The sequence below is a fragment of the Martes martes genome (genome assembly GCF_963455335.1).
Source record: "Martes martes genome assembly, chromosome: 13".
Lineage (NCBI taxonomy): Eukaryota > Metazoa > Chordata > Mammalia > Carnivora > Mustelidae > Martes > Martes martes.
Window position 1 is genome coordinate 68,988,370 of NC_137901.1, and position 121,896 is coordinate 69,110,265.

The window sequence follows — 121,896 nt, forward strand, 5'->3', positions numbered from 1 at the left end:
TGTGTACAGTCTTCGATTAAAACCACCCAGTGAAAACAATGTATTGGGTAATCATGTATATGGTAGCTTCTCCCAAACAAATCCATGTTTACTCGGGCAAAAGTGAATAGTCTGTCAGCATCCTGTTCTCCAGCTCATAAGCCCCCTATAAAAAATAGGACCGGAGAGTTCTCATTCAATCCATTAATTAGTCTTTTTCATATGAAACTGCCCTCAAGACTGTGTCAACAGACTTTGTTTTGTGTCTCATTCCTCAGCTCATAATTATTTTCATTATTCACCTTAATTGTAAGCACAGCATTAGAAAACAGTATTCTACCAGAATATTTTAGCTATTGTCTTGAGCCCCTTTTCCTGACTGAAGGTTTTTCAGTCCTACTCTCTGAAGTGATAACTTTTATTTCTCAAACTTGATTCCATTTGCCCTAGTTCTCAATACTTGTCAATGTAGGGCCATCAACACTACTCTGACTTCATGCCAGAGGGTCAAATAATGAGGTAGTTCTCTGATTCACAGATGAAGGCCAAGGTGACTGATTACAAGGGTAAAAAACAGCCTGAGTCTTCAGTGTTAGGAGTGTTGCCTATGAGCCTGGAGCTGCCCACCATGACTTGTTACTTCCAGGAACACAAGAAACTAGATTGCCTTTCAGCAAAACCTAGCTTTATGGACTGAGCATGAGGTCTGTCTTGTCCTGGTCCTTCATCAGTCCTCCCACTCCCCAGGCCCACATGGGATTTGCTCTTGGGATTCCTTAGCTTTAGAAATAAAGCCTTTGTTTAGAATTCTTGCAACTGCTTTGTTTCCACAAGCAGAAGCTGGAAAGCGGTCTAGAGACAATAGAACACAGATGCCTGAATCCAGTTCCACCTTTCCTGTGTCTTCTTTGACTTCCTTCCCCCTCTTCATGTTGAACCAAGTTATAGGTGTTTGGCGGAAGAACTGGGCTCGAGTTGCCAATTTTCACACTAGAAGCTGATAGGACTGAAGTGAACAATGTAGGCACCAAGCAATGGGCAAAGCCATTTGCCAGTGGTTGGTGAGACAGAGCCAGAAGGAAGTAAGGGAATGTTGCAAACACTAGCACAGCAGAAGGTGGATTTTAAAATTATTTTGGTGCAGGGGAGGGAATGGAAGCAGAAGAGGAAGCTAATGCAGTCTTCAGGAGCTAAGAGCCTGATAAAAGGGTCAGGGCAGGAGGAAATGTCTGTGCGAACAGGAGGGGTCATATTGTAACAACTTTGGGAAGTCTAGCAGGCCTGAGGTATTTAGAAGCAATCAGGACTAGAAAGATGTACAACACAAAGGTCAAGAGAATCATGGGAATAAAAGATGCAGCAGAGGGAATATAGGCAACGGTACTGCATGGTGACAGCTACACTTGTGAGCATAACATGTGGACTTGTTGGATCAGTGTTGTATACCTGAAACTAATGTAACACTGTGTGTCAGCCACAATTAAATCAGGAAGTGGAAGGCAGCCTCAAAAAAGGAATACCACAAAGAGCCTCAGGGAAGACCTACCTTTAAGGAGGGTGGGTCAGGTAGGAGCAAAGAAAATGCCTCCCAAAGGAAGCAGCTGAGCAGCGAGTACATGGGAAGTCAGGGTAACCAGTAAGAAGTGGGGGAAAAATAGGCTAGTACAGCCAGCCCTTCTTTCAGGAGACAGCTATTGAGTATCTTTAAGAGAGGTTCTATTAAGAAGAGCAGCAGGGTCACCGGCCCTTCTTTGTAAATGAGTAAGATGAGCACAAACAAAATCCAGAAATAAAGGTAACTTACAGGAGTACACTCTTCAGTAATTCTATTCTCTTTACCAACAGCTGATTCAAGCATAGGCTTGTGCCCAATTTAGGACATAAGACACAAGGACAGACTGGACAGTTTCTGGCAAATAGCTTCCCCAAACAGTAAGAATCAGTCCTCATTATTATCCTCTGGATGCTGGATGTAAAGCCTGGGACTGCAGCAAACATTCTGATTGTGAGGGGACCCAGCTGCTCAGCAAAGCCAACAAACTGCAGTGGACAGAGTTGATTGATGAAAAAACTTGGATCTTCAATGGCATCACAGCTACTGTGAGCCCATCTGAGCACTGTTACAACTTAGATGAGAGATCAAGTTTCCTTCCACTTCAGCTTGTTAAGTTAGTGTTTGCTGTTGAACACAGTTAAAAGCATTCTAACTAATGGCACAGAACAGTGAGTCTGTTACATTGTGCTACAAAAAAATCAGGAAAGGGGCACATGGCTGGCTTAGTGGGTAGAACATGTAGCTCTCAATCTCAGGGTCATGAGGTAGAGGCCCACACTGGGTGCAGAGATTGCTTAAATAAACGAACTTAAAAAAAAAAATCACAAAAGAGGGGCACCTCAGTGGGTTAAAGCCTCTGCCTTCGGCTCAGGTCATGGTCCCAGGGTCCTGGGATGGAGCCCTACATCGGGCTCCCTGCTCAGCGGGGAGCCTGCTTCCTCCTCTCTCTCTCTCTCTCTCTCTGCCTGCCTCTCTGCCTACTTGTAATCTGTCAAACAAATAAATAAAATTTTTTTTTCTTTTTTTTTAAAGATTTTATTTATTTGACAGACAGGGATCACAAGAAGGCAGAGAGGCAGGCAGAGAGAGAGAAGGAAGCGGGCTCCCTGCTGAGGGGAGCCCGATGTGGGGCTGAGGCTTGATCCCAGGACCCTGGGATCATGACCTGAGCCGAAGGCAGAGGCTTTAACCCACTGAGCCACCCAGGCGCCCCATAAATAAAATTTTTTTAAAAATAAAAAATCACAAAAGAAATGGAATGTGTAACCATACAGGAAATTCGAGCCATGCTGTGACAGCCAAACCATTGTAATCTTGGGAGTCCATTAAGAGAAAGCTTTTACTAAAGGAATGCCTCTCCTTAGCAGCCCTTCCCCTGACAGGATTCCTCTCCCAGAACTCTTAAGTCTAAGCCCAAAAGGGAAAGAAAGGAAAATGGTAGGGTAATGCTCTCCTCAAGCATCAGGGGGTCAGTGATAGGCGGAGAGGAGGATGCTGAATGATGGAAGCAAGGCCTGTTCAAAGGACATCCTGAGGTCTTTGATGAACTAGATTTCAGCAACCTCTTCTACCCAAGTTCTGGCAGTGCTAAATCCTTGTTCAATGACATGAATTTGAACATGAGGATTTCCCTGAAATCCAGTATTTGCTCTGGCTGGAGAGCAAACCTTGCTGGAAATCCCATAGCTCAGAAAGCCAATGTTTCTCTGAAGAGCTGGGGGTAGGTCCAGATTTTGGTCTGATACCTATCATGAATGCAACAGTGATATCAAAGTTTGTATCCCGCAAAGTTACTGGGATACCAGGCATATCTCCTGGGTCTGGAGACAATGCTAAGCCCAAGCTCCAGAAAGATGATCAGAGAAACAACTGTTACTAAGGTAGCATGAATAACAAGTTCTGGAAAAGGCTGAGTCTGATGTGGATAATCCCACATCCCCATCCCTCACAACCTGCTAGAAGCTCTAGCTCACTTCATCTAAAAATCAAACTGTCTTCTTGCAAATCTGTTTCCATTCCTGATTTTCTCAGGGACTACCCTTCTCTATCATCCCTGTAATCCATACTGAAATAATCTTTGACTTCTTTTTCACCAAAGAGGAAGTCAGTCAATTACCAAGTTTAGACTTCTGTGTACCCACTTACATAACCACACCCTCCCTCTGCCATTATTACCACCAACCCAGTCTACCACACAAAGATTTTTGCCTATGAATTTACTAGTACCAGGATGATCCCTTTATATCCCTGTATTCCCAGCCCAAAACCTCCCATTATGTCCTCAGTACCCTCCCAAGTAGTCCTGACCCCACCTTCCCTTATAACATCCCACTTCCATACATACACATATACACAAACCTGCTCCGCTCAAGTAAAGGAAAGTGACCAGTGGTAACAGCCAACATTCACTAAGTACTTCTATGCCAGATACTACACTAAGTATTTTGTAACTACCATCTCCCTTAATACTAACAGTCTCCACTCTAGAAGGTAAGTGCTCTCATCATCTCCGTATTACATAAGGAAATGGGACAGTTATAAAGCTTGTGTAATTTATGCAGGGTTTCACAGCTAATTAGAAGTGGCCATGCAATTCAAACTCTTGATGTATCTGGTTAGAGTACTTTACTCAACTGTCACATGACACTATATCCCAAATTGACCAGCCTTGCAGAGAATTATCAGTTAACTTACATCATGTCCTTCCTCTTTCCAGTATCACCTGCGAAAGACTACTTGAAAAGAGTGAAGGCCACATCCAGTTGGAAGGGTTTCCCATGACTAAACATCAAATAAGATGTTGTAGTCACATTTTGATCCATTCCACACTTAAGACCAAGCTCCCAAGCACCCCTTCTGCAGATGCCTCACAGTACATACCCGTCCTCATTCAGTCCAACCCAAAACAAATTCTGACGACACATGAACTGCACATAGCTGGCTTGGCCTATGAGGTCCTTTATGCAGTTAATTTACAAGGTGACACCAAGTTAAGACAAGTAAAGTTCCAGCTTGGATGCCTTCATCTCCCTCCCCTAAATCCTGATCCACTGGCTGCCAAAGCTCAAAAGGGTTTGGGGTAGGGTGCTTGGTTATGGGAATAGCTGCTATGGTTGGCCCAGCAGATGGGCAGAGGGGAAGGTTTCACTTCTTCACAATCTGAATGACATCCTCGTCCTCCAACGTATGATCTTTACCCACTTTTTGAGGATTGTGTTTCACAGACAGACCCCAGACCAGAGCGCTGTATGGAAGGGGGGAAAAAAAAAAGTCAGTGTAAATAATCACCTAGCTTCTACCCTAGCTACCAGGGTGCCACCTTTCTGCTTAGATTTAGCATTCCACCTCTTAAGAACCATAGGCTTGCAACATCCCCTCACCCCAGTCAATGACTACATTCAAAGCCCATAGGCATTAGCTTCCCCACCAGTATGGCACAGTGGAGCCTTCACATACAAAGTGGCAAAGACTTCTGGAAGTTGTGTGGTTCCTCTTGTTCCAGAGTCAATTTAGGAAAGTCAAAGAGAAAAAACACAAATGAGAAATATAACAAGACTAGCTTAAAATTAAAAGAAGCAAGCACGGATTATAGAAAAATACTCTGAAATAATTCAGATTAGAAATTCTTACGGTGTCCGTTATAGATTGCTACAGAACACCAATTTTTATTGGGTCTATTTAAGCCATCAGTGGGTACTAAGAAATATAGGACCTCCCTCCTTAGCCTTGCTAGGAAGATTCTCTCTCCCTTCCAAGACACCATAACTGGTATGTTCTCCAGAATTTTTTTTTTTTTTGGAATTTATGAAAGTAATTTTTTTAAGATTTTATTTATTTATTTAAGAGGGAGAAAGATAGAAAGTAAATGAGAACACAGGAGAAGGCGGAGGGAGAAGAAGACTGAGCCAGCAAATTTTTTTTTTATCTATAGGCCTCCAATACTAAAAATATGTTATGTTAGTGATGGACACTGAGACCTGCCTCACAAAGGCTAAGAACTATGTACCAAGGGATAGAAAATGGTGGCCACACCATTTGTTGCCTTTGCAACAAAACATCTTTAAAAACCTATGCTCTGGGGCATCTGGGTGGCACAGTTGGTTAAGTATCTGACTCTTGATTTTGGCTCAGGTCATGATCTCAGGGATGTGGGATAGAGCCCCACATAGGGCTCCATGCCCCTCTACCCCCAAGCATGTGCTCTCTCTCCCAATCTCTAAAATCAATAAATCTAAAAAAAAAAAAAAATAATAACCTATGTTCCAAAAAGAAATCACTGAATAAGATTTCACTTTGCAAAAAACAAAAACAAAAAACAAAAAATAGGTAACAGGAACAATACAAAAGCATTTGTAAGACATAAAATTTTCAATGCACTAATAAGGTAAATGCAAGGTAACTATTTTATAATCTTAAACTAGGAAACTAGTTGTTTTTTTTAAAGATTTTATTTATTTATTTGACAGAGCGAGAGAGCACAAGCAGGGGTAGCAGTAAAAGGAGAGGGAGAAGCAGGCTCCCAGGGAGTCCGATGTAGGGCTCGATCCCAGGACCCTGGAATCTTGACCTAAGCTGAAGGCAGGCGCTTAACCATTTGAGCCACCGAGGCGCCCCTATTTTTTTGTCTTTTTGTTATAAAGATTATTATTTTTTAAAGATTTTATTTATTTATTTATTTATTTGAGAGAGAGAGAGACAGCATGAGAGGGGAGAGGGTCAGAGGGAGGAGCAGGCTCCCTGCTGAGCCAGGAGACTGATGCAGGACACAATCCCAGGACTCCAGGATCATAACCTGAGCCGAAGGCAGTTGCTCAACCAACTGAGCCACCCAGGCACTCCAAGATTATTTATTTACTTGAGAAAGAGAGAGCAAGCTAGAGACAGAACATGAGCACATGAGCAGGGGGAGGGGAGAGGCAGAAGCAGACTTCCTGCTGAGCATGGGGCCTGATGCAGGACTTAGTTCCAGGACCCTCGGATCATGACTCAAGCTGAAGGCAGATACTACCAACTGAGCCACCCAGGCACCCAAAAAACTAGTTTTTAACAATCATATTCAATGCCTGCAGTAACAGCAGTGCCTCCCATTTTGTTGATGGCAATGTAAATAGGTCCAGCCCTTTTGGAGCAATGCAGCAAAACATATCAAAGACCATATTATCATGAATCCTGGACTAAAGAAATTAAAAGGGAAAGGTCTGTGTGTGAAGACAAGAAAACTATGTAAAGTAGCAATAAATAGGAAAAATGTGATTATGTGAATCTTTAACACAAAAAACACATAGTAAATGATCAAAGGACATGTGCCTGTATTCAAGGACACAAACCGAATGCAACAAGGACAAACGTTGTAATTAGCAGGCCTGAAGCTGAAATTTTTTTCTATTAAGATGGTTAAAATGTTATTTGTTCCATAATTAAAAAAAAACAAAACAGGAAAATAGTTACCAAATAAAATTCTATTTGCTTTGAAATGTCTTTTCTTCAAAATATTTTTCTCCCTTCTCATTTAATTCCTTCATTAACTTACAGTTCTAGAGGCTTAGAAAAGTGTTCTGCCACCATGGAAGGCAAGATTTATATAGAAATCCATGAAGTTTGAAAAAGGAAACTAATCTAACTTCACAAGACTCTCCTTCGCTGATTCAAGTATATGCCAAAATGTGAAGGTCTAAGGTTAGTGGAAATTAGCACCTGCACGTGGAATATAGTTGTTTTGGATAAAAGGAATGCAAGATAAAGGTCTTCACTCTTTCGCAGGATCAGAAACAAGTATTTTTTTTTAATTTTTATCTTAATTCCAGTTAACAGTGTTATATTAGTTTCAGGTGTACAATATAGTGATTCAACATGTATCACCCAGTGTACATATTAAGTGTGATCCCCATCACCCCTTTCACCCATTCCCCCAACCACCTCCCCTCTGGTAACCATCAGTTTGTTCTCTACAGTTAAAGAGTCTGTTTCTTATTTCCTCTTTTTATCCCCGTTTGCTCATTTGTTTCTTAAATTCCACATATGAGTGAAATCATATGGTATTTGTCTTTCTCTGACTGATTTCACTCAACATTATACTCTCTAGCTCCCTCCATGTCGTTGTACATAACAAGATTTCATTCTTTTTTATGGCTGAATAATATCCTATTGTGTGTACATACACATCTTTCTATCCATTCACCAACCAATAGACAAAAATTGTTCTACAGTGGTTATGTGAGCTGATAATGTCAGAAGAGTGGTTAAGGGATATAAGGAAACTCCTTGTACTATTTTTTCAACTTTTCTGTAAGTCTAAAATTAGCTCAGGGGTGCCTGGGTGGCTCAGCTGGTTGAGCATCCAACCCTTGGTTTAGGCTCGGGTCATGGTCTCAGGGTCATGAGATCAAGCCCTGTGTCAGGCTCCGTACTCAGTAAGGAGTCTATTTGAGATTCTCTCTCTCTCTGCCCCGTCCCCACACAATTATGTACATGCACACTCTCTCACAGATAAACCTTTAGGAAAATAAATTAAGGTAAATAAAATTAACTCAATGAGCTCAAAATAAGGTGTCAGAAATTTGTTTTTTTCAGCCTGTATCAGCAATGAAAGTATATGAAGGAGATTTAGGGGCATTAAAGCATGCTTAAGGTTTAGAAGGGGTCTCAGTACCCACTGTAGGCCAGTAAGATGCTGGCAAGAAGAATTAACATTTGTTCATTCTTGTCAGCCCACCTGACCTGACAAGGCTTCTAGAGCACTTCCTGCTCCAACCTGGCATGGTTTTAGGAAGACACTGCAGAGTTCTACCCAAGCAAGCATTTTAGCAGCTCCTCTGAAGCCATTTTCTTTAATGGTACCCCAAGAATTGCTAGTTATGGGAATCAGGAGCTCATAGGGAAAAGAAGGCATGACATGCCTATGATACTTACTATTTAAATTCTTTGATAAGGTTTTTGTGAATCTTCATGCAAAAATCTTCCACTGTAGTCCTAGAGTAAGGCAGCACCACTGGAGATGTATAATCTGGCAACTGGCCTTTGGGTTTGGTGTAACTAGAACAGAGAGGAAGCAGAGGTTGCCTACTTCTTAGAATGTTCCATTTATGAAATGCAAATCAACCCTCCATCACCCCTGAAAAGATCAGACACAGATAACCTCCAATTAAGGAAGAAAGTGTCCTCAAGATGGCCTAGCAGATAACAGAAATTTACTTATTTATATCTCCGAAAAGAGACAAATTATGTCAATGAGCTTCAGACAGTATCCATTTAGGATAGTCTGGTTTAATTCCTAGAGCAATATGACCCTTTCTACTAAGACTTACATCCTCACTAGTTTCAGATAGTCCCAGATCTTTTCCAATAGGTCATCAAAATTCCAGCGATGATGGGCAGAAATGGGTACACAGTGAGGCACCTTATAGATGATATCCAATTCCTCAATGGAAATCTGATCTATCTTATTCAACACGTAGATACAAGGTATATAAACTCTACAGAAGTAAAAGAAAAACAGGACATTAGTCTGGAGCTGTTGACAAGACTCTCTGTGATTATCAGCATCCCCTGACCCAGGACCCCAAATTATAGACTTGAAAATGTAAGAGTCAGATCAACCCCTCAACCCCACCCCCCAAAAGGCTTCCTATCAAAGTAAGGTAGAATACCCAAAAAGTGAACTATGAGTTGAGAAGTAATAAAACTTAGGCCCAAGTCTGAGCCATGCAGCTAATTGAGAGGTATCATAAGGAACACAAGCTTTGTAATCACAGACTCAATCTACTCCCAACTCTGTCACTTCCTAGATCTAAATCCCTTGGGCAACTCTGAGAGTCAATTTCCCACAAAGCTGTTTTATATACTGTAAGTGTAAATATATTTTAACAATATATTTCATGAAAATTTTAAAATAAAAAACATAACAACTAACAATGTCACAATCCTAATGTCCATATCAATATAGCAGCTAAAGATACTAATAATTTATAGCAAGCCACAACTTTTCAGGCTTCAATTGCCTGCACTTTTACGATGCCTAACACAAAGAATTGCCTTTGTTTTCAAATGAGAATCAAATAAATCCATCAAATAAAAAAGAACAAATGAATAGGAAAGCACCTGAAGAATATTATGCTCAAATGCCAAAAAATTTTAACAGTGGCTTAAATTATTATTTGATTTAAAATACTAATAGTAATTTTTCATGGAATTGGGCTTCAGCTACATACTTTTAGGTTACCCTTAGAAAGAACAGATACAGCCCAGCAAGCTCTGAGTTCTATACAATAGCCTATAGGATTTCTCAAATGGATTAATTCTTAGAGAGCAGATTGAGAACTACTCTCTTCCACCATCATATGACACAGCTTAGGGAACGGCCTACTTCACAGCAAGTAACAGAAATGGAGAATTTGACCATCATAATCAAATTTCAGACCAAAAAAGAATGTCAGAAATCAAAACCAACCCTTCGATTTATAGCTAACAAAACCAAGGCCCACTATTATTTGAGATAGTAGCGCAGCCAGTTAGAATCAATGTCTTCCAGATTAATAATCCAATACTGTTTCTCCTACAAGACTTCAAATTCAAACCTGGGCACCAGACTGTACACTTAGTCATACCTGTTTCCTTCCACCACATCGATGAGGTCGTCCGCTGTGGCATCACTACGCAGCGTCACATCAGCATTGTGAATTTTGTATTCGGCCAGAATGCTCTTCACAGTTTCAGCATCCAGCTCACTCTGAGGGCACTGTATGTGCACAGCAGACAGTAACTGGTCACAGAACAAAAAAAAATCTCCCAAAAGTACCTATCATCATACCTGGATAATCCTAAAGTACAAATTCATTTCTAAAATCTGTTATTCTGGGTAAGAGTAACTGACTTTCATCAAGAAATACCTGAAAACTAATAATCTTTCCAAACTCAAGTGAAGGTGCTGTGGACTGAATCACTCCCACCCAAATTCATATGAACTCCTAACCCCAGTTATCTCAGAATGTGACTGTTAGGATTAAAGACAGCATCTTGAAAGAAGCAACTAAGTTAAAGTGAGGTCATACGGATGAACCCTAATTCAAGTGACTGACATACTTAGAAGAAAAGGAGATTTGGATACAGACATATAGAGGAAGACCATGTGAAGACACAGGGAGAAGATAGCCATCTACAAACCAAGTAGAGGCCTCAGAAGAAACCAACTCTGCTCATACCTTGATCTCAGATACCTAGTGCTCCCAGAATTAAGACATATTAAATTTCTGTTGTTTAAGCCACCCGATCGATGATACTTTATTATGGTAACCTTAGCAAACAAATAAAGAATACTAAATGTTTACACACATACACACACACACACACACACACACACACGAAAGAATACTAAATGGTCAAATTCAAACATTAGAACAAGATAATGAGAAAGATCTTCTGGGCAGGACAGCTTAACTCTGTGCTAGTCATATCACCTGGACCTCTGAACGTTAAATGTTCTATAATCAGAAGCAAGCAGAAGTGGATAGAAATCTAAAACAGTTTTTTTACTTGACTTCCAGATTCCAAACTCTCCTGGTTTTCCTCCTTTGTCTAAAAAAATCTTATTTGCTGATTCTTCCCAACTCTCAAACTATAATCACTGGAGGGGGACCATAAGACTCAATCTTTGAACCTCTTTTTCTATTTATACTCTTTTCCTAGTTATCTCAGATGAGTTCATGGCTCTAGAGTTGCTTTTCACCAAATTTATACCTCCAGCCTAGATAATTCCTCATATGCCTGTCTGATCATAATATTTGGGTGTCTAGCATCTCAAACTAAATACCCTTATCTTCCCCACCCCTCCAATCTTAACCTATCCAAAGTCTTACCATTTTAGTAATTGTTAAGTCCTACCAGCTACTTTCAAAATCGTTTGATAATCAACCACTTTTCATCTCTCCCACTATTACAGCTCTGGTCCGAGAAACATCACTTCTTGATTGGCTTATTGCAATAAACTCTTAAATGGCTTCTTTGCTTCTGTTCTTCTGTTCTTAACCCAATCCAATCTATTCTCAACAAACAGCTAGGCTGATTCCACCAAAACCTAAATCAAATCATGTTCACTCCATTGATAGGAAACCAACCAAGAATTAACCATCTCCTACAAAGTAAAAGCACATATGTTCTGACTTCATCTCCTACCACTGTCCTACTTGCTCACTCTGCTGTTCCTCAAACATCCAAAGGCAGGCTCTACCTCAGGGCTTTGCACTTGGATATTCCCTCTATATGGAATGCTCTTTCCCAAGATAGACCTTCTGTTCACACCTTCATGTTACCTTAGTGAAGACTTCTCTAGTCAATTCTCCCACCAACACTCTCCATCCCTTTTCCTAGTTTATTTTTGTCCTTAGGTTTAACATCATCTAATATATTATATTAACTCATTAATTTTGTTCACTACTTTTCCACGTAGAATGTAAGGAAAGAGATTTTTGCCTATTTTGCTCTCTCTTCCAACCTACCCCTCTGCCCAAGAAGAGCCTAAAACAATGCTTGGCTCATGGTGGGCACCCTATAAACCTGCACTGAATGAATGAAAACACATTAGCAACCACCTACTTCATGTAAGCATTAAAACTGGTCTATAAAGAAAAAAAATAAAAATAAAAATAAAACTGGTCTATACTCCCATATCACACCAAATAAATAACCCAAAAGAAAAAATGAAGTTAAGTCTGAGACTGATTCTTGTCCTACTCTGAAAGTTAGAAGGTCATTGTGTTACCTCAGGTCATTGTGCTACCTCTGTTAGGGCTGGCAGAAGCCAGGTAATTTCCAAAGGTCAATATCCCTGTGCCTCAATCCACTCTTGACCCCAGTCCCTTCAGCAGCCTGCCCCATATCATCTCCACTTACAGTGGCCGTGAGATTAATGCCTCCTTTATCCTTCTTCTTAAAGCCAATGTTGGGGGGTTTGCTGTTCAAGCGAATGCCAAAACCTTCCAGCTCATTTTCAATTATCTTTTTATGTCCCAAGGGTTTCAGGACATCCAGAACAATCAGGATCAAGTTACATGTTCGGGCCACTGAAGAATGGAAAAAATAATTTATATCCAAGCAAAGTTCACTGAAAACTTAACTAAGCCAAATACTCAAAAGCTGGCTAGGGTGGGGGGCAGTGGAGTTCCATTAAGACAAAGGATTTTTTTTTTTTATAAATACACAGACATACATGAAGTTCTTAAGGTTACAAAGTCTATGCCAGAAATCAATTTGCAATGTATGCCTCATTTTTCCACTGGCATATCTAGAAGATGTGTTAACTTCTAGATACACTAGCCGAAAAACAAGTCAGAATGAAGGTAAGAACCGAGCACTAAACTAAATCCCTGAAAAAGTTTAGAAAAATTTAAAACAGATTCTAAAAACATAAAAATGTATGCTTGGCAAATTCTTAGTCAACTTTATTATCAGCGTAATTATATATATATATATACACACACACATATATATCATATACATATTACATATATATTACCAGTGTAATTTACAAAAAAACAAATTGTGTCCATGTTAAGCATATGGTTTAATGACAAATGTATACACCTATATAACCACCACAGGGAAGTAAGAGAACATTTCCATCACCTCTGAAATCAATCTTCCCCTTGATTCCCAATCACTGATCTGTGGTCACCACAGGTTAGTTTACATTTTTAAAAATTTCATATAAATGGAATTATATAAAATATAGTCTTGCGTGCCTGGCTCTTTTAATTTAGCATAATGTTTCTGATATTCATCCATGAATTATCCTAATACATAATCCTATAAATAGCTAAATGAATAATTTAATATAAGGATAGAATAAAAATACTTTCAAACATGAAAAGACAAAAATTCACCTATCATTTATCCTTTTCCTGGAAGTTTACTAAAGATTGTGCTTCAGGAAAACATGAAAATGACCCCAAAAAAGACACTGACTACAGGAAATAGGGGAGCCCACAAAAAAACACAGAGGAAAGCCTCAGATTGATAGCCATGCAAAAAATCTATAGCTGGGGCGCCTGGGTGGCTCAGTGCGTTAGAGCCTCTGCCTTCGGCTCGGGTCATGATCCCAGGGTCCTGGGATCGAGCCCTGCATGGGGCTCTCTGTTCAGCGGGGAGCCTGCTTCCCCCTCTCTCTGCCTGCCTCTCTGCCTACATGTGATCTCTGTCAAATAAATAAATAAAATCTTAAAAAAAAAAAAACAACTATAGCTGCACTGTCCAATAGACTCCCTAGCCACCTGGGGCTACTTAAACTAATTAAAATGAAATTAAATTTGAAATTCAGTTTCTCAATCACACTAGTCTCATTTAAAGCACTCCCAATAACTACACATGCCTAGGGGCTACCATTATGTAGAACACAGAGTCAGACCATTTCCTCTACTGGACAGTGCTGCAACCAATCCAGATTAAAGCAAGAAGACAGGGTATACAAGGGTACTGTCAGGGTCGTGCAGAAAGAATGGACTCAGTAAGACTGATTTGGAGCTATATTTAACTATCTAGGAAAATACTGACTAACAGGCATTTGATCTGTTAGAACACTTGAAAAATACTAGCAAACACAGAAAAGTAAATTAAACAAAAAAAAAGAAACAATCATTAATTCCATGAAAATTTTAAAAACAGACTTCAAGAGAAAAGAATTAGCATTGAACAAAAGTTACATATTCATTAGACGATAATGTAAACTATGACTGGTAAGTTAACTAAAAACTGTGATATAATTTATTTGAAAGGAGGGGGCAGCACCTAGCTGGCTCAGTCAGTAGAGCATGTGACTCTTGATCTAGGGGTTGCTAAGTTTGAGCCTCATGTTGGGTGCAGAGATTACTTAAAATTAAAATTGAAAAAAAAAAAATGGGGAGGACCTGGGTGTCTCAGTCAGTCAAGCGACTGCCTTTGGCTCAGGTCATGGTCCCAGGATCCCGGGATAGAGCCCCACATTGCACTGGACGCCCTGCTTGGCAGGGAGCCCGCTTCTCCTTTTGCCCCTCCCCCTGCTCGTGCTCTCAATAATTAAATAAAATCTTCAAAAAAGAAATGAGAAAAAAGGTATAGAAGAGAGCTGATTCTCCACCATAACATGAAACCAGTAAATGACATCTAAAATTAATTAATCATGAAATAGCAATATAAGCATAATATATGAAAATATGAAGGTGAGTAACAGAAGGAACAGTTGAAGAGTTGATAACAGTTGCCAATGGGGAATGACTGTGGAGGTGAGGAAAAGTGGAAAAGCAGATTGTTGCAATTTATGATGACCCTTTTATAATATTTTACTTCAAGTAAAAGAAGAAAAGAAGAAAAGGCATGAGTGGGAGTCAGGAAACCCAAGTTCTAGTTCCAATTCAGCCACAACTAGGGCAACAATGGACTGAAGCACTTCACTTCTCCCGTCCTTAGTGTTTCTCCTCAAATGGAGATGTGGACTTACTTTCTGAAGTCCCTTCAAGTTCTGACATCCTACTCCAGTAAGAAGTCAGGTAAAACTATGCCCTTCATTGTGGTAAACTCTCTTAAGTCCAAGAATCCCCAACTAAAGGAACAGTACCCAATAAAGGGATGATATCCCAGGATGGTGGCTCTGGACCACTCACCTGCAATGACCTGACGGCCTCTACCTTTCCCATCCTTGGCACCCTCAATGATACCCGGAAGATCCAGGAGCTGCAAGATTAAGGACAGGATAAAGAAGAGAAGGGAAAAAGAAGTCATAAATCTGAGCCAATAGAATGATTTCAAGTATCCAAGGTATAAAAGATCCAAATCCAACCTTCTTTATGAGTGTACATTATTTTTACTATGCACTTAAATGTCAGTTTTTTATATACTTTTTAGTAAGTTTTTTATGTATTTTACCTAGTTTAAAATGCCTAACAACCTTGAGATAAGGATATTAGCTGAGATTCACAGAGGTTAAGTGATTTGCCCAAAATCACAATCCTAATAAATCAAGTAAGATTATAACTCACATTTTGAGGGCCAAACCCATTATTCTACATTATTATCTTCTAGGGGTGCCTGGGTGGCTCAGTTAGTTAAGTATCTGATTCTTGATTTTGGCTTAGGTCACCTCAGGGTTGTGAGATCCAGCCCCATGTTGGGCTCCATGCTAGGCGTGGAGCCTACTAAAGACTGTCTCTCTCCCTCTGCTCCCCACCACCTCTCTAAAATAAATAAATATATATATTTTTTTATATTTCATATGTATATAAAATATATTTTTTATATTTATATATTTTATATATTAAATATATATATGTGTATATATATACACTTCTTCTTTTCAGAAGGCTGAGCCTCCACACCAATTCCTTACTGTGGATAATAGCTGAATCTTGATAGTCACGTGATACATACTGAGAACTTTGCAAATCATCCAATTTACAAAAATTTCTGCAGTCATTCTTTTTTTGTTGTTGTTCTTCAATTTGTTAATTTTTAATTTTTTTTGTTAACATATAATGTATTATTAGCCCCAAGGGTCTGCAGTTATTCTTAACCAGGCGAGCACATAGTAATCACCTGTAAAACCATTAAAAATGCAGATATTCAAGCCCCATCCTTACAAATTCTAATTTAGAAGGGCAATGTAGGGTTCAGATATTGATCTGTACTTCAAAAGGTTCCACAGGTGACTCTGGTGTGTCCCCAGTTGAAAATGACTGTTTAATTGCCCAGAAAATGCAGTAAAGGTAAAACTTCACAGAAATCATAGTGTATGTACACAACAATAAGAACATAAAAGCCAACTTCATAGCACATCTCAGCAAAATAACAAACTATTATTTATAAACCCTTAAAGAGTCCACTCAAAACAGTTAAGAGCATATATAAAATCTGCAAATATCAAGGGTCTTCTATATGGCCAATATTGAATTATCCACATAAATGGACCAGAAACAGAGTGGCAGTTTATCAAAACATTTAAAACCAGCCTTTGCTATAAGCCTATCTGACATTATAAAAATATACTTCACATTAAATAAACCACATGGGGGTGCCTGGCTAGCTCAGTTTGAAAAGCATTAAGACTCTTGATCTCTGAGTCTTAATAAGCCCCCCGATGGGTGTAGAGATAACTTACGATGAATAAATTTTTTAAATAGCTAAATACACCAAAATGAAAAAGAACTAATTCAGGAGGCGCTTAGTTCAACTTTTCCTTCCTACTCAAAGCTCCTCCCTATTCTTCACTAAATAATGTTACACCTCTAAGACTAATATAACACACCAAACTGAACTACCCTTTTATAATTTATGTTGACTAAATCAGCCCTGACTTGGAAACTTTAATTATACTGATTTACAAGGTTACATGGGAAGTAATAAGCACACCAGTTCTTGATTTCTAAACACCATTTTCCAATAAAAGAAACTAGAGCTCCTTCAGAAGTGGTTGATTTCGGTCCTGGAGCAGGGAAAAAATCAAAGATTAGCATGGAACATCGTGTCATGCCAAAAAATAAATTACTCACAAAAAGATGGGGGCTTATGGAAAGTACACAGGAGCCAACCTGAAGGAGTTCCTAATTGTCAAAACTGGAACAAAACGAGTAACAAATAATGGTTGTACTTGATTATAACCCATAAAATAAAATATCCACAAGCCCACACTGATACATATCATTGAATAAATAAATGAGATCAAAAACAGCTCTTCCAAATAGAATCCTAATTAATAACATGTACTAAGAAAGAAAAATAAAGAATCAGCGTTAGGCAAGAAGCGGAGTAATAACTGCTACAGATAGGATCCAGATGTATGCTAAAATGAGTGGGCAAGTTTGACAGAGAGGATTTGTATCTTCTCAAAGTACCTCTCCCAAGATATTTATCTACAAAAAGAAAAATAATAATTTTTTTTTTAAAGATTTTATTTGACACAGAGAGAGAGAGAGAGAGCACACTGGCAGAGCGGCGGCAGAGGGAGAGGGAGAAACAGACTCTCCATTGAGCAGGGAGCAAGATATGGGGCTCGATCCCATGACCCTGGGATCATAACCCAAGCCAAAGGCAGCCACTTTAACTGACTGAGCCACTCCGGCACCCCAGAAAGATAATATTTTTTTTAAAGATTTTATTTATTTATTTGACAGAGATCACAAGTAGGCAGAGACACAGGCAGAGAGAGAGAGGAGGAAGCAGGCTCCCCGCCAAGAAGAGAGCCGGATGCGGGGCTCAATCCGAGGACCCTGGGATCATGACCTGAGCCGAAGGCAGAGGCCTCAACCCACTGAGCCATCCAGGTACCCAAAAGATAATAATTTTAAAAAAGAAAGATAATAGATTTACAGTAGAGGAATCCTGCAGATACCACCAACTGACGGACGTCAACATGACCAATTAAGACATATAACATCATGAATCCTGTAAGATGCATTGAGGATACACCATCATTTCATTGTATTCTTGACAAAATACATAATACCTCAATCTAATTGTGAGAAAACATCTGATAAACCCAAACTAAGGGATATTCTACAAAACAACTAATCAATACTCTTTAAGTGTCAAGGTCTTAAAGGATAGGACTGTAACTATCACACATGCCAGGAGAATAAGGAAGAATAAACACAACACAGGATGATCCCAGATAAAATCTTAGAAAAGGACATTGGTGGGAAAATTGGTAAAAATTTGAATAAGATCTGTAGTTTAGTGACTATTCCATCAATGTTAATCTAGTCCTGCTAATACTCCTGTGATTAGGTAGGATGTTCACATAAGCGGCAGCAACATGAATGATACAAGAGAACCTCAAAATAATGAAGTTGAATGAAAGAAGCCACCTAAAACAGAGTACATTTATATTTACACATGGTCTTATTTATGTAAAACTCAACACGTAAACTAATCTGTAGTGATAAAATGTAGATAAGTAATTGCTTGGAGATAAAGGGGATCAGGAGGGAAGCGGCATACAGAAACTTTTGGGGATGGTGTGTTTATGATGTTGATTGTGGTGATGTTTTCGCTAGTATATAGCTATGTCAAAACTTAGCAAACTGTATATGCTTTATCTGTAGTTTATTGTATGTGAATTATACCTCAATAAAGATGTGTGAACATCATCATCAGTTGTTCCTAGAAATTAAGTCTAGAGTCTACTTCAACTCTCCCAAAGATTCTACCATCTATTTCTAACACTCAGTAAATCCCAGTCTACTAAAAAATATATATATATTACTTCCGCTTAAAAAAATACACATATAGGGACACCTGGGTGGCTCAGTTGGTTAAGCAGCTGCCTTCGGCTCAGGTCATGATCCCAGCGTCCTGGGATCAGAGTCCCCCCAGCGTCCTGGGATCAGAGTCCCACATCGGGCTCCTTGCTTGGCGGGGAGCCTGCTTCTCCCTCTGCCTCTGCCTGTGCTCGCTCGCTCTCTCCCTCTCTCTGACAAATAAATAAATAAAATCTTTAAAAAAAAATACGTATATACACACATATATTATATCAGCAAAAGGCTTTAAAAGTGTATACTGAGCCTAGCTAATGTTCTCAAAAACACAAAAAAGAAAATCCATCGGATGATCTAAAACTCTGAAACCTAGAATACGGCTATAAAAGGCCATCTGAGAGAATATTATGCTAAGAGAAAAGAGCACAGGCTTTCTATCGTAACTGAAAACGGGGAAATTCATTGAAGCCCTAACGAAAGTAAAAATACAACCTAATTTAACTTTTCTTGACAGAAATTATTTTTAAAGTTACATCAAACTTTTTTTTTAAAGGTTTTATTTATTTGACAGAGAGAAAGAGAGAGAGAACGAACACAAGCAGGTGGAGTGGGAAAGGGAGCAGCAGGCTTCCCACTGAGCAAGGAGCCTGATGCGGGCTGAGCCAAAGGCAGATACTTAATGACTGAGCAACCCAGGCACCCCACAGCAAACTATTTAAACATGGCAACTAAATTTCAGACAATATCAGGATGCTATGGCTGTAGACATGGCAACTAAATTTCATTCAAAAAATAACCCATGCTTCACACATCTGAATCTCATATTACAACCAAGAGACAAGAGTATTTTTTTTTTAAATCGAAACTGTAGGATTTTAAGAATTCAATATTAAACTAACTCAAACTCAAATGCCTTTAGTAGTTAAAGCAGCTAAATGTACGAGTCAATTATTTACACAGGACAACAGGAGTCCTAGGGACCCTAGGAAGGTGAAAATAAGCCCCATAATTTTTAAAACTGAACATCCATTCTGCAGGCTAATATCGGCCTATGTGATAACATCAGTTTGCTTTATAACATCCCCAGTAAGTGGTGGTTCAGTCACTACCTAAAAGATCTCCACACACAGTAATTTATTACCTCAAGAGGTACCATTCCATTTTTAGGCAACTTTACTGTTAAAACCATCATCCTGGGGCGCCTGGGTGGCTCAGTGGGTTAAAGCCTCTGCCTTCGGCTCAGGTCATGATCCCAGGGTCTTGGGATCGAGCCCTGCATCGGGCTCTCTGCTCGGCGAGGAGCCCGCTTCCTCCTCTCTCTCTGCCTGCCTCTCTGCCTACTTGTGATCTCTCTCTCTGTCAAATAAATAAATAAAATCTTTAAAAAAATAAAAAATAAAACCATCATCCTTCCTAACAAAAAAACAGAAATTTCCCTCCTTATAATTCTTATTAAATGGCTCTAGTTTTGTATACCTCTTCATGCATGTCACAGATAATGAGTACTCTGCCACAAAACAGCTATTTTAAAAACATTAAAAAAAAAATTCAAAGGTGGTCATTTTCATCCTGTCATGCACACCTTAACTTGGTTTCTAAAGTTGGTGGGGGCTGGGGGAGAAGGAAAGTGCACAGGCAGAAAAGAAAGCATCATGCAAAAAAAGAGGGGAGGAGGCGGTGGGAACCTAACAGGTCAGGAGACAATGAAAAGAATGCTTTGTGGGAAAGAAAAGGAAAGAGAGGGTTAAATAGTTCTTTATTCTGATATACTCAAAAGCTCTGAAAGAGGTGTCAAGAACATCTCACAAGGAAGAAGTTATTCTCTGAGCTGCTAAAACTGTGATTATCACCAAGACTCTAAAACCAGATGGCATCAAGAAGTGGTCCAGATATGCTCAAGCATCCTCATTCTTGTTATATACATTTGGACACGGAGTCCCTGAAAGGTCCATGTCCCAGCAAGGTCTTTGCATGGGCAGGAAAAAAAGCCATTGAATATAACACCAGGACATTGGTCCCTTCCTACTTCAGATCAATAAAGAAGCACAAATGTACCTCACAACTCACTGTGTAGCTCAGCAGGGGGGAAAATAAATGCTTACACCAATAGTTCCCAAATAATGAGCCAAGGGACTCTGGAGCACCACATGGAACTTAAGGGTGGCATGGGATATTCTAAATTTCCAAGAGAAACAGTAATTCTTGATATACGTCACACAATGAAGGAACTACTAGCTCCACACAGCTCACAATTTCAACATTACATCCAACTACATTACTTTCAGTTATGTCATATCCAAATCTTTGAGAAGTTAGATTTTTCATTAGTTGCTGTGGCAAAAAAGCACCACACAAAAATCAATGTGGAAAAGGTTAACAAATGTGATTGTATCCAGTCTGATTCCACAGTTTGAGAAATTATGTGGTACCCAACAGTGCACACACCCTATCGGTAAATAAATAACTGTGGCTGTAAGGACATAAATACTTAAGTTGTTTGGACCTAACAAACAGAACCATTAGGTATTTCTTTTGGCCTAGAGCATGATAAAAAAATTACTGGGACAAGAAAAGGTGTCAAGAAATAACTGCTGAGACACTAAGGGTGCTATGAGCCAAGAAAGTCTGGGAACCTCCGGCCTAAATTCAAATGTCATAGAATTCAGAATCTTGCCTTCTCAGCTATGCAGCCAGTAAGAATATGACCCATTAAAGCTTACATTTACATATACCTTCTTTTATGCCCAAAGGGACTCTTTATTTGCTACCCCTAAATCCATCACCTAAGAAAAACTTCTCAGGCCACAACTTCATTAGGCCTCACAGACAAGAATTATCTTCTAAAAAGGATCTCATCAAAAAATACAAAAACAAGGGGCACCTGGGTGGCTCAGTGGGTTAAAGCCTCTGCCTTTGGCTCAGGTCATGATCTCAGGATCCTGGGATCAAGCCCCGCATCAGGCTCTCTGCTGAGCAGAGAGCCTGCTTCCTCCTCTCTCTGTCTCTGCCTGCCTCTCTGCCTACTTGTGATCTCTGTCTGTCAAATAAATAAATAAAATCTTAAAAAAAAAATACAAAAACAAAAAATAAAAAGGATCTTACGTTATTTCTTTATTAAAAAGTTTCTAATGGTTCCTAGCTACAGGTAAGAGAAAATTCAACTGCCTTAGCAGGCACACAAGGCCCTTCATAATTCAGCTCCAACCTACTTCTCCAGATTCAGTTTCTACCGTTCCTGTCCCACGCCTCAGCTTGTACCACAGCAAGCTATTTACCATTATGGCTGCCTGAAATTGCCCTTTACCCTCTCTGGCTGATGAAATTCTACCTGAATTTCAAGACCCACCTGCACTGTTATTTTCTACATGAAGCTTATTTTAACTCTTACCAGACCTTCCCCCAATATCCTCGGGTGAAAAAATAGTTCCTTCTTTCTCTGTGTTTTCACAAACACTATCCCACTGCGTTACTGTCTTTATGTACTGTTCTATCTTCCTTGCTAGACAGGAAGGGCCTCGTAGATCAAAGATCAGGTCTGCCATACAGAGAGCTTCCAGTAAGTGCTTTTTACATGAATGAAAGAATGGATTTCTTTCCGTCTGTGGCCTGAGGCCTGACTCACCTGGATCTTGGCACCTTTGTATCTGATGACACCAGGCACAGTGGTCAGAGTAGTGAACTCATAGGCTGCCACCTCAGAATATACCCCTGCCAGGTTACTAAGCAGTGTTGACTTCCCCACTGATGGAAAACCCACAAACCCAATTCGAGCATCACCTGTCTTGGCCACATCAAAACCTAAAACATCAATAAATATCAAAAAGAAGAAAGTTATCTCTTGAAGTGTTGAGATTCATGAAATTCCTTTCACATTCTGGCAGTCTATCCATCTAGAACATATTTCTCCAACTTTCTACAGTTTACCTCTCCAGAGCTTAAGCACACAAAATAGCAATAACATTGTTTATTTATTTTTAGATTTTATCTATTTATTTGAGACAGAGAGAGGGAGAGCACAAGTGCGGGGGGCCGGGGGGTAGAGGGAGAAGCAGGGAACCAGACAGGGCTGGATCTCAGGACCCTGAGATCATGACCTGAGCCAAAGGCAGATGCTTAACTGACTAAACCACTCATGTGCCCCAACACTGTTTAATGGAGTATTTATTTAGAAACTTTATTCCTCTACCACTTACAGTTATACATCTTTCTGGTACCCATAGTATTTAACAAACATTTTATAGTAATGGATGTAAAAATGGGTGGGGCGCCCGGCCAACTCTTAATTCTGGCTCAGGTCATGATCTCAGGGTTAAGAGATCAAGCCCAACACAGAGCTCTGCCCTCAGTGCAGTCTGCTTATCCTTATTTCCTCCACCCCCGTTTGTGTGTGTATGCATGTGTTCTCTCTCTCAAATAAATAAAATCTTTTAAAAATGAGTTTCTTCATATGTGGACTGTAACAAACAAAACAAATGCAAAAAGAGAAACAAAAAATTAGACTCTTAAACATAGAGAACAGATGGTCACTAGAAGGGAGGTGGGGGGGATGGGTGAAATAGGTGAAGGGGATTAAGAGCCCATGTATTGTGATGCTCACTGAGTAAGTATAGAATTGATCAATCACTATATTGTATACCTGAAACTAATATAACACTTTGTTAATGTTACTAGAATTAAAAACTAATTTTAAGTAAAAAAAGAAGTTAAAATTTTTTTAAAATAAAATTAAATAAATAAATAAAATAAAAATGGGTTTCTTTTTTTGTCTTACAAACTCTAGGAACTGTATGACTGGATTTTCTTTCTTTTTCATTTTTTTTTCTTTTTAAATGTCTGCAAATGAAGCCAAATTCATGGCCCTCCTCTGGGAAGTATATAGATTTTATGACATTATTTTTCGTCCTAACCTTATCTCTCTTGGCTTCAAATTATTCTTCCCACCTTCACTTCTCTTTGTATCAATTTCTTTACTTATTTTTTACCTCATTGATGTATTTACGTATTCATGTAAGCCAATGAAAACCTATTTTGGATCAATACAGGATATTCTTAAGGATGCCCGGCTGGCTCAGTTGGAAGAGCATGGAACTCTTGATCTCAAGATATTGAGTTTGGGACACACCTTGGGTGCAGAGATTATTTTTAAAAATAAACTTAAAAAAAAAAACAGTATATACATAAAACTCTAGTTTATCACTTAGACAATATTCATTTGCCTTTGAAATCAGCAGAATTAAATAAATATAACTCATGAATTAAGGATTAGAAAATACAAATCTATCACAGAAATTTTAAAATTACCTTAAACAATACACCTATAGTATTTTGCCAGAAATTACACCAAAAAAAAGGTTTTTTTGAAGAAAAACACAAACCTTCTCCTGGCCCACCACCACCACCACCTTTTGGGGTAATGAGCTCTCTACGAAGCTTAGCAAGGCGAGCCTTAAGCAGCCCTAGGTGGTGTGCTGTGGCCTTGTTCTTTTGAGTCCGAGCCATCTGTAAGGAAGGAAATCACAGCCATAAATCAGAAGCAGTTCCTACAGGGTAAAATACCTAGAATGAACCCCCCCACCCCCCGAGCTGGGAATGATTTTTTTCTAGATCCTACCTGATGCCAACATACCCATTTTAGTCAGACATAAAAAAGAGTGAAAAGTCATCCTCTTCATTACCCACCCCATTCTCCTCATTACAAAGCAAACAACTGAGGCCCAAACAGAAGAGATATGACCAAGGTCACTGCAATCAGCGCCCACAGATCAGACTAAAACTCAGATGCGAAGTCCTCTTCTATTGCTTGTACCTGTCATGCACGATCTGATGTAAGGTCACCACTTTTCGGGATTTTAAAAGGCTCTGTGCACTTCAAACAACAGAATCACATAGTAATTCAGATTGAATCAACATCTACTGCAGATGTTATCCCAGATCCATTCCTGGGACCAATACTCTGGGAAACGCGGTCTTCAAAGATTGGGCAAAGGGGGATGGGTTTTGGGAGATGATCAAAGATACTGAGTGCGTGAGTGGGTCAGGGCTGGAGCAGGGGGGGCGGAGAGGACTGTGTTGCTCTCAAAAAAGGAAGACTGAGAGGATCGATGTTCGGACAGGAGCCGAACACGGAACGGGGTACCAACCAAGGAGCAGGGGTGTGGAACGCGGCTGAGAGAGTCTGGGGGATCCAGCGAAGGTTGAGGGGAGTCGGGGAACGCAGGATCGGGAAGAGCGGAGTCGAGGAACGCTGGGCCGGTCCTGACGCCGCTGAAGGGAGTATAGGCAAGAGCAACACTACCTAAAGAGGAACACTCTGAAGGAGAGTGAAGCGCCACCTGTGCCCATTACCTCGGCTTCAATCTCCGCGATCTTGGCTAAGGTGCTGCTCATGGTAGCGAGTCACGGGGACTTGTGGAGAGAACGCAGTAGCCTCCGAACAGATTGCCTCTCCTCACACAACCGTCGGGAGACCTACCAAGGCCACCAGGCGCTACTGCAACGCGCAAGCGCGCTACTTTCTACGTCTCGCGAGATAGTTCCGCTCGAGGCTCACCGCGAGATGTACAACTTGGAGTGGTCTCCTCCCCCTCAACCAACCGCGCCCCGTCCCGCGAGCCAGCGCGGTGTCATAGAGCCCGCGGGAGTGGGGGCCAGAGAGGCCGCCCGGGTCTGTAACTCCCTGAGCGCGCCGAGGGTCGCGCGCCGCTCGGCCCTGCCCCGCCCTGCCGGACCTGCGCCCACGCACTGTTCCGCGCCCACGCACTGTTCCGCGCCCAGCGCCTGGTGTGTGAGCAGTGGTTTCTCCCTACTGCCAGCTAGACCCGCAGCCCTAGGACCGAGGGCGTGAGCAATAAGCGTTCTCGAGCCATCTGCTCCTCTTCCTCGCCAGCGGCGGCGGGTCCTGATGAGGCGGAAAAGCCCAAAATGGCCGCCTCACTGAGATAAGGAACCCCCCCAGAATGACTTGGCACTTCTCCACTCAGTCACTTCCGCATAACTTTAAGAACTGCCGTGTGACCCTGAGCCAATCAGCTATGCGATACCGCGAAAAATCCCTAGTTTGCCTATAAATATCCGCCCCAATCATAGCTGGGTGCTCAGACATTGGGAACCATACCGCTGAGCCTGCCGGTGTTAATAAAGCTGTGTTGTGTCCCACCTCTCTGCGTGCCGCTTGAGTTTCTCGGTCGCCTCAGAACTTCCGCAACATTTGGGTCCCTGACCGGGAAACTGAACCCCGCTAGCCCATTGTGCCACCGGTGTGGGACCGGAGATGGGCCATGAAGGGCAGCGGAGTGCCTAGCGTAGGGCTTGGGTGCACCCCACTGATTTCGAGGGACCCGAGGCTGGGTTCTCCCGGACAGCTGCGGCTAGTCTCCGCCCTGCTGGACCAGCGATAGGAGACCGGGGACAGCTGGCCAGATCCACCCGTTGGACCAGGTAAGCCCCAGGGCCACTGTCCGAGTCAGACCCGTCCATCAGGAGGGGAGGGGAGACTGATCAGCTCCCATTAGTCAGGGACACCCAGAGTGGGGGTTATCCAACCTGTTTGAATCTGAGGAACGCTTGAGTGTATGAGTGTGTCTGTATGGCTCCACTGCTTCAGCTACGGAATCTGAGTGGACTGCACCCTGAGTCTCACAGAGCGTCATAGGGCGTAACGGTCATCTACTCCACCGAGTAGCCTGGTCCGGGACTTATACTGATAGACCTTAGCTAAGACGCTCCTAAGTTCTTGCGAGGGACGTGAGCAGGACAGCACCTGAAAATACCCCACCCTTCGTTTGCGACACTGTTCACAATGGATGGGAAACCCAGTAAACCACACTGCCTTAGATTGTATGCTTAAAAACTTAAGGAAAGGCTTTAGTGCCAAATACGGGGTACATATGACCCCAGGAAAACTGAGGACTCTATGTGAGCTAGAGTGACCCGCTTTTGATGTTGGCTGGTCCTCAGAAGGAACCTTAGACCTCCCCACCGTCCGGCAAGTTTATCGTGTAGTCACAGGAAACCCAGGACATCCGGAGAGGTTCCCATACGTTGATTCCTGGTTAGAAATAGCCAGCACCCTCGTTCTCTGCCAACGGCAAGGGACAGTGCAGGATTCTCATCACACAACCGACCAAGGGCATCCGAAGTAAGGCCATACACCCACGGGCCCCAGATGATGAACTCCCACTGCCCTATGGACCTCCAACCCTCCCGACTGCATCGGCCTTCCCAACTGCACCTGAGGTGGGACCCAGCACACCCCCACCTTCTGTTTCACCACCAGACATACCCTCCCCACCTCCTCTCGCTCCAACACCATCAATAGCCCCTCCAGTCCCCAGCCCTGCCAATGACAACAGTTTCCCTACTGCCTCCAACTCCCCAGATGCCAGTGACCCTGCAGCCAGCACCAGTTTCCTCACCAACTGTTCCTGAGAGGTACCCCTCCCCAGAAAGCGAGCCACGAAACATCACACACCGCCTCCGAACGAGAGAAATCCCTGCTTACCCGGTGCCCCTCTGAGAAACTTGAGGTCCTGACAAAATTGGAGTGATGGGAACCCCCAACCAGGCAGACCCATTATCTACTACCAGCCCTTCACCACCACAGACCTCCTAAATTGGAAACATCATACTCCTGCCTAATTCGGAAAAACCACAGGCAATGATCAACCGCATGGAATCCATCTTCCAAATCCACTGAGCAACCTGGGAAGACTGCCAACAGCTCCTTCGCACCTTGTTCAACAATGAGGAAAGAATTCTCCAGGAGGCACATAAATGGCTCGAAGAGGTGGCACCAGTCGGCACCTTAAAACCTGAGGGATGGGCCCAAGAGTCTGCCCCGGACAATCGGCCTGGCTGGGACTTCAACACAGAGGAAGGCCGGAATGCCATCAACTGCTACCAAGATGCTATCCTGTGGGGCCTCCACCAAGGTGCCAAAAGGCCTACTAACATGTCAAAAATGCCTGATGTGACTCAGGATGGAGAAGAGATGCCTGGTAATTATGAGCAGCTCCGCAAGGCTTTCCACATATACACTCCATTTGATCCAGAGGCACCAGAGAATCAATGGATGGTGAATGCAGCCTTCATGGTTCAGTCAGCCGCTGACATCTGCCACAAACTCCAAAAACTTGAGGGTTTCACCAGGATGAACATCACCCAACTACTAGAAATAGCAAACAAGGTCTACCGCAACTGAGACACCATAGCCAAACCGGAGGCTGAAAAGAAAATGAAACAGAAAGTCACTCTGCTAGCTGCGGCCCTCCAACAAGGCTCCCAACTACGTGGAACAACAGGACAGTCAGAGGCATGACCTCAGCAGTGCAGAACCCTCAAAAAGGATCAATGTGCATATTGCAAGGAAATGGGACACTGGAAAAATGAATGCCAGAATGGGAAGCCCAGATCAAACAAGCCCTCCATCCAACCCAAGGCTCAGGCAAACCAAGATCCTGACTTCATTGGGCTAGCCAATATAGATCAGACTGACAGGGACCAGGCTGTGATGTTAGGCCCCCAGAGCCCACGGTTGATATGAACTTTGGGGGCCAAAAGATCACTTTCATGGTCAACACTGGAACAGAACACTCAGTAGTGACCACACTAGTGGCACCCATAACAGGACGCACCGTAACCATCATGGGGACCACAGGGGATTGGGCCACAAGTCAACCCTTCTGTCAATCTCAGACCTGTAAACTGGGAGGACATGTAGTCTCCCATGAATTCCTATATGTCCCAGACTGCCCACTACTGCTATTGGGAAGAGACTTACTTTCAAAATTAGGAGCGCAGATTTCTTTTGAGCAGTCGGGATGGGCCACCATGAATCTAAGGCCTACCGAGCCTGGAATTATCATGTCCTTAAACACACCCTGAGATGAGGAATGGAGACTATTTGGACAAGACCATCCTGAAGCCAACCCTGAAGCCTTCCAGACCGCAGTTCCCGATGTATGGGCAGAAGATAACCCAACCAGGCTCATGTCCAGCGAGCCCCAGTTATTATAGAACTAAAAATTGGAACTCAACCTCAGTGGCAGAGACAATATCCGATCTCACAGGAAGCTCAGTTGGGCATACAGGCTCATCTGGGATGGCTGAAAGAGGCAGGCATCCTAATTGAGTGCCAGTCCCCCTGGAACACCCTGTTGTTCCCAGTCAAAAAACCCAATGGTGACTACTGACCCATCCAGGGCTTGCATGCTGTGAATCAACCAGGGGACAAAGGGTCTTTTAAAGTCCTTGTTCCCGATGGAAACCCTACGCCCAGCGGTGCCCAACCCCTATGCCCTTTTAAGCCAGATGCCACTGGACGCTGCCTGGTTCACCTGCCTCTACTTGAATGACGCCTTTTTCTGCATCTGCTTGGCCCCAGTAGGCCAGCCCCTTTTTGCTTATATTCAGTGAAGCCCTAGCCTCCGACCTAGCTAACTTTCCCCTGGACCAGACTGAATGCACGGTCCTCCATTACATCGATGACCTCCTCATCGCCAGCTCAACTGCAGAGACCTGCCACCGAGCAACACTCGATCTCCTACAACACTTGTCAAAAAGAGGATATCAAGTCTCTTGGAAGAAAGCTCAGCTATGCAGACAAGAAGTCAAGTATTTGGGGTTCATAATAACTCAAGGAAAACGAGCCCTCAGCGTAGAACAGAAGGCTATAATAAATAGCCTTCCATGGCCAACTACTAGAAGGGCCCTACATGAGCTCCTGGGAGCCGCAGGATTCTGCCAGATCTGGATAACAGGGTTCTCCATCATAGCCAGGCCCCTACACGATCTACTAGTGGGACCGGAGACACAATCTTTACAGTGGAAAGACATACAAGAAAAAGCCTTTAACCATATATACTTGGAAAAGCTCCAGCCCTGGGCCTACCTGACACGGGAAAACCTTTCTGCCTATATGTCCATGAAGAGGATAAAAGAGCTTTAGGTCGGGGCACCTGGGTGGCTCAGTGGGTTAAAGCCTCTGCCTTCAGCTCAGGTCATGATCCCAGGGTCCTGGGATTGAGCCCCGCATCGGGCTCTCTGCTCAGCGGGGAGCCTGCTTCCCTTCCTCTCTCTCTGCCTGCCTCTCTGTCTACTTGTGATCTCTGTCAAATAAATGAATAAAATCTTAAAAAAAAAAAAAAAAGAGCTCTAGGTCTTCTAACTCAACCTTTAGGCCCCTGGGGAAAGCCCATGGCGTACCTGTCCAAGAAATTAGATCCTGTTGCTTCTGGATGGCCCCCTTGCCTGCAAGCCCTGGCAGCCACCATACTCCTCATCAAAGAAGCTGAAAAGCTCACCCTTGGACAGCAGCTAACCGTAAAGATTCCCCACTCAGTAGTAACTCTAATGAATGGTCAAGGTCAAAAATGGATATCAAACACCAAGCTCACTCAATATCAAGGACTACTCCTGGAGAAGCCCCACATTACCTTGCAGACTGTATAGGCTCTCAACCCAGCCACATACCTTCTGACAGCAGAAGGAGAACCAGAACATAACTGCTTGGAAATCATTACTGAAGAGTATGCCACCCATCCGGACCTCAAGGACAGTCCTCAAATGCCAACCTTATCCTATACACTGATGGCAGCAGCTTCCTGAGTAATGGTTCAAGGAAAGCGGGCTATGTGGTCACCACAGCCACGGAGGTCCTGGAAGTTAAAGCCCTCCCTGCAGGATGGTCTGCTGAAAGAGCTGAGCTCTGGACCTTAGTACAGGCACTTATGTTATCAAGAAACAAAAAGGTCAACATATACACAGACTCAAGGTATGCCTTCGCCACCTTATGTGTACACGGGGCAATTACAAAGGGGGCTCCTAACATCAGATGGAAAGACCATCAAAAATAAAAGGGAAATTCTGCAATTGCTAGAGGCGGTATGGGCGCCCCGGAGCCTAGCTGTCATTCACCATCGGGGACACCAGAAAGGGGATAACGAGCCTGCTACTGGAAATGGCCTGGCTGATCAGGCGGCCAGAGAAGCTGCACAGAATGGGCAACTAGCCATTGTAGCACCCGTCACTCCCTCCCTACAAAAGCCCACATACACAGCTGCCAAGAATAGCTGGTCTAAGACTGAAGGAGCAATCCAGCACCCGCAGGGTGGTGGATCCTCCCTGACTAGTGATTGTTCCTTCCGGCGGCCCTCACCCCTCATGTGGTCATGGAACAACACTCAGTCTCGCACCTAGGAAAAATAGGACTTGAAAAACTTCTGGCAAAACACTTCTACATTGCCAGACTCACAAATCTATGTAAGTTGGTCAGGGAACGTTGTGTCACTTGTGCAAAACATAACCCGAAAACTGGACCCGCTCCACCCCCAGGGATACAACGCATAGGGGCAACTCCCTTTGAAGACATAGAAATGGACTTTACCAAGATGACCCTTACAGAGGTATCAAGTATCTTTTGGTCTTAATCTGCACCTTCTTGGGATGGGTCGAAGCGTTTCCCACCCAAACTGAGAGAGCCAAAGAGGTCACCAGGGTACTGCTCCGGGAAATTGTTCCCCGATATGGGATCCCACTCACCATTCACAGTGACAACGGCCCTGCTTTCATCTCAGAAGTTCTACGAGGACTAACTTAGCCCCTTAACATCTTCTGGAAACTCCATATGGCCATCAACCTCAGTTCAGGGAAAGTAGAGCACATGAACCATACCCTAAAGGAAACCCTCTCCAAATTACATGCCAAAACCACTCTGGGGTGGACAGAGTTATTCCCCTTAGCCCTCCTCCACTCCTGCTATACTCCACAAAAACATGGGTTCTCTCCGTTTGAAGTGCTTTATGGCAGACCACGCCCCCCCCCCGTTAATTCCCACCCCAGGCAATCTCAATGTCCTAGGAGATGTACACCTCCAGAGTCAACTAAAATCCCTAGGACAAGTCCTCACAAAGCTACATGCCCACCTGTTAGAGCCCCCATATCTCTAGGAACTCCCGTCCATTCCTTCCACCCTGGGGATGAGGTGTGGGTAAAAGATTGGAAACATGAACCCCTGCACCCGACCTGGATCAGTTCACATACAGTAATCCTTATGACCCTTACCACCCTCAAGGTCTCTGACATTATACCATGAATCCACCACTCAAGAGTGAAAAAGACAAATCCAGACCAAGCTACCTGGACCCCACATCCGTCACTATCAAACCCTCTGAAGGGGGGCACCTGGGTGGCTCAGTGGGTTAAGCCTCTGCCTTCAGCTCAGGTCATGATCCCAGAGTCCTGGGATCGAGCCCCACATCGGGCTCTCTGCTCAGCAGGGAGCCTGCTTCTCCCTTCCTATCTGCCTGCCTCTCTGCCTACTTGTGATTTCTCTCTCTGTCAAATAAAAAATTTAAAAAAAAAAAAAAACCCTCTGAAGGTCACTTTTTTTTTTTAAGATTTTATTTATTTATTTCACAGATAGAGATCACAAGTAGGCAGAGAGGCAGGCAGAGAGAGGAGAAAGCAGGCTCCCCGAAGAGCAGAGAGCCCAATGTGGGGCTCGATCCCAGGACCCTGGGATCATGACCCAAGCCGAAAGCAGAGCCTTTAACCAACTGAGCCACCCAGGCGCCCCTGAAGGTCACTTTAAAGAAGGGCCCCTAAACTTTAAAATACATCTTCTCCTTCCTTGACCCAGCTGAGGCCTCATACTAGGGCTATTGAGTTTCTCCTGTCTTTTCCTGCCGGGGACCTCCACCAAATATAACTGTATGAGAGGCTCTGGAAGGTCTTGATACTTTCAATCCTTTACCCTATGCCTCAGGCCTGTTACTGGGAGAGAACTCCGACTACTTGCACCTCCTCCCATGCTCCCGGCCAGACTTTCTGGATGGCAACCTTGACACAGACCTCTTGGTCCCCCTGTACAATATATCCAAAATCAAGTCCAGTATGTTGGACCTATCTAGCCCAGGCTGGTTCTTCGGATGGGACCGGTGTCCAAGATCTTGCCCTCTGAGAGCAGGGTATGACTCAACTAAAGGATCTAGCCAGCCGATCCCCAGCACCCCAGCCTCATTACCGAGGAATCAACCTGACCTCACTCAACAACTCACTCAACTTCCAGACACCCAGAGACTCACAAAACAACTCATCAACGCCAGCTATCAACTATGGTTAAATTTTTCTCAGAATCCCACCAACAAAGCCTGTTGGGTCAGTCTCCCCCTCACCCAGGCAGCTGTGTTCGTGATTCCCATTCTGCCCAGCTGGCCACTACCAAATGTCACCAACTCTTCTGTAACCATCGGACCTCTGAGCAATCCTATTTCCCTGGCCCCAGCACCCATTCTTACTTGCTTCCTACCCCCAGGCCTTTCTCAACCCCCAGATAACCGCTACCTTAACTTTACAGCTCCCCTTCCTTACTGCATTCCCCCAGCATCTTTCTCTCCTGCAAGGACAACCTTCTCTTTAGTGCTGTGACAAAGAGGACACCAGCTCTGGATGCATACTTATATTTTTGTCCCCTTCAGCCTCGCTATACTCTGACCCCCAACTCCAGTTCCAGGTCTCTCCCCACCCCCGGAGCCGACGAGCAGTTGCCTTACCTATCCTCCTGGGCGCTGGCATCTTCGCTGCCACCGGTGCCTCAGGCCTTGGAACTTCTATTAACTTTTATTATAAGCTTTCACGGGAACTAAACGATGACATGGAACAAATCGAGGACTCCTTGACACCCTTACAGAAGCAACTCACCAGCTTAGCCGAGGTTGCCCTACATAACCGACGAGCTCTAGATCTCCTCACTGCTGAGAAAGGGGGGACATGCCTTTTCCTCCAAGAAGAATGTGCTACTATGTCAGCAGTCTGGGATTGTCACCTCCAAGGTTCAAGAGCTTCAGGACTGTATTCAATGGCACCGAGAAGAACTCATCACCTGGGGACTTAACCCCCAGGCATGGACATCATGGTTACTTCCCTTCACAGGCCCCCTTCTAAGGCTATTCCTCTTAATAACCCTAGGCTCCTGCATCCTCACCGGCCTCGTTTGCTTTATCGGGGAAACTCACACAACCGTCCACATCCTCGTCCCCCGAGGATATCGGCCCCTAGATATAAATGATGATCTTTAGGGAATCCCTATTGATCATCAAGAGGGGGGACATGAGGCGGAAAAGCCTAAAATGGCCGCCTAACTGAGATAAGGAACCCCTAAGGATGACTTGGCACTTCTCCACCCAGTCACTTCCACATAGCTTTAAGAACTGCCCCATGACCCAGAGCCAATCAGCTATGAGACCCAGCAAAAAATCCCTAGTTTGCCTATAAATATCTGCCCCAATCATAGTCGGGTGCTCAGACTTTGGGAATGATCCTGCTGAGCCCGCTGGCGTTAATAAAGCTGTGCTCTTGGGGCTCCTGGGTGACTCATTGGGTTAAAACCTCTCCCTTCCACTCAGGGCATGATCCCAGGGTCCTGGGATCGAGTTCCCCATCGGGCTCCCTGTTAGGCGGAGAGCCTGCTTCCCTTCCTCTCCCTCTCTGCCTGCCTCTCTGCCTACTTGTGATCTCTGTCAAATAAATAAATAAAATCTTTAAAAAAATAAAGAAATAAAGCTGTGTTCTCCCAGCTCTCTGCTGCTGCTTGGGTTTCTCAGTCACCTCAGAACTTCCGCAACACTGAGGCCCCCTTCTCACAGCTGGGGACATACCTGGCGGACTCCTCGGCCTTCTGGATTGAATAAAGACTAATCTTCAGCCTGACTGGCTCACTTGAAAAAAGAAAATGCCCCCTTTCAATCACTCAAAACTATATTTAGGTATATGTTTTGTTTATCTCCAACCCCAGAACAGCGTGGCACGTGGTGAGCCTGTAGTAAATGGGTGATTGATTGGATAACTGCCAGAGAACCAGGGCTCGCAACATAGCTTGTAATACTGAAAAATCTGAAGCATGTTAAGGCCCATCAGAAGGGAAATGGATAAAAAATGGTAACTCTATGCTGTAAAATACTGTTGCAGCCATTAAAACATAGATCTGTATGGTCTGACTGTAAGAATGTCCAGGACATACCGTTTAAAAGAGAATAACTGTACCTACGTTGTGATCCCATTTATTTTTTAAGTGAGTTGTTTACATAGATGTACTTGTATGAAAGTGCATTGTTTAAAAGTCTGAATAAAAGCATATGGTCTCAAGCTCTTAACAGTGGGATGCAAGGAAAGAAGGAGAAAGACTTTTCACTTGTTATTCTAGATATCTGTGTCTTGAATTTTTAAAAATATGAATGTTGTCCCTGGATTACTTGTGTAATAATAAAATTGAAAATTTCAAAAGACTCCTCTTCCCCAAGTGTCTTGTGAAGAGAAAGCCAGGACATCAGGAGCTACGTGCTGGTTTTGAAAGCTGCTTCCTGTGGGATCAATGAATTCTTGTTGTTAGATTGATTGATCCACCGGGAGTCTGCAGGCTAGGCTTAACCCACGTGGCTGGCCTCCACTCAGCCCTGGGAGGGAAGTTTATATATTTAAATTTGTAAGTAGGAACAATTCCAACTTGCCAGTAACAGAAAAGGTGGTTTTATCAGGCATAAGGGAGGGAATGGGGAAAGGAAGGCTTTTACAGAAGGTCCCCATAGGGCCCAGGAGTTTCATTCTTGTCTTTAACCTCAGCCTTTTCATAAATAAATAAAGGGGTGGTGAGGTAATTAGATCCTGTACCATCGGTAATGGAGGAGGAAGAAGAGGAGAGGAAGTCCAGCTGGAATGGGATATGATGATAGATCAATCTTAAGGACAGATAAAATCAAATCAGCAGGCCTTTCCTAATTTGAAGTACTTAAGGAATTAATTGGCTGACAGTATCAAGGGCATCACTGCTCCATGAGTAGGTTCTCCTTAGCAAATCTGTCATAGGAGGCCTGTAGTTAAAAACTTCGTTGCTCAAGAACACCCCAGAACCCACCTCAGGGGCCCCAAGCTGTACCAAAAGGTAATATCTCCCCCAGGGTTCTCTGGGTGACCATCTTATTCATCCCAGTCAGAATATTTACTGAGCTTTGACTGCTAGCTGGCACCGTACCAGGGCTGGGGACAGAGCCGAGTGAATCAGACATTGTCTCTGCACTTAGGAAGTATCTAGGTTAGGAGGCCAAGGCCAAGCCTTGAAGCTCAGCTCCTAAAAGCCATAGTTAGCCCAGGTCTGCTTTGTACTAACTGCATGTTTTGCCATATGGCTAAACCACCAGTGCCTTGGCACTGTATTTCTTTAAAATAATAATAATAATAATAATAATAATAATAATGAAACAAGACAGACAAAAAAGCTTCATTTCTTGCCAGGACACTCCAACCATTCTGAAATAATTTCACTTCTTCCAATGTGCAGGTGTTCTCTGGCACTTGTTTTTTCTGCTCACTATCCTACTTGCCCATCCTTTTCTTCTTCCACCACCCATGTCTGGCTAACTCATCCTCAACCTTACAGCCTTCTGAGACTTGTAGTCCTTGAGAAACATCCTTGTTCCATCTCTAGGTTCTCCAGTCACAGGTGCTCACTCCATCAGAGCACAATCACTCTGCTTGTTTGATTTTGTCTGATTCTGCCCTAACCCATGTCCTTATGAGGGAGAAACAGTATATATCTCCAGCACCAGCATGTAGACAGCTCTCCCTAGCTCTTGAAACATATGTATTAAACGAATGGGAATAAAAACAAAGAGACAGGGGGGAAAATGTTAAGAAGCAGAAGAGGTATTTAAATGATTTTTCCCCCAAATGAGCACTTATACCTTATTACAGACACCATAGTAATTAAGAACTGAACATCTGATTCTCATTCACAGAGTGAGAAGTAACAGGATGACACATGAAAAATCCATGCTACCACGTTTTTAAGGCAAGCTTCTAAATAGATCAAAATTGCCAGGATACTGTAGCAGTAGAGAGTAGGAAGCCCTTGATGAAAAATAGTTATTCAGATCGTTAGTAAGTGGTAAATGTTTTACTTTTAGAAGGAGGTTTCTGGAGAATGTGGTCATTTAGGGCATGATAGAGAAGATAATTCTTCTCTACAAACACTTTGTTTCTTAGATGCAAACAACAAAAGTACAAAAAAGTCTTCACTAAATCAAAGTCTGTTTGTTTTTTGTTTTTTGTTTATTCCCAAGTGGGTGGGTGATTCCTTGACCCATATAATATGTTCTGGTCATTTCAGTTCAGTATGTATTATGTGCCAGGGACTGTGGTAGGCAGTGGGGATACAAAGACAGGATACTTTGTTTTTCCTCCTTGGAAGAGTGGAGGGGAGAGGTGAAGGTATGTAGATACCCAAACCTCAGTAATACAAGGCCCAGTGAAGGAGGTGTCAGAAGAGATACAAACAAGAAGACTTCTGGGTGGTTCAGTCCGTTAAGTGTCTGCCTTCGGCTCGGGTCATGATCCCAGGGTTCTGGAATGGAGTCGCACATTAGGCATCCTGCTCAGCAGAGTCTTCTTCTCCCTCTACCCCTCCCCCCTGCTTTTGATCTCTCTTTCTCTCTCTTGGATAAATAAATAACAAAAGGAAAGAAAAGAAAGGAAGAAAGGAAGGAAGGGGGAAAGAAAGAAGGAAAAGAAGGAAGGAGGAAAGAAAGAAGGAAAGGAAGGAAGGAAGGAAAGAACAAGGAGGGAGAGAGGAAGGAAGGTAAATCTTGGGTTCAGAGGAAGAAGCGCCCACATCTGGTTTGGGTCAGAAAAGGGCTAGCCTTGGAAGATAGAAATGGAAGTGTAGAAAGGAAACATTTCAGGTAGACAAATGAGGGCAGGGCCAAGAGAGACATGGCACACATCTGCGTTCTCTGTAAATGTCACTAGGCTGGGTCAGAGTGTATATGCTGACTTCCCAAAACAGAAGACTATTTTCATTATTATTATTTTTTAGACAGAGAGCGGCGTGTGGGGAGGGGTCCAGAGGGAGAGGGAGAGAGAGAATCTTAAGCAGACTCCTCACTCAAGGTGGAGCCCAACATGGGGCTCGATCTCACAACCCTGAGGTCGTGACCTAAACTGAAATCAAGAGCCAGTTGCTTAACTGACTAAGCCACCTGGGCACACCAGAAAATTATTCTTGAACATCAGCACACATCTTGCTCACCTAAGATTGTCGATATGGTCACATAGGCAGTCTTTTTTTTTTTTTTTTTATTAAAAAGCGAAATACTACTTTGCCAAAAAAATAATTCATTTCCTTCCATAGCCGCCTTCTGAGAAGGTTGTAAAAACGTAAAAAAATGGTTCGTTCTTAAGTATGCTCAAAACAGAAGAAATGAACTAAAGATAAAAACCCTGGACTTGGGGTGCCTGGGTGGCTCAGTCATTAAGTGTCTGCCTTTGGCTTTCATGTCGTGATCCCAAGGGTCCTAGGATCAAGCCCCTCATCAAGCCTGATGCTTGGCAGGAAGCCTGCTTCTCCCTCTCCCACTCCCCCTGCTTGTGTTCCCTCTCTCACTGTCTCTCTGTCAAATAAAAAATAAAATCCTTAAAAGTAAAAAGGGCAAAAAACCCTGGACTATGAAAAGTAAACAAAAAACCTTGACTAGAAATGTTAATCTAGTGTAGCAAAATGGAGACAATGAGAGTGGGGAAAAAATAGAGAAATACATGTCCCCTAAAGTCTTAGTGATTATTTAATGTGATATGTTATTAAAGAAATACACATTGATTAGCAATGGGAAGGTAACGATATTAGAATTGAAAAGCATAATAGAGCTTCTAAAATAATAGGGAGGGTATATGCTATGGTGAGTGTTGTGAAATGCGTAAGTCTGATGATTCACAGACCTGTACCCCTGGGCCAAATAATGCATTGTATGTTAATTTAAAAAAACAATAAAAATAAAATAACAGGGAGAATAGGGGCTTCTGGCTGGCTCAGTTGGAAGAGCATGAGATTCTTGATCTCAGAGTCATGAGTTTGAGCCCCATTTTGGGTGTAGAGATTTCTAAAATAACAGGGACATAAGGAAATGGGATTAAGGCAGAAAAAGTAAGGAAAAAGACAAGAGGGAAATAATAAAGTAGAATAAATAGCAAGAATTAAATAGAATGAAAGGAATAACACTCAATACGTCTGTTATACAATAAACACACTGAGTTTTCCTTTCTAACAGATATTGGCAAATTGGATTTCTTTTTTTTTTTTAAGATTTTATTCATTTATTTGATAGACAGAGGTCACAAGTAGGCAGAGAGGCAGGCACAGAGAGAGAGGGGGAAGGAAGCAGGCTCCCCGCCGAGCAGAGAGCCCAACGCGGGGCTCGATCCCAGGACCCTGAGATCATGACCTGAGCCGAAGGCAGAGGCTTAACCCACTGAGCCACCCAGGCGCCCCTGGATTTCTTAAATCTAGCTGGATTTTATTTTTTTATTTTATTTTTTTAAGACTTTTATTTTTAAGTAATCTCTGCACCCAACATGGAGCTTGAACTTACAACCTTCAGATCAAGAGTCACATGCTCTACCAACTGAGCCAGCCAGGCACCCCTAGCTGAATTTTAAATATATATATGCAGAGAGAGAGAGAAAACCCATTTAAACAATGGGACAAGGAAAGGTTAAAAATAAACAAATGGGAGTGCCTGACTGGTTCAGTTAGTAGAGCATGTGATTCTTGATCTCAGAGCTGTTCAGTTCAAGCCCTATGTTGGGTGTAGAAATTATTTTAAAAAATGAATGAATGAAAATAGGTGTATATGTGGTCAAATATATGCCAGATAAATGCAAACAGCATTATTCATAATAGGTAAAAAGTGGAAATAAGTCAAATGTGTATTAACAGATGAATGGATAAACTGTAGTATATCCATGAATGGATTTTTCAACAATGAAAAAGGAATGAAGTACTGATACATGCTATAATATGCATAACCTTAAAAACATTATGTTGAATGAAAAAAGCCAACCACAAAAGATCACATTTTTTATAGATTTTATTTACTTATTTGACAGAGAGAGAGATCACAAGGGAGGCGGGGGGCGGGGGGGGGCAGGCTCCCTACTGAGCAGAGAGCCCGATGCAGGGCTCGATCCCAGGACCCTGAGATCATGACCTGAGCAGAGGCTTAACCCACTGAGCCACCCAGGCGCCCCTCTCTTACGGTTTTTGACCGTCTTTTTAACTGAGCCATTCTGGTGGACATGGAGTGCCATCTCATTTCCCTGCTGACTAATAATATGGAGCATTTTTAAAGGCCTAATCAGGACTTTGGTAAATGAGGGCTGGGGGAATGACTGCTAAAGGACATAAGGTTTGATGACACTGTTATAAAATTGATTGTGATGATAGCTGCATAAACTTGTGAATATACTAAAAGCCACTGTAGTAAAAAAAAAAAAAAAAAAAAGTAAGAATATTTTGAAAAATCTTTCAAATACTCCAAGTAGCAGAGATTACATACACCAAACAGTAGAGATTACATAGGTAATACGTAATTACTTAGGTAGCTTAAGAGTCTGACTCTTGGTTTCAGCTTCAGTCATGATCTCAGAGTTGTGGGATCAAATCCCATGTCAAGCCCTGCATAAGGCTCCAGGCTCAACAAGGAGTCTGTTTGTCCCTCTCCCTCTTCTCCTCCCCCTGCTTTCTCTCCCTCTCTCTCTCTCTCTCTCAAATAAATAAATAAATAAATAAAATCTTAAAAGTGAAACAAAATGAAACAACAGCAAAACACTTCATCCCTAACATAGGAATGCTGCTAAAGCTGTACTCAGAGGAAACTGTATAGGCTTAAAGGTTTTATTATTTGAAAAAAATGAATTAATTAAATATTCAAAATCTAAAATAGTATAAGAGCCATATAAACCAAAATAAAAGAAAAAGGAAAGTCAAAAAAATTAAAATCTAAAATTAAAAGAACTATTTGTCAAAAATATTTCAAAGGATTTTGAAATAGGGGCAAATGAGGGGCACCTGGGTGACTCAGTTGATTAAGTGTCTGCCTTTGGCTCAGGTGATGATCCCAGGGTCCTGGGATCAAGCCTCATGTTGGGCTCCCTGCTCAGCGGGTAGCCTGCTTCTCCCTCTCACTCTGCCTCTCCCTCTGCTTGTGCTCACATGTGCGCTCTCTCTCTCTGTCAAATAAAAAAATAAAATATTTTAAAAAATATTTTAAAGGATTTGAAAGGACCAATAAGAGAGAAGAGAAAAATATCTTGGCAAACCTAATAAAGGGTAAAGTATAGAAAAAATGATAATAAACAGTAATCATGAATAAGAAAGGAAATATAGGGGCGCCTGGGTGGCTCAGTGAGTTAAGCCTCTGCCTTCAGCTCAGGTCATGATCCCGGGGTCCTGGGATCGAGCCCCGCATCGGGCTTTCTGCTCGGCGGGGAGCCTGCTTCCTCCTCTCTCTGCCTGCCTCTCTGCCTACTTGTGATCTCTGTCTGTCAAATAAATAAATAAAATCTTAAAAAAAAAAAGAAAGGAAATATAACCACCAATAATAGCAATTAAAAGACGTTACTATTTGTAACTCTCTGCCAAATAATTAGAAAATCTTGGGGAAATGACTTCCCGGCAAAACAAACAAACAAAAAAAGCCAAACAACAACAACAACAACAAAAATACAACCTATAATTCCTCTAAGAGGAGAAAGAAGGCCTAAGTAATCTAACTATAAAAGAGACTGAAAAGGTAAGTATCAATCATCTTAGAAGGCACCAGGTACAGACGGTTTTACAACTGAGATATCTTCAATTTTGAAGAACAAGAGGAAACTTGGGGGTAATAGATATGTTCATTATCTTCATTTCTTCATTGTGGTGATGGTTCCATGGGTATACGCATAAATCAAAACTCATCAATTGTACACTTTAAATATGTACAATGTATTGCATGTCAACGATACCTCTAAAAAGATATTCATGAAAAGACAGAGACAGTAGGATTTCCACTTCCAGTAATCCTCTAATCCTAATCTCTAATCCTAATCTCTAATCCTCTAATCCTAAACAACTATAAAACTGGAGATGATTGTTTTCAGGCATTGGAAAATGGGCAACATACATTATTATTCTTGAGAAAAGAACAATATAGCTGGGTCCCCTGTTTGTCCTGGCTTTCTACTGGGGACAATTTCCCAACTACAGTGAATCCCAAAGAAGTGGTCTTCCTGAACTTAAGAGGGAGAAATCAGTATTTGGGGCTGCTGAAGCAGCAGGAATCTGCAGGTCAGGATCTACAGAAAAGCAGGGAATAACACAACAGGAGGTGGGAGGAGGCAGAAGTCCACACAGGAATTCTTGAATCTTTGGCCAAAGAAGACTGGGCTGTGGGCTGTGCATGTACAGAAGGAGACTTCGTGAGGCTTAGCAGAGCATAACTGCTCTCTCAGGGCTGAGAACTGACCAGAAATACCAGAGTTTGCTCAGTGCTAGAACATGTTAGAGTTCAAGCCCAACCAGAGTAGACATGCTGAACATTTTGGGCATTCAGTTGAGACCCCAAAAGGCCATGCTACTCTATACCCTAGAGTAAGGACCATGCCCTAGAACCAAAGACAAAACCAAGAGACTGTACCAAACAAAACTTAAAACCAAACCTAATAGGTATGAGAAACTCCACCAGTAATTTAACCACTTATCAGAACAAAACTCAAAACTGGAGCACCTGGATGGCTCAGTCGGTTAAGCATCTGCCTTCAGCTCAGGTCATGATCTCAGGGTCCTGGGATTGAGTCCCGCATCGGGCTCTCCGCTCAGCAGCAAGTCTGCTTCTACCTCCCCTTCTGAGATCGCTCTCACTCTCACTCTCTCTCAAATAAACAAATAAAATATATTTTTTAAAAAGAACAAAACTCAAAGCCCTTGAAAATTTAGTAAAATCCAGCTCCCTAGTCATTCATGTCTACCATACAATAAAGTTATTATATATGCAAGATGAAGGAAAATGAGATCAATAGTATAGAGAAAGTCAGTGGAAAAAGACCCCAAGAGGACCTAGATGTTGGAATTAGAAAAGGATTTAACACAACTATAATAAACATGTTCAATGATTTAAAGTAAAAAAAAAAAAAATGAACATAATGAGGGAACCACTCAGCACAGAAATGGAGAACTTAAAAAGAGGGATCTATAGAACAGGTAAATACAATATCTGAACTGAAAAATCCTCTGGGCTGAATGGAAATGATACCAGATAAAACTCAGATCTGCAGTAAGGAATGAGGAGCACTGGAAATGAGAAATATGTAGATAAATATTTCAAAAATTATCTTCTCAGGGTGCGTGGGTGGCTCAGTCGAAGCATCGGCCTTCTGCTCCAGTTATGATCCCAGTGTCCTGGGATCTGGGTTCGAGCCCCACATCAGGCTCCCTGCTCGGTGGGGAGCCTGCTTCTCCCTGGGCCTCTGTCCCTCTCTCTGCTTGTGCTCTTTCTCTCAAATAAACAAAAATTTTTTTTTTAAAGATTTATTTATTTATTTAACACAGAGAGAGCACAAGTAGGCAGAGAGGCAGGCACAGAGAGAGGGGGAAGCAGGCTCCCTGCCCAGCAGGGAGACTACTATTAATAAAAAATAGAGACTACTATTAATAAATAAAAAATACTACTATTAATAAAAAAAATAATAATAATAACAAGAAAGTGCCTGGTTGGCTCCCTTGGTAGAGCCTGCGACTCCTGATCTCTGGGTAGTGAGTTCAAGCCCCACGCTGGATTTGGATCCTACTTAAAATAAAAAAGTAGAAAAGGAAACATAAATAACAAATTTTTAAGTTTCACTGAGATGTAATTAACCTATAATTGAGAAGATAATATTTTTTAAAGATTTTGTTTATTTGAGGGGCGCCTGGGTGGCTCAGTGGGTTAAGTCTCTCCCTTCGGCTCAGGTCATGATCTCAGGGTCCTGGGATCGAGCCCCACATCGGGCTCTCTGCTCGGCGGGGAGCCTGCATCCCTTCCTCTCTCTGCCTGCCTCTCTGCCTAATTGTGATCTCTGTCTGTCAAATAAATAAATAAAATCTAAAAAAAAAAAAAAAGAATACAGTTTGTTATACATAGACAACATACAAAATATGTGTTAATCAGGTGTTCTTGTTATTGGTAATGCTTCTGATGTAGAATAGGCTAATAGTTAAGTTCTTAGGGAGTCAAAAGTTATACATAGATTTTTGACCACTCATGGGGTCAACATCCTTAACCCTTGCGTTGTTTGAGGGTCAATTGTACCTTGCTGTAACAGTCTCACATTTCACATGAAATGGTACAATATTAAATCTTTTAAAAAATGACCACAATTTAAAGTACTAGAAGAAACTGTTCGAAACATTTATAGAACTGTGGGTAAGAGAAACCTTCTAAAATAAGGCAAACCCAGAAGCCTTTAAGGAAATGACTGGCAAATTTAACTAAGAAAAATATGTATTTTTGGACTGCAGAAGACACCAAAACAAAGTAAAAAATAAATGACCAATTGGTAAAAAAAAATTTTTTTGCAACACAAAAGACAAGAGTTTACAATTCCTACTATACAAAAAAAAAAAAAAAAAGCCTCTATAAATTGTTGCAAAAAAAGATAAAATATTCCAATGGAGAAGTGAGCAAAGGATATGAACAGACGATTCCAAGAAGAAGAAACTCAAATGGTCAGTAAACATGAAAAACTGCTTACCTTGTCTACTGACCAGGGAAATTCCAGTTAAGGAAACAACGAGAGAGCATACTGCTGCTATCATATCGATGAAGACACAGAAACGACATCCAGGGGCTCCTGGCTGGCTCTGTCAGCAGAACGTGCAATTCTTGATCTCAGGGTTATGAGTTCGAGCCTCACATTGGGTGCAGAGATTACTTTAAAAAAGAAAATCTTATGGGGCACCTGGGTGGCTCAGTCATTAAGTGTCTGTCTTTCGGCTCAGGTCATAATCCCAGGGTCCTGGTATGGAGCTCATTATCAGGCTCCCTGCTCAGCAGGAAGTCTGCTTCTTCCTCTCCCACTCCCCCTGCTTCTGCTCCCTCTCTTGCTCTCTCTGTCAAATAAATAAATAAAATATTTTAAAAATAAATAAATAAATTAATTAATTACTTAATTAAAAAATCTTTTTAAAAAATGACATCCAGTGTTAATAAGAATATATAAAAAAGGGCACCCTCATTCCTTGCTACTAGAAAGGTGAATTTATAACAATCCTTTCAGGAAATAAAAATGATAATATTTAGTAACATGTAAAACATACATGCCCTTTGACCCAGCATTCCCACTTTGGAGAGAATCTATCTTATAATTCCTGAATAAGCACAAGAATATTTATGGCTGTATTGTTTGTAGTTACAAAAGAAAAGGAAAACCCCTGAAACAATCCGGTGTCCATCAATAGAGGAACAGTAGAATCCATTACATACATGAACAATAGGGTATGTTACATAGCTACTAAAAAAGAATGGGTACAGTCTTTGTTATTTTTCCTAGGAGCTATATATGTGGTATACAGCATATAAAACCAATTTATAGAGTAATATGTACAGCTTACCTAATTTTTGTAAAAATAAAACAAGAAACCTCACACAAAATCCTATACAAGTTTCCAATGGCCGAAGTTGAAACCAATTGAGCAACAAGATAAATATAGAGGTATTGGATTATAACCCGAATTAGAAGTAAGAAGTATCCACAAGTCCTTACTGATATAAATGATTGAATAAATCCATCCATGAGGGAGAAGAGCCAAATCTGCATATAATTCCGGATGATTTATAAGGACACACTCCATCAACAAGGAGAAAGAACACAAGTCCCCAGTACTTAGGTGTGGACTTTACATGGTGACTCTTCTGAAGAGTACAGTGTGTATGGGGGTGGGGGTGGGTGGGAGTACCTTGGCAGAGAACCTTGAGAAACACTGTCTTAGCTTGAAGACAATATCATCAGCGGTAAGTCATGCAGATAATATGTGCCCTTGATCGGATGTGAGGAAAATGACATTTTACCTCCTCAGTCTTCCTCCCCTAAACCAATAACACCAGTTTGATTATGAGGGAAACATCAGACAGATCCCAACAGAGAGACATTCTACAAAACACCTGAGAAGTACACCCCCAAAACTTGTCAAGGTTATCAAAAGCATGGGAAGTCTGAGAAACTGTCACAGCCAAGAAGAGCCTAAGAAGACCTGACAATTAAATGTAACATGGTATCCTGGATGGGATCTAGAATATTAGGTAAAAAACAAAACAAACAAACAAAAAAAAACAAAACAAGAAAATCTTAAATAAATTATGGGCCTTTGCTAATGTATCACTATTGCTCATTAATTATAATAAATGTAGCCTCCCAATGTAAGATGTTAATAATAGGGGAAACTGGGTGTGCAATATAAGCGAACTCTCTATACTATCTCCTCGGATTTTCTATAAATCTATAAGAGTCCCAGCCAATACACTCATGAAACATGCTCAGTATCATTAATCATCAGGGAAATGCAAATCAAAACCACAATGAGCTATCACCTTACCTCGGTCAGAATGGCTAAAATAAAATACACAAGAAACAACAAGTGTTGGCAAGGATGTAGAGAAAAAGGAACCCTCGTGCACTGTTGGTGCACTGTTGCTGCAAACTGGTGCAGCCAATGTGGAAAACAGTACGGAGATTCCTCAAAAAATTAAAATAGAATTACTGGGGCATCTGGGTGGCTCAGTCCATTGAGCATTGGACACTTGCGTTCAGCTCAGGTCATGGTCTCAGGGTCGTGGGATCAAACCCCGTGTTTGACTCTATACTCAGTGGGGAGTCTGCTTGAGATTCTCTCCCTCTGCCCCTCCGCCCTCCCCCCTAATCCCAACGCCCCCACCCCCCGCCGCTCTTGGGCCCGTTCTCTCTCTCAAACAAACAAATAAATCTTTAAAAAATTTTTGAATTACTGGGGTGCCTGGGTGGCTCAGCCTCTAAGCGTCTGCCTTCAGCTCAGGTCATGTTCCCAGAGTCCTGGGATCGAGCCCTGCATTGGGAATCCCTGCTCAGCGGGAAGCCTGGTTCTCCCTCTCCCACTCCCTCTGCTTGTGTTCCTGCTCTCGCTGTCTCTCTCTCTCTGTCAAATAAATAAATCAAATGGTTATTAAAAAATAGAACTACCATTTGATCCAGTAATTCCACTACGGGGTATTTACCCAAAGAAAACTAAAATGTTAGTTTGAAAAGATATGTGTAGGGGCGCCTGGGTGGCTCAGTGGGTTGGGCTGCTGCCTTTGGCTCAGGTCGTGGTCTCAGGGTCCTAGGATCGAGTCCCGCGTCGGGCTCTCCGCTCAGCGGGGAGCCTGCTTCCCTCTCTCTCTCTCTCTCTCTCTGCCTGCCTCTCTGCCTACTTGTGATCTCTCTCTGTCAAATAAATAAATAAGATCTTTTTAAAAAAAATATGTGCACCACTACATTTATTACAGCACTTTTTAAAAAGATTTTAATTATGTATTTGACGGAGAGAGGGAGAGAGCACACAAGCAGGGGGAGTGGCAGGCAGAGGGAGAGGGAGAAGCAGGCTCTCTGTTGAGGCAGAGAGCCTGATGTGCAGCTCAATCCCAGGATCATGACTGAGCTGGAGGCAGAGGCTTAACCAACTGAGCCACCTAGGCGTCCCTACTGCAGCATTATTTACAAGTATTTACAATAGCCAAGATATGGAAGCAATCCAAGTGTCCATTCTATTCATAGATGAATGGATAAAGATGATAGGGGTGTGTGTGTGTGTGTGTGTGTGTGTGTGTGTGTGTGTGTGTGAGAGTGTGTGTGTAATGAAATGCTAGCCATTAAAAAAATGAGATCTTGCCATTTGTAACAACATGGATGGAACTAGAGGGTATAATATTAAGGGAAATAAGTCAATCAGAAAAAGACAAATACCATATAATTTTGCTCATATGTGGAATTTAAGAAACAAAACAAAGAAAAAGAGACAGAAGAAAACAGACTTTTAAATACAGAGAACAAATTTGTGGATATGAGAGGGAGATGTTGAGGGAGGGGTGAAGTATAAAGATAAAGAGTATTGAGTACACTTATCCTGATAAGCTCTGAGTAATATATAGACTTTTTCAATCATTATATTGTACACCTGAAACTAACATAACACTGTATGTTAATTATACTTCAATATAAAGAAGAAAAAATAAATAGGGGCACCTGGCTGGCTCAGTTGGTAGAACATGTGACTCTATCTCAAGGTCATGAGTTCAGGCCCCATATGGGGTGTAGCACTCACTTAAAAAAAAAAAGTAAGTGGTCCTAAAAATTAAAGTCTATTTTTCAAAAATCCTATATGTATACATATAGTTATATTTATCCATAGGAATGTGTATGAGTGTTGAGAAAGAGGTGGATCCTGGTCACATCAAGGGGGTGGAAATGGAGGCAGGTGGGAAGAGATTATTTAGATTTGTTTCATTTGTGGGGTTGTTTTTTTTTTTTTTTTGGAGATTTATTCATTTATTTGAGAGAGAGAGAGAGCATGTGTGCGGTGGAGGGGCCAAAGGGTGGGGGAAAGAGAGGCTTTGACAAAGTCCCTCCTGAGCATGAAGTCTAAGGCTGGGCTTGATCTCAGGACCCTGACATCACGATCTGAGCGGAAAACAAGAGTCGGACGCTTAACTGACTGAGCCACTCCCGTGCCCCAGATTTGTTTCACTCGTTGAAACAAGTATGTACAGTAATGCTTCTGAAATTTAGAAATACATATTTTAAAATAGTAATACCATACATACATGTATATATATCACATATATATATGGTATATACACCTTAAGAAGTCTGTTAAAACAAGGGATTTTGTCTCAATGCCTCTATGGATACTCCAATGTTCCCCTTCTGTGCCAAGTGTGTAAATCACACGATAGTCACCTCACCATTCTCTTTTGGAAATTTATCTCAGTAAAAGAACATTACACTGAACCCTAGAGTCAGGAAAAGAAAGGCATCCCTTATAAAGGTGGGACTCTTCAGTTCTTTGTCTGCTTTTAAAATTTGTATTTATTTGGGGGCCCCTGGGTGGCTCAGTGGGTTAAGCCTCTGCTCAGGTCATGATCTCAGGGTCCTGGGATAGAGCCCCACATCAGTCTCTCTGCTCAGCAGGGAGCCTGCTTCCCACCCCCAAACCCGCCTGCCTCTGCCTACTTGTGATCTCTCTCTCTGTCAAATAAATAAATAAAATCTTTAAAATAAAATAAATAAAAATTGTATCTATTTGTAAGTGTTAGAATTAAACTTACAGTATTATTACTAAAAATGTCTTGGGGTGCCTGGCTGGCTCAGTCGGTAGAACATGCGACTCTTGATTTCGGGGCCCACGTTGGGTGTAGAGATTACTTAAAAATAAAAAATCTTGTAAAAGATAACAAAACTAGGGGCGCCTGGGTGGCTCAGTGCGTTAAAGCCTCTGTCTTCGGCTCAGGTCATGATCCCAGCGTCCTGGGATCGAGTCCCGCATCGGGCTCTCTGCTCAGCAGGGAGCCTGCTTCCTCCTCTCTCTCTGCCTGCCTCTCTGCCTACTTGTGATCTCTGTCTGTCAAATAAATAAATAAAATCTTTTAAAAAATAAAAGAGAACAAAACTAAACTAAAAAATAAAAATGTCTCCTTGTAGACAGTTTGGAACAAACAAGAAATATAAGGAAAACAACATAAAACACCCACAACCCCACCATCCACTATCATCATTTTTGTATGTTTCCTTATGGGTCTTCTTTCAATGCACATGTATTAGTTTATATTTAATTTTTGTTCTTATTACGAAAGTAATAAATATTCACTACAAAAACTTTAGAAAACACAGATACACAAAAAGAAGAAAATGAAGATCATATGTAGCCTACAGACATTTTCTTCTGTATTTAATTTTTCTCTACACCAAACTGGAGATCATTGGGGTTTTGCAGGGGGGGGGGTGGAACTTTTACTTTTAGTTAAAATATAGTTCACGTACAATATTATATTCATTGCAGATATACAACACAGTAATTCAACGATTCCATACATTATGAATGGTAATTACCACGTATTGCCAAAGTTATTACAGTATTATTGACTATATTCCCTACGCTGTAGTTTTCTTCGCCATGACTTACTTATTTTGTAACTGGAAGTTTGTACCTCTTAACCCCTTTCTCTCTGGCAACCACCAGGGAATCATTCTTCAAAACCAATTTATTACCCCTATTTCTTTGAACTCAGTGTTACATCATGAACACTTTTTCTCTTCGTTAACAATTTTGGTTCATTAGAATCCCTGTGGGGAAATACTTCTGGAGTTCAACTCTCATTCAAGCAGTTACTAACTGAGCACTTGGTCTGTGCTATTACCAGAAACCAACCCAACATATTACCTGGCCTGACAGAGTTTACACTTTGGTAGGAGAGACAGAAAAAACTAAACACACAAATCAATGTATGATCACAATTTGGAGAACATGTTCTGAAGGAGGTAAAGAGGGTGTAGTGATAAAAACAATAGTCGGGGTACGATTTGTTTGGATAGTCCAGGGAAGCTTTGTAAGGACATGAATTTTAAGCTGAGACCCGAAACCAAGAGGAGACAGGGGTAGGTTTTGGAGCTAGCAAGGGAATAACTTTCTAGGTATATCTGGAATCCAGTGAAGTAAAGATATTTAATCCAAGTTCCTGCCAAAAGCAGCAGCATCTCTGGAGCCAGAACATAACTCCTAACTCCCCACCCAAAGCTCTCCGCCTTTGACCTCGGCCCATGTGGTGTGTGGCCTCTGCTGTGCTGAGGAAGGGACAGCCAAGGCTGGCATCGTGGGTGCCACCCATGCAGTCCCACAGGGCTCCTCATCCAGAAGGGCCTTGAGCTTGAAGTGTAAGGCCCTGCTGTCACCATCTTGAAATTCTTTTTTTTTTTTTTAAGATTTTATTTATTCAACAGAGAGAGAGTAGGCAGAAAGGCAGGCAGAGAGAGAGGAGGAAGCAGGCTCCCTGCTGAGCAGAGAGCCCGATGTGGGGTTCGATCCCAGGATGCTGGGATCATGACCTGAGCCGAAGGCAGAGGCTTAACCCACTGAGCCACCCAGGTGCCCCACCATCTTGAAATTTTTAATAATTTTGTCTTGGCAATGGCATTTTGTAAGTGAGGTCGCATGGGACAATGCAGCGAAGGAGGTAAGTACAATATGCATACACTTACATAGAACTATATATACTTACATATCAAGAATGGTCATAGCATTGATCAATTCATAGAATTCCAGTGAACTGCCACCTCCCCCCACAGCATGGGAGTTCAGCAAGAGTCAAAGCAAGTACAAGGTAGACAGGGTACTCACAGACTGAGTAAGTGGGGGCACAGCTCTGGAGGACATGCCTTCCATTTGAATCAGAACACAGAAAGAAGTCACTAATGTTCTGAGAAACATGAATGACTGGGACGCTCAGGTCATGATCCTGGGATTGAGTTCCACTTCAGGCTCCCCACTGGGCAGGGAGTCTGCTTCTGTCTCTGCCCCTCCCCCTCCTCACGCTCATGTGCTCGTGCTCTCTCTCTCTCTAATAAATAAAATCTTTAAAAAAAAAAAAATAGACCAATACGAATGACCAAAGAACCCTGTCGTATTCTTTCTTACATGCCTTCTCCACATCAACAAACTACTTATGTCCCAAATGCCAGAACAAAAGGGAAAGATAGGATGACCGATGGCTGCTTTTCCTTTCAGTCTGTCCCCACTCACAGGTGAGCTGAGAGTACTGGTAAAACGTACACGCATCAAGAACTGAAATAAAAACAGTCGAATCTGATTTGTGCAGCATTTCCCGGCAGCAGCAAGAACAAAACACAAATGCACCTACTTGTTACAAAATGCAAACTGTGTAAATCTGGTGATTCCACACATGAGTTCAATTCTCTTATATTGGGGTGCCTGGGTGGCTTAGTGGGTTAAGCATCTGCCTTTGGCTCGGGCCCTGATCCCAGGGTCCTGGGATCGAGCCCCAGGTCAGGCTCCCTGCTCAGCAGGGATCCTGCTTCTCCCTCTCTCTCTGCTGCTCCCCCTACTTGTGCTCTCTCTCAAACAAATAAATAAAATCTTTTTTTTTAATTCTCTTATATCTTTTGCATTTGAAACAGGCTTAGCACATGATAAATTTCAACGGTTAAATTCATGCTAATGACAACATTTTATTTTTTCTTTTCTGAGGAGGCCATAACTAACAAATAAATAACACCTAAGAAATGAGAAGTAGCGAGAGACCGCAGAAGAAAGGAAAAAGCTGTACCTGTTACTACTTTTAACAACCCTTTTCTCTGCTTTTTGTCCAAGGGAACCCACATTTTCATTCACAAATCAACCCACATGCATGGGATCCCACAAATTATATAGCCAGCCCTGGGGGCAGCCAAGATCCAAGAATTCCTAGGATCTCTGTCTCTGAGTGAGGCGCTCAAGGTAAACACACACACACAGAGCAAACAAACAACCGAGCTGAGACACCAGCACCATTTACCTGGCTTGAGTACAAGCTGAGATTAGCAGCAACCTGTGCCTAGACATGTTAAAAACTGAGAGGTAGGCAGCACCTCTTTGCTTGCTACATGGGATGCTGCCCGATTCAAGAGAAAACAACAAAAAAAAGCTGACGTGCAACTTTTTTTAATCCGCCTTTGTCTATTTTCCTCTGAGTTTTTAAAATGTGTTTTGAAAATCTGAACAGAAACACACGCTCTCTGTAGTTAATTCAGACAATATCTGATGAAGTAATATGAGAAAATGTCCCTTTGCTGCTCACTGGAATTCCTACTCCTCCCAGAAGAATCAGCAGCTAACCTGTGGTTTTGGGCCCTTTTCCAGAGAGGGGGTGACTGAGGCTCAGAGAGAGGATGTGAGCTGTCCACACTGACCCAGCTGGTACAGGGAAGAGTCAGGACTTACATCGAGAGAGGTCTGCCTCCCGTATTGTGTGTGCTCCCCTCATGCCTTCAGCCGAACCATTAATTCCACGACAAGCTAACACAGACCCCGGAGAGCATCACGAGTGTGTCTGGCCTAGATTCCACTCCATAATGACGGGTCTCCATGGCTGCTTGGGAAATCCCAACCGGATATTAATTTCACCACTGTCAATGGCCTTCGTAAGATTTTTGCTTTAAAAAATGATGATTCAGAGTAAGGAGATCAAGTACATTATTAGTTCCTGTGATCTTGCCTCTCAGATGAATTCATGCAATTTAGTGTCTCCTAATGCAGTCGGATGGAAGTTCCAAAGCAGCTGTGTCGGAAATAACAGATTTCTAAATGAGCTTGACGGATATAAACACCATAATGGGGGCAGGGGGGCGGATCTCCTGAGCAGAGATGATCTTTGATCGTCTTTGGACGGTCAGGCCCTGGCACAGTGCCTTGCTCAAGGTAGATATTCAATATGTTGGCCAAATTGAATTAGTTACTGTGCGCAAAGGTTTCTAATCCCGGTGTCCTTGAAATGAAAAGACGCCCTGGTTTTTCTGGGGCTTTGAGAAGATAATGAAGCGAGCGCCTCATTTATGAAGATGCTTTCAGGCTTAGCAGTGCCAACGTGATATAATTGCATCGGGAAGAACCATCATCTTGTGAGGCATCTGACCAGCTCATAACAATTCCACATTTTCCGAGAACTGCCCTCTCCCCACATGTGAGCCAGGGCGAATATGTGATAGGACATGACCCCTCCCCTGTCTCCTAGCCACACACTGCTGCATGACGGATCTGAGCTGGACCCATCCAATTCTCTGTCCAAGGGATTCAGCATTGGGCTCAGCAGTTCTAGTCAGTTACTAGTGTGGCTGGGATGGGGAACATAGCAAAATCCAGGAAATTTTTGAGAGGTCGATCTCTAGAGGGCAAGGATGCTCAAGGGGAAAGAGGAAACGAGAACCAGCTCCTGGCAGCTTTGTTAGTACCATCCTGCCTTTGACCCCAGCTGACTGGACCCACGTGGCAGCAGATTCAAGTCTGGCCAGTTAGTCTTTCCCCTAGGAATTTGGTGAGAGGTCCCATCTCTCTGTGTGCTAGAACTACATGTGTGACACTGGGAAGCTGGGGGCAGACATGCTCTCTTCCCCCCAAAGAGACCAGAGAAGCAGAGTAACTGGTCTGCAGCCTGAGAAAAGCATGTTGGAGATAAATGCCGGAGAGAAAGGACTACCTCAGTCCCCAGAGTGCTCTTGTCCCACCTTCTGGACCTTCTGAGATTCCTGTTTTGTTCTAGGAAACACCCTGGTGTCTTCCAAATAGAGTCTTCCAATAGAGTTTTTTATTTACCAAGTTTGAGTTGACTTTGTTACCTGCACCCAAAAGAGCTCTACCTCTGTCTCATTCCAGCCCTCTGAGGCCCCATCACTTTTGGGTTCAGTAAGACGTGACAGTGCCCTTCCAGTAAATTCCTATTCTGTTCACTTAAGCTTTTTAAAATAGATCTTTGGGGGCACCTGGGTGGCTCAGTCATTAAGTGTCTGCCTTTGGCTCAGGTCATGATCCCAGAGTCCTGGGATCAAGTCCCGCATCGGGCTCTCTGCTCAGCGGAGAGCCTGCTTCTCCCTCTCCCACTCCCCCTGCCTGTGTTCCCTCTCTCACTTTATCTCTCTCTCTGTCAAACAAATAAATAAAATCTTTAAAAAAAAAATAGATCTTGGGACGCCTGGGTGGCTCAGTTGGTTGGACGACTGCATTCGGCTCAGGTCATGATCCCTGGGTTCCAGGATCGAGTCCCGCATCGGGCTCCCAGCTCCACAGGGAGTCTGCTTCTCCCTCTGACCCTCTCTTCGCTCATGCTCTCTCTCACTGTCTCTCTCTCAAATAAATAAATAAAATCTTTAAAAAAAAAAAATAGATCTTTGCTTCCAAAAGAGCTTGACTAAAACAACACATTTGTATCAATGTAGGTATTGACATATGCCCATATGTTTGTGGAAATCAATTTTGGACAAAACTCCCCCTGCCCTATTACAAGATGTTGCCTCACGTCTGTTTTCACTGGCCTCTCTGCACCTCGCACAATCTTTAGATGCCACATGTGCACGGCTAGGGGAATGCAGGAAGTGACTGAGAGGTTTCCCTTAAGAAAGCAAAGAACAGGACTTGGGAGGATCTGGGTTTGCTTCTTAGCTTTAGGCTTTGGGCAAGCCCTAGGTCCCCTTCTAATCTTAGTCTGTGCATCTGTAAAATGGGAATAACAGTCCTCACTTTACTGATCACAGCAGTTGTTGGGTGATAACAGAGTATTAACGATTCAATGGTATAAAGAAGTTATTTTATAATGACCACAAAATGAATACATGATTATGTAGAAAATTCTGAAAATAAAGAATAACATGAAAAGAGAAGTAGAGGGGCACCTGGGTGGCTCAGTCAGTTAAGCATCTGCCTCCAGCTCAGTCATGATCCCAGGGTCCTGAGATCAAGGCCCAAGTGGGGCTCCCTGCTCACTGAGGGAGGGATCTGCTTCTCCTTCTGCCTCTGCCCTTCCTCCCTGCTTGCGTTCTCTCCTTCTGTCAATAAATAAATAAAATTAAAAAAAAAAAAGGGAAGTAGAAAAAATTTTTGCCTGTAATTCTGCCCCTGACTAAATGCCCTAAGTTAGGTCTTTTTTTTTTTTTTTTCTTTTTGCCCGACAAAATTAGAATCCTACTGTTTTGTAGGAAGGGGTAACCTAAGGGCACCTGGGTGACTCAGTCGTTAAGCAACTGCCTTTGGCTCAGATCATGATCAGGGGTCCTGGGCTGGAGCTTCAGCACCTGGCTCCCTGCTCAGTGGGGAGTCTGCTTCTTCCTCTGCCCCTGTCCACTCTCAAATACATAAATAAAATCTTAAAAAAAAAAAAAAAGGAAAGGGTAACCAACTCTTTCAGCTCAGCAACAATTTTAAGTATTTTCCAGAATTCTTCTACTTCATCTTTAACAGCTGCATGGGATTTCCTCCCACAGCTGAATCTTATTTTCACAACCATTCGCCTTTCATTGCAAGACCCCATCCTGGACACTGAGGCAGTTTAATGGTGGGAGAGGTCAAAGCTACTGGAATAGAAGATAGAGATCAAGAAGGACTTCACTGCATTTGAATTTTGAGTGTGTTTGTGAATATCTTGCCTATTCAAATGAATAGATGGACGAATGTTTTCAGAGTGGAGTTGAAATCTGAGCCAACTATTGAAAAAAAAAAAGGATTTTTTTTTTTTTAAGAAGAGAAAAATGGAGGGAAAGTGGAGTTCCTATAGGAAATCAAGCAAGGCAAAGGTGAGAAACACAAGTGAATCAGGGGACAGATTTATTTATCTTGAAAAAGGGCTAACACCAGGAACTGGCAAGTGACAAAGCCAGAATCTGAACCCAGGCCTGTCTGAGTGCTCACTGGTAACCACTATCCCTTTAGAGACCACTCTGCGTCTGCAAAATGGTGACATTGAACTAGATGACTAACTAAGGCTCAGTCCAAGCTTACTACCTGTGAATCCAAGTTCTGACTTACAGTTTGTCTGCCACCTGGGTCTAATGGATTAGATAAGTCTTCCAAAGCTGGAGGACTCTGCTGGAACTTCTAGAAATTTCTAAGAAACATCTGAGTTTGTGTGAGGCTACCGGGGACTTATCTGAAGGCCCAGGCCCCGTCTTAGAGCACTTCTATGGTGGAAGTACAGGCTGCAGGCTCAAAGCAATTGACCTCACTGCCCAAGGTCATATATTACATACTATTGGCAGAGAAAGGCCTACCTGGGAATCCTGGGAGCAATTTCCAGGCACATAAAATGGCAAGCTGAGTCAGAGGACTGTGAGAAGAGTCATCCCAGAGATGATAAATTGGGAGCTGGAGGCCCCCTTTGGCCCAAAGGCCTGTTTCATTTGGCCAGCACAATGTTTATTGAAAAGTTTGGACTAGTTACCAAACATTTAAAAATGAGAGATTTTCAGATTTCTAGATTTTCATGAAAAACAGGAAGACTTGACAATAGTGGGTACATTCCCATGGTTGGCTAGACACTGGCTGCCCTTTTCTGTGGTACCTTCCTAAGCCCTGGAGTCCCCAGTGGGCCCACACACTTCACCAGGTTCCCTTGGGGCCTGGAGGAATGTGAGTTTGCCCACAATGTTTTACAAGATGAGGAAACTGAATCCTAGAGACAAGAAGGGATTCAGCTGGGGTCACAAAGACTGGAGGCTCCAGCTAGTTTCCAGTGTACAATTCCCGGTTCTGTGTTTCTTTAGGAGAACAAGCTATGAACCAGAAAACCAGGACTCCTCAGGCTTGAGGTGAAGGTCGAAAGCCTACTATATGCCACGGGCTTCAGAGAAAATGGAACGACAGTTCCCTCTATAACCCACCACTCCAACCCCTCCACCTCCTCACCCCTAACCCACCCAGGTTTGGAAATCACCTGGCATTAGAATATGCTACATTCTGGGGCGCCTGGGTGGCTCAGTGGGTTAAAGCCTCTGCTTTCGGCTCAGGTCATGATCCCAGGGTCCTGGGATCGAGCCCCGCATCGGGCTCTCTGCTGAGCGGGGAGCCTGCTTTCCCCCTCTCTCTCTGCCTGCCTCTCTGCCTACTTGTGATCTCTGTCTGTCAAATAAATAAGTAAAAAAAAAATAATAATAAAATTTAAAAAAAAGAATATGCTACATTTTTACTCAGAATGGTTTAGAAAAGAAATATCCTGGGCTTTCTCCTTTACCATTCGGAATGTGTCAATGGCATCCCGTAGGAAGCTTGCCCTGTTCCCCTAGACTGGGTTTTTTCACCCCTGATGTGAGTTTTAATCCGGTTTCCCTCATCAAAGGATTTAACACTGAATTGCAAGCAATAACAACAAGATGGCTACCATTTGGGGAGCCTGGGTGGCTCAGTGGGTTAAAGCCTCTGCCTTTGGCTCAGGCCCTGATCCCAGGGTCCTGGGATCGAGCCCCGAGTCGGGCTCTCTGCTCAGCAGGGAGCCTGCTTTCTCTTTCTCTGCCTGCCTCACTGCCTACTTGTGATCTCTGTCTGTCAAATAAATAAATAAATAATCTTAAAAAAAAAAAAAAAAAAGAATCCCCAGGTTCTGGGAAGTAAAGTAAATTTACCCCAAATCCCACAGCTGGAAGTGGGTTTCAGACCTTCCTGTCTGAAAGGAAACTGATGCTCTTCCTATTTTCAGTCCCTCAGTTACTAGAAATGGATTTTCAGAACCAAGTGAGACCTGAAGTCCTGAGGATGTGGGTTTACTCTATTACCTTGGCTTTCCAGGTTCCCCACGTGAATCTTGAAATGTCAGGTTTGTATAGATCAGGGCTGGGAAGTCACCCCAGGAAGGAACCTCAAAAAGCTTGGCAATATTTTTGTAAATGTGAACCATGAATCACAAACTTCTGCTTGTATCCCCACCTATCCTTGTCCCAGCGTGGGATTGAGGTGGGTGACCGTTAACTGGTTTGGATTGACACCCCAAACTCCTAAACCAGAGTCTATCCCAGGGACCATTCTGCCTTTTCATGGTGTGGTTGTGCTCATACAATGAGTTCAGAAGGAGCTGCTAGTTGGATCACACAGCACCCCGAATCCTCGGCTAAAAGCTTAACTAAATCCAAGCACCATCACCTTTGTTGATGCAAATGGCCCGCCCTGTTGGACATTTAGATGGTTTCTGGTTTTTTAAATTTTATTTTATTTATTTGACAGAGAGAGAGAGAGAGAGCACAAGCAGGAAAGTGGGGAAGAGAAGAAGCAGACTCCCCACTGAGCAGGGAGCCCAACACGGGGCTTGATCCCAGGACTCTGGGATCATGACATGAGCCGAAGGCAGTCACTTAATGACTGAGCCACCCAGGCGCCCCTGGTTTCCTGTTTTCATCAGTAGAAACAGTGCTCCAGTGAACACTCTTGAACCTACGACGTCGTGAAGCACAACTGTGCTTATTTCATCAGATTCCTACAAGAGAAATTGCTGGGTCAAAAGGTAAGTGTATTTCTTAGACTTTTAAAATGTCTCCAGACCGCTTTCCAGAAAGTTGCCCCAGTGTACCCTCCAAGCAGCGTGATATGAGAACACTGGGTCCTTCCTTCTAGGCCATCGCCAGCTAGAGTGACAGGTCGCAAAATATTTGATACCTTGACAGCCAAAAATGATTTTTCTTGTGTTCATGCAACAAATATTTATGAGAGCTACACACCGTGCTAAGCAATGGAGATGCTATGGGGTCAAGATAGTAGGAGACCTTGCCTTTGGAGACTCAGTCTACTGGGAGGGAACACAACTTAAGTGGTCATTATTACCGCTTATTATTATATTATTTATTATATATTATATTTATATTATAATATATGTTATATATTATCATTATTATAAGGAGTAGTGGTGTCAGTGTTGGGGGAGTTCGGGGCCCTGCTGGAAATGCAGTAGGACTTAACTAGGAGTGTGTCTGGGGCACCCTCTTTGAGGAAGCAGCATTTAAGCAGAGACCAATTAGCATGTTGGGAATAGTATTTAGCTTTTGTAGGCCATTTGTATTTGCTCTTTTGTGAGTTGTCTACTGGTGTCCTTTGCACATTTTTTTTCCTTTAGGGCTTTCTTTCTTTCTTTTTTAAGGATTTTATTTATTTATTTGGCTGAGAGACTGCACAGGGAGGGGCAGGCAGAGGGAAAGAGAAGCAGGCTTCCCACTGAGCAAGGAGCCCTCAGGGCTCGATCCCAGGATGCTGGGATCAGGACCTGGGCCAAAGGCAGCCGCTTAACCCACTGAGCCACCCAGGGATCCCAATTTTTTTAAAGATTTTATTTATTAAAAAAAAAGATTTTACTTATTTATTTGAGAAAGAGAGAGAGCATGCATGAGTGGGAGGAGGGGCAGAGGGCTAGGGAGAAGCAGACACTCCACTTAACAGGGAGCCCCAAGCACAGCTTGATCCCAGGACCCTGAGATCATGACCTGATGTGAAGGTAGTCACTTAACTGACAGAGCACCCTGGCGCCCCTAGGGCATTCTTTTTTTTTTAAGAAATTTTAAGTTGAGGTAAAATGCACATATAAAAAAGTCACCATTGTAACCATCTTAAAGTGTGCATATCAGGGCGCCTGGGTGGCTCTGTAGTTAAGCGGCTGCCTTCGGCTCAGGTCATGAACTTAGGGTCCTGGAATCGAGCCCTGCATCAGGCTCCCTGTTCAGCAGGGAACCTGCTTCTCCCTCTCCCTCTGCCCCTCTCCCAACTCGTGTGTGCGAGCACACGCACAGTCTCTCTCTGACAAATAAATTAAATCTTAAAAAAAACAAACAAACTGTACAATTCAGTGACATTTAAGTTCATTCACAATTTTCACAATTTATTTTGAAAAATGCCTAAAAAGCAGTAAAAGAAATATCCTGATTATATTTTTTTAACCCATCTTTAATAGTTCTGTTGACATTTAGGATATTAACTCTTTCCATGTCACCCACAGCACCTTAACTCTCCTTTAGGGACAAAAAAGGAAAATCTTCATAAATTTGAGTATAGACAATCTAGAACAGGGTGCCTGGGTGGCTCAGTCAGTTAAGCGTTGGCCTTCAGCTCAGGTCATGATCTTAGGGTCCTGGGATCAAGCCCCACATCGGGTTCCCTGCCCCTGGGGAGCCTGCTTCTCCCTCTCCTCCCTGCTCCTGCTCTCTCTTGCACTCTCTCTCTCTCAAATAAATAAATTAAATAAAATAAAAAAGAAAGAAAGAAAATCTAGAACAATTGTATAGGAGGATTTTTCCCCCTCTTTTGTTCCTGATTAACTGAAAAAGAGGTAAGGTCCTGCTGGTGACACAGAGGCAGGAAATACTGCTGATGATAAGCCATGGCCCACAAGAGCACTGTCACCCCCGAAGACCACAGCACAGAGGGCCCTAGATAACCCTGGTGGGGTCAGAAGGCAGGAGCTTCTGAGCCTGTACGTCTTGCAGGATCCGTGGTGAAGCTCAAAGAGAACAGGAAGAACACAACAGGCAGATGATTTGCACACTCCTTCCAGTTACAAAGGAAACCCCAATTGTCAAGAGAAAGAAAAGAGGCCCAGGGTTCAGTGGGAAGAGCCTGGCTGTTAGAGTTAGGGAGGCCTGCACTCAATTTGGCCCCCATCCCTCACTGCTGCAGGCTTGGATGAACCACCTAACTTCCCAGTTACCTCTAAAAGGGGGACAGTCATCTTACCCTCAGAGGGAGGCTGGCAGGACTAGATACACTGGCACAATTCACCCAGAGCTACACTGTGGGCAAGAAGCAGAGCTGGAACTTGAACTCATGTCTGTTTGGCTCCAAACCCAGAGCTCTGCACCTGCACGAGGTACTGTGATTGTATCACGAATAATCTTGCTATTGTTAGAGAGCTGGACACAGAGGCACGTGGGTGGCTCAGTTGGTTTAAGGTCTGACTCTCGATTTTGCCTCTGGCTGATCTCAGGGTCATGGGATCAAGCCCCGCGTTTGGCTCCGCCCTCAGCACACACACATTCTGCTTGTCCCTCTCTCTCTGCTCCTCCTCCCCCCCTTAAAAAACAAACAAACAAACAAACAAACAACAACAACAACAAAACAGAGAGAACCAGATACATACAGGTCAGCATTGAAAAGAATGCACGAAGGTGGGTTATCCTCGCGTACCTTCTAAGCAAGGCCAATAAAGGCAGGTTGGGAAGTGGCCAACTGGCTTAGTTGAAGAGCGTGGGACTCTCGATGTCAGGGTTGTGAGTTCGAGTCCCACCTTGGGTGTAGAGATTACTAAAAAAATTGAGAACCTTAAAAAACTAAAGGTGAGTGGGGTGGTTTCTTGTTATCCTGCAGAAACGACAGTGCCTCTCTTCTGCGCTTTACTCTATCATCTCCTGCCATTGGGTCCCTGGCTCATGGCCAATCATTCAACAAAGCCTGGCAGCAGGGGTACATGGGGAAGACCCCAGAAGCAAACCAAGGTCCAGGGGCCACTCTATCTCATGCACGCTTTTGGCCATTCCTTTCCCTTCCTTACCTGGCCAGTCCTCAGTTTCTCCATCTGTAAAATGAGAATCCCACAGTAGGCACCTCATAAGGGTGTTTTGAGAATTACAGAGGGTCAACTCAGTAATGCACTCAGAACCACGGCACAATGAATGTTCTCTGTTATTATCAACAGCCTGTCCCTGCTCTCAGAGTACTTAAAAAAAACGTGATGGGAAGAAAATATATTATTATGAGACAAGATTACAAAGCACTATCTAAAATCGGACCCAACTGTATTTTTAAAAACCCCAAAATATTATACATATGTCGAAAGGGGAAAAAACCAGAAGGAAATGTTGACAGTGCTTAACTCTCGGTGGTAAAATTACAGGAGATCTTTATTTTTCTTTGTGTTCTCGTGTCTTCTCTACATTTTCCTGCAATGCACATATTATTTGCAATCCAAGAAAAAGGAAAATGCTTTGTGAGAGCTGAGAGGAGCTATCACTTGGATCTGAGCTTGCAAGGATGCCCCAGGGGAAGTGGGATTTGAGCTGGCCTTGAAAAGATGGGAGAATTTAAAGAACTAGGGATGGGAGCCAGAAAAAAATTTTTTTATTTCTTTGTGTTTTGTCTGTTTCCTTCCCTAGGCTGTGGGCTCCCAGGGGCACCATCCATGGTCTAGCTTGCTCACTGCTATATCTCTAGCATCTAAAGCAAAAAACTCCCAAACCTGGTGCTTAGTAGGTGCTCAGTAAATACGGATCTGGTGAGCAAATAACTTTAACAGCTCCACTTAGCCTAGGAGACAAGGGTGCTCTCAGTTCCCTGCCCAGCTGGTGCACTGCCAAAACTGAGGTGCGTGGTTTCCATGGCAACAGAAGAGGGGCTGCTGGCCAGCAGCAGGAGGCAGATGCAGGAATTGTGAGCTCTGCATCTTTTCGAGGTGCAGCCTGGAAACTGGGAACATGCAGTGGGCTCTTTCAACAAATGTTGAGGGAAAGGAAGGAGCTTCATAAATATGGTTAACTCAGTTCTTCACTGTAGAGGTCCGTCAAAAGATCAATGAATGGGTAGTTTGGGTCTTTGAAAGAGGTTGGGAGGCTCTTAGTGGGTGGAAGGCTAGGTAGGGACTCAGGAAAGATTGGTTCTAGTCTGGACCCTGCTGCATGACCTTGGACAGGTTACTTAACCCTCTGAGCCTCATGTTCATTTATAAAATAGGTTTGACCAACTCTAGAATTACTTATAAAAAGATGTGTGTGGTAAGAATGTAAAATGGTACAACAGCTGTGAAACAGTTTGGTTTCTCAAGAAGTTAAACACAGAATTATCATATGACCCAGCATGCCTATACCCAAGAGAGTCGAAAACAGGTATTAAAACAAATATTTGGGGTGCCTGGGTGGCTCAGTGGGTTAAGCTTCTGCCTTCGGCTCGGGTCATGATCTCAGGGTCCTGGGATCGAGCCCCGCATCGGGCTCTCTGCTCAGCAGGGAGCCTGCTTCTCTCTCTCTGCCTGCTGCGCTGCCTGCTTGTAATCTCTCTCTGTCAAATAAATAAATAAAATCTTTTAAAAAAATAAATAAATAAATAAAACAAATACTTGCCTACGAATATTCATAGCAGTGCTATTCACAATAGCCAAAAGACCATTAGTGTATGAATGGATAAAGATGGTATATCCATACAATGGAATTCAGCCATTAAAAGTTATGACATACTGGTTTGGCGTGGATGAAGCTCAAAAACATGCTAAGTGAAAGAAGCCCAACTCAAAAGATCAGATGTTGTATGATCCCATGTGTATTAAATAAAATATCGACAACAGGTAAATCCATAGAGACGTAATGCAGCTTGGTCATTGACAGGAGCTGGAAGTGGGGAGGGACTGACTAATGGATACACAATTTTCTTTCGGTGTAATGAAATGTTTTGGAACTTGACAGAGGTATTGTTGTATAACATTATGAATATAGTATGTGCTCCTGAATTACACACTCTAAAGTGATTTTTTTTTTTGTTAGGTGAATTTTGCCTCAACTACAAAAAAAGAAAAAAAAATTGTCCTGTAAGCACATCCTGTTGCCTGGTTACAGAATGGAATCTTGGGAGCCTAAAAGATGAACAAAACTGAAGGATGAATTAGAGATGAATTTGATAGATCATCACAGCAGCCTTGCCCCCATCCCAATTATACTGCCAAGTGACATGCAGCTGGGACAGGACTGAGATCTGGATCTGTCTCTGGCCGCTTTTCCACGGTGGGATCCTGGGTCACTGACTCAAGCTCCCTAAGTCTTAGCCTTCCTATCTGCAGAATGGAGCTGATGCATCTTCAGTTACCCTCACTGCACTGTGCATGAGGGTCCTGAGAGCACTCTGATTCCATCTTCATTGGGCAAACCCTCTGGAATGAAGGCAATCACAAGACAGTCTCCGAAGCCCAGTACAATGAGAGCCAGTTCCTGGTTCATGAGGTACTCGTGTGGAAAGAGCACATGTGGGTTAACTGGTTGGATTTATGGGGCCCTGGGCGAGTCACACATCTCCCCGTTTCTTCAGCAGTAGAATGTACTTAACGGCTACCTCAGAGAGACGATGTGTGTGTACTGTTAGCTCTCAATAATCAGATTCCTCTCCTCTTTATGGCTCTTGAACACAAATACTGCCAGCTCCTGCGATCGGCTCAAGAATCTCTGAGCAAGGCAACTAGTTCGAGGTCACACAACTCATTTGGCCTTAGAGCACAGATTGCCTGCTTCCAGATAAAGGGAACTTTCCTCAAGCCTCTAAGTTCACATGTTCTCTCCAACAGGCGTTTGGCAACTACTACGCCAAAGAAAGGGCGGAGGTGTGTAAGGAGAGAGATCCACCGTAGAATTAAGTGCTGGGTAGACGTGACCTTCGAATCCTCATCAATTCACGAGACAGGTGTTGCTGTCCCGGGTGTTTATATTAGGAAACTGACTCTGTTTAATAGAGGCTTCAGAGCAGCCAAGTGACACCAGAACACACAACCAGAAAGCCGAGGTCTCGAATTCGAACTCGGGTCCCGCCACCGCGCCTCGGCTGGAAGCCCCCCACGGCGCGCGTGGCTCAGTGCAGTCCCGGAGCGCGGCTGTGGGAATCCCGAGCGGAGTTGGAAGCCGGGACCGTTCATTTGCATGCTAATACCCAGAATGCTTTTCCCCGCACACCGCTTCTCTTAATGGAAGCGCTCAGTTTGGAACCGTGGAAAGTTTGGAACACATACTTTGCTCCCTCTTTGCAACTGTGGGAACTTCCTTCCCGCACACGCGGTGCCTGCAGCCCCGGGCTCCAAGTCGGGCTGGCAGCTGGCGGCCGCCCGCGCTTCCCAGGCCGGCGAACCTCCGTATCCAAGCCGCGCGCGGCAGCATCTCCAGGCCCGCCGGGGACAAAGCGCCCTGGCCCTGCCGGCGGAGCCCATGGCTTGAGCGCTCGGCGACTCTCTGGGCTGCGGGCGCTAGGGATGCTCCCGGCCCCAGGAGGCTTTACGGCGCTGCCCGGAACCGCCAGTATCCCCGGTTCCCGGGAGGCTTGCTGGGGTGTGCGGAGACCCCTGTATTCCTGTCCACCGCCCTTGCCTCTATGTTGTCGCCTCCCTGAGCTAGTGACTTCCCGCTCCCTGGGGCACAAAGCTCAGCGTGTGGCGGTTTGGGAGAAAGGCTGGACGATGGCCTCATCTCCCCAGCTCTTCCAGGCACGCAGCCCCTTCGTTTCGGCCTGCCCCCAGCCAGGACCCCGGGCCCTCGCCGGGGTTGCGAGCAGGGAGGCGGTCGCAGGCGACTTCTGGGGATTTCGCGCATCAAAGTGGGGCTCCGGAGGGCAATCGACGCCCGCTCGACTTACGGGCGCACAGCAAAGGCTGGGGGGCTCAGGTCTGCACCCCTCGGTCGCTCACCCCTCCCTCCCGTCCGCTCGCCGCCACTCTCGGCGGGGAGGGAGGGACAGTGGGAGCTGGTTTGCTGGCTTGGTGCTTCGTTTGCATTGGTCCGGGGGGGCTGAGACTGCAGCCCCCGGCCCCGCGGGCGGGGTGGGGAGGCGGGGGCCGGACGGGGGCTCAGTCTGCGCCAGCATTGGCGGAGCTGGGGAATGGGGAGGGGGGGCAGGAAGCGGGGGGAGCGGAGCTGCGGGGGGGGTGTATAAATAGGGAAGGGGGGACGTGCATCCTCGGCTGGGTGAGGGGGGGGCGCTCGGCACAAAGAAAGTGGAAAGTTTGCAGCGCGGGGCGGCCCGGGCCAGGGATCCGGGTGCGCACGTGCAGGGCCGGGGGCGCCGGGGGCCCCCCACACCGAGCTTGCCGTTTCTTTTTTTTTTTCTTCCCTGCAAGCGAGAGGGGGGGGTGTTGTTGGTATCGCCCCCTCCTTCTCCTCCCCCCAGGGGTGAAAGTGCAAGAGGAAGTGCAGCCGCTGCCATCTTTCCTCCGCTCCGAACACACGGAGGCCGGGGCCGCAGCGCCGCCGCTCCGCCGCCGCCTTCGCCCGGCCCGGGGAAGGGCCCACCCTGCCGCCGCCACCGCCCGCTCGCTCCAGCGTTCGCCGTTGCCACCGCCCGCCAGGCTCCGGGACCAGGCCCGCGCTGCCGCCCCCGTGCGCGCCCCACCGCCGCCGCCTTCGCCTTTTGTTTCCTCCGCTCCGGCGCCCCCGCCCCGGCTCGCGCTTTGCAGGGGACGCAGCGCGCGCCCCCAGCGGGCCCGGGAAAAGCCGCGGCGCGCGCGCGCACGCCTGCGCGGCAGACCCCTCCGCCTCCTCCCCGCGCGCGCGCGCCCCTTTTGGCTGCGCGCCGGCGCCGCCTGGCGGGCGGGAGGGGAGGTGGCAGGCGCGTTTGCAGGAGGGGCGCACCTCTTTGCTCGCGTACCCCCCCGGAGGTAGACCTGGGAGGGGAGGCGGACAGGCGGAGAGGAGAGAGGAGCGCTCAATCCAGCAGGGGTGGGGGCAGCTATGTGGGAGGTGGTGCGCCCTGCCGTCTAGACAGTCCGATCCGGGCAGGGTGCGTGTGCGCTCGGCGCACCTGCGAGACTACAGAGCCCCGGGCCGGCACGTGTGGGGAGTGTAGATACGTCCGTTGCGCCCAGCTTCTCGCTGCCTAGGGGAAGGGAGGGGGGCGGGCAAGTGCCGCGGCCCGGTTTGTGGGGAGGGGGCGGCGGCCATGGAGCGGGTGAACGACGCTTCCTGCGGCCCATCGGGCTGCTACACCTACCAGGTGAGCAGGCACAGCACGGAGATGCTACACAACCTGAACCAGCAGCGCAAAAACGGCGGGCGCTTCTGCGACGTGCTCCTGCGGGTGGGCGACGAGAGCTTCCCAGCGCACCGCGCGGTGCTGGCCGCCTGCAGCGAGTACTTTGAGTCGGTGTTCAGCGCCCAGTTGGGCGACGGCGGAGCTGCAGACGGGGGTCCCGCTGACGTGGGGGGCGCAGCGGCAGCCCCAGGCGGCGGGGCTGGGGGCAGCAGGGAGCTGGAGATGCACACCATCAGCTCCAAGGTGTTCGGGGACATCCTGGACTTCGCTTACACTTCCCGCATCGTGGTTCGCCTGGAGAGCTTCCCCGAGCTCATGACGGCTGCCAAGTTCCTACTGATGAGGTCGGTCATTGAGATCTGCCAGGAAGTCATCAAACAGTCTAATGTGCAGATCCTGGTGCCCCCTGCCCGGGCAGACATCATGCTCTTTCGTCCCCCTGGAACCTCGGACTTGGGCTTCCCTTTGGACATGACCAACGGGGCAGCCTTGGCAGCCAACAGCAATGGCATCGCAGGCAGCATGCAGCCCGAGGAGGAGGCAGCCCGGGCTGCTGGTGCAGCAATTGCGAGCCAAGCCTCCCTGCCTGTGTTACCTGGGGTGGACCGCTTGCCCATGGTGGCCGGACCCCTATCCCCCCAACTGCTGACTTCCCCATTCCCCAATGTGGCATCCAGTGCCCCTCCCCTGACTGGCAAGCGAGGCCGGGGCCGCCCAAGGAAGGCCAACCTGCTGGACTCAATGTTCGGGTCCCCAGGGGGCCTGAGGGAGGCGGGCATCCTTCCATGTGGCCTGTGTGGGAAGGTGTTCACTGATGCCAACCGGCTCCGGCAGCATGAGGCCCAGCATGGTGTCACCAGCCTCCAGCTGGGCTATATCGACCTTCCTCCACCGAGGCTGGGTGAGAATGGGCTACCCATCTCTGAGGACCCCGACGGCCCCCGAAAGAGGAGCCGGACCAGGAAGCAGGTGGCATGTGAGATCTGCGGCAAGATCTTCCGTGACGTGTACCATCTCAATCGGCACAAGCTTTCCCATTCGGGGGAGAAGCCCTATTCCTGCCCAGTGTGTGGGCTGCGGTTCAAGAGAAAAGATCGCATGTCCTACCATGTGCGATCCCACGACGGGTCGGTGGGCAAGCCCTACATCTGCCAGAGCTGTGGGAAAGGCTTCTCCAGGTGAGGAATGGTGTTCCCTACCCCATGACCTACCCTATTCCTGCTTCATGGGACAGTTTCTTGCTGAGATCAGGGGGTGTGGGATTTGTGGGAGTCACTTGACCCTCTAGGGCTGTAATAGGTTTGGGAAGAGTATTTTAATGGCCCTGGTTTTGTGGCCAAGAGCTGCTTTCTCTTCCCACAGGGAAGTTCTGTGGCACTAGGCGTGCCCTAATGTCTATCTTCCTTTGGGCCTTTTGGGAAGGGGCTGGATTCCTCAGGCCACAGCCACCGGGCCTCACCATTCTTCTCCCTGGGCTCCCTTTGTGTTTCCGGCACCAGGCGTGGGGCCCCCTCTGGGGGCGGGAGGCTTTTCCTCCAGCGACTTTCCCTGCTTGAATGGCTGCCCAGGGAGGGACTGAAACAAGTGTATCTGGGACTCCTTACACTCCATGCCACGAAATCCCCCCACCCCCACCCACAGAGCACTAGCTATCTTGGATGGACAGACTCAAGATTCGTCCATCACACCCTCCTGGGATCAGGGGGCACAGAGTTCTGTACCCAGAGTCTCTTAGCATCAGAATCTTTGATCTGCTCTGACCTGGTGGCTCCAGAGCCTAACTGGACCCACAGATCCCCGTTTTCAGGACAGAGAGGAGGGGGCCAGAATGTCTTTTTAGATTCACTTTTTAGTGAGCCTGATAGGGAACTGAGAACTTGCCTGGGAGCAGAAGATTGTTTTGTTTTTCCTCTTAAGAGAATATTCAGAATAAAAGGCTGGTTTTAACTTGCCTGGATACTGAGGACCTTGTGGGTATGTGAACCTACGGATGGAGAACTCCCTTGGAGGGGCCCCAACCAGAAACCAGTCTTACCGGTCAGGCAGCCCCTACCCACCTGCTCTGGCGGGCATCTGGTTTACCAGCCCAGCTGGGGACTTAAGGCTCTATCCCTTGGCCTCTGGGGACTGAATTCCATCCGGGTGGCATTCATTGGCTGCCCTGGTGGGAGAGGCTGGGGGAGGGGAATACTGAGTTTCTAAGGGGCTTTAGTAAGGACAATGAGTCACACATACCCCCTCCCAGAAAGGCTGCAGTAAGGCAGCCTTGTCTCATTCTAAAGCCACCTCCTTTGGTCCTAGAAATCATTTGAGCTGGGGCGGGGGAGGCGGAGGGAATGGGTAGGCAAGGTCAGAGACAAACACTCACTTCCCTTCCCCCTCTAGAAAAAAACCGGGGCAGAGAGGCCTGGGCCTATGGAGCTGGTGACTTTGTCTTTGTCATGCTGGGATGGGGAAGAGGGAGTCCTCTCCATTGGTGTGTGCAGGTATAGGTGGGGAGTCTGGCCAAGTTTGTGGTCCCATCTTTTGAGGTCTTTTTTTTAAAGTCTGTCTTGGTTCTCTTTCCAGGCCTGATCACTTGAACGGACATATCAAGCAGGTGCACACTTCTGAGCGGCCTCACAAGTGTCAGGTAGGGGTCGGGGCCAGGGCAGAGATGGGCTGAAAGAGAATGCTGCTGTTCTCACAGCCCAGCCACAAGCCAGCTGATATGTGTGCTGGGCCGGCTGACTGACCACCACCGCTTTGCACACCTCCCCCTCTGTCCCTCCACCCTCCGTCTGCTTTTCTCCTTTGTTCTTCCCCCCAGCCCCCACCCCCCCCCACCGCTGATGTCCCCTCCCTCCTGGTTGCTGGGTCCTGGTTCCCACCCTGTCTCTGTCTTCGCTCTTTTGCTTGGCTCTCCTCTCCTGGCATTTGCCAGCTCCTTGGATGGTGGGCCACATTGCACGAGTGTCGTCCTGGGGGCACTGGCTCCCCTTGGGCCTAGCTTCTGGTTCCCAGCAGTTTGCAGGAGCCACTGTGGAGCGGGAAGTGTTTGTTGGTGGTCCAACTGATAGCGCTTCCCCTTGTCTGCCAGGCAGCCTGACCTTCTGGGTTCCTTGAGCTTAGGGCACAAGGGGTGGCAGTAGGAACGACAGTGAAGGAGGACCAGAGTGGACGGTCTCATTCTTTGAGCACTGGCACCTGTTTAACCCATCCTGAGCCGTGTGTGCTAACAGCCAGGACTTCTGAGGACTGGAGAGGAAGGTGGCTTCCTCTCCTTGTCAGCTCTTTGTGTAGCAGTGGGTAGGGAAGGCTGGGCAAGATTCTTACCCTTGGTTTGTCTGCTTCAGCAATATCTGGGGGCCTTGTGGTACCCAGAAAATTACATGTCCTCTCCTGGCCGCTGAGCATTCCTGTGTGGATGGAAAACACCTCTATCTTCTCCTTGACCATCCCCCTTCCAGTGCCAAGTTCCCACCATCTGAGGGGGAAACAGAGTGGTGGGGTTCTGGTATAGCCTCTGGTAGGGTAACCTGCTTCTCTTGTCCTGTTGGTGGCAAGGAGGGAGGGTTCAGGGAGACCTGCAGGGAGGAATGGACATGCTGTAAGTCGGGCATCGAGGGGGCCCGGTGTGGACGGTGTTCACAGCCAGCCAGGCTAGGTGGCCTCCCCCCGAGGACGACGACCCAGGGTGGGCATGCTGGGATCCATCTGTGCCTCGCTGCCTTCTCTCTGTCTCTGATTCTCTAATCACAGAGCACATTCTGACTCTCCCAGGTAGTGTGCTGAGCAGCCTGGCAGAGTAGGAGGAGCCCAGAGGGCAGTGGGGTCGTGCCCGGTGGCCTAGGGGGGTAACCTGCACTCTCTGCCCTTTTTCCAGGTGTGGGTTGGGAGCAGCAGCGGCCTGCCGCCCCTGGAATCTCTTCCTAGCGACCTGCCATCATGGGACTTTGCCCAGCCTGCTTTGTGGAGGTCGTCCCATTCGGTTCCTGACACCGCCTTTTCCCTTTCTCTAAAAAAATCATTCCCAGCCCTCGAAAACCTGGGCCCAGCACACTCCAGCAGCACTCTCTTCTGCCCAGCCCCGCCGGGATATCTGAGGCAGGGCTGGACTGCCTCAGAGGGCAGCCGGGCCTTTACCCAGTGGCCTGTAGGCTAGCCTGGGCCTCCCCAGAGAAGGTTTTTCTGTGGAGGGGAATGGGAATGGCGGTTGCTCTGAGACCCCTGCTTTTGGGAGAGGCCAGCAAAATGGTTCCTGCCCACCATGCCCAGCTCCTTCCTGTGTGATTTGGAGTCTTTCCCAGCTCAGGGACCCCAGGGGTAGTAAGGAGCTCCTTTCTGGGTCCCCCCACACCCTCCAGGTTTCTTTCTGGGCTCTCTTGCCTTTTTCTCCCCCTTTAACAGATGGCACCCCTGGGTATCTGTCCTTGCCTGGGTGATTTTAGAGGTTGGTGCTTTCCCAAGAACCAAGTCATGGGCTTATGAGCTTCCCCTCTCCTAGCATCATGTCCTGTAAGGTGTGGGGTTTCTAGAATGGGGCTTGGCCACCCCTTCCCCAACTCTAGGGGCGAATTCGCCTCCAGAGGAGAATGGAGCAACTCCAGCTGGGCCAGCCCATGCTGCCCTCTTCCCTTCCCACTCAGACAGGTCCCGCTTTCATTTCTGGCTAGTGAATTCAACTTCTTTGTTTTTGAGGTTTACTAGCAGGTCTGCTCAGGAACTAGACTAACCAGTAGCTTTATACTGGGTCACCCCAATATATGACTTTGGGGGCTGATAAAGCAGATGTAGATTCCCCCTGCCCCTCCCCGGATCCCAGTGATATGCCCTTTAGCCCCTGCTGCCTCCGCGGGGATAACAGGAGTGATGATAAAAGTTTTCATTCTAACATTTGAGGCTTTGTGTGTTTTGTCCTTGGTCTCTGTCATAACACTGACATCATTGTCCCTCGGTATACATGTGGAGCCCACTCCTGCCCCGCCCCTCCAGTACACAGACCTGCTGGCCCCACCTCCAGCCCCATTAGCCAGAACTCCCCTAATGATGACCCAGCAGGTGAAGATACGCTGGCTGTCCTGCTCTGGGCAGGCTGGCCAATGTGTCGGCGCTTGGTTAAACAGTGGGGGCATCTGTTTGGCACCGTGTATATTCTGTGTTTGGCACGGTATATATTCTGAAAGCATAAGAGGTGAAGAGATGGCTCTCTGGGAGTTGGTTCCCTGGGCAAGAGCTGGGCACAGGTTATACCTCTCCACCTTTCCTGATGCCACAGATGACCGAAGGGGCCAGTTAAAGAGACTGGAGCCACAGCTTGAGTGAAAAGACCATCTGAATGTTGGGTTATGAAGCCTCAGGCTTGTCAGTGACACACAAATCTCCTCAGGGCTTGGCCTGAGTGTCCTTAACTGGCTCAGATGCCTCAGGCGCCGCTGCTGGCTTAATGGCCACAGTGGGGCTGGGACATTTCCCCCACATGGAGTTCAGTCTGAAGCCAAGAGACTAGAGCAACTCAAGACCTCTCGTGACCCCACTTCTCAGGGGCTAGTTGGGGTGGTTTGGGCTGGAGAATAACTCATTAAAGAAGGAGTGAATTGAAGTGAGGACAAGGGGCCTGACACTCCCAAGAAGAAAGGGGCCAGCGAGGCCAGTGGCACTGGGCCTCCATGTATTGCCCTTAGACTTTTCCAGGGCTACAAAAAAGACCACTTGAGACTGCACCCACTCCCCCCATGTCCAGGCTGCCAGATTTCAAAGGCCACCAAAGATTGGGTGTGCGCTAGTGTCCCCATACCATTTGGGCCCCATTTCTGAGCTGCTCAACTCTTAGGAAAAAAAGCTTTAGGCATTTTGGGATGGGGAGAAACTGTTTGGGGAGTGAAGGGAGCATGGCTTTGACTCAGTGGGGAAGACCAGAGGAGACCCCAGCTCAGGGTTGCTGGGCTGGGACCTGGCAGGTGTGCTCCTAACAACAATAGGCTGCCTGGGCACAGGGCCGAGGCCAAGATGGCAGCCATTCCAAATCTCAAGGGTGATCAGAGCATGCTGTCCCGTCTCACTCTTGTCCCAGCAGGGTCGCTGTGTCTTTCTGTCTCCAGGATGAGAAGTGCCTAAGTGTCCCCTTCTTTGAGATCTGTCTCTCCTTTGGCCACTCTTCTGTGTCGTGTGACCAGGCTCTTCATGTTCTGTGTTGTCTGAACTTCTGACAGGCCTAGACTCGGGCTTGTACACTTCAGCAATTCCCCCCCAGAGTCATGGGGACTCAGCCATGAAAGGTCAGCTCTGGCTCAGAGAAGCCAACTCCAGCTTGGCGTTTTAATACAGTGAAAGTTTTTGTTGTGTTTGTGGGTTTTGTTTTTTTTTTCCACCCCCCTCTCCGAGCGGCAGATTTACATTCCTAATTATGTTTGTTCAGGCTAAAGTTAGCTTTCATTCCTTGAGAGATAATCAATGGGCAGGGGGAGCTGGCTTGGTCTGGGATTTTAATTTTGCCTAGCTAATCCCTCAAATGGGTAATACACTTGTGGATAATTGAGGTTTGTCTGTCTGTTATCTTTAGGTAGCACAGTATGACAGGCAGTGCTTTAAGGGACAGACCCCAAAAGGAGGTTGGCAGGAGAAACAAGGCGTTGCTTTCACATCCCCCTAGTGGTGCCTCTCCCAGGGACCGCCGAAGATTTTGAATGTGTGCCTTCACTGCATTTTCTTATACCTGGTCCATGTTTGGTTCTTTTGACTTCTTAGGCATAGACCACACTGCCTCTCATTGTTAGAGGGCTCGTCCTCAGGTCACTGGTTGGCAAAGCTGGCAAATTATCCCCAGATAACTTGTCAGGTGCATCCCTCTCCCTGGGGGTGTTTTTGGCAGCCCTTGCTCTGGTTTACAGGGCTGGTGGCCTGGGTGGAAGATGGAACTTTTCCCCCACTGTCATCTGTGATTGGGTCAAGAGGTCCCTGACTGAGGAGGGGACCACCCGTGGCCATGAGACCAAGTGCCCATGATGCTTCCTGAGTCACCTGAGTGCTCCAGTTTCTCTGCACAAATGCTGTCACCTCTCCCTTTCAGGGGAGTCCTGGCCACCGCACACACTGTTAAGAAGCATCAGTACCTTTCTGTCTCCAGCTGAGTCTGGAGATGGGAAGAGCACCGGCTCAGGGGCTGGTTCACCTCCCAGCCAGCCTGGATCTCCTCAGGCCTCTGTCTGCCCAGCTGTGGAGTGGGGAAGGGAGGAAGACCTCAGGGCAGCCGGGAGGGTAGGTTGGCTGCTGGCCTGGCAGCTACAAGGTTTTGACCACAGCTTCATCTAGTAGCTGAGTCATGTGCTTGGGGCCAATCATTCTCCAAACTCAGCTTCCTCATTTGTCAAATGAATCAACTCAGTGGATAAAACAGATAAAGCCAGTATTTCATTAGCAATAAGGTGTTTGGTTCGAATGGGTAGCAGTTACTTAGAGACGATGACTGAAAGCAGCAGAGCCTGTCCTGATGCACACAGACATTTGGGACTGGAGTAAGAACCGCAGCATCTTTAGCCTCAAAGACAGTATCCCATATACCGGCTACTTGCTTTGACTGTATACAGAAAGGATATAAACACTTGTACATGGTGACGGTGGTCAGACATTTACCCTGAGGTCCTGGGATCTCAGGAGGTGCCTCTGTCAAACAGAGGCGGCAGGTGCACCTCCATTCTACTGAGTAAATGGGGTGGTGGGTCTTCTTCAGTGGGTTGACATTCGCTCTGTAACACATTTAAAGGTGAATGTTGCTTTCTTGTAGGAGTTCTAAAATAATAAGCACACACACACACACAGAGAAAGGAGTCAAACTTGACATGAACCTCTGAAACATCTCCATGGAACCAAAATAGTTTTGAAAGTCTCCAGACTGAACTCCCCCAACAACTTCCCTGGTCAACTTCTTTGACCTCCAAAGCTGGGGTGCCTGGGCAAGCCCCCAAATGGGGAAGGGCTGTTGGGGGAGAGGTCACGGACTGAGACTGAGTCAAGGCCTCAGGGACAGAAAATGCCTGGGGACCTGAGGCTGCCTCCTAGGATGCCGGTGCTGACCCTCAGCTCCTGAGTCATCCTCTCCTGGGATCTGGCTGAGAGTTGGTGCTCACACCCGGGCTTTCTATGGCCACATTCTCTTGGAGGGTAATAACACGGCCTGTCTCGGAGGGCCCCTGTAAGGATGGATTGCATGAGATGAGTGCCCGAATGCAAGGCAGGCATAGAATGCACGCTCGATCAATGTGGGGTGGTATCATTCTTGTTATTACCAGCACTTCCCCAGCTTAACGTCCCACAAATGCTCCTGAATCGTGTGGCCTTCCTTCTCTCTGCTAATTCTCATGTTAGCAGAATTGACACTATCATTTTATGGGCTGCTTTCTCAGTACAAACTCACCAGAATATTATAAGGAGCAATCTCTGTGCTTTGTCCTGCCTTTCCTTTCCGTTTCCCTGTGGCCAAGACTAATGTCACTTTTGTTTTTTGTTTTTGTTTTCTAACATCACTTTTGAATAAAGTGGAGAAATTGAATTCTTTGTACAAAGCAAATAGGGAAAACCCAGGATGGAGGACAGATATCTGTTCATATGCCAACTTACCTTCTATACGTTCACTCACAGTCGGTGCTACTGAAGTCAATTCTTCTTGTTTAAGAATGAACAAATGGGGGTGCCTGGGTGGCTCAGTGGGTTAAAGCCTAAGCCTTCGGCTCAGGTCATGATCTCAGGGTCCTGGGATCGAGCCCCGCATGGTGCTCTCTGCTCAGCGGGAGCCTGCTTCCCCCTCTCTCTCTGCCTGCCTCTCTGCCTACTTGTGATCTCTTGTCTGTCAAATAAATAAATTAAAAAAAAAAAGAATGAACAAATGCCTCATCTTCATTTTATAAAGGAGCGTGACACCTAGTGTACCATGTTCTGGGCACATTGTGGTGGCCAACTCAGGGGTCTCATGAGGAGGCATCATGGGAAATAAGAGCAGCTTACTTGCCTTCTGGGGAAGAAGCGTGGGCCACAGGTGAAGCTCTCCTTACACAGGGATTCCCTGCGTTGGCGGGAAACAGATTCTGTTTCCTGGTGTGCTCCGTGGGGAGTCAGGAGTGTCATGCCCATTTTCACCTCATCTTGTTATCCTTTCTGCCCTCAGACCTGCAATGCGTCTTTCGCCACTCGAGACCGTCTGCGCTCCCACCTGGCCTGTCATGAAGATAAGGTGCCCTGCCAGGTGTGTGGGAAGTACTTGCGGGCAGCGTACATGGCAGACCACCTGAAGAAGCACAGTGAGGGGCCCAGCAACTTCTGCAGTATCTGTAACCGAGGTAATCTCCCTGCTATTTCCTCACTTCCAGGGGCTGGGCCTGAGCTTGTGTGGGAGGCCAGGGGTGTCTTGATCACCTTGCCTCAGACTCCACTCCTTGCACGGCTGGCCCTCCCTTCCCACTGAACGATAAACACCTTCGTCGCCCAGCTAGCCCCACCTCTTCCTTCCCGTGCTTGGGATGCTTGGAATAGGAGTTCCCAGGAGAACAGCAAGTGGGAACGGAAGCAGAGAGCACCGTTTCCAAGCCTGGGCTCGTTAACACATGTGCTGTGCAGATGGCACGATGGATACATTTCGTAGACACCACTGAACTCCTGAGGTCAGTGGGAGAGTCTTTAGGCCCCAAGAGGTGGGGAAAAAGGGGGTCCTGCTTGAGAGCTTTTGCTGGCTGATTCACTGGCATGTGAAATTCAACAACCAAGGAAGGAGGTTGAGTCTGGAGATGGACGAGGGGCAGAAAGTTTCTAACAGATGGTCAGAAAGGAGCCCAAACCCAAGTAGACTGTGGCCTTGATGAGACAGGACAGTGGAATGTGCTCTGAGCAGGACAGCGTGCTTGAGGCCGAGGTTGGCCTAGGTGGAGTCTGGCTCTGTGGCCCCAGTGCTGTGTTGATGACGTCAGGCCTGACCCTGAGCTGCCGCCAGGGCTTGTTGGTGGTTGGAGGGCTAAGGTTTGTGCCGTGCAAGCACAGTGTCAGCGGAGGAGGCTTGCGCCGGATCTGTGCTGAAGGTGGTCGGGGCAGCCGTCTGTGGTGGGTGCGAAGATGCTTCTGCACGGTGCGCTTGCTTTGGCCAGGTGCGGACGTTGCTGGGAAGTCCTTTCTCCTGGGACAGTCTTGTCCCGATGCCTCTGGAAGTCTTGGGTATGGCTTAGTGGCCTGAGTACTGAACTGGAGTCAGGGGACCCAGGGTTTAGTCCACACCCCTCCTAACTTGCCCTCCTGCCTTGCCCTACACTCTGTGATCTTGAGCTCTCCCTTCCCCTTTCTAAGCCTCAGTTTCTTCATCACTTAAAAGGGGTTAAGAACACCCACACCTTGCCCGCCTCATGGGGTTGTTGTGATGATCCCAGGAGACAAGGTAGGTGAAAGTTCTCTGAACTCCCCACAAGGAGCTGCACACTTGGGAGGTCCCGTCCTTACACTCTGTAACCGTGTTAGGAAGGACACAGTTCACTGACTCTGGTTTGGAGCACAACACCCCTGCAGTCCTTGGCTTGCACCTTTGGGGGCCTGTGCTGTCTCCATGTGGCCTGAGGCCACTGGTGGAGGGAGACTGCGGGGTAGCTGGGTGTCCTTGGTGCCCTGGAGCTGGGGCCTTTCTTGGGACTGCACACCTGGGGTTTGCCTTGAAGTCCACTGGATACTGGTGTTTGTACCACCAGGAAACCTGCTGTGAGAGCGGGGAGGCGGTCATAAAAGCTTCTGAAGCGTCTGTCCTATTTTCTGACATGTCAGTCAGACCCTTTCTGGCAGGAGCTTCCCCCGAGTGAGCAGCGAGGTTGTGCGCACAGGGAGTTACCAGGCTGTGGCTGACCATCTTGACCGTGGCTGCCCCAGCTCTAGAAAAAAATGGTCTCTTATCTTGCTTCATCCTAACCTGGCTTCCTGAGAGCATCCCCCGCCCCCATGCCTCATAAATAACTAAATCGGCAACATGCTGTCCGCAGGCGCTTGGTCAAGTTTTCAAGCCTGAGGTTCTCTGTCTGAGAACTGAGGTCAGAGACCAGAAGCAGGAAAACAGTGAGAGTGGAGAAGGATGTGAATGGTGAAACTCAGAGCCTAGCTCAGATTGCAGAGTGGGGCAGAAACTGGATGGGAGACCCAGGGCCAGAGCCCCGGGGGGCCCAGCTCAGGAGGAAAGAAGAGCTGAGAGCAGCAGGGAACAGCAGGGAAAGCCGACCCAGTTAGGAGACAGCTGATGTGGCAAAGCCAACTACTGTCGTACGTCATGACTTGGACAGCAGCCCCGGGCCGTGTGACTGGGCTGGGGGAGCCAGAAGAGTCAAACCAGAGCCCACCTTTTCTCAGTAAAGCCAAGCCTTGATCCGGGTCATAGGCTAAACCCCTTTGGGTCCCAGAGTCAGAATGGGAAGTCCCATTCCTCCAAGAAGACAAAAAGAGAGCTCTGGTCCGGCCCTCCCTAGGCATACAGAAGGAAGAGAAAACAATTTTGGTCTGTATCAGAAGAGAAGGAACAGGATTCTACTTCAAGACTGATTTATTGGGCGGAAGTAGGAAGAGATGACTCCTGAGGGAAAAAAGAAAAAGGGGAAGAGGAAGGTGGTTTGTCCAGGAAGAGGATGAGGATACCAAAGACATCAAGACCCTGGAATCAGAATGCAGAAAACTCTGGGTCATCCTTCATCCTGTCCACCACCAAGGCTGTGATACAGGACAAGGTGCCAAAATAAATCAATGTACTTGTCTCCGTAAGAGTTCCAGCAAAGGCTGATGTTGGCCAGATGGTGAGATGGTTGCGGCTGGATCTGGTGCCCTTTGAACCCCTTCAGTAGCAACAACTTAACTGCTACAGATCTGCCATTCTTCGCTACACAAATGACTCTTTGCCCTGAAGCACGAGAGAAAGCAGAGGTAGCCTGGTTGCTCTTAACCACACGTTTGAGACAGACGACTTTGTCTTTGTCCTAGAGACATACCAGGCTGTGGGGCATACTATCCGGAGAGGAAGATAATTAGCAGTGGAAGGAGTTCCGATGGCTAGAAAAGCTTGTCTCCTCCTTTGCAAATCAGGAAATGAGTTAAGTTGAACGGTGGGAAGGAGAGAAAGACCTGGTCGAGCGCCATGATTTTCTTCCTTACTTTCTAAATTTCCATAGCAGGGTCTTTGTATGTGCACATGTACTGGTATGAGAAAGAGGGATGGCTTGTTGGAAATCTGCCTTTGATGGAGACAACATTAGAACTCAAACATCAATGCTTAAAGGTAGAAGAAGCCTTCTCCCCGGTCAGAGGTGAGCACACAAGTTGTTACCTGTGGCAGTCACAGACTCAGCCTGCCTGCCATTGCCCTGGACTGAGCTGATACAGACCTACTAAGTGCTTCCCTCCAGCACAGCTCTGTTGGGCATGACCCCGTCAGGGTTTGGACAAGAAGAAAGCAGTCCCTGACCCCTCGGTGGATATGAAACTTGCAAGAGGAGATTTGCTTCTGGAGTGCAAATTGCAGTGTACCGAGCAAGAAAATGCAGTGCAGGAACAGTAGCTTTGGTTGTAAATTCTTCATCTCTGGAGTGCGAGGGAGGGTGACTTGTTGGTTGTAGTGAAGTCATGTGTATGCTCACTGTCTTCATCGTTCTGGTGCCTGGATCACGCTGCCTCTTTGGTTCGTGGTTAATCTGGTGAATGGGCAGGTGAGTTCAGAATTCCGGCTAAACATTTCTGGCTTCAAAGATACATTCTTCTCAGAAACTCGACTACTGTTTTAGCCCAACATTTGGCTGCTGAGTAGCTCTGTGTTTAAGTTCTGGGCTTTAAGTGGCAGCTGTGGATCCATTCGTACCACCCTGCCATGTGGTTTTGCTATAGTTAGTACAGTCTGCAGCTGGGGTAAAGTCAAGAGGACCCAGCCATGTGTTCCTCAGACTGTTTTTCAGGAAAACACAGCAAATTTTCATTGAGCATCTGCTCTGTTCCCCTAGTAGATCTCTTCCCACAGGGAGTAAATATAATAATTCCTGGTGCTCCTTTCCTCCTTTCCCATTCCCTTTAATCTCAGTGGACCTGCCCTGGTACACCGTGAAGAGGGCCTCACACCACTTCAGAAACTCCACAGGGATTAAAAAGCAAAAGAAAATCGCTTCCAAAGTGGAGTCATGGTGTCACTGGAAAGTTGTGATACCTTATGCTGGTTGCCAGGGGCCCCAGCACTGGTCCCAGGGGCAGGGCTAAGGTCCCCTTTCCTGTTAGCCTTGTCCCTTCATTCCTGATTGAAGCCTCCCTCTTAGGGATGCTTGTATGGGACCCTTTTAAGCCAGTCTGTCCCCCGTGATTGGCCCGAGGCAGACTACTTGGTCCTAGCACAGGACAACTCGCTGTGCTAGGCAGGACAGGACACCAGCAACTGGACCAGCCGAATCTATAAAGTAGCTGCATCAAGGAAAGAAAGGAGAATTCACTCAGTCCCCCTTTCCTCCAAAACGACCAGCTGCCATCACCAGGGGAGTGTTTGTTGAATAAGATTTCCACAGGTTAGCTCCTGTCTGCTAGCAGCTGCCATTCTAACCCACCAATATGGCAGAGAAGCACAGAAGTGTAAATGGTGATAACGAACCTACCGCCGAAATCCAAGGGATGGTTCCAGGGCCAGGGCCCACTGAAGAGTCTGCTCGGCCGGCTTAAGGACCACATGGTGGCACAGGGTCCTGGGGTTGGAGCCCAGGCTCTGCCCTCTATTAGCTGCACATGTGACTGCAAGTTACTTAACCTCACCAGCCCTCTTGTTTCTTCGTCTACGAAACAGGTGTACTCACAATTCCCAGCTCATAGGGTGGCTGGGGGAGTTCTACGGAAGAATGCATGCAGTGTGCTGGGCCCTGGCACACCATTAGCACTTGCTTAAAGTGAACCTTTATTACTGTTCCAGCAGCATTTGAAAGGCCATGACAAATCGGATTTTTAAAAAATAAGTCTTATGCAGACATTATACAGTACTCCGCAGCCTCTGACCTGTTAAGAGTGGATCCCACTGTTATCCTAGAACTGTAATTTTCAAGGGGAATAAAAGCACTTGAGAATGTGTCAGCCACATCTGGAGTAGATTAAAGGGCCCTAGCGTTCCAAGGGGACCTTATGCTAAAACGCTTCAGTTCCTGCTGAAGGCACGTTCCGAGCCTTGACCATGGTGGAGCTGGAGGACACAACTTCCTGCAAAACCCAAGTCCGTATCCTTTGACTGGCCTACCTGGTTTCATGCCCTCAGACCTGTGGCTGGTGTGGAAATTGGCCCAAGATCTACTCTTCCCAGCCTGAGACGCCACCCGGCTCCAACTGACCGGAGCCTCTGGGTTGGGCTGCTGCAGCCTCAAGAGGGCTGGACGGCCCCTCCTCCAAAGTAAAGACAAAGACGATCCTGACGGCTGCTCCAAAACCCAACGAGAAAGATGACCACGAGTAAGATCTGACTGAGCCCCTTTAGCGTAACTTGCTATTTCTGTTGTTCCTCGCAAGGTCTGAAGAGTTATTAAATCCAGTTATTCTGAAAGTAAGAAAGTAGCAAAATAGAACATGTCCTGCTAGCTAGAAGAAGGGAGACTTCTGGAGGCCGTCCTTTGGGATTTCCTCTTGCCTCCGTCTGGTCTGTTGTGCAGTTTACCTTACACGTGTTGCGCAGGCATTCTCTTGGCTGGCGTCCTGTGGCTGCCCTTGAGCCTCATGACTTTTCTCATGACATTTCTAGCCGTGGTCTCTGCAGCTGACCTGGGGCTGTGAGACATCTTCTCCAGCCACTCACTACTGAGGCACCAAGCAAGCCTAGAGGCGTTTGGCCTCTGGCCCTGGCAGGAGCAGGATCTCAGGCCACGCTTCCAGGCAGCCGGCCTCAGTCCTCCACTGCAGCCTTGCAGAGCGGGCTCTGCAGAGAAGCCGATCCGAGGACAGTGCCACCTATCCTGAGCCAGGTGGCTTCTGTGGTTGCAGCCGTCTTTGAACCAACAAGGGGGCCCCTTCTAGGTGCAGCTGACCTGGGAGTGCTAGCCAGAGCGGCCAGAGGAGAGGCATGGGGGAAGCAGAGAGGTATCTCTGTGCTGGCCGCGGGATCTCATCTCCTTTTGTCTTGTTTAGGTTTCTCCTCTGCCTCCTACTTAAAGGTCCATGTTAAAACCCACCACGGTGTTCCCCTTCCCCAGGTCTCCAGGCACCAGGAGCCCATCCCGAATGGGGGAGCAGCGTTCCACTGCGCCAGGACCTATGGCAACAAAGGCAAGCGACCCCTTGCTCTGCACTTTGCTTCTCTGCGCAGACTGTGTTGTGGGGGCGCTGGGCCGGGCGTGGGGAGGCGGGAAGGCTGCCGGCTTGCTGGCCGCCTCAAGGAGGCTCTGAGATCTGAGTGGCAGTGGCCTCCAGGACGAAAGTCACAGTGGGTATCTCACTCCAGGGCCGTGAGTGAGGCTTTAGGGCACTGCCAAGATCCAGCCCCCGCCTCCTCTTCCCCAGCCCTCCTCCCTTGCTCCTGGCCAGCCCCCACCATCTGGAGCCCTGCAGGGATGCCCCGGGCCCAAGGCTGGAAGACAAGCCCTGCATGATGAGTCACTCTGGGCCTGTCCATTGCCTGTGGCCCTTTAAGGATGGTGTGGAGCTGTGGCTGAATGCTTTCTTTTCCTTCCACCCTGTGGACAAGGGGGAGCCAAGGGCTGGCTTCCCCCTCTGTAGGGGTGACTGGTTGCTGTGAGCGGCCCTTTCTGGAGGGCCTCTGGCTGCGTTTTTGAGATGCATGGCGATAAATGAGCTCCGTGACTGCCTCTGACTTGGAACTGGTCTGCAGAGAGCTCCCCAGGCCCCACCTTCACTTGTTGTCTCAGGTTGTTCTGTGGTATTTCACGTTGTCGCCTTGGGGATGATGCCAGGGGCTTGGCAGATGGCAGAGATGGCATGCTCCACGCTCCCATCACAGACCTCCCTTCCCGGCATGGCTCTTTGAACCCAGGCAGGAAGCTGCTGATCGGTGGAGGACTGCAGTGTGGGCAGGGCAGGGCAGAGCAATGAGGATTGTCTCGAGGCCCAGCTTGTCCTGAGCCATGCGTGGGGACAGTCAGCTGACTGAGTTGTTCAAAGTTGCTTTTTAATCTCTATGCTTTGGCCACTTGGCCCTGGGTAGGTTTTGGCAGCAGGAAGGCGGTGAGGGCAGGGCTTGTGTTTGCAGCATTGGGAAAAGGACTGGCTTCTGTCTCAGCCACCAGTGGGGTCTGCCGGGTTGAGGACCTCTAGGCTCTGGTTCTGCCTTGCTAGGGCGCAGCTAGTCCGGTGTGGAGGTCAGGCCATCGCTGTACCTGCTCAGCATCATCAGAACAGCCGTCTTACCCCCAGGGGCAGCCAACAGAGCACCTAGGACCTGGGGGGTCTCTGAGTTGTTCTGGGTGGAAGCAGTGGAGGTCCCCTCTCCGTACCCTCTTCCTTGAAGCAGGCTGAGATGGTGGTGAGCGATACACGTGCACCTGCATGAAGAGTCCGCGGCGAGGGAGGCTGGCAGCCCCAGGGCCCTGCTGTCTCACCCCTGTAGGCACACCAGGCTCCCAGACTGACCAGCTGAACCTCCGGGGGTTCTGCCAGGGTGGTGGCTGGCCATCCGCTGCCCTCCACAGGCCTGTGAGCTGGCCCTTCCCGACCCCTCCAGGAGGGGGCATCTCCAAAGCCTGGCCTCATCTCTCCTATGTGTTTTGTTTTTTCCTAGAAGGCCAGAAATGCTCACATCAGGATCCGATTGAGAGCTCCGACTCCTATGGTGACCTCTCGGACGCCAGTGACCTGAAGACGCCCGAGAAGCAGAGCACCAATGGCTCCTTCTCCTGTGACATGGCAGTCCCCAAAAACAAAATGGAGTCTGATGGGGAGAAGAAGTACCCCTGCCCTGAATGCGGGAGCTTCTTCCGCTCTAAGTCCTACTTGAACAAACACATCCAGAAGGTGCATGTGCGGGCCCTTGGGGGCCCCCTGGGGGACCTGGGTCCTGCCCTCGGCTCACCTTTCTCTCCCCAGCAGAACATGTCTCTCCTCGAGTCCTTTGGGTTTCAGATTGTTCAGTCAGCGTTTGCGTCATCTTTAGTAGATCCTGAGGTTGACCAGCAACCCATGGGGCCCGAGGGGAAGTGAGGCAGATGCTGTGTCCCCACGGAAATGGCCACCGGGGACTGCTGAGAAATGCTGTGAATGCGGAGGGAAGTAATGTCTTTGGGTTCTGTAGCTGAGAGATTTTTATTCGTTTTTAACTCCCCCTTCCCCCCAACCCATCACCCCCCACTTCCCCTCCACCACCCATCCCCTCAGTGGTCTTTAGAAATAGATTCTCATCTGATACTCTGCAGGAATATCTGCGAGACCTGGTATGGGATAAGGGCAGAAAACACTACATAGGCCTCCAAGGCAACACCAGTCCCGGTTTCTCTAATGGGCGGAAGCTGGAATTTCTGGTGCTCAGTTCTTAGTGACCCCAATCCCAAACCCACACCTGATGGCATTCTGGGACCGCGGTGATTTGGGTCCCCTCCCCCTTCTCACATCCTTCAAGAGAAACCACATCTAGGGTCTCCACCCACTTACACAAATACAGATGCCCAACTGATTTCAAGGAAGCTGGAAGCCTACAGCATCCCATGGACCATGGGGTGAGTGCCCTCTGAGAGCCCCTGAGCTTGACTCTTGACCTGGAGGGCCCCAGACCTTTCTCTGAGCCCTACATGGAGGCTAGCATTTTGCTACTAGGACAAGCTCAGCTATTGAGGACACCCCCACCCCAAATTCCAGTTCTTATGTGATTTTAACCATTCAACTTGCTGTTGGGTTTTAATTCTCTAATTATTATTATTATTGTTATTATTTTTTAGGACCAGTTGTAGTGAATTGCTACTGAAAGCTATCCCAGGTGATACAGAGCTCTTTGTAAACCGCAGTCACACGTTAGGGTTAGTATTAAACTTTGTTTAGATGTACCATAATTAACTTGGCTAGTTGATTGTTTGAAGTCTATGGAAGAAATAGTTTTATGCAAAATTTTAAAAATGCCAGTCTGATCAGGGAGATGTAGGGGGTTTCAATGTTGTTGGTAGCCAGGTAGGCAGGAGAGCTGGCAGGTGGGGACATCGTGTACCTCGGCTGTGTCACATGTGAGCAGGCCCAGGTCGACCTGGTGATGTGAATTGATCTGATCAGACTGTATTAAAAACGTTAGTACGTTAATCCACGCGCTCCCCTGCGTCCAGTTTTTCAGCCATAGGTGGGGGGCCCTTTGGAGCCCAGAGGGAGGGCACCTGGGGTGGGGCTGGGATCCCAGGAGACCTCTCTTCCTCCTCTTTGTACCAGCTGCAGTGGGACCGATAGGTGGATGTTCCCACTGAGGACTCAGCTGCCAGCATTCACCCGTTTGTTCGACAAATATTCACTCCTTCTTGTCCTCACTGCTGTGTGCCAGCCCCAGCCTCAGACCACCTTGGTGAGCAGGACACCTTTGTGGAGTTTACTGGGAAAGAGACTGTTAACAAGTGAGCAGATTTAACCATGAGTTCAGGTAACAAGAAGTCCAGGGAGAAAAACGGGGCAAGGTGAGGACAGTGACAGGGGAAGGGGAGGTAGAGTGGTCCAGGAAGGTGAGGGGCAGGGAGTGGGGCTCTGGGAGAGAAGACCTGGACTTAGAGAGGACCCAGTGTAGCGACCAGCTAGGAACTAAGGAGGGACACGGGCACGGAGAGAATTCTCATGGCCGAGGGGCTCTAAGAAGTTCAGCAATGCGAAGCCCCTTCCACTCCCTGTTACCTACATGGTTAAGTAAAAGGTTGCTGCACCCTTTGTGGTGAATGTATGAAGAGAAGGGGGAAGAGGACAGCAAACAGGAGGCAAGAAATGAACACAAGGAAGCAGTGGGAGCAAGAATTGCAGCAAGAGGGGACTGGCCGACCTGAAGCAGTCTGGGCATCTTGGGAAACCTTGAGGAAGAAGGAAACGCCTCAACTCAGTGAAACAACATTTAACCTCCAAACAAGTAGGGGAAAAAGTGATAAAGGAGAGAAAAATCAATATAGACCAGGAACGATAAACGGCATAAAATGATTTAGGCCCACATTTATATTATTAATTACATTGCTCTGGTTTAAAGCAAAGACTCTGAGCTGGATTTAAAAAAAAAACCAAAAAACAAAAAAACAACCTCTAAGCCATCTACACGAAATCTTGGGTAAGTTGCTGGGTTCTGTGTAGTGTGTGGGATGGAGGCTCAGGTCACTTGGTAGTAGTATTAGAGGAAAGGGTGACCCTAAAATGCTGAGGCCCTGTGAATGTGGCCTTGTGACCACCACAAGGTCTGCCAGCTGGGGGTAGCACCCGTCAAGCATTACAGCAGAGAACTTGGCCTTGAACTGAAACATTATCAGTCCTGCCCCCCTCCTAACCCCTGATCAAGTCATGTTCGGGCAGGGACCACAGTTAGGTACCAGTATCTGTGCGTAGCAGGAGGGGAACTACAAAGCAAGCAGGGTGCTTCTTAAAAAGCACTACTCACCTGGAGGCCCGAGCAGCAAGAAGTCCCCTGCCTGCTCCCCAACCTCTTGTCTCCTCTGTATACCTGTGCCTGTCAGGCCACATGGAAGAACGCTGTGCAGAACATGGGTGCGTAAAGATGGAATGACCTCGCCATGGTCAAGGGTAAAGAGCTTGAGCTTAGGCTGTCTGGCTCCACCATCTGCCGTCAACCCTGGGCAAATCTCTGAGCCTCAGTTTCCTCATCAGTACAACAGGCATGAAGATTAAGGGAGACCACCGTGAGCTAACATTTTCTGTGCCTTATTCTCAGCACAACCTGTAAAGTTGGTTCCATTACCATTCCCCTCCTGCAGATCAGCAAACAGGCTCAGAGAGGTAGAGGCAGCCTTCCCACCTCTGCCCCCAGGTCGCATAGTGGGTGCTGGAGCCAAGATACAAACTCAGGTCTGTCCTCCGACTCCAGAATCTTTATTCCCAAGCTCCCGTGACAGTGCCTTTACACACAGGTAAGTGCCCACTACCACGCTGGGCACAGAGCAAGCCCTTACCTGGCCAGGCCCTCAGGACAAGGGTTTGCACAGTGCAGCAGAAGAAAGCCATGGAGGAAGTCAGGGCCCATGCCAGAAGGAGTGCCCAGAGACCCTTTGTGGGTAAGCACTCTTCATGCTTAGGTGACCCTCTGGGGTAACTTGCACCCCACTCCAAATCACTTGCTCTGGGCAGAGCTGTGACACCAGGAACCCATCCAGCCACTACCTGATGGCTTGGGCAAAGACCAGGCACTGGTCCCACTTCCCCACAGCAATGATCACCCATCTCTGCCCCAGGCAGAGATTAAGGAAGCCCCATGGCACTAAGGAACCCTGGTGCACAGGGCTACTGAGAAATCTGACCACTGATAGGCAGAAGTGGCTGGGACAGGGGGCCTGGCAGGTCTGGGGCTGTGGCCAGTCTCAGGATATACTTTGTGAGATATTTAAATTGTGAGAATTTTAAATTCCAGCAGTTCTCCAAGCCTTGGCTTCCTCGTCTGTAAAGTGGGAATGATGGAGGATTGCCTTGGAAGGGTTGTAGTGAGGATTAATAACATATACCAGGTGCTGGGCACAAAGCCAGGCTCCCCACGAGTGAGAATGAACTTTGGTCCCTTGCCCGGCCCCACTCTGTTCCTGCTCTCTACCATTCTCCCTCTAGAGCCTTGGGGGACCCCCAAAACTGACTCTCCACAGCAACTTGCTCCTCTGTATTTCCCTGGCTCCAATCACACTTTTCCTGCTTGGTATGCCCAAAGCACATGTCCCCACTTGCGCTTTCATTTTTCCTTTATCAGGCCTTTACTTATGCCAACCTTCAAGTCACATCCAGTTTAATAACAACATATGTCAACAACCTTAATAACAACATATGTCGTGTTTACTAAGTGCCAGGTGCCCTTCTGAATACTTCACATATATTAATTCAGTCTGTCCTTACAACTGCCCACAGAGGTGGGCACTATTGTTGCAGTTAAGCAACTCACCCAAAACACACAGCTTTAAGTGGTACATCGAGGACCTGAACTTAGGCCCAGAGTCTGTCATTCCTGCCCTGCACGCAGGAGTGCCATGGCTTGACCCCAGCAGCCCTGGGAGCTCCCACTCAGCGCCTTCTGCTCTCAGCGCACACCATTCATTCCCAGGGCCGGGCCTTTACCCACGGAACACCCTCTGCCTGGAAGGCTCTTCCTCTGCAGCTCTGGGCATCTGAGTCTAACCCTTTTCACAGCCTTTGTTGGCACTGCTCTCCTGGATCGTCACCACTGTGCCCTGGTTCACGGTGGTCTCCAGGGACAGCCAGCTGGGTGCAGATCCCGGTGCCACCCCTTTCCAACTGGGTGACCTTTGGCAGGTACGTCTCCTTTTCCTGGTGTGGAAAACAAGGATAACAGTTCCCCATTCACATGGCCGCTGTGAGGATTACATGGACTGATACCTGTGAGCACGTCAGGAAACACACAAAAAGCTCCCTTTTAGGGGCGCCTGGGTGGCTCAGTGGGTTGAGCCTCTGTCTTCGGCTCAGGTCATGATCCCAGGGTCCTGGGATCGAGCCCCCGCATCGGGCTCTCTGCTCAGCAGGGAGCCTGCCTCCCCCCCTTTCTCTGCCTGCCTCTCTGCCTACTTGTGATCTCTGACTGTCAAATAAATAAATAAAATTTAAAAAAAAAAAGCTCCCTTTTAGTTGACCTGTACTATATCCGTCACCAAACTACACCTTCTTAAGAACGAACATCAGCAAACTTTTTCTGTAAATAGCCAGAGGGTAAACATTTTCAGCTTTGTGAGCCCTATGGTCTCTGTCAAAGCTACTCACGTCTGCCCCTTGTGTAAGAGCAGTCCAGCACAGACAATACGTAGATGGATGGGCATGGCTTGTGCCAATAAACTTCACTAATGGACGCTGAAATTTGAATTTCATGTAACTTTTACATGTTACAAAATATTCTTTTGATTTTCCCCCAACCATTAAAAAATGTAAAAACCGGGGCGCCTGGGTGGCTCAGTGGGTTAAAGTCTCTGCCTTCGGCTCAGGTCATGATCTCAGGGTCCTGGGATCAAGCCCTGCATCGGGCTCTCTGCTCAGTGGGGAGCCTGCTTCCCCCTCACTCTCTCTGCCTCCCTCTTTGCCTACTTGTGATCTCTGTCAAATAAATAAATAAAATCTTTTTTAAAAATGTAAAAACCATTCATAGCTCACAGGCTGTACAGAAACAGGTTGGCAGGCCTGACTTGGCCCCCGACTACTGACTACTGCCCAGGGCCATTTCTCCAGGCCTTCCCTGGATTACAAATGTTTGATTGTACCCAGACTGGGGTCCCAGCCTACCATGGGCTCATGGTTCGTGTGAATTAAGCTGCTCTGACATCCAGAGCTTGTGATTTCTTGGTCTGCCGATCAATCCTTCGATCCCCTCAGAGTACTATGCCACATCCCCCCACGAAGGTCATTCCAAGAACTCCAGAGCCCACGCAAAGAAGGGCCTAATGTGCTCAGAACAAGAACGGCCTGCCCAGGTCACCTACCCTGTTTTCTGGTCCTTTTGTTTTCAATTGTGTCTCCTGGGGGTAGAAGGAGACGAGGAGGGTCAAGGGAGGAAGGTAGGCAGGGAGCTGGCAAGAGGAAGGAGTTGTAGGGAGCCGTGTTATTGCCTGCCCCAGCTCTTCCTTGGGGCTTATTTGTCTCTGCTTCCTGGCTTTTCTGAAAGGTCTGGACTCCAAAGGACTAAAGATGAAGAAGCCCCAGGCTGCTAGATTGGACAGTGAATTCAGAATTCACAGTTCTCTTGAGTGCCCCTTGCAGGAGGAAATTCCATGTCATGCCCCCTCTTACGTTTGAATGACGGTAGCCAGCACTCACCCTGCAGTTACCAAAAACTTGCCTGAAGTTATTACTAGCATCTCTAAAATCCATTCTGGGCCTTGGAAAAAACAGGCTGGTGGGATTTCCTCCAATATACATAATCGTGCCTGGCCACTGAGTGACTGGCAGCAGAGCCTCCAGAATTCTAGTCCTCACATGCTCCCCTCCCCTTCTCATGGCCTCCTCTGACCCTCGTCTGGACCTCTCCTGGAGTGTAGGCTGCCTTTAGACCCTGCGAAGCAGCTCTCACTGGGGCTGGAGAGGAGGAGGGCAGAGCACTAAGTGTCTGGATCTGCATCTCTTGCTAAACTGCTGTGAAGAGAAATGCCAAATATTTATCTAAGAGAAGAAATCTGTCCTAACAAAACAAGTTTCCTTTGAGGACAGGGCAGTTTGGAGGTAGGTGCCTCTGAATAAAGCTTCTTTGTATCACTGTGGATGGGTACAACAGGAAAACAACTTATTTTTGCTTCAGGGAAAATCTGCTGCCCTCCCTAAATCCTGTGCCCTACCCCATGGCCAGTCCACACCGGGCAGAGGTCAATGCCTGTGGCAGCACTGAAGAGGAAACTGCGTGATTATTGACATCTCCCTCCCTCCTTCAAGGGCATTCTCTTCTGACTTTCTCCTTTTCTGAGTCAAAATCTGTGCCCTGAGCCTGCTGAATGCTTCGGCGTCCGTGGTAAGGAGCGCAGGCTCTGCAAGTGGCAGGGCTTGTGTTCATTTTTTTTCTTTTTGGATGATGATAAACTATATGCTCATTTACGTGGTTTCCTCTGCCTGTAAAGTCCTTATCTCTTGTGTGCCTGAGGAATTTTTACTCAGAAGCTCAGTTCACATAGCCCCCTTGTCTGTACAGCTTTCTCTGCTTCCTCCAGAAGAAAGAGAGTTTTCAATTATTACCCTCACTACTATGTGCCATGCAATGAGCCAGAGGCCTTACGTATATCAACTGCCCTGTGGGGTAGCTACTGTTTTGTTTTCACTGAGGCCCAGAGATACCAAGTAACTGCCAATGTCACATAGCTGTGAAGCTGGCAGAGCCGACTGAAATCCTGACCTGCTCAAACTGTAGAGCTCAGGGCTCCATCACTATGTTTCCCTCTGTGCCATCTCCCCATTCTGCACGTATTTCTACTCTGGCGTCGCGTTTTTATGACTCTATCTCCCCATATGAGACCAGGTTTCTTTGCAAATGGGATTCATGCAAACATAATTCATTTCTGTATCCCCAATACCTAGAACAATGCTTGGTACTGAGCAACCACTGATGCATCTGACAGATATTCTGTCTGTGTTCAAAGAAAGACTGAATTCCTGTTCTTAAGGAGCTTAAGCATACAGAGTAGTACAGGACATGGGATGTACCCATAAACAGATGTCGGTACCATTAGAGACAATATAACATGAGAGGTGAGGGTTTTCCCCCTCTGATGATTTGGAGAAGGATGATGTTCCGGCCAGGTCTGAGAAGATGCCGTTAGAGCACGACCCTGCCACAGCCTTGGGACTTGAAGATGGAGGACGGGTAGAGGAGCAAGGGGGCTCAGAGAAGGAAGGGCACGAGCAGATACCAGCCCAGAAGCATCTGAAGTCCAGACACCAGCTCATAATCAAAGTGACAAATCCCCTCATGCCGGTGAGGGAGAAAAGGGCTATTTCAGACTGGGTAGGAGCTGCTGGGGAAAGTCAGCCAGCCGTCAGATTGGGAAGAAGAACTGGTCAGGGCAGACTGTGCTCCAGTGTGGGGGCCAGTGTGGGTGACTGAACAAAGACAGTTTCCTAGGGGAATTCTGCAAATCTCCTTCATAATAACAACAACTACTGCTATTTATTGAGGATATGGTTCTGAGGCTTCTGACCATGACACATGTACTTGTCTCCATTTCACAAGAAGAAAACCAAAGTTCATAAATCCAGCACAGAAGAAAGTTAAACAGCCTGAGATTTAGAATCAGAAGGCTCACTCTTACTTTTCTATACCAATGGCAGAACTTTTCTGGAAAATTATTAGAATTTATCAAGAGCCTAAAAATGTTTATATCTTTTAAAACGGTAACTCTACTTTTGGGGAGATGCCTAACAAAGTAAGTTTTGCCAGCTTAATGTACAAAGATGTATATAAATTGTGGAAGCAGCCTAAATGGCTGGTTAATAAACAGTCATTTGAAAATGATTATTACAAAAAAATGTTTAGTACCATGGGGGGAAATGTTTGTATCAAAAGTAGTGATGAGATAACAGCAGGTTATGGAAAAATAAAATTACCTATGTGGTAAGATGTGAACAATGTTAAAAAGATACATGGGAAAAGGCTGGAAAGAAATGCAGTTGCTACTGGTTTATTCCAGCATCTTCTCCTGTATAAACTTGAAAGTTTTGGGTGTTTTTCAATAGCTACCCTCAGTGACAAAATGCCACCCGCCCTTTTCTCACTGGGTAGGCTTTAATGATGGACGCTACTTCCAGGAATTAGAATAATCAGTCTCCTTCTGGTGTTTAAGATTAATTTTAAATGTTTACACAATAAAAATACTCATTTTCGAAATGTCCATCTCAAGTTCCCCTTCAAAGCTCCTGCCCCACCGCCTCCCCAGGGAAGCTAGACCTGGCCGTGGCTCTGGTGGTTAGAGGCGAGGGTGGAGGAACACAGGCTGTCCTCGACTTCCCTGCTAGTTCCTTTCCGTGGGAGGGCTAGGGAAAGGGCTATGGAGGCCCAGGTCTTCCTATCTGACAGCCGTGGGGAAGCCATGGTCTCTCTCATGGTTGGCCACTGCTCTTCAAGGCTAACTGGCTGCTGGTTGCCATCTTCCTCTGTCTGGCACCATCAAAACACTGGCTCGCTTGTGCAGAACTTTCTGAATCTCACCTTCCTTACCTGTAAAATAGAAAGAAAACAGATGCTGTTATGTGGGTGGTGTGGAAACAGAATAAAATAATATATGTGGGAGCACTATCAACTGCAAAGTTGAATATGTAAAGTTCAACATGTAAAGCTGAAACTACGTAAACAATGTTCTCTATTATTATTACTTTGAGGAGACTATTATTCGGAATGTCTACTATTATTTGAAATGGATACCTCCACTTAGAGATCAAATAGGTATTTCACTTAATAGGTAGAAACAGAACTGGTGAATATCACCCCCCCACCCCACCCCAGCTCTTCATCCAGTCTTCCCCGTCTCAGTTAAAGAGCATCTCCACCCTTCCAGTGATGCAGGCCAAACCTTTTCGAGTAGCTGTGGCCCTCTCCTTCTCTCACACCTCACTCACATCCAATCCCTCAGCTGACCGTGCTGACTTTTAAACCAAAACTACAAGTCAATAGCTTCTTCCCACTTGGGCTACTAGCCGTCGGAGCCATCTCACCTCTCTCGGGCAACCGTCCTCCAACTGGTCTTCCTTCTCTACCCTTGCTTCCCTGAGATCAGCTCCACAATGCAGCCAGAGTGAGCCTTGTCAAACCTAAGTTGGTTCACATTACTTTTGCTTCCAAACCCTTCAGTGGCTTTCCATCTCACTCAGAGTAAAACCCAAAGGCCTTGCCAAGGTGTACAAGGCCTCATATGATCTGGGCACTGGTCTCCTCTCTGACCTTGCTCCTCCCACTCTCTCCTTCACTCAATTCGCCTCAGCCGCTCCATCTTCTCCATGTTCGTCCCACAAGCCAAGTGTGCTCCTGCCTCGGGGCCTTCGTACTCTCTCATTCCTCTGGCATGAATAGTCTTTCTCCAGATGCTCACAGGACTTGCTCCCTCACCGCAACAGAGTTGTTTTCCCTGATCACCAAATTTAGAACAACACACTCTTGCCCTATCCCTCTTTTCTGCTTTTCCCCCTTTCTTAGCAGTTAGCACCCCTGACATGTTACATATTTATCTGCTTATGGTCTGCTTTCTCCCACTAAAATGCAGGACTTTGCCCAGTGTTATATCCCTAATACCAAGTAAAGAAATGAATTCCTTCCAAGCATTTCTTTATAATGACCATTTCATAGATAAACCTGCCCAAGTCCAGTGGCAATTTTCAGTCCCTTGGGTTCTTCTGGATTGGGCTCCCTTCTTTGTGTATTGAGGAAAATCACATGCTTCCTTCTACGTCCTGAAGGGTAACAAAGCCCATTTCTATGTTCAACTTCAAGTGGTAATTATCCTGGCACTTGGAGTTTGGGGTTGGAGAGAAGAGGAGGGGATTCGCCCATAGTGTCTGACCATCTCTGATGCTCTTCCTGATGTCTATAGCTGGCTGGAGTCTGGCAAGATGCATTCTGCCACAGCCCACTTTCTGGGAAGCTGCACTGTGGTAAAGACAAATACACGTAAATAACCAAGAAATGTGACTTAGGAAGTGGGTAGGTGTGGGGCAGTTATTATATTTACAGAGGGTGGAGGGAGGAGGACCCAGCAGAGCGTACACCTGGGGATCCACAGAGATGTTACTGGTCTTAAGAGTTGGGAGATGGGGGTCACATAAGACCATGAACTCTAGGGACGCTTCCATCTACATTTGCCACCCCACTTGGTTCAACTTTCACAGGAGACCAAAAGAAAACTCAGTAGCCATTCAACTTGCGTGATAACTATGTCTGACCTCAGGGAGCTTTGTCTTAAGGGGAGAAGGAGCATGTCTCTATTCTCTTTAAGATAGAGGCTGATCCCCACATAATGACCATCTCATTTACGGGCACACGTGATCATGGTACTCCTGTCTTCGGGTGCTACAGGCCCCAACCCTGCTCTTCTAACTTTAGCTGGCATTGGGTTACCTTCCCTGCCCCTTATACAGAAAGCTGCACTTCCCTGAACTGTTTTCAACAAGCTGTTCTCTTCCTCCTCAGACCTGCCTGGGCTGGCTAGGGCACTCCACAACAATGTTCTATTTTCCCTTGGCAGAACCTGGCTCTGGCTCCAATCCTTTGCCACCAGAGGCACCTGTATGCAACTACCCGGGAGAGACCAGCAGGGGGAGCCAGGAAAATCTGGATTCTTCAGTGAGACAAGAGGGGTCAAGGACAAAAGCTACTTCTCAAGAGGTTCAGGTAATTTTTTCCTCATTTAAGATACACAGAACCAAGTGCACTGTTAAAACAACTGATTGTGATGTTCAGGTGAGTGGAAAGCCAAAGGGAATTCATCCATTCGGTCATCAGCAACTGTTTATTAAGCATCCACTACATGCCAGCCCAGGTACTGCATATACAGTAATTAATGACAAAGACTGCTGGAAGTCCCTAACCTCATACATTAGGGTTAGTGGACTAGGAGGGAGAATAGGTAAGTAGAGGTCTAGGCACTTGGATCAAAGTGAAGATGCAGGACAGTTTTATAGAACTCTGGGAGTGGGAGAGACAAAAGAACAGAGTTTGAGGCCAGAAAACTCCTTTGATTCTACCAATGCAAAAAACTGCCAGAGAAAGAATGTGAGGCCCAATAAAACTGCTAAAAGCAATCTAAATGACAGCACACATGCCAGTATCTAAGGGAAATTGCTTTAACAAGTAGAAACTGAAAACTTGATCAATATACTGACTTTGTTTCAAAATAATCCAGTGGGGATAAGGAGTAGATGGAAGTAGAGATAAAACAAGATTGGCCACATGTTGATGATTGCACAAACTGGGTGGCAGGTACCTGCTAATTCATTATATTATTCTCTCTACTTTTGCATATCTTTGAAAATTCCCATAGGAAAAGTTCATATGTACCAACAACTTGGTCAATAACCACTACAGACAAGTTTCACAGAAGACACTGTATTTGTTACAGGAGAAAACTGAGCATCTCTGCTCATCCAAAATTCTTGAAGAGTACAGAACACACTGAGGCTGTGGACATTTTCTCTCCTGTTCCCACTTCTCTCATAGGTCTGTTGCCAGAGCCCCGGATTCTGATCCTTCAAAGAATGGCACAATGAATGCAAGTTATTCACTGAGGCTCCTTACCTGTGTTATTTACCAAAGCGGGGAAGAAGAAACTCAAAACCTCCCTTGGGGAAAATACTGAGAAGTAAATTCTATCTTCTGTTGCTCAATAAGGAAGGAGTGTGTGGTAATGATGAAGAGAAGGGGATCAGTGGGAGTCAGGGATTAATTCTGTTCCCAGTAGCAATGTAAGGTCACCGGACAACCTTGAACTAATCCCATAATCTCTGGAAACTCCTCCTTTCTTTTTTTTTTTTTTTAAAGACTTTTTTAATTTATTCATTTGATAGGCAGAGATCACAAGTAGGCAGAGAGGCAGGCAGAGAGAAAGGGGGAAGCAGGCTCCCCGCTGAGCAGACAGCCCGATGTGGGGCTCGATCCCAGGACCCTGGGATCATGACCCGAGCTGAAGGCAGAGGCTTTAACCCACTGAGCCACCCAGGCACCCCGAAACTCCTCCTTTCTAAAGAACATATTACATATGGAAACCATACTTGTGAATGTTTGTTTTGGCAGCATAAGAAAAGTTCAAAAGATAGGTTCTTTCCCATGTGTCTCATCAGTATGACATCTCAGGAATGGTTATTTACAAATAAGCCTACAGTAGATTGTAAGGTTGGTGCCACTCTTGATCTCTGGAGAGCTCTGCTTTAAGAAAAGGTTTTCTTAGCAGGCCTCCTACCTCAGAGACTCAACTCACAACTGGCAGGAAGTATTGGGTCTGAGCTGAGGCAGATGGGAGTAGTCTGTGTTTCTATGAGGATGACCTAAAAACAGCAGCCAGCATTCTCTGACATTAGGGGGATGATGCTTGATAGCTAATGAGTCTGGGTCCAGAAAAAACAGTGCAAAAACAAGGTTATCTAGAAAAGTTAAAAGCAACCCAGAAAACAGGATGAAATAAGAGCATAACAAAAATAGCACAGCAGAGCGAGGAAATAAACACTTCATAATTATTTTAAATGACAAGAGTACTGATTATACAAATGATCCACACAGAAATTTGTGTTCCAAAGAAAGTGAGAAGAAAAATACAAAATACTGATCACAATACACAAATGTACTCAGAAGCATGCTTGCAGTAATAAAAGTAGAGAAGTCACAAAGCTACAGTAATCAAAACAACATGGTACCAGTGTAAGGATAATAAATATATATATCAATGGAATAGAACTGAGAATCCAGAAATAAAATAATACATCTATGGATAATTGATTTTCCACAAGGTACCAAGACCATTTAATGGGGGAAAAGATAGTCTTTCAACAAATGGTGCTGGGACAGTTGGATAGACATATGCAAAATATGACACTAAAAGTATAAGCAACCAAAGAAAAAAACAACTAGATTTCATCAAAATTTAAAACTTGTATGCGCCAAAGAGCTATCAAGAAAGTGAAAGCAGGGGCACCTGGGTGGCTCAGTGGGTTGAAGCCTCTGCCTTTGGCTCGGATTATGATCCCAGGGTCCTGGGATCGAGCCCCACACTGGGCTCTCTGCTTGGCGGGGAGCCTCCTTCCCCCTCTCTCTCTGCCTGCCTCTCTGCCTAATTCTGATCTCTCTGTCAAATAAATAAAATCTTAAAAAAAAAAAAAGTGAAAGCAGGGGTGCCTGGCTGATTCAGTTGATGGATGGAGCTTGGGACTCTTGAACTTGGGGTTATGAGTTTGAGTTCCATATTGGGTGTAGAGAGTACTTAAAAATAAAATCTTTTTATAAAGTGGGGGGTGGTGGCTCAGTCAGTTGGGCATCTGCCTTTGGCTTGGGTCATGACACCAGGATCCTGGGATGGAGCCCTGCACTGGGCTCCCTGCTCAGCGGTGAGCCTGCCCCTCCCCCTGCTTGTGCTCTTTCTCTCAAATAAATAAATAATCTTTTAAAAAAAATCAGATTTTAGGGGTGCCTGGGTGGCTCAGTGGGTTAAGGCTCTGCCTTCGGCTCAGGTCATGATCTCAGGGTCTTGGGATTGAGCCCCACACTGGGCTCTCTGCTCAGCAAGGAGCCTGCTTCCCCCACTCTCTCTGCCTGCCTCTCTGCCTACTTGTGGTCTCTGTCTCTCTCTCTCTGTCAAATAAATAAAAATCTCCTTTTAAAAAATCAGATTTTAGGGGCGCCTGAGTGGCTCAATGGGTTAAAGCCTCTGCCTTCGGCTCAGGTCATGATCCCAGGGTCCTGGGATGGAGCCCCGAGTCGGGCTCTCTGCTCAGCAGGGGGCCTGCTTCCCTTCCTCTCTCTGCCTACCTCTCTGCCTGCTTGTGATCTCTGTCAAATAAATAAATAAAATCTTTAAATAAATAAATAAATAAATAAAATCAGATTTTATTTATTTATTTGAGAGAGAGAGAGAGAGCACCAGCTCGAGGGAGGGATAGAGGGAAAAGCAGACTCCCTGCTGAGCAGGGAGCCCAATTCGGGACTTGTTCCGGGACCCTGGGATCATGATCTGAGCTGAAGGCAGATGCTTAACCGGCTGAGCCACCCAGGGGCCCAATAAATAAATCTTCAAAATAAAAGTGGGGGGCACCTGGGAGGCTCAGTGGGTTGAGTGTCCAACTCTTTGTTTTGGTTCAAGTCATGATTTCAGGGTCCCGGGATCAAGCCCCACACTGAGCCCCATGTGGGACTCCACACTCAATGTGGAATCCGCTTGAGATTCTCTCTCTCCCTATCTCTCTCTCTCTTTCTCTCTCAAGTAAATAAATAATTAAATAAAGTCTTAAAAAAAAAAAAAAAAGACAGTGAGAGCACTGGAGTGCCTGGCTGGCTCAGTCAGTAGAGAATGTGACGCTTGATCTCAGGGTCATGAGTTCAAGCCCCACGTTGGGTGTAGAGATTACTTTAAGAAATCAATTATTTTAGGGGCGCCTGGGTGGCTCAGTCATTAAGCATCTGCCTTCAGCTCAGGTCATGATCCCAGGATCCTAAGATCCAGCCCCATCAGGCTCCCTGCTCAGTGGAAAGCCTGCTTCTCCCTCTTCCCCTGCCTGCCGCTCTGCTTACTTGTGCCCTCTCTCTCTTTCTCTCTCTGTCAAATAGATAAACAAAATCTTTTTAAAAATTATTTTTATAAATAAATAAATAAATAAATAAATAAATAAAAACTTAAAAGGAGCGTCTGGGTGGCTCAGTGGGTTGAGTGTCCAATTCTTGATTTTGGCTCAGGTCATGCTCTCAGGGTCCTGGGATCGAGCCTCATGTTGGGCTCTTCACTCAGTGGGGAGTCTACTTGAGATTCTTTCTCTCCCTCTCCCTCTCTCCCTGCTCACACACTCTCTCTGTTTCTCTCTTATATCAATAAATAAATCTTTATAAGTCTGTAAAAAAAAATTTAAAGTGAAAGCATAACCCATAGATTGGGAGAAAATATCTCATATTTGAGAAAAATCTATTCAGAATACATAAAGAACCCTTACAACTCAACAACAAAGAAGACAAACAACCCAATTTAAAAATGGGCAAATGACTGTAATAAACACTGCTTCAAAGAAGATAAATGGCCAACAAGCACATGAAAAGACACTCAACATTCTGTTATTAGTTATTAGGAAAGTGCAAATCAAAACCACAATAAGATACCACTTTACCCCACTAGGATGACAATAATAAAATAAGGTGGGGGGTGAGTGGGAATAACAAGTGTTAGCAAGGACATGGAGAAGTTTTAACGCTCCCACATTGCTGGTAAAAATGTAAAGGAGCAGTCACTGTGGACTGACAGTTCCTCAAAAAGTTAAACACAGAATTACCCAGGAATTCCACTCCTGGGAATATATCCCTCCTCCCAAATTAAAACAAATATCAAACAAGAACCTGTACATGAATGTTCATAGCAGCATTATTCATAATAGCCAAATGTGGAAAAAACCACCAGCTGATTAATGGATCAAGGAAATGTGGTATACCCATACAAGGGATATTATTCAGCCATAAAAAGGAATGAAATACTGATACATGCTGCAATACAGATGAATCTCAAACACATTACTTCTAGGAAAAGAAGCCAGACACAAAAGGTCAAATGTAGTATGATCCCATCGATACGAAATGTCCGGAATAGGTAAATCCCTAGAAAGGGAAAGAAGATCAAGGAGAATGGAGAGTGAATGCTAACAGATAGTAGGTTTCTTTTTGGAGTGGTGACAATATTCTGGAATTAAGATGGTGATGATGGTTGCACGACCTTGTTAATATATTAAAAACTGCTCAATTGTAGCTGTAAATTGAATTTTATAGTATGTGAATTATAGCTCAATTTTAACAAGTAGAGCATTCATAAGTTTTTTGTTAAATTTTCCTGAAGTTCATTACATTTTTTAAAAAAAGATTTCATTTATTTGAGAGAGAGCAAGAATGAGCTGGAGAAGGGAGGAGCTGAAGGAGATAGAGAGGGAGAAGCGGACTCCCCGCTGAGCAGGGAACCTGATGTGGGGCTCCATCCCAGGACCCTGAGATCGTGACCTTAGCTGAAAGCTGACACTTAACTGACTGAGCCAACCAGGCACCCCTAAATGTGTTTTAAATGTGTCATTGGTCTTAATGGTGCAGGGATATACTGAAATCTGAAGGCTTGCGTCCATCTCTTTGCAATTCATTTGTCATCATCATTTTCCATCTCATCCCTGATCCACAACCGCATACCAAACCCCTAGCCATTACAGAACACAGACCACCAAGGTCTTTCATTCTTCAGTACCTGTGCTCATGATGCTCCTTCTGTCTGGACACTCACGCCCTAGGTCTACCTCATCCAATCCTATCTTGTCTTTCAATACCTAACACAAATGTCACTGGTGCCTTGAAACTCCTCCAACTTTGCCCTAACCCCAACTCAGAAAATGTACTTTCTCTGTACCTCTCTCTGTATGTTCCTCTATAGTGGCATTTCTTATATTCTATTGTAATGGTTTAGTGCCATGTCTTTCCTTTTTCCTTCCTCCTCCCTCTTCACTTCAGACAAGGACCCTGAGGAGGCACAGCTTTCCTATTCCATTTCTACCACCAGTATAGTGTTTAGAACAGAGTAGCAAGAGAAGAAACCAACACTGATGGAATGCCTATTAATGCAGAGTATATATCAAATAATCTTTACAACTATCCTGTAAAGTATATATTACCATCCCCATTTTACAGATGAATAGGCAGGTTAAGAAATGTTGAGTAACTTTCCCAAGATCATTCGATTTGTTAAGTGATGGAGTAGAGGGGTTGAGATCAGAACTGGTCTTCTGTGCAATTCCAGGCTTCTCCCTGTCAGTACAGTGAGGCAGGTTTTAGCACAGGCTATGGGACCAGACTGCCTGGGTACATATCCTGGCTCTTCCGCTTACTATCCTTTGCTTTAGGCAAATCATTTAACCTATGATCATTTCTTCATCTACAAAACGAGGATTATAATTGTGCTTGCACATAGGGTTTTATGGAGAATAGATAAGATGTTTATAAAAAAATACTTATGGGGCATCTGAGTGGCTTAGGAGGTTAAGCATCTGCCTTCAGCTCAGGTAAAGATCCCAGGGTTCGGGGCGCCTGGGTGGCTCAGTGGGTTAAGCTCTGCCTTTGGTTCAGGTCATGATCTCAGGGTCCTGGGATCAAGCCCCACATCAGGCTCTCCGCTCAGCAGGGAGCCTGCTTCCCCTCTCTCTCTGCCTGCCTCTCTGCCTACTTGTGATCTCTCTCTCTCTGTCAAATAAATACAATCTTAAAAAAAAAAAAAATCCCAGGGTTCTGTGATTGAGCCCAGCATTGGGCTCCCTGCTCAGTGGGGTGTCTGCTTCTCCCTCTCCTTCCCTCTCTCACTCATTCTCTCTCTCTAAAATAAATAAATAAAATCTTAATAAAAAAACTCTTCGAACAGTATCTGGCACATACTAAGTGCTCAATAAATGTTAGTTATGATGCTTTTATTACTGGCACAATTTGAGCTACTATTTGGTAAATATTGGATGGCTGGATAAAATGTACATCATTCTAGGCAGAGATTGCTAGATTATCCAACTCACTGGCAAGGGAGGACTATAGTCTCTTAGGAACCCAGAGAGGAGGGGCAGCTGGGTGGCTCAGACAGTTGGGCATCTGCCTTTGGCTCAGGTAGTGATCCTGAGGCCCTGGGATCGAGTCCCACATTGGGCTGGGGAGTCTGCTTCTCCCTTTCACTCTATTTCTGTGCCCCTCTCTCTCTCTCTCTCTCAAATATATAGTTAGAATCTTAAAAAATAAAAAGGAATCCAGAAATGAGCTATTAAAGCTCTAATAAGTAAAAATACTAGTGTGATAATGTTTTGACCTTTTTAAGATTCTTTGAGCTGACAATGGCTATAAAACAGAGGAAACCAAATATTTTCAATTCCATTTCCAGATAATTTGGACTTGCTTAAACTATTCAGCATAAGAGGAGCAAAATCAGAGGTTCAGCTTGGCTCTAGCTTCTGATCCTAGATGGTGGCAGTAACAACAACGACAACAACAACATTAATAATAATAGCAGACGTTCTTAATATGTGAGGTGCTCTTCCAAATGCTTTACATACATTAACAATTTAATGTTTATTGGAGATTTCCCTACTATATCCAAGATAGCAGAAGCTCAGAGCAAAAAGGTTGTTACTAGCCTGATGGCAGAGCTATTCGAGGAATAGGAGCCTTTCTCATAAATCTGATGACTTATGAAGGTGACAAAAGGTTAGGCCACTCAGTGTTGGAGAGGACAAGATCCTAGAAAGTGGAAATGTTCCACCACTGCCGAGGTATCAGCAACGTGGCTGCAACTGGGCAGAATTTCTATTTCTAATGTCAGGATAATAAGGAAGTTGCTGCCAATACTGCATAAAACTCAAGACACTTAGCAGGGATGGCTGACTTCCAACTGAGCCATTAAGGTAAATGTAAAAGAAAGCTCCAGGTAGAAATATCATTAGGAACTCAGAGAACACACTGAGTGTTTGAAGCTGGTACTTAACCTTCTATTATTGAACTCAGGGTCTTGCCATGCTGGGACCAATCTGAGTTCACTTATGACACCCCCTCGTGCCTATAACACTGCTCATTTCTGTTATCTGAGCTTTACAGAGGTAATTAGGGCAGCAATCTCTTATGGCTGGGCCTCAAAGTACCAAGATGTTGATTTCTCCTGTCCTTGCATTTCCTTCCAGCCACAATTGTTCTGTGATCTTGTTTGGGATTCCTTTTTTCTCTTCTCCATCTCACTGTAACAGAGTCTGAAGAATATATAACATATATTAGCATTCCCTGACATACAAATCCTTCAGAGGATCTCTCTTAAGAGGAGAGGGAATGGAGCCAACCATGAGAAAAGAGAGGTGAAGGAAGTTTCGAAGAGAATAGTTCACGTGACTGTGCAACATGATAGAGACACCCAGGAGGGAACTGAGATAGATAATAAAAGGAAAAGCAGTGCTTGACACAGAAGATACTCAAGAGCTGTTTGAGGACTGAGAGAATTAAACAGTAACAGGAGAAAGAAATACCAGGATTCTAAAGGTAGAACAGACGTATTTTCCCAGCTACCTTGTTACTCCCAGACCCAGCATATATTTAATAGATAAACATCAGACTTACACATTGTTTATGTAAATACAAATGCTAATTACAACACTAAATGATAAATTAAAGGTAATTCATGGTAAACACCACAGTCCAGGGATGCCTGGGTGGCTCAGTCGGTTAAGCATCTGCCTTCAGCTCAGGTCGTGATCCTAGGGTCCTGGGATCAAGTCCCCCATCAGGCTCCCTGCTCAGTGGGGAGTCTACTTATCCCTCTGCCCCTCACCCCGCTTGTGCTCTCTCTCTCTCTCTCACCCGCTCTCTCTCCCCCTCCCTCAAATAAATAAATAAAATATCCAAACAAACAAACACCATGGTCCAGGCTTGGCACACCTGAAATACACAGATGAATGTTCTTTTTACATTTTGAAGACAGAACAAATAATAGGACAAAAGTGTTGCCTTCCTAAAGTTAACCCATAGAGCCTATGCCAAGGTCAACTGTTCCAACTCCAAACTCAGGACTTTCCTTTCCTGCTCCCCCTCCCTCCCTTTCCTGCTCCCTCTCCCTGCTCCCTCTCCCATCTCTGAGCAACTCTGTTTATTGTGAATTCTCTTGGCTTGGTTTCTCACTTCCACTTTGAGACCCATTTCTTACTCACCAGCACCTGCCTTCATGGATTTCACACATTCTCATTGTGCTCATGAGTTCTAAGGCTAGATCCTTTGTGCCTTCTTCCCAGCCTCCTTTTGTTCTGGTTCCTCCTTAGTTCATCCCCACTAACCTGCATCGTACTTGGATTTTTCTGTCCATTAGTTCCATATCAAACTGCTTGCTGGGCATTTCTACATGCATATGTCAAATTCAAAATCACTGAGGCCAAATCCATTATTTATCCCCAAATCTGCTCCCCCTCTCAACCTCCCTGGCATAGCTATGGGTCAATTAGAATGGAGGCACAACCATTTAGAGACCTACTGGCCAGTAGGCCAGATCAGTATATTGGGTCCAATGTCAGCCTTGCCCATAATCCTTCTAGCCACTTCCAGTCCTATTCAGCTGAACTTCTTCAGGCAGTTGTCCATTCTCACATTCTCCCTTCATCATCTTTTCCTTCCATAATCCATACATTTAACTTCCCGAACAACCCCACCCAAACGAAACTCCTCCTGACAAAATCACTAATGGTTTTCTTGTTGCTAAAACCGATGGATTCTTTTTAGTTCTTAAGTGACCCTCTAGTATCATTAACAATGTTGACCACTCCCTCCTTCCTGAAACTCTTTCTCTAGCTTCTCTACCACCACACTCTCCTGACTGCAATCTACCCATCTTTGACTGCTTTTTCTAGGCACCCCTCCCCAAACCAGCTTTTCCTCTTGTTCCTTATCTCAATGAATGACACCACCATCTCCTAAGTTTCTAAACCCAGAAACCAATTTCCTTGGCCTCTCCTACTTGCTATTGACATCCCTCGGTCATGGAGTCTTTCTTATTCTTCTTTCTAGTTTGCCTCTCTTCAGCTTCATTACCTATATTTGTAGAGCACTTACTATGTGCCAGGCAGGAGTGTTCTAGGTGCTTTAATCCTCACAGCAAGCCCCTAAGGTAAAATTTTTTTTTAAAGATTTTATTTATTTGACAGAGAGAGATCACAAGTAGGCAGAGAGGCAGGCAGAGAGAGAGAAGTGGAAGCAGGCACCCTGCCATGCAGAGAGCCCGATGCGGGACTCGATCCCAGGACCCTGAGATCATGACCTGAGCTGAAGGCAGAGGCCTAACCAACTGAGCCACCCAGGCGCCCCTCCCCTAAGGTAAATTTTATTATCATCTCCAGTTTTCAGATTAGGAAGAGACCTAGGTTGGTTAAGTAACTTGCATCAGGTCACATAGCTATTACATGGCAGAGCAGGATTCAAACTGAGGCAGCTTGACTTAATTCTGGGTCCAGGTCCGCCATTCTCCTTTACCTACATTAGTCCAAAAGCCTCCTTGCTGGTCTTCCATCTTTCTGTCTTGGCTTCTTCTAATCCTCTACTCTGCAGCCTGAGTGCTCTTGTTAAAACATGTCACACTCTTGCTTAAAACTTTTACTGACTCCTCATTGCCTTCAGGATAAAGTCTACACACTCAGGGACCTCCATAACCTGGTCAGCAAGTATTCACCTCTTTGGCTGCTTGGTTTTTGGCCTCATTTTAATCACCATCCTGACTGCCCCACTAGCATAGTGATAGCCTACATTTCCAGGCTTCTGCACATTGTCTGATCTGCCAAGAACACTAACTCCTTCCCCATTCAGATTATACTTTTTCCGCTAAGCCTTTTCTAACCTCCTAAAACTAGGCCATAACCCCCCCCCACCCCGCCGCCCCGTGCATTCCCACAGCCCCCAGTACTAATCTCCACTGTAGCATTTCTTTTACTGTGGTTTTGCCTACTAGTATCTGCTCTATCACAAAATTATGAGCTTCTTGAGAACAAGGACCTTGTAAAGTTCACTGTTGTATCCTCAGTACTCAGCTTAGTGCCTGACTGGTATGCAGTGGCTATTTAATAATCACTGAATCAATAAGCCTTTATTGTCTGTATCACACTCTTTAACACCTACTTACAAATGCCATGTAATAGTTCCATTTTCATATGTGTTAGCCTGATTTTTATGACCAGATTCTGAGTTTCTGGAAGATAGCAAATATACTCAGTACTTCAGAGTTAGAGGTTGCTGACACAAAGACTGACACAACTAGTATTTATTCAGGGCTGAGTGAACATCAACAATCCAGTGGTGTACGTACTATTTTTATCTCTCTCAACCTCCATTTGAGGAAACAGAGTCACAGGAATTTAGTAGCTTCCCTAAGATGACATAGCCAGTAAGTGACAGAGCTGGGATTTGATTTCTGACATTGGTACCTGTACTCCTTTTTTTTTTTTTTTGAGATTTTGTTTATTTGACAGACAGAGATCACAAGTAGGCAGAGAGGCAGGCAGAGAGAGGGGGGAAGCAGGCTGCCCACTGATCAGAGAGCCCGATGCGGTGCTCAATCCCAGGGCCTTGGGATCATGACCTGAGCCGAAGGCAGAGGTTTTAACTCACTGAGCCACCCAGGCACCCCTGGTACCTGTACTCTAACCACAGTAAGAACAGGCTGAGGAAACAGAATTACAGATGCTAAGAATTTACCCAAGACCATACTGTAGTGCTGAGACTGGAACCCAGGTCTTTCCAAAGCCTACACCCTTAACTATTTGGCATATGGCTTCTCTTGCTTTAAATGTCAGCACTAAAACGCATAATGGGTGTTGATAAATTTTAAAAGATTTTAAAAATCTCGGGACGCCTGGGTGGCTCAGTTGGTTAAGCAGCTGCCTTCGGCTCAGGTCATGATCCCAGCGTCCTGGGATCGAGTCCCGCATCAGGCTCCTTGCTTGGTGGGGAGCCTGCTTCTCCCTCTGCCTCTGCCTACCACTCTGTCTGCCTGTGCTTGCTTGCTCTCTCTCTCTAACAAATAAATTTTTTAAAAAATTTAATTAAAAAAAAAGATTTTAAAAATCTCTTTAAAAGAGATTGAAGAATGGACATTGAGGAGGGTATGTGCTATGATGAGTGCTGTGAAATGTGTAAACCTGGTGATTCACAGACCTGTACCCCTGGGGATAAAAATACATTATATGTTTATTAAAATTTTTAAAAAAGACTAAAAAAAATAAAAGAGATTGAAGAATATTACATTCCCTTCCCAAAGAGGCATCACTGTAGCTTATTGGGTTAATTTACCTTAAATATCAACAGCTTAGTCTTATAAGCCAACTTAGTTTATATAGTCTCTAGTGTTATCCCTGCAACACTGAAGACTGTGTTTTCTTCAGTGTGAAAACCCATGTTTTCTAAGACTGGCCTCTAAGTAAAAATTGACTCTCATTCAGAAATTTATTATTCCCTTTATTTTTTCAAAACCAGTTACGTGATATTCCCAAGTTCTCTGCTTTTGTGGCTCCTCATTTCCTCAGTGTAGAAGGTCTTGTTTCTGAAAGTAACCTATGATGCACAAGCCCTCTTGGTTGTTTTATTGTTTACCCCTAAAAAATTACCATCCTCTGTAGGCTTATTAGACTCTTTATCTTTGTGTGGTACTCTGCTTTCCCCCTTTATTGCAAATATTTATTAAATACTTAACCGTGTATCAAAATGCAAATAACCTAACTCATTGAAGGCCCTATTTTCAAAGAAAACAGACTTGGGGTTTAGATATTGGGATATTATTTCCTTAACAAGCTTCATAAAGTCATCCTCTGCTCAGTTTGCAATTATATACCCAAGTATCTTTCAGCAAAATCTCAGTAGCTACTTCTACAGCACATTATATGGAGAGAGTAGCTGGAGCCAACTCATTAGATCTTACTCCAAAGATTTTTACCAACATGTTAGCCCTTTTTTGCTGACAAAAAAGATTCTTAAGACTTATTAGAGTTCTTCCACTAACATTCCCTGTTATCAAAATGAACTGTCCATCTTTCTTGGGAAATGCTCTGGAGGTTATTTCCTGAATTAACAGTATGGCTTTGCCTTTCTGGATCAGTAATGATTTAATATAAAACCGAGAATCAAACATCCCTGAAATATTTAGTAAAATATGAGTATTATATTTCACAACGTTGTCTTCAAGGATTGTATAATCCAAAATGAGTATATGAGTAGTGGTGTATCATATTGTTATTGTAGTAATATTTCTAGAAGAAATACGGAATTTGGAGTAACTATAGGCCGTGAAATATGGCCATATTGCACCAAAACATGAAGCAAAGTTCAAAACTAGATCATAAGAAAAAGACCAAAACATCATCAATGATGATGAAAGGCACATCTCTGAACTAAATCTGATTTCCCTGAGGAAGGAATAAGTACTTATTATAATAGAATACGCCTTTGAAGGACTGAGAAACCAGTCTCTCATTCTAGAAAAAAAAAAAATCAAATCAAATCATGCAGATAAATGTCTTACAGGTGAGAAAAAGCAGAGATGACTAAGCTGAAAAAAATCTCCTCTAGCCTGTCTTATATCGTTTCTAGGTAGTGCTGTTTCTGATAAGACACATGGCACAAAATATAGTTTCTCTGTATATCAAGGTAACTTACTGAAGATAGCAGTTTTCTGAATAGAAACCTTAGATAACAGCAACAGGTAATGCAGTTTGAGATCCTGAGGAAGAAATACTGGCACCCCTACATGGGCACAATAGATAATCTGAAAATGGTACAAGTGCTGGCCCGTGTATAGCCTGTCTCTATTATAATCAGAGGGGTGAGTATTATAATCTGGCAGAAGTAGCCCTTCAGAGTCTGCAGAGCATTTCATCAGGTAACTGAACACTCACTGCACACACAGGCAATAGATTAGAAGCTGAGGAATCAATCCAAAAGAACTCCGTTACTCTGAAATTAAAAACTGCATTCTCATTTTCTCAAGCCTATATATTTTATGTAATGAAACAGGATGTACATTATACTTCTCTTGCAGTGATGTAAGAGGATTTAGGATCCTCAAGGAAAATTGTGCAAAGAGCCCTTCTTCTCCTCCAGCCTTCTGCCTATAGAAATATCCTGATTCCCTGAAAAAAATGTAAGCTTTCTTTAGCAAATGAAATACACTCTGTTATTCTCTCCCTGACCATTTCACTTTGTTTTTCATGACACTTAAGACCACCTGACACTTTACATATTTATCACTTATCTTTCCCAACTAGAATACAAGCTCCGTAAGGGCAGAGGTTTCAAGTGTTTTGTTCACAGATATGTTCTCAGTATCTGGAACTGTATGTAGTATGTAGTAAGTTCTTAAAAAATTACAAAATTAATAAATGTGTTTTTAAAAGACCCCTGAATAATATATTGGAATTATTAAATCCTAAAATTTTGGCATACCTGTGTATATGTATATGTGAGTAAATTTATAGATTCTGTGTAATATTCAGCATAGGCCAAGTCAGGAGTCAGAAGATCAGAAGCTTGTGTGGGGAAACAGAAGCACGACTGCAAAAACAAAGCAACACATCTTATTAAATGGACTGAGGGAATCAAACACAGTCAGCAAACTTCTGTAAAAGTAAACTAAATTTATCTCTGTCCTTTCCATATCTGAAATCTGACTGTAGTAAATTCAAATTTACTTCAGATTGGTTGGATTGACATTAGCTTTCTTCCTTGATAAAGCTTTTGAAAGTTAGTGAAGTTTTTTTTCCTTCTCCCTAAATTACTGCCTAAATTACGCTGTAAAGATACAAGCCCTCAGATCGAAACAGTTTCCTATTTCTATTTTGAGATTTGCCTGAGTCACAAGGTAGTCTTGGAGAATCACTCTGCTCTGTCTCTCCATTTACTGAGACTGCCTAGGAACTCAAACTGTCAGCCAAACAGGAAGAGGACCCTTCTGCCTAACTCCAAAAGGCCCAAGTCATATGAATGTGGTGAGGTTTAATGATGGATATAAATCACTGCGAATGGATATCCCACAGGGTGGATGAAAAAAGTCGAACATTTGACTTAACTTCCTCTATATGAATTCAGGGCTGTAGAAAGGGTACACCATTAAATACAGCCCAGCAAATGTCCCAATGTTTGTATAACATGTATTTTCAACTAAAGAGACCCCTTCTGTATTCCTACTATACATGACACCCCCCAAACCCAAATATAAACAACGTAAAGTGACTGATCTGATCTTGGCAAAGTTATACTGTTAAAAAAAAAAAGTCAGTGTTCATAAAGATGTATAAGTCACAAAGGCCCTTTTTCTTTTTTCAGAAATGGATAAAAAGTGTTCCTTCCACCTGGATACTCTTATTTGAGCCCCCTATGTGATCTTGAGTTTCTCCTGCTTGTGTAGTTAGCATGTCCTAAGTTATTCTGCCATTGTGACTATAATTTCAAACCTTCCTCCCCACAACGATGCCTTTTGACAGAGTTACTCTTTCTGTACTCACACAAATGGAAACAGAAGAGATGAAAAGCCCTGGGGATGCAGTCAGTGTAGGTCTCAAATTGATCCTCTGCTAAGTACAACCTGAACTTCTCTGCCTCTCTCTTGTCTGGGTGGAGTTCCTTTCTGGGCTTAGTGATCTTTCATGGCATAGGAGGCTTAGGACCCAGGGGGCGCCTTTCAGCCGAAAAACACCTCGCTGCAGCAAGCTAGCTGGGAAGCTCCCAGTTCTAAAGAGAGGCTGTTTACCAGAAGAGCATAACAAGGGCAGGTCTGACTGCAAGGCTGGGACTGGGAGGCAGAGCCGACGCCAAGGGGACCCCGGTTGGACACTGGTTGGTCAATCACCCGCAAGATGAAGGAGGTGAGGATGCTCTTGGCCTGGGTGCAAACATTCCTCATCAGCAACATGCTCCTAGCAGAAGCCTATGGATCTGGAGGTGAGATTACAATCTTTCCTTCCTGCAGCAACTTAATGAAGTAGAAACGATAAAGCTGTTTCCCAAGCATGGCCAGGCTAGACAGGAAGATCATTGGAAATAAAGCTTTTAGCTGGCTTCTCTTGTTCCAAGAAGGCTTCTCCACCCCCCCTCCCCTTTTTTCCTCTTCTTTTTCCTCCTTTCCCTGTCAGGGGTTGCAGCTCCATATTTGCCATTAAGAACAAAGGCAAGTAGCCACTTTCTCTGTCCTTCTCCTTGCCTGTGGCTCATGAATGCATGGAGTTTGGGATTCATCTCCCCTACTCCCTAAGTCCTGCTCTTTTCAGGGGCTTTGCATGGTACGGTTAGGGCACAGGCCCTCCTTCCCCATGCTCTCCTGCTGAGGGGAGTGGGAGTTTGGAGTCACATCCAAGCAGCGATGAGGTAGGTTCCCTCCAGTTTGAGGCTCTCTTTTGCCTGACTGAATCAAGGCTTTTGTAGAATTCTCTTGGGAGGGAGTGTTGCTAGTGCCAGTGTGGCCATATCCGGGAAAGGAATACCCCAGTTTATGTAACGTGGAATTACAACACAGGGATGAATTTCAGGTCCGGCCACCCACCGACTCAAAACTCCCAACATCTCCAGAAAGGTACTCGAACCCAGGCCTCTCCTACACACTCCTCCAAAGTGGCCACAAGTTCCAGAATAACAACCCCTTGCACTTGTGCAGTGCTTTCCGGCTTACAAAAAGCAAAGCAAAGCTAACATGCTCTGACCGCTGAGTGAGGGCCGAGCACCAGAGAGGCGCTTTAGACGCGCTTTCTCTTCCTTCTTTTTCTTTTTCGGGACTCACAACAACCCATCAATTAAGGCAGCAGGGGTTTTCCACATGAGGTCAGGGAGGCCTAGCCGGGCCCGGGGTCGCCCAGGCGGGGTAGGCCCGGCTCCACTGCCGGTCACTCAGTGTCCGGTGGGGCTCCTCTTCCTCACAGACTGCTTCTGGGACAACGGGCACCTGTACCGGGCGGACCAGCCCTCCCCAGCACCGGGCCTGCGCTGCCTCAACTGGCTGCAGGCGCAGAGCGGCCTGGCGTCTGGCCCCGAGTGGGGTGAGTGTCCGCCGGGGGTGGCGGGCGGGCGGCGGGCGCGGTCTGGGTCCTGGCCCCGTCTCATGGCGCCTTCTCTCCCCTCCCAGACGCCGGCAACCATAGCTACTGCCGGAACCCGGACCAGGACCCGCGAGGGCCCTGGTGCTACGTCAGCGGCAACGCCGGCGCTCCCGAGAAGCGGCCTTGCGAGGACCTGCGCTGCCCAGGTACCCGCCCGGACTCCGAGGACTTCGGGACCCCCGAAACCCCCACGCCCAGGGAGGCCTGGGAGCGGCCGTTACACCCGCCGCGCACGTGCGTCCGCGCGTCGCCGGCCGGCCCCGCCCCGCCCCCGCGCCGTCCGATTGGCCAGGGCTGTCTCCAGGCCTCAGGGCCTAAAGCCCATTGGCCGCTGCCGCCTCTCGCAGTGAGCTCATCCTCCGCGAACGCCTTGTAAACAACCGTGGGAGGCGAGGCCCCACCTCTTGGCCGCGCGATCTCTCCTTGGTGCGCAGCCTCCGGGAGCTCACGGGGCTTAACTCCCGGCCCCACACCCTTAGCGAGTCCCTCAGTGTGTGGTGGTCGTTTGTGGAGCGTCTGCTGTGGGTTAGGCACTCTACTCGCAGCGCCCCTGGAAAGAAGGTGTTTGGGGAGATCTGAGCCTCAGAGAAGTTCAGCGACATATGGAAGGAAATGGCAGGGTCCAGATTTGAATCTGAAGTTTCTTAGATTCCAGAGCGAAGGCTAGTTGCTCCTGAGGTGGCTAGACCGTTCTCAGAAATTAGATTAAATGGGACGTGTAACGCATATAACATAGGGATTGGTAAACAATGTGGATTCATGGATTGTTTCCTAGTGCAGAGGGAGACCCCTTTGAGAAGACGGCAAACTGAGGCGGGCCTTCAAAGATGGCAAGGATTTGAACAGATAAAAGATTAAGAGAGGCTCTTTCTTAGTCCTTCCTCTCACATTTGCCTTGTCCCAACTGTAGTGTGGCCCCCTCAGACCTGGTCTTGCCCCTGGGGCAAGGATGAATTTCAGTGTGGGTAGGCATCCTAAGGTGAACTCCCTTCCCCTTACCTCCCCCAACACTCCAGGCCAGTTTCAGCTGTGAAATTCACTCAGGCCACTCTAATGAGACATATTTTACACTTCACCTCCAGAGACCACTTTCGTGTCCCCTCCAACCTCCACAACAGAAACTGAGGAGGCGTCTGAAGTGCCAAGCGGAGAGGAGGTGCAGGTGTTCGCTCCTGCCAACGCCCTGCCTGCCCGGAGTGAGGCAGCAGCCGTGCAGCCAGTGATTGGGATCAGCCAGCGGGTGCGGGTGAACTCCAAGGAGAAAAAAGACCTGGGAACCCTCGGTATGATTGTCCCAACCCCTCCTTGTGCCAATCATCAAGAAATATTTTCTGATCGTCCGGGGTGCGGCTAATGGGACCTTGTGCCCTCTCCTTGGCAGGCTATGTGCTGGGCATTACCATGATGGTGATCATCATCGCCATCGGAGCTGGCATCGTCTTGGGCTATACCTACAAGAGGTCAGTAGCTTCTCTTTTGGGCTCTCTGAGAGGAGGGGAAGAAGGTGAATAAAGCTGAATCCGCCTTCTTTGTGGCATACATGCCCCAAAAGGAAGTGAAGTTTGAAAGAGGAAAACTAGCTTAAGATGTACAGACTTGGTTCTAGTCTTTAGCAGGTGACCTTGGACAAATCTTTTCCTTTGGTGCCTCTACTCCTCACCCAAAAGCCTTGTCAGGTAGGAGCTCTGGTTTCCCATTTTACAGATGAGAAAGCTTTCATCAGAGAGGTGAACTGACTTGCTCACGGTTGCAGTGCCTGGGAGTGGCAGAACCAAGATTCAAACCCAGCTCTTTTGATACCAGATTCTCTACTGTCTAACTCAAATGCCTGGTATGAAGTGAGTGGTGCTGCAGACCCTACACTCATTGTAGGGTCCCAGAGGTTGATTTCTTTATTTCTGTGAGTGACAAAATTCTACAAGAGGGGCACCTGGACGTCTCAGTTGGTTAAGCATCCAACTTGATTTCAGCCCAGGTCATGATCTCAGGGTTGTGAGATTGAGCTGTATGTTGGGCTCCATCGCACTGAGTGTGGAGCCTGTTAAGATTCCTTCCACCCCTCCCCGTTTTAAAAAATACATAAAAATAAAATAAAATCCTACTAGAAAAGGTTCCTAGACACTCCTTTTGCGGTTGGGGCTTGAATATCCTGGACCCTAAGCAGTGGGATCTCCTTCAGAACAGGAGGAAAAATGAACCTGTTTGCTATTCATCACCACATATGAGAAAGCCAGAGAGGTTCCTGGGAAACTCAGGGACCTGACCTATGGCTGGGATAACAGGAGGAGAAATGCTCATTTTTAGAGGCTCTCTGAAATATACTATGGAAAAGTCTCTCAAAGTCCATAGTGGGTGTATGGTGATAAGTCAGAGTTGCATTCATTTTTACAGCATTAGGAAAATTATTTGCCAGTCTGGGCAATATCAGGTTTGACTTCTAGCCCTGAGTGCTTGTGATATTTCTCTTCTGTGGTCTGAGAAGGCTTTCTGAAAGGGAAGTGACATGGTAGCCTGCATTTTCCAGTGGTAAGGGCTATGGCTGAGCTCACAGCCCTGGTGGGTCACCCAGCATTAAATAAACCTAGCGTGTCCTTAGAGACTGTGTAGTTACCCTCCTCATTTTACAGATGAAGAAGGGGAAGTGTTGGCTGACGATAACAACAACAACAGTAGTGGCAAAAGTGAACATTTGCCATATGCCAGACCCTGCTTCAAGCAATTTGCATGCCTTAACTCAGTTCTTACAATCACCCTTATGAGGCAAATGCTGTTATTATCCCCAGTTTACACATTAGGAAACAGACAAGAGAGGTTATGTACCTTGCTTGAGGTCACACACCTAGCGTCTGGTGGAGCCAAGTCTTAAGTCTTGCCACAAACTATCTGTGTGATTTTGGACAAGTTGCTTCTGTTTCCTACTGCAGAGCTTAGCTCAACGTGTAGCACATAGTAAGTGGTCTGTAAGTGATAGCTGTTTTTCTTTTCTGTAAAATGTGAGTCCTGTACTAGCACTCTCTGAGCCCTTGTTCCTTCTCTGGTTTTCTATGATTCAGGAAGCAGGGGTTCAGAGAGAATCAAGTATTGACCTAAGAGGCTCTCCTGACTTCTGTTCCGAGGCTATTGCCCTCAGTGGAATGGTTAACATGGCAGGTCCGGGGACACCTGGTTGTTCATTTCAGCGAGTTAGAGGAAATGATGTGGTAGCCCTGGCCTACAGTTCATAATCAGACCCAAATTTGTTGGCTGAGTTGAGCCCTTGAAATATTTCCTCCTTCCTCAGCCATTGGATAGCAGTTGGCTCTTCTCCAATCTTGTGACAGTTTCCAGGTGCTTGAACTGACTAAATGTTCTTCATTCTGAGCTCAGCTCTCATGCCCAATAAGGAATCCAGGCCTTTTTTCTTCTAAATTTGCTCTCTAGGCTGTCACAGGACTGCCCCGAGGCCTAGAATTTACTGTCCTGTAAACTCAGGGCAAGGCACCAAGTCACCAGACTCCCTGTCACTAACCACCAGACCACCCCTTTCCTCAGCAAAAGTGCTCTGAGAACAGACTGTAACAGGAAACCACATGTGGGCTAGAGCAAGCTCTCAGGTCCCATCTCTCTCCAAAGTCAGAGAACAGTGTGTCCTGGAAAGAGCTGTTGAGTGTAGGTTCTGCTGTTCCTCTGCACTTCAGTTTCTTGATTGTTGAATGGGGATATATCCCCCTCCATACACCCATACCCACCCACCCAAGATTATCATAAGTATTAAATATAAGCAGAACACCAGTCAGGTTAGATAATCATAAGAGCGGCCAGGATTTATTGCAGGCTTTCTAAATAAATAGGACCTTACTGAATGTTCTTCCCTGGTGATCTAGCTCAAGCCTCATGACCATACTTACAAGGCTCACTTTTTTTTTTTTTTAAGATTTTTATTTATTTAACACACAGAGAGAGACCACAAGTAGGTAGAGAGGCAGGCAGAGAGAGAGGGGGAAGCAGGCTCCCCGCCAAGCAGAGCCCAATGCGGGTCTCGATCCCAGGACCCTGAGACCATGACCTGAGCTAAAGGCAGAGGCTCAACCCTCTGAGCCACCCAGGTACCCCACAAGCCTCACTTTTTACACCGTTTTACAATAAGCTGCTGAGACCTAGAAGAGTTAAGTGCCATGTCTAAGCTACATAGCCAGTAAGATGTGCCCAAGGATTATCACGATCTCCCCAAAACCCAGCAAGGCTCAGCAGCATCATGCAAATTTGCTTTGAAATTGCAAAGGACAGTAGGAAAAATGGAAACTTTGAAAAAATAGCTGGGTCTAGAAGTCAAAAGAACCAGGATGTAGTTTTGGAACTGCTGCCAATTCTGGGTGCGACACTGGACAAGTAATTTACCTTCTCTGGTTTCCTCACAGTTTCCTCATCTGTAAAGTGTAAAGGCAGGAGGTCAGATGTGATGATCCTCTGAGTTCTAATGTTTCCTAAAAAGACAATATTACCTGCTGGTGGCTACAGACAGTACTTGGTTCAAATCCCAGCTCTGCTATTTGCTTAAATAAATGATTTAACCTCTTTGCATCTGCCTTCCCATCTCTGAAACAGGGATCCTAATAGATACCATATAGGTTTGTTGTGAGGATGAAATTAGACAGTGTAGTTGGGCATAGGGTTTGTGTGCATAGATTTAGCTAACTTGAGGAACTTTTCCTGAGCAGCAGTATGGCACAGCACTACTTCCAACTGGGAAAATAGTGAAAGAATAATTGGAAGACACCTATGTTGCATGAAGGAAGTCTGGGGTGTTTCCATCACCCCAAAGAGGAGTCAGAGGCAGGCAGCAGCTGCATTCACACCAGCTGACTCTGGCCAGCCCAGCTCCTGATCATGGCTCTGTTGTAGTCATGGATAGAATTACTGTAACTCTTGAATTCTGCAAAGGACCAGGAGGCTAATGGGATGGAGCTTTCCCCTGGCTGGGAAGGGCAAGCAGGAACCAGGCTTCCTCTCAGGAGTAGGGCCACAGGTGGGGGTGGGTGAAGGCTCAGCCTGTAGGGTGTTTGTCATGGTTGTCTAGGCTACAGGGTTCAGCCAGCCAGTCTGCAGCTCCCTGTCCCTGCCCCAAGAGCGGTGTCTGTGCTATCCGGAGGGAGCGTTTATTTTCTGATAAAAAGGCAAGGGAAAAACTGTAAGTCAACACTACTCCACCCCTTTAGGAGAGGAGCTGAGTCAGTGAATAAGCCTTTTGTTCCTTCTTGGCTGCCGGACAACAGCCTGGCTGCCCACCCCCTCTCCCCCACCCAGGCAGTAGGAAGGAACTGAGCTGCTTGATGGTCAATACAGCAGGCCTGGTAGTCTCTCTTGGATCTCGAATGGAGCTAGGGACAGCCTCTGCATCTCCAGACTCCTAAGCACCATTAACAGGAGGCCCGTGGGGTTGGGTGTGTTTTGAGGCTTCTAAATGGATGAGACTATAATCCAGATGAATCCAGATGAATACCTCCTTCCTTTACCCTTAGCTGTTCTTCTAGTCCTGTTCTGCTCCATTAATATGAATTGATATATTGTCCCCTAAAGACTTATGATGCAGCCTGACCATTATCAACAGCTGGCCACAGCCAGGTGCTTTACCAAGCCAGGTGCTTAGTAAAGGAGGCAGCTGAGGAAAGCAGGACAACTCCAAAGCCTGAGTTTCTTTATCTATAAAATGTGGATAATATTATCTTGCAAAATTGGTATGGAAGTGGTACATATGTAAAGTACGTGGCATCCGGTAGGTGCCTAGGTAGCTCTTTTCGTCTTGGATAATGGGAAAGTCATTTCCTGGCGCCTTACTGGGTATTCAGGATGTATGAGTTCTCACTTTCCTTCTTCCTCCAGCCCCTTAGATTCTGAAATTCAGGCCTTGGCAAAGGATACTTGCATACTCTTCTGCTTTTGTTAATTGCCTTTTGGCCTTCTACTGGCTTGGGGTTCCCTTAATAAAATTAAATCTAGACCTTCCAAGTTTTTCCTTACTTGAAGAATCTGGATTTTTGTTTTATTATGGAAGGAGGTGTTTCCTTCTGTGGTGGCAGCTGTAATTGATGAGTAGAGGGCAAAGTGAATCTTAGGCTGAGTGGGGATACACTTGGGCCAGAGAGCCATCTTCCCATGTCCCTCCATTTCCTTTTGGGGTGCTCTGGGAGTTATTTTGCTGCAGGAGTTGGTGGTATCCAGTACAGAGGCTAATGATAAGGATGGGGTAAGTGCCTCAGGCTTGCATATGCAGAAACTCAGTCACCCAGGGTGACTCAGGGAGGTGAGCTCACAAATTTGCCTTCTGTGACCTTACAATGAAAAATAGGCATTCAGAGCACATCTCATGTGAGGAATCTTACATGTCAGGGGCCCTGAAGGTTATTAAGCCCACGTCCTTGTTTTACAAATGATAAAATTAAGGTCCAGAAAGAAGGGGAGCTGCTGAGGTCACATAAACAATAATTGCCTTGGCTGGTCAGTAGGAGTTTCCTTGGGAAACAGATTAAGATAACATGGCTTGGTGAGTCAAGTCATATTCAGGGCAAATCATAATAACCTCCTCTGTGCATTTTACAGAAGTTCTGCTGTTTTCAGAATGCATTCACATTCATTATCTTATTTTGAGACAGATATTGTCCCATATCACAGATGAGGAAACCAAGGCTCAGCAAGGCTAAGCATCACTCAGCCAAGGCTGAGCTGGTACTAGAATGCAATAGAATTGGTTGATTTACAGATAGTTCTGAGGCACCTGTGCAGACTCCACCCCCTCCAGGTCCTGGCGTTTTCTCAATATCCGTCAGTCTCTAGAAACTTGTCATTGTACCTCATATGATGGATGTGTAATCCATCTGCTCTCCCTGAGGTCTGAAGTAGGCCTGTGTTATTTCACCATGTCATTCATCAGCTGCCTGTTTCAAAGCCTCTTTGGGGTGGGCTCCTTCTAGGAAGATTTCCTCTGACAGTTGAGCCCATGTGTCTAGTTGTGACTTCAGAGTATGCTGATTTGGGTCCTGAGTATTGGTTCTGGTGTGTAGTGTGCTAGGCACTCATCAAACTCTTTGGCCTGCAACAGGCATGGTCCAGGCCAGTGAGAAGGGCCCTACGTGTGCAGCCAGAAGACTAGGTTTGAGTCCCTGTGCCATCATTTCTTTGGGATGACCCTGATCAGTACTGAGTATCAGCTGGAGTCCAACGGACTTGGGTTTGAGCCCATTGGGTTATTGGAGAGTTCCTTCACTTCTCTGAGCTATTTCTTCATCTCTAAAATGAATGATAAGACCTAATTGCTGGGGTTCAGCCAAGAATTAAGTGAGATAATGTACACAAAGTTCTTAGCATGGAGTGAGCACTCCCATTTGAATAAAATGGGCGATGTCATGGTCTGATTGGGTCACTGAGCACCATGAGAATTCAAAGGTGTGTGAACATGGAGGGATCTGACAGTCACTGTTTCGTTGTCTCCTATTTGACCTGAACAGCCTTTAGTCCCTTTTGCCCCCTGCATGGGCTGGGGACAGTCCTTGTTTCCAGCCAGTGCTCACATCTTCCTTGAACTTTAGAATAAGATAGCTGTCTTGGAATAGGTCAGTTTTCTGCACAACTTTATGGGTTAGGACTGAGATGGTTCACTGAGATGGTTCTCTGTGTCTCTTGGAGCCCCTGGCCGAAAGAACAAAACCATATCTTGCTTTCAGTCTCTCTCCTCTACACTGTCTTCACTGAGCCTGTCTGCAGCTGTGTGAGGTTCATGCTACTATACACCAGTTTTACAGATGAGGAAGCAGAGACCACAGGTGTGGGAGCTTCTTGTTAAGGCAGTCTGGCAGAATGGAAATCTCATACATCAGCCACCGATTTGCTCTGACTATGCTTAGCCCTTGCCTCTTCCTGGGTGCAGCAATGTTATTTAATGAGCAAAGCCACGCGGGAGGCACAGCCTGAATGCTTCCTTCTTTTCCTGCCAGGGGGAAGGACCTGAAAGAGCAGCATGACCAGCAGGTGTGTGAGAGGGAGATGCAGCGAATTACCCTGCCCTTGTCTGCTTTCACCAACCCTACCTGTGAGATCGTGGATGAGAAGACTATTGTGGTCCACACCAACCAGACTCCAGTGGACCTTCAGGAGGGCAGCGCTCCCCTCATGGGTCAGGCGGGCACTCCTGGGGCCTGAGCCGCCAATAATGGGCAGGAGCCCAGGCAGATACTGGTACAGGACAGCCTACCCTCCTACAGGAGGAGCTACACTTTCTGTTGTGGTTAAAACCGACCCTCGACCTTTTTTTTTTTTTTTTTTTTTAAATTCTAAAACAGATGCAGGTGTTGTGCTGAGGAGGGCGAGGCTGGGCAGGGTCTTACCAGTGCTCCTCCTCCATCCCTTGGAGCAGGATTTTGCCTATGGATGGAGACAGCAGCAGCCCACACAGCAGTGCTGCTGACAAGGGCTTCCAAACATTGCCTGTGCCCTGGAACTGAACCAGGGACAGACAAGGAGCTCCCCCAGGCTCCTCTGTGCTTTATTATCTAAGATGGCCTCAGTCTCCGCCCTTCCATTTGTTCTCTGTGGGCTCTGAGTGGCACATACTGTTATCCATAGTTCAGGTCAAGTGGGTCAAGAGGCAGTATTTAAAAAATATATTTAGTTTTTAAAACAGTTGGGATGGAACTCCCAACTGACCTCCGAGAACCAGAAATGAGTTCATACAGAAGTCAAAACTGTGGGTTGAGAATGGGATCTAGGCTGGGGGCTCCTGGGGATGCTCCAGCTTGCTGGTGGTGATGTGCCTTGATAACCGTGGGCTGGCCCTGGGCCCAGGGACTCTTTCTATTTCAAAAAGGGATTGGATTCAGAATCACATTGAACATTCCACTTGGGAAGAGGGTAGAAAAGGATCCGCGGCTGCTTTAGGCCACATGACCTGAGGGGGACCTGGGGTACCCTAGACAGTTTCTGTTCAGGGTGGATAATGACCTCTTCATTTTTCAGGGGTAAGACAACAGCTAACTAACCTATGGGAATTACACTGTGAGGCCTTGTGAGCTGCTTCTGCTTCTTAACTCAGAAATTAAGCTCAGAGTTTGCAGGTGGTTCAGTGGCCTCCAGGCCAGTGCACTCCTCTGGGGTAGTAGAGCTAGGGTCACAACCCCTAACTTGTAAAACAATCAGAATCATTGGAAGGGACCTTAGGGTTCCTCAAGTCTTTGGACACAGGGGCCCATGGGGGAAAGTAATGCTCAAGGTCATAGAGCAAGCTACTGGCATGGCCAAGAGGAGAGTAACATTTCTCCATAGCACTGTGCTGCCCTAAGCCAATGGCTCAGCAGGGCCTCCAAGCCCTGATGTCACACTTGGAGGCCTTAGCAGTGCTCCCTATCCAGTGCTTCCTTCCCAAAGCCCTTCCACTGCCCCACATGGAGAGGGGGGGTCAGTAGGGCCCATTCTCTTCAGCAGACTATTTCTGGGAGTGGTTTGCTGAGGGGACCTAGGCCTCATGGGTCCCTTAGTGTTAGTGATGCTGAAGAGAAGAACAGTACATTACTGGTTTCTACTTTTCTATAAAAGCATTTTCTCTGTGTACATGTTTTATATACCTCATTCTGATACCTGCATATACAGTGCAGGAGATTGCTCTGCATTTGACTTATATAAATAAAAAACAAACAAAAAAACACAAAAACTCTGTATTGCCAAGTTTTCATGGGGTGTCAGGACACTCCTCTAAGGTGGCTGGTTTTTGGTTACCTTGTCCACACCTGTGTGGCAAGTGCTGGCTGTCCATCATTAACCCTGGCCCTGTAACTGGGAGGGGGCAACTGAGTGGTGGGTAACTGCTGCCCCTGCGTTCTGTCATCACTAGGAATCATTCAGGTTGAAGCTGTAGGAAAGGTGGGTATGCTGGCTTCCCCACAGCTGGTTTTGGTCACTGCAAATCTCCCACCTCAGCATTCTTCCCAAGTGGAGGTAATTAAAATGAACATCCAGGCAGCCCTTAGCAGGGGCTGGAGACAGAAGTAATGGATGGTGGTGCTGTAGCAGCCAAAGAGGGGGATGGTCCTTGGGCTGCAGGGAGCAGCTTTAGCTTAGAGGAAGGCCCCTATGGGGTAAACTCCTAGGGCTCCAGAAGAAGCTACCAACAG

General features: G+C 45.9%; 3 protein-coding genes and 1 long non-coding RNA gene across 12 annotated transcripts; 2 read left to right on the plus strand and 2 right to left on the minus strand.

Annotated features, from left to right (window-relative positions):
- Positions 1-4,472: 4,472 nt before the first annotated feature.
- On the minus strand, positions 4,473-26,089 carry DRG1 (developmentally regulated GTP binding protein 1). 4 transcript variants are annotated; one of them, XM_080821787.1, is made up of 9 exons: positions 25,901-26,089; positions 24,120-24,243; positions 22,367-22,542; positions 15,160-15,229; positions 12,419-12,588; positions 10,138-10,268; positions 8,839-9,006; positions 8,444-8,566; positions 4,473-4,778 (listed from the first exon to the last, which is right to left on the minus strand). In XM_080821787.1, exons 2-9 carry the CDS (start codon positions 24,241-24,243, stop codon positions 4,679-4,681), a joined length of 1,062 nt encoding a protein of 353 aa, XP_080677913.1. In that variant the 5' UTR covers positions 25,901-26,089; the 3' UTR covers positions 4,473-4,678. The 4 variants fall into 4 exon arrangements, with proteins under 4 accessions (XP_080677913.1, XP_080677912.1, XP_080677910.1 ...); XM_080821786.1 differs by having other exon boundaries at positions 25,859-26,077; XM_080821784.1 differs by lacking the exon at positions 25,901-26,089 and adding an exon at positions 25,090-25,702.
- A 40,465-nt stretch (positions 26,090-66,554) lies between these two features.
- Positions 66,555-85,087, plus strand: PATZ1 (POZ/BTB and AT hook containing zinc finger 1; the record flags this gene model as incomplete). Of its 5 annotated transcripts, none has more annotated exons than XM_080821186.1 (5): positions 66,764-68,034; positions 69,425-69,488; positions 75,996-76,167; positions 82,036-82,108; positions 83,577-85,076. In XM_080821186.1, the coding sequence occupies 5 exons, from the start codon at positions 66,764-66,766 to the stop codon at positions 83,608-83,610; spliced, it is 1,614 nt and encodes a 537-aa protein (XP_080677312.1). In that variant the 3' UTR covers positions 83,611-85,076. The 5 variants fall into 5 exon arrangements, with proteins under 5 accessions (XP_080677313.1, XP_080677311.1, XP_080677312.1 ...); XM_080821183.1 differs by having other exon boundaries at positions 81,971-82,108; positions 83,577-85,075; XM_080821184.1 differs by having other exon boundaries at positions 66,814-68,034; positions 81,971-82,108; positions 83,580-85,075.
- A 6,493-nt stretch (positions 85,088-91,580) lies between these two features.
- LOC308354505 lies at positions 91,581-110,283 on the minus strand. The gene is made up of 3 exons (XR_013967869.1): positions 110,177-110,283; positions 109,119-109,226; positions 91,581-92,648 (listed from the first exon to the last, which is right to left on the minus strand). It is a non-coding gene; the product is annotated as an uncharacterized lncRNA (long non-coding RNA).
- Positions 110,284-110,398: 115 nt separating this feature from the next.
- PIK3IP1 (phosphoinositide-3-kinase interacting protein 1) lies at positions 110,399-121,406 on the plus strand. Of its 2 annotated transcripts, XM_080822044.1 has the most exons (6): positions 110,399-110,612; positions 111,584-111,700; positions 111,787-111,906; positions 112,843-113,043; positions 113,142-113,220; positions 119,728-121,406. In XM_080822044.1, exons 1-6 carry the CDS (start codon positions 110,528-110,530, stop codon positions 119,930-119,932), a joined length of 807 nt encoding a protein of 268 aa, XP_080678170.1. In that variant the 5' UTR covers positions 110,399-110,527; the 3' UTR covers positions 119,933-121,406. The 2 variants fall into 2 exon arrangements, with proteins under 2 accessions (XP_080678170.1, XP_080678171.1); XM_080822045.1 differs by lacking the exon at positions 111,584-111,700.
- Positions 121,407-121,896: the final 490 nt, after the last annotated feature.

What these genes read in the sequence shown, in the direction of transcription:
- PIK3IP1 (XM_080822044.1), top strand. Translation starts at nt 110,528, where the DNA reads ATGAAGGAGGTGAGGATGCTCTTGGCCTGGGTGCAAACATTCCTCATC. An exon ending in AGAAGCCTATGGATCTGGAG is followed by an intron (nt 110,613 to 111,583) that starts GTGAGATTACAA and finishes TCTTCCTCACAG; the next exon opens with ACTGCTTCTGGGACAACGGG. An exon ending in TTGGGCTATACCTACAAGAG is followed by an intron (nt 113,221 to 119,727) that starts GTCAGTAGCTTC and finishes TTTTCCTGCCAG; the next exon opens with GGGGAAGGACCTGAAAGAGC.
- DRG1 (XM_080821784.1), bottom strand. Translation starts at nt 25,131, where the DNA reads ATGAGCAGCACCTTAGCCAAGATCGCGGAGATTGAAGCCGAG. An exon ending in GCATTAATCTCACGGCCACT is followed by an intron (nt 10,269 to 12,418) that starts GTAAGTGGAGAT and finishes GTGCACATACAG; the next exon opens with TGCCCTCAGAGTGAGCTGGA. An exon ending in CTTATCAAAGAATTTAAATA is followed by an intron (nt 4,779 to 8,443) that starts GTAAGTATCATA and finishes CCTTCCATACAG; the next exon opens with CGCTCTGGTCTGGGGTCTGT.